Source organism: Macrotis lagotis, chromosome 3 (genome assembly GCF_037893015.1).
Source record: "Macrotis lagotis isolate mMagLag1 chromosome 3, bilby.v1.9.chrom.fasta, whole genome shotgun sequence".
NCBI lineage: Eukaryota > Metazoa > Chordata > Mammalia > Peramelemorphia > Peramelidae > Macrotis > Macrotis lagotis.
In genome coordinates, this window is record NC_133660.1 from 112,507,317 (window position 1) to 112,651,495 (window position 144,179).

At 36.3% G+C, this 144,179-nt stretch overlaps 2 protein-coding genes and 1 non-coding gene across 21 annotated transcripts in view; all 3 read right to left on the minus strand.

The window, feature by feature from the left end:
* Nucleotides 1–9,493: 9,493 nt before the first annotated feature.
* Nucleotides 9,494–84,445, minus strand: RBM46 (RNA binding motif protein 46). Of its 17 annotated transcripts, XM_074229091.1 has the most exons (9): nt 84,062–84,224; nt 82,862–82,987; nt 58,972–59,049; nt 48,586–48,747; nt 47,426–47,893; nt 45,514–46,296; nt 43,352–43,404; nt 16,169–16,232; nt 9,494–10,663 (listed from the first exon to the last, which is right to left on the minus strand). In XM_074229091.1, the coding sequence occupies exons 3-9, from the start codon at nt 59,012–59,014 to the stop codon at nt 10,464–10,466; spliced, it is 1,773 nt and encodes a 590-aa protein (XP_074085192.1). In that variant the 5' UTR covers nt 59,015–59,049; nt 82,862–82,987; nt 84,062–84,224; the 3' UTR covers nt 9,494–10,463. The 17 variants fall into 17 exon arrangements, with proteins under 17 accessions (XP_074085192.1, XP_074085185.1, XP_074085186.1 ...); XM_074229086.1 differs by lacking the exons at nt 9,494–10,663; nt 82,862–82,987; nt 84,062–84,224 and adding exons at nt 10,694–11,784; nt 84,358–84,445; XM_074229077.1 differs by lacking the exons at nt 16,169–16,232; nt 43,352–43,404 and having other exon boundaries at nt 9,496–10,663; nt 84,062–84,223.
* Nucleotides 84,446–96,160: 11,715 nt separating this feature from the next.
* LOC141519817 (U6 spliceosomal RNA) lies at nt 96,161–96,266 on the minus strand. The gene has a single exon (XR_012477452.1). It is a non-coding gene; the product is annotated as a U6 spliceosomal RNA (small nuclear RNA).
* A 45,271-nt stretch (nt 96,267–141,537) lies between these two features.
* The window catches only part of LRAT (lecithin retinol acyltransferase), a 6,531-nt gene continuing 3,889 nt past the window's right edge, over nt 141,538–144,179 (minus strand). For all 3 annotated transcript variants that reach the window (XM_074229092.1, XM_074229093.1, XM_074229094.1), the window contains one exon: nt 141,538–141,706. In XM_074229092.1, the coding sequence (XP_074085193.1) occupies nt 141,554–141,706 (153 nt within the window). In that variant the 3' untranslated portion in view covers nt 141,538–141,553. The remainder of the gene's footprint in view (nt 141,707–144,179) is intronic.

Here is a 144,179-nt window from a genome sequence, read left to right on the forward strand (position 1 = left end):
GTCAATTACTACCTTCATTTTTCATCAATGGGTCTACTTGGCTTTAACTCCACAAAAATCATGCATTAATCGCTCAGAAGTTCATCCCCTGAATCTTGTATATTGACTCATTTTTTTTGCTTTTTACTTGTGTACTTTATATTTTTCAAATCACACACAAAAATAATTTTTACAATCTTTTTGAAAACTTTGAGTTCCAAATTCTCTTACCCCTTTCTATCTTGTTGAAAAGGCAAACAATTTGATACTGGTTTTCAAGTGCACTAATGCAAAACATGTTGCCCTATTAGTCATGTTGTAAAAGAAAACACAGACAAAAAAAAACAAGAAAAAATAAAGCTATAAAAAAAAGGTAGGTTTCAATCTGCATTCAGATTCCATCACTCCTTTCTCTGGAGTCCTTGAGTCCTTCAGAATTGTCCTAGATCATTGTATCAATGAGAATAACTGTCTTTACAGTTGAACATTGTACAATATTGCTGTTACTGTGTACAATTGTTCTCTTGGTTCTGCTCACTTCAATTTACATGTTTAGTCTTTCCAGGATTTTTCTGAAATATACTGCTCTCATTTCTTTTTTCAAGCCGTTATTTATTATTTTTCCAATTACATGTAAAGATAGCTTGCAACATTCATTTTTTTATTTGTAAAATTTCCTCCATCTCTTCACCTTGCCAAGAGAGCAAGCAATTTGATAGTTTATATCTGCATGATAATGTTAAACTTTTCCAGATTAGTCATGCTGTGGCAAAAGAATTAAATGGGGAAAATCATGAGAAATAGAAAATAAAAAAATTTAAAAACTGAATATATGCATTCAGATTCCATATTTCCTTCACTGGATGCAGATGATCATCACCACTTTGATAGCACAATAGTATTCCATCACAATCATATAACAATAACTTGTTCAGCCACTCCAATTGATGGGCATCCCTTCAATTTCCAATTTTTTCCACCCCAAAAGGCAGTTATATTTTTCTACATATGGGCCTTTTTTTCTTTCTTTTGGTTACAGACCTCATGGTGGTATATCAGGGTCAGAGGGGTATGCATAATTTAGGTTTTGGGTGCTTGTTGTTGAATCATTTCAGTCATGTCTGACTCTCCATTACCCAATTTGAGGTCTTCTTGGTAAAGGTACTAGAGTGGTTTCTCATTTCCTTCTCCATTTAATTTTACAAATGAAGGAAGTAAGGCAAACAGGGTAACTTGCCAAATGACTTGCCCCGGGTCACCCATCTGAGACCTGGCATAGGTTAATTTTTATTTACTGTAGTCTATTACTCTCTTAGGTCCTGTGGTGACGGAGAGTAACCTCAGGCTATCCTACCTCAAACATAAGAGAAGAGTTAAGCCAACAAAGAAACTGGACTAATTTCTGAGTAAGTTAAAAACTTAATGATCACATCCTCAGCTACCTGCATGAACTGATATCCCAAGCCCAGTTCCTTTGTTTCTTCCTCAAACAGCAAGCAGTCAGGTACAACCAGAAACTATCCTGTAAGGAGATCCCATACTTAACTCCTTGTCAACCTTGTCCGAGATCCTGGTCCTAAATTAGATCTGCAGTGACAAAGGACTGAGTAATTTCTATTTATTTCAAAGGATTTGCTAAATTAAGGTGAAGCATGAAATATGTTCCTAAGAAGGGAAATGAAAAAATACAAGATATAAAACCACAAGGGTCATAAAGACCTTAGAGAGCATCAAATTTCTTATTCAAAAAGGTACAGAAATGGAGCCCCAGATTATGAGAAATCTTCAAAGATTTATATAGATGACGTAGAATGAAGGTTAGCAGAACCAAGAAAAAAATTCTTCAATGGCTCTAACAAGATAAAAGAAAATACCTTTGGAAGACTTAAAAATTCTGATCAAAGAAATCAAGAGTCAAGAAGAAATCCTACTTCCTACCTTTTGACACAGAAATGAAATGCTAGAATGAGATATATTTTCTGATATGTGTAGACATTTGGCTTAACTATATATTTTTGTTGTTACAAGGGAGTTGCATTTTTGAAAGGGTGTAGTCATGAATAAGAGAGAAAGTAGTCCTAGTGTTAGGAAAGAAAAAAGCAACAAAAAATAATTATATTAATATACAGAAAAGAGCAGAAGTATATAGACACAAAGAAAACTTCTAGGTTAAATTCTATTACATACTTTTCCAAAAGCTATCCATAAGAGTCAGTTTTTTACGTTTTTCTATTTGAAAAATGAACATATTTGTTGACTGCTATCAAGTTAATAATTAAAATGAAAAAGTTTTAGTTTTAAAAGTATAACAGTAACTATTTCATTACATTCTGTCCTTGTTTTTATTAGTCCACTTTTTATTCCAAGATTTATATTTAAGGCAATAACAGATGGAAGAGTGGTTAAGTCAAAAGCAATGCAGTGCCTATACTTTTAAAGGTCAAAGAAAGGCAAAAATGACCATCAGAATGGAACCAAACTGTTCCAAGTCCTCTACTTACCTTCACTGTTATTTTAATATCAAGACAGCAAAGCCTTTGTGGATTTGTCAGATCCCAGTGCAAAGGAAAATTCAATGGAGCCAAGTATGAATTACGGCAGAAAAGAACTAGGGATTAAGGATGGAGATGGAAGTATTGTGGATACAACTTCAGTGTCATATGGAGTCTGCCAGCATAAACCACACTATCTCAAGTACTACAACAGAATAAAAGTTACTATAATAGACTGGACCTTAACATAAAGCAAGGTTTGCCATGTGACTAGAAGTCACTGGAGAAATGACTTACAAGCTCATATAGTGAATACCTGCACAGATATTTATCTTGGCAGAAAGGGCCATCTTGTGAACTGGGTAGAGGGAGGTGGCTGGGAGGCAAATCGAGTTTCCAGGTCTTCGATAGCAGTGTTTCTGTCTTGTCCAAGGATCATTCAGTTGGGGGGGGGGGGGTAGAGGGAATCACTCATTCAGGTCTACTAATATTATTTACTAATGCATTTAAATACTGGTTGAATTCCTTGCATACAGCTTTTTTTATAAGTAAATCAAGGAATGGGAAGAATTTGACTGGGTAATTGTACTTAAAAGCCCTAGACCATGGGACCATCTACAAAAGGGGAGTTAGATGGAGAGAAGCATCCAGCTTCTGAGGTAACCTGGAGTGTGCCTACTGGGACTGGACAGTGTGCATGACAAGTGGAGATGAGTACTTGATTTACAAGAGATGTTCCACATTATTAAACATGGCAAGTCGTTTCCTGGGTTCAACATTTCTGTCTGCTACACATTGTGTTTAAAATCTGACATTTGAAACTTGGAAAGATAGGCAAGGTACCAGCTGCCTGACCCAAATCTAATACGAGAATATAGCACATCACCTCAAAAAGCTATGAGATATTAAAGGTCTAGACTGAGTGAAAGGGCAGGTTGGTTGGTACACTGACCTTGGAGTCAGATGAACAGGAGTGCAAATTTTGTCAGACATTTGACATACTAGCTGTGTGACTTTGGGCAAGTCACTTAACACTGATTGCCCTGCATCCAGGGCCATCTCTACTTATCCTAATTCATATCTGGTCACTGGATTCAGATGGCTCTGGAGGAGAAAGGAAGACTAGTGATTTAGCAAGCACAACCTCACTAAAATCCAATTCAAGTGCTTGTCATGGCATCACGCCAATTTGCATGAACAATGCTAAGCAAGATGAGCAGAACAAGAGAATTGTACACCCTAACAGCAACAGGGGGGTGATCAACTTCAATGCACTTGCGCATTCCGTCAGTGCAACAATAAGACACAATTCTGAGTTATCTGGGATGGAAAATACCATCTGTATACAAAGAAAGAATTGAACAAAGTCCAAAGACTATTACCTTTTATTTTTTTAAAAAAAAAAGTTATCTTATGGGGGTGGCTAGATGGCACAGAGGACAGAGCACCAGCCCTGGAGTCAGGAGGACCTGAGTTCAAATCTAGCCCCAGACACTTAATTACCTAGCTGTGTGGCCTTGGGCAAGCCACTTAACCCCATTGCCTTGCAAAAAAAAAGTTATGTAATTTTTTCTCTTACACTGTATTTTTTCTTCCTTAAGGATATGATTTCTCTTTCATCATATTCAACTTAGATCAATGTATACCATGGAAACACTGTAAGGACTAACAGACTGCCTTCTGTGGGGGGAGGGAAGTGAGATTAGGGGAAATATTATAAAATTCAAAATAAATTTTTAAAAAAAGAATGTCACTCTTAACCCCACTGCCTTAAATAAAAAAATTTATTTTAAAAATGGAGGATAAACTATTATTATTATTATTATTATTATTATTATTATTATTATTATTAGGCTGAGCAAAGAGACAATTTTGCTGTCCTCTATCCTGGCCAGGTCATATCTAAACAGAGAATTTTAGGAAAGCTTGAGACAATTAGAAGCACTCAAAGGATAATTAGGCTAGTAAGATGTAATTCTATATGAGGATCATTTGAAGGATCTGGGGATGTTTAGACTACAAAAGATTTCTCAAAAGAGCAGAATTTGGAATAAAGTATAAAAGTTACAAGGAGGGGTGGCTAGGTGGCATAGTGGATAAAGCACCGGCCTTAAAGTCAGGAGTCATCTCAGACACTTAATAATTACCTAGCTGTGTGGCCTTGGGCAAGCCACTTAACCCCATTTGCCTTGCAAAAATCCTAAAAAAAAAAAAAAAAGTTACAAGGAAACAAATTGCATTTTCATATAAAGAACTTAACAATTAGAGATGTCCAGAAGTGGAATAGTCTGCTCAGGAGGTGGGTAGTCTCTTCACTTAAAATCTCTACGGTCATTAGCAATGTCATAGAGAGGATTTTCAGTCAGTTGGTGGCCACAAAGAACCCTTCATACCAACCCACAGTCTTCAATTCTATATCAAATTTATATCATTCTTTAAAAGAAAAAACACACCAAGTACCATTATCACTTTTTAACTTTTTTTAAATACTGAGCCAACTTCCTATCACTCTAGTCATTTAAGTTAATGATTATCAAAAAGGAAAAATGTCTTCCAGAGTCATCAAGAACCATTCATTACTGGCTGACTTGTGAATCAGGCAATATAAACTGGGATACAAAGAAATGGAAACACACACACACACACATACATACCATTTTTCTACTCTCTAGGAGCTGCCTAATAGCTGCCTAATGTAAGAAAATATACAATCAGGTATGTATATACATGTATTTGATAAATTACAATCAATAGATTAAACTTTAGAATTAAGGGACAAGGATCAAAGAAAGGCTTTATGTTGAAGGTAGGATTTAAAAGAATTCAACGAAGCCAAAATAAGGAAATAAGGGAGAAGCATTCAAAGAACCACCAGAACGAGGAAATAAGAGATCTCGTTCAAGGCACAATAAGTAAGGAGGTCAGTATCTTTGCGTACAGCGACACTATCCTTATTGGAGGTGTTTCTTTTGAACAAAATACATATTTCTGTCACATTTTCATCACACATCCTGCTCATACTTATACAATTAGATTACACAAGTCAAAATTCCAGACAATTTATACATTAACATCCAATAACTGGTAATAATCCAAGGTCCAAAGAAATTAATTCCTGTTCTTTGCTGCCACCCATATAAGGTTTACCAGAATTAGTGCAGTTTGAAGGCTCTCACACTTAAAGCTGCACCAAGACTCCTGGGGCAAGCAGTGTTAACTAGTTGCTCACTTTCCACATCCCTTCTCTTCACAAATCAGAAGTTTCAACAGGAAGAAGAGCTGACATTTCCTCTGTATTCTAAGTATTTTGGTTTCCTGAAACTAGCTCAGCAACATCACTAATGGAACCTTACAGGTTCTTGCAGTGGATATGTTCACTCCATGAATCAGCAAAAGGAGTAAAAAAAAAGTCTTCCACAGATTCTCCCTTTTCCCCTTCTCATTTCACTCATGTCTTCCCACATTATCTCCTCTACTCAGTTCACAAAGGAGATGGACCTTTCTGTCAAGATAAACCTCAATCTATCAACCAAGGTTCAAAGTTCATTTGTGCAAAACTCTAAATTGAGGAAGACTGATTACTCAACCTCCATGACTACATGATGCTAGTCTCCTGGCTTCCATTTCAGCTGTAAGAAAAATGGATTATTCCAATAAAACTAAGCAGCTGGCCAAGCTGACTGATCCTTGACTTTTAGAGAGTGGAGTCCCTCTTGGTTGAGCTCTTCCCCAGCGGCAGACCTAATTGACACTCTACATTTCTGGTACATATTCTCGACCCCATACATTATTGGCTTGGATAAGTAGGTTGCGATTTGCATTTTGGGGGAACTGGCATCTAATGGGGAAGTCACACCTTGGATATATAGCTTGAGGATCTCCTTCACCAGTAAGAGGTAGTGATCAAGAGCTCAGCTAAAATCTAAAAATGATTTACCTAGACTAACAATACTGGTGGAGACAGGGAGAGAATTCCACCTTGCTACTCTACCTAAGAATAGTGGCCAGTCTCCAACTCTATCATCCTGCCTTCCCTCCTGGCAGGAATCAGTTTCCTTTGAAGAAGTTTGAGTGGAGACTGGAGATTCCTGTTTATTCCTCCCCATGAGCCACATCTAGATGGACACGCATAAACCATAATACAATTAAACACAACATGCCCTAACACTTTTGGATTTTATCACATCCTGTCTTTTCCAGATTCTATCATCCCCACTCTAAATTTCATGTCTTCCTCTTTACTACTTCCCTACTGACCACAAACATGCTCATCTCCATTCCTTAAAAACATCCCTTGCTTTATTCATCCTTGCTAACGTCTTAAATCTTTTTTCTTAAAGATAAAACTTGCACACCTTCCTCGCCTTTTTTTAGCCTTCCTTTACCAAAGACCCCCCCCATCATCACTAGTCGGGTTTTTTTTGTAAGGCAAATGGGGTTAAGTGGCTTGCCCAAGGCCACACAGCTAGGTAATTTTAAGTGTCTGAACCCGTATTTGAACCCAGGTACCCCTGACTCCAAGGCTGGTGCTTTATCTGCTACGCCACCTAGCTGCCCCACACTAGTTTTTCTTCTGGGATTATCTTCCCTAATACTGTATATACAACTTTTTTTGCATTATCTTTTTTTCCAATTCAGTTCTGAGAGCAGAGGAAATTTTTTTGCCTCTGAGTCCAGTACTTAGCATGCCATTAGCAATTAATATTTACTGATTAATACCTCCAAGTCAACTTACCTCCATATGGTATAAGTTCAGCTTCTTGCACCCTTTTTTTCTTGCACCCTTTTTTCTATTTACTTCATTATATCAATGTCTTTCCTAAAATATAACGAATGCTCCAAATGAGACTGACCATGTTAAAAGAACAGTAAAAATACTATATTCTTGAAAGTGATACTGCAACGTAGTTCAAGATTATTTTAGCTTTTCTGATGCCATTTTTATAGTCAATTCATTGAAATTGCAGTCACTGAAACAGTTTTTCAAATTATTCCCTTACGTCTTAGTCTTCTACTTGTGACTCTGAAGTTTTGAAAACCCAATTAAGGTTAACATTTATCTCAATTACTGATATTAATGGCCCAGTATACAGAAAACTGTCAAGATCTGCAGTTTCAAGCCCTCACTCAAAAGGAAAAATATGGATTTTCCATATGATCTAAATTCATTTGTACCTAGAAGAAATGGGAAGATGAAATAAAAACTCAAGAGGAAAGAACTGGAAGGATAAGTAGCCTAAAAAACTTGTAAGTTTAGTAAACCTTACTTAAATGGAACTCAAAACAGATATTAGTGACTCAAGATGAAAACTATTTTTAAAAAATATATATTGAAAAAAGCAGGAAAAAAAACATCTAATAATAAAAACCACTGACCTGAAAAACAGGGTCAAAGATACATTTAAGAATCACTAGAATCCTTAAAAACTAATTTTTTAAAAAAGTACAGACACAATATTGCAAGAAATTATAAATACTAACTGCCCAAATGTTTTAAAATAGTCAAAGAACCTAAAAACAGAAAAAAAAAAATTCACTGTTAATCCCAGGAATGTATCAACCCAAAATTTAGAATTTCAGCATCAAGGAAAAAAAAGTTGGAAGTACCATGAGACCATAATCATGATCCCAAAGGCAAGAAGATGAGTTTATAATCAATAACTGATGCTGCAAAGCTGGATTAATTCATCCTAGATTGGAGGAATAGCAAACTTTTAGAAGTGAAAGACAAGAACTTTTAAATACAAACCAAAAAAAGTTCAGAAAAGCCTGGAAAGGTCAAGTTTGGCAATTAGAAGGAACTATATGCAATGTTAATAATATTCAAATAAAGGGATGGCTAGGTGGTGCAGTGGATAGTACTGGCCCTGGAGTCATGAGTACCTGAGTTCAAATCCGGCCTCAGACAATAATTACCTAGCTGTGTGGCCTTGGGCAAGACAGTTAACCCCAATGCCTTGCAAAAAAACCTAAAAAATAATCATATATATATATTCAAATAGGGAAGAGCAAGGGAAAAGTATGCCTTCAGAACATTTATATCTTTAGAGTATACTGAGAAATTAAAAAGTGCTACTTAGGGTGAAATGGTTCTAAATGATTCCAAACCTGTTTCAAGGATCTGAATAAAGGAAAGAGCTATTTCTCATCAATATAAACATCAAAAAAAAGCAGGGAGAGCAGGCAATAAGATGAAACCCACTCATCTGAAACGGAGAGGAAGCTTTGCATTAGTAATGCAATTTATTTAGAGGGCCTTTGAAATATTAAAAGAACACAAAAGCAGAGCAGTTTTGAACATAAAGTATTTTTAATATAAAGCAAATGCTATTAAATGGGGATTCATAGTTTAAGATTTCTGTGTGTTCTATTGTATATACTTAAATATTTTTATGAGGGGAGAGGGCAGTGTTTAATTTCAAAACTAGAAAAAGATAAAGGACATTCAAAATATTTCAATAAAAAGTACAACTAAATTAAGTGTGTTTCCTTGACTTTAGGCTACTATATTTGCTACTTTATTATTAGCCAGTAGCCAGAAACTACTAAGAAAGTAAGGAAAACGAAAACTCCATGTCAATCTCACAACAGTGGCTTTTAATGAAACCAAGTTCTGCATTTAAAACTCCACACTGGCACTTCTTAAGTTATGACACTGGAGAGAAAAGTGTTGCTAAGCTAATAACATCACTGATATACTTCATATTTAAAATTATACAGTCTTTTAAGACTTGTCATTTAATACAAATGGATATTTTTACTGAATGTAGTAATGAAAATCACTTGAGTTAAGATAAAGTTGAAAGTCATGAACCACATCAAGTTTGGCTTGGAAGAGTTGAATAAATCCACTTTATAATTCCATAACATACTGCTTTGAAAATGAAGTATTTCCAATTATCTCTTCACTGTACATCTGCTTCAACAAATTCTTCAGAAATTAAAAATAAGGTAATAAAGACACCAAAGAAAGGTTCAGCCACAAACTATTTTTATTTACTCCTAAAAAGAAATTTATTGCAGTTGTGCTTTTGGGCAATATCAACAAATCTTTATACAAAAATGTCTGACCCATGATTTTAGTATGCATAGGCTATAATTTTTCTTGCAACGGTTCCCTACTTGTCTCAGAGGAGAAATGGTAAAAAAAAATTTTGAAAGAAAAGTAAATGGGAACTGCAAATAATTTTGAGCAATCCAAAAAATTAAAACAGCAGACACATGTTAAAGACACATGTTAAATTTAATGTCAAAGTGTTTGAATTCAAGTACAGAAATTAAACAACACATGATTTCAACATTAAAAAACCGTAACACTTATTCCAACTACTATACATTGAATATCACAAACTAAAAATAAAATAACTAGAATAACACAATAAATTAACAGCAAAAAATGATAATTTCTACAACAAGTAATTATTAACTAAAATACTTATTATGATTTTCAAGGACCACAATAGTAAATGGTTTTTTGTTTACTACTAAATAAAAATTTACTACTTAATCTTTTTTCCTCATCATTCTCTGGCCACATAATGTTTAGATGCTTCTGGTTAAATAACTTTTAATTTCCAACATTGTAAGTGATCCTTGGTAACTAAATCTAATGTAACTAATGTCTTCATGTGTTACAATATTAAAGATATGCTGGTCAGCAAAGGAATTATTTAAAAAACATTTAACATAAACCACTGGGTTCTACTGCCCACTCTTAGATCAGGGCTTGGCAATACTTAAAATCCAAAAGTTTAAAAAGAATAGAAGCCTACTGAATCCTAATTCAAGGGAAACAATTGAATAACTTTTTAAACCTGTTTCTGACAAGGCACTAAACATATCCATGTTCACATATATCACAGGATTACTATAATGAAAAATAAACATTTTTCCTTTCAAACCAAATGTGCAAACCCGATCTAAAAATAAAACAGTATTTTAATCTGTAAGCTTTACAAAGAAATTTTTACATTAATGTTTACAACACTTTCTTCAGAAGAATGAGGCCTGATTGGAGATATATAGTCGCTGTCCAACATGGCTGCCATTAGCAAGCGATATTGTTGGTGACAAGGGGTAGCTTGGATAAGAATAAGGCCTTGATGTATAAGGAAGCACGCTGGCTGTCCCGGAAGAGAGGGTAGCACTAACAGGGGAAATACTATTTACTGAGCTGCGACGGAAATTGTAGTCTGTAAATAAATACATGAATAGTTACTTTGCATATCTTTATGGACACCAATTTAATTCAGAAACAAAGCATTGTAATACTATTCACAGTTTAACATAATATGTTTCAACACCCAAAATCCTGATGTTATTAGTACAGATAGTTTCAGCATGCACATGCTGCAAATCTTGATAGTTTTTTACCAGTTAGTATTATTTGCCCTTCATTGACACAATTCTCCAGAGATTTTTTTTATATGGGAAAAATTTTTCTTTTTTGCCATTAGTTTTACTTTGTGTCTTTTTGTATTTGGGAAAAGAAAACTTCTAATTGATCCTGCTTCACAGTAAAGCTTGTTTGAAGCTAACATGCATAGTCTCAGGGGAGAAAGCTAAAAAGGCCAATTCATTTGTACTTCGGTTATGAATTATGGTTATTAAGACTTAACTAGCAAAACCATTCATCTCCCTGAACTACAGAAATATTTGGTGCTTACAAAGTAACTACCAATATATTTCATGTTTAAATACTACTTTAAACCCTTTATACAACTCAACTCACCAATTTAAAGTTTTAGTGCTATTAGTCACATAAAACACATCAAACTAATCATCTCTTAAAATAAAACTTCAGTCAACCATAATCAACTTATAGTATAGAAAAATATCAAAATATTGAAGCAAAATGTTTAAAATACGGTATTTGCAAAATTACCATTTCACAATAAACACATATATTATTTCCAGCAATTTTCCTGCATCATTAATTGTAATTATATATATATATATATATATATCTATATAGAGATATATATATATATCAAAGACCAAATTTATAAATCCTGAACTTTCCAAAAACTCAACTATGCTCTTCAGTGTAGGATAAGCCTAAAATGATTTGAAGCAGGCTACAAAAAGTATTATTTCCAAAAGATATGATGTTATCTAGGAATGGAAGAAAAGGACAAATTAGGTCATTTAATGCACAGGTTAAGGTTTGCACTGTATTATTTTCCTATAACTATAAAGTGAGGCACCTAAAATATATATCTAAGCATTAACTTAATGTGGCCAATGTGAATGTTTAGCCAACAGGAATGAGACCGACATCAGGAGAATAAGTTCAAGCAACATCAGAAAGGACCTAGTTAAGAAAAAGAAAAATGCAAAAATTAAAAAGTTGGTTATAAAACATTAATTTTATTATTTTAAAGAGTATGTCTTCATCATGAACATTTTATTTCATGCACGTATACTGCATCACTAACATAGGAAGTGAAATTATTTGAACTACAATAAAGAAACTAATATTTTTGTTTTTCTTTTCTAAAATGGAATGCCTCTTGAAATCATAATGAAAAAAAAGTGCCTTAGATTAATAGTTCTTTCCTGAAAAATTAGTTACAGAATGAACTACACTAAGTTAAGCTAGGTGCAGTAAACACAAACATTAGGATGAGGTGATCTCAAAAGTAATATTATTTAAATCCCATCTCATAAGCAGTACTGTTATGCATATTGGTACAAAGAGTTAGGAAATCACCTTCTGGTAATTATTAATCCAAAGTAAATTCATTTTAGGTTATCTATACCTTTCTATAGTTGATCATTTTTTGAAGAGTACCTTTTCTAGTATTCTTTTATCAATCAGGCTGACAGAAATTCTTGTTTATCCTGAAAGATCTTGAAGAACAAATCTTTTAGTCAAAAAAAAATTACACTTCTGTCCTAAAAGAATATGAACAATTCCTCTGGTGAAGATTTAGAGCTAAAAAGGCTCTTAATCCAACCCCATAATTTTATAGGAGGAAAAAATTCAAACCTACTACTAAGTGATTTGTTCAGTTACAAAAGCAGAAAAGAGCAGTGTGATGAGAACCCTAAGTTCTGACTTCACATATTCAATACATTTCTCACTCTACCAAACTTCCTCTCAGTTTTCTACACTAAGCAATGTCTCTCTTGTTTGGGAAAAGGACTGCATCCACTTCAGTATTAATTAGCTCATACTACCTCTGTGTATTATGTTAGATAAGTCATTTAATATCTCCAGTCACCAGTTTTATCTGTGATAATACTAAATAATTCTAGTCCTATTCCACAACTAAGCCTTTGGTGCCATCTTATTCCAAATGAGGTCTAATGATAATGAGCAAAAGCAAATCTTTCCTCAGAATTTCACAAAAAATAGCAAAGTCCAGGAAAATTACAGGCATTTAAAAAAGTTTTACAAGAAAATTTAAAAATCATTCAAAAATGTATTGTGTACCAGATTATGCCAGACTAGGTATTTACAAAGATTAAAAAGTCAACAAAAAGTAATTGCTTTTTCTCTGAAAAATATATCCTAATGAGAAAAAAAATAGATGTATTTCAACAACAACAACGCTATGATGATTAGAAAATATTAACTAAAATCATCACTTAGGTTAGGATAGAAATCTAAGTTCATTTAAACTATTATTATTAGGGATCACTTAGAATACCTTCAGGGATTATATTTCAATTGTATTTCAAAGATTCAATTACTTCTCAAGGTAGAATTCAAAGAGAAAGAAAATAGAACACTAAAAAAAAATCCATTACCAAATAAATACCAAAGTACCAATTAAAAGTCTTCACAGGTATTGAGCTATTTTCTTTTGCTTCCTTTTTATCCATACTGACCTTCTAGTTTATTTAATTCAACTACTCAGTTCCCTTTAGCCCCAGGAAACCCCAGAGACTATCTTAAGAATTTTATGTTTGTTATCCAATGTCTCGTTGGCATTCAATAATATTCAATGGTAGGTGTAATTTAATTAACTTGAACATATGATAAAAGCAGTACCTACATTCCACACTCCCCCAAAAAAAATTCTGACCAAGAGATTAAAATTTTTCCCAGAGTCAGAGGCAAGAATTCAGGCTTCCTCACCCCCAAAACACAAATCCTATAGTAAAATGGTAGGTTGTAACAATAAATTATTGCCTAGCAGTTACACAATTATACCTATGACATGATTCCCCGCCACAATTCAATTAAATAGATAATTTTAATTTTAACCAAGAACACCCATTATATCACCACTTGTTCCAATAATTGGGCTTCACAATATAAAATAACTTTTATATGGTTTCAAATGATAATCTGGGAATAGAAATATCTGACAATCTGGGAATAGAAATATTCCTAATATCTATGTTAAATATGTAACTTGAACCAAAAATCCACTTTATATCCTGAGTATGCTATGTGCATAACTGATTTAAATGCCTTCCTGTGATTTATTTTTTAAACTGCTTTTCAATAGCTTAGGCGTTCCCTGGATGGATTTCCTCAAATAATTATCTTATGCCCACATGGGGCAAGCTGAGATAAATGCCCTTTTTCTAATGATGACTCCTATTATTTTTGACTTATTAATCAAGCAGTCAAAATAATAGGAGAGAGGCAGATAGGTGGCACAGTGTATAGAGCATTGGTCCTGGAGTCAGGAGTACCTGAGTTCAAATCTGGCCTCAGACACTTAATAATTACCTAGCTGTGTGGCCTTGGGCAAGCCACTTAACCCTACGTGCCTTGCAAAAACCTAAAAAAAAAAAAAAAAAAAAAAAAGGAACCATCCTATCAGTTTACTACTGTTGCTTTTCAGTGAATGGTCTTGTCTTTTGTACTGATAGCACACATTAAGGGGATGGAGTCTCGAAAAGGATTTCAAACAGTCTCTTAAAAGTTTTCCTTTTCTTGTAGATTATTTCCTTTTAAAATTATTTCTTTAGATTTTTCCCCCAAAGGCCCCGTTTTACTTAGTGCCCTTTTCTAGAATTCGATAATCATATTTTGTCTTGCTTTGTAATAGTTATTTCTCCTCTTTGAATGGAGATTTCAGTATTGCAGGGAGCATAATAGCTTTAAAAGTATTATGAATTATCAGAACAGAAACATAAGTATTAAATTAGAAGTACAAAAATGCTTTTCCAAGCCAAATGTAAATTATTTTTTTAATTATCTATGTTATTTGTTCCTTTCCACCAACATAATATAGATTTTACTGTAATGCAGTATGAAATAAAAATTACTCAGATACAGATTAAAAATATCCTATTAGCAAACTGTTTGTTACCCATAAAAATTAACTAATTCATTTTCGGGTACATATTATGAGTTGAGATACATGTAATGTGGAATCACTATAAAGTACATTTTCACCCCTTTACTGGTCTCTCCCTTCCATTCCAACCATAAGAAGAAATTGTAAGATTTCCCTCCAACAACTGGCTACCTCCCAAACATAGATATGAAGGGACTCCAGTTTATTTTTTTTCTGAGCAGTAAGTCCCCATAATTATTTCAAAAGTTTTTTGAAATTTCATTTTAAAAATTAAAATATTTTTCAAACCCTTTATTAATTTGAGAATAGTATTTTTTAAAATCATATTCTTTGAGGAAGGGGAAAACATACTGTATTACTTGAAATCTCTATCCTTTTAAATTGCAATTTAGGTATTATAGCATTTGCTACTGACAAAAAGTTCTATATAGACTTAGCATCAGAATTCTGTTTTTATTTTCAAACTTTAAAGTTTATTTTTCAATCGCTAAATTTTTCCATTGAATTCTTCAAAAATGGCTTGAGGTTTAGATTTTTAAGGCTTTTATCTTTACCTATTAATTTACATAACTAGTCTGTCTCAAAGGAAGTTAGTTATATTTTTCACAGGCTAAAAGGCTGAATGATATGAAACAGCTATAACGGATTAGCATTTATTTGTATTTTAAGTCTTCTGTTTTCTTGAACAACTTAATAAAGTGAATAAAATTACAAATTCAATGGAAAGTATTTTTCAGTTATTAAAAAACCACTATTCATATATCAGAAGTATATTTGTATTTATCTACATAAAATATATCTGTTAAGGTTCACTTAAAAATAGTGTCACTTAAAAACCACCTGATCTCAACTTTTTAAAATCTATGTGCTTAACCCCAATGCCTTGAAAAAACATACCTACATACATGCATAATCTGTGTAAGTCAGTGGTATGTAAAATGGAAATACTGCACTTCTTACTAGGAATTACTATAAAAACTAAGCTAAGTTCTTGTGATCCTAAATCATCAATCTCTACCTCACAGTTCTAATTCTCTAAATGCATAAATTACCACATTTGGGGATTTATTACGGATTTTCCTATCATGATTTCAGACATAGCTCTAACATTAATGCATCTGTCATGTACTTTCAGCTTTGTAATAAAACTGCCAGAGTCCATTTGCACACTAAAAGTACAAAGACAGCTATAAAATAATTTTTAATAATTTTAATTATCTTAAAGACATTATCAACAATAGGTTAATAAAAACAAAAAGTCAACTTTTATGATAAAAGGAGAATATAATTTGAATAGGTATCAGCATTTATTTGATTTCACTTAACAGTTTTTAGCATTTATTTTTATGATACTGGCTTTTAAAAAGTCAAACATGTCATATAAAATATTTCTTCAGCAACAGAACAAAATATTCCTAGAGGAATATTTCTTACCTCTTAATTTATTTTCTCCAAATTCTCCTACACAGGTCCAGGCTGAAGAGATTGTGTTCCCTGTCTGTAAGCAGGGAGACAGAAAAGAATTGAATCTTTAGGATATGATCCCTAACCTGGAAGTGTATGGAACCCTGGCAGCTTCAGATTAAAAAAAAAATTAAACCAGTTGAGTAGCAAATAAGAAATTAATTAGAAAAAAAAGTTAAAAAGTTATTTTTTTCTGAAGGACTAGTAATGTTTGAATCTGTCAAAGAGAACTATGAGGTAACAAATTAGCAAAAAAGAATTAAATTTTTCTCCTTAACTTTTCTACACGGGTATAAAAATTACAGGGTCCTTCCCTTTGGAAGGACCTAGGCCAAACTAGTAAGATAAAATAAAAGCTTTGCCTATATTAAGGCCTAATTCAACTAATTCAATATTACATAGTAATTAAGCAAACTACTTAAAGGTTTTCTCCTTATGTGCATGAAAAACCATGGTCTAGTTGTTACTCCAATAAATTCTGCTTAATATTTTATATTAGTTTAATAATGATAATAATAATAATAATAATGATAATGATGATGATGATGTTTGTCCTTCATTCATCCTTAAAGAGGACCACGGCATCAGGGAGTTGATGCCATGACAAGCAAGTAAATTAGATTTGAGGGAGGGGTGCTATACTAGGTCACTAGCCTCACTTTCTAGAGCCATCTGAGTCCAATGGTCAGATACGAATCATGACAACTGGAGATGGCTCTGGACACAAGGCAATCATGGTTAAGTGACTTGCCCAAGATCACACAGCAGTAAGTGTCAAGTGTCTGAGACTGGATATGAACTCCCATCCTCCTGACTCCAAGGTCAGTGCTCTATTCACTGTGCCACCTAGCTACTCCCTTACTAAGAATTCACAAATGAAAATGCACAAAAAGACAATGATATAATAAGAAACCAAAATGAAGTATTTGACCATAACAGAAAGGTACCCATGAGAAAGAATAATAGAAGAAAATGTTTAAGATCTTCTGTCTTATGACATAATAACTTCCACTAGTGGCAATAACATTATAAAACAAGTTTTAATGGAGATTCTTCCAGAGAAGTATTAAGTAGAAATGGTGGTAATGTATGGAAAGAAAACTCTTTCACTTTTTAATGTTTGCAGCAGTTAACATCTAGACCCAGGAATTACTTCTTTACTAATCCTTAATTTAATATGAAATAAAAAAATAAGAGGGTAAAAATTTGTTACTGATTACTGTTAACCTTCCAGTATCAATCGAGAGACAGGTAACACCTAATGCAAGGATTTTCATTGAAGGGGTAAAAAAACCCATAATTCTGTAATTCGTTTCTCAAACATCTTCGAATAAATGAAATTCTGAAAAATGACTCCAAAAATGATATATTGTTAACATATAATGAACATAATGCTCCTACTACTACATGTGTTCACAGGAATTACAAGTGGAAAAGAAAGTGAATCAGAATAGGATGACCTCTTAAAAGATTGATAGAAGTAGAAACCTTTTAATGTTCCGATAATTTGATTGTGGTCTTCTTATAAAAATCAAATTTTTAATATAGCATTCCTACTCTTCTATTATTTTAAAGTAAATGTTGCCCAAAAGTCTCCATCTAACAAAGATCCATCTTTTTAGCAGTGTTACTATATATGGATCTAGTCTGAGAAAAATTTCAATTAGAGGACCCTAGAAAGTTGCATCACATGGTGCAGGTAGGCTAAAACAAATCATAAAATAGTAATTATTAAGAATTGAATATCATATTAGAATATTAGAATATCATAAAATAAATGAATGAAAAATTATCTGGCCAGGACTTGTGAAGAGAGCAAGAGATAACCTCATGGATGGTCCCTCTATTCCACTGGTATCCTGACCATGTCAACATAAGCTGAGGAAGGCCCCTAGCATGCTGAATGGGATCTCCTTTAACAAAATCATGGAGGTCCTTGGCAAGAATCATACTGGATAGGAAGAAATGGGCAGGCTATGATCTATATCACTTAAGGTTATTACATCTTTCACTCATCCCCATATCAGTGAGATCACAGATCTATTTAAAGTCTTTGAAAGCTAGGGGAAAAAAAGCAAATTAAAAATCTCAATTTTTCTCAATTATTTTCCGAAAATCTATATGATAGAAAGGAAATTTTGCATGGTTCTGTTTAAATTTAACTTCAAGGATGAGTGTTTAGTGGGTAGAAGAGAAAGGAAAATGAGATGGAATGTTTCTCTGACTTATATAGAGCTGTCACACTGTTATTTTCTCTTTGAAAATAGAAAATAAATGAATTACAGAATTCCAATGTACTCTAAATAAGGAAAATAACTATCCTGAAGTTTCAGGTTTTTTTCTGTATCCATCAATATACTGGAAAGATCATCAGCCCCTCAGTCTAGACCTGCATAGGAGAATGAAGGAGAAATAGAATACTTTTATAATTAGAGTTCACAAATAATATGAAAAATGGACTATTTTAAGTTATCCATTCTAAAGTATTTATAAAACTGTTGTGGATTTCAATTAAATGCTTCATTCATATCAAACAACTGCAGACTATATATTAAAGTAGCAGTATAACCCAGTTACAAAATTGTACTTAAGGTACACATAAAATGAGTCATATCCCAACAGTTAAGTAAAGGATATGAAGTTTTCAAAATTCTGTAACATCAACATGATTGATTTGTTCCATATTACTAAGAAAAACAAAAAACTCAAATACCTCAAATTTCACCTCACACTATAAAAGTAAGCCACAGATGATAGTCAAATCAAATGTCTTTGTGAACTGATTTGTTCGCTGTCTCCAAAGGATGGAAATCGCAACTCATCCATGTTTGTCTTTCCAATGTGATTCTTATTCATGTTCTCCCATACGTTTGTCACAAGGAGACATTTTACATGCTCCAAACTTTTCTTGCTTTTCCCAAATATTATGAGGATATCAGTGTAGTTCTTAGAGATGGGTTCTTAAATGTCACCTTTCACTCCTGTCACACAAATGTTTTTTCATACATTTTCCTAATGACATCTTTTGCTCCAACTATTTTTTTTGAAGAACTGTTTTTCAATATTGCGGTCTGTTACTAGCACTTCATTGTTTTCCATGTGATACTCATTTTTAATTCTTTAGAGCCTGTAGTATGACCACAGTTATATCATACTAATAAAATATTAGTACTAAGAATTAGCCTGTTTCTAGAAGCATAGGTTTACTTTTATTTTCTGGAGTCAATTTATCGATCCCATCCTCATTCTATTTAATTCTGGGCCCAATTCAGCCTTTTGTACTTCCATTTGTCCGACTCTAGATATGTACATTAATGGGTCACATTCTATAGATGAAGATCAAAATAGGTATCATCTGCTGAGCGAGATGAGCAGAACCAGAAAAAACACTGTATACCCTAACAGCTACATGGGGGTGATAATCAACCTTGATGGACTTGCTCATTCCATCAGTGCAACAATCAGGAACAATTTTGGGCTGTGTGCAATGGAGAATACTATCTGTATCCAGATAAAGAACCATGGAGTTTGAACAAAGTTCAAGGACTATTCCCTTTAATTGGGGGGGTGGGGGAAGCAGTATCTTATTGTCTGATCTAGTTATCTCTCATACTTTTTATTTCTTCCTTAAGGATATTTTCTCATCACACTCAATTTGGATCAATGTACAACATGGAAATAAAGACTGACAAATTGTTTTCTGGGGGGGGGGGGTGGAGGGAGGGAAGTAAGATGGGGGGAAAATTGTAAAACTCAAAATAAATAAAAATCTTTGATGAGGAAAAAAAAGATAAAAAAATAGGTATCATCGATGTGGAAGGAGGAGTCACTAAAACACTACTGATGGAGCCATGAACTGACCCAAACTTTTTGCAGGACAATGTGGAATTATGTTCATTCTCTTTGATTCAGTGATACTACTACTGGGTAAATCCCCCAAATAGGTCACATAGGTCAAAAAAAGTCCCACAGATACTACTTTTTGTCAAAGAAAAACAAATAGGGAGAAAGTAGATACACTCCAATTGTTGTGAAGTGGCTGACCAAGTTGCAGCACAGGAATATAATGAAATATTCCCACCATATAAATGATGAATATGAAAGATTCAGAGAAACATGTAAAAATGCTTGTGAATGGATTATTCAAGCTAATTAAGTCGAACCCAAGAGAATGAAATACACCCCTTTGGCTAGTATTCTATGCAGACCCAGACTACTAAACTGTTTCATGTTTCATTCTTTAGAGGGCACAACAACCTTTAGAATCCATGCCCTCAGACACTAGGGAAATTAATTCAATAACTTCTGCTCCTCAGCAGGTAGCCACTTTCCTCTCTGATTCAACCATTCATATTAACCTTTCTTTCACATGTGAATGATCAATGCCCCCTCCCCCTCCCACTTTTCATTTTTCTCTTTAGACACATTATTAAATCAATACAATCAAATACAGCCATTGCTTCTTTAAGGAGCATTTCAATCAACCAAATGATCAAGTATTTCTGTAATCCCCAGACTAAAATCTTCCTTAAGGCACCATACATTATCTCCCCCTCTTTGAATATCAACTCCTCACCTGCAGTAACTCTCCCTTTTTTTTTTTTAGGTTTTTACAAGGCAATGGGGTTAAGTGGCTTGCCCAAGGCCACACAGCTAGGTAATTAAGTGTCTGAGGTCGAATTTGAACTCAGGTACTCCAGACTCCTGGGCTGGTGGGGCCAGTGCTCTATCTACTGTGCCACCTAGCTGCCCCTCCCTCACTTTTTTTAATTTGAAACTTCAGGATTGAGTACAATGCCTGTCACATAAAAAGCATTTTAAAAATGCTTTTTCATTCACACATGCATAAAATAAGCTAATTTTAAAAACTCTCCAATTAGTTTAATGATCAATTTTGGTCCTCAAGAACTGAGTAGAGTTAAGAGGCCCTGAATGTAAATTGTGGGATACAAGATCTGACAAGTCATTGTATAATGGATTTAAAATATTTTTCTGTTTTAAGAAATGATTTTGTGTACAACAGGGTAGTAATAAAACTTTTTAAAAATTGTATTTAAAATCTTAATTACCTTATACTTCTTTCAACACTGTTAATAACTTGACCTAGGGCTCAGAAATAGATAAGGAGAAAAAAATGCACTAAGTTTTTCAGGAAATAGTCCATAACAGGGGAAAGAATAATGAAACTGAAATCAAAAGAGGTTAAGTCATTAAACTATACTGAGTCTCAATTTCCTCATCTATTAAATTGGCAAAATGCTAGTAACTACTTAAATATCACTGTGCTGTGATGAAAAATGTATTCTAAATATTTTAGCATTATAGAAATGCAATTAGTTAATTAATTTGATTAGATAATTAAACTTATCTAGACTGACCTGTCTATGATACTCAAAAGGTTTTGTGATCACATTAATCTGAAGTTCCCTCCAAAAATACAACACAACAACCAGCTAGGAGACTGGTAATAGTAGAGGTGACCAAAGAGTCAGAAATGACTAGGGCTAAAATTTTTAGTTATCTGAAGTCTACTGTATTCCAAGTTTTTCTGCTATATGGCAATACTAATAGGATGGTATTTTAAAAAATGGGTCTTTGTAGGGGCAGCTACGTGGTGCAGTGGATAGAGTACCCGCCCTGGAGTCAGGAGTACCTGAATTCAAATCCGGTCTCAGACACTTAATAATTACCTGGCTGTGTGGCCTTTGGCAAGCCACTTAACCCCACTGCCTTGCAAAAAAAAAGCCTAAAAAAAAAGGGTCTTTGTTTCATAAAAGAAAGCTTGTTAGGGGAGTGGTTGTGGAGAAAAGTCATTAAAGGAGCTCTAACAAATTTCCCCAAAAGAATGTAATATTATTTCAAAAAATCTCTTGGCTGAGTCAGGAGCCAAAATGTCCTCCTCTGCTATCTGTCCCTGATAAACAAAACTATTGAGTTCTATAGAGACCAATCCAAATGCAATTAGACAAAGATGCTTCTACTTGAGCTCTCAGAATAATTAGAGTCTTTTGCAGGAGGCTCTGCCATGTACAAGGGCTGGTGCAGTCAGTTGCAATCAAGAACATCTGGCCTTCACCATTGACAGGAATGCTGCTTAATTGGTAGGCAGCAATAGATCTCTTCAATCACAGGAGAAAACACTGGCAGGACAGTGAAGCAAGCTATTTCTGTCAAACTTTATCTTAATTTTGAATTATTTTGATAGAAGAATTGACCATTAAAATCAACATTTTGCTCTATTGAACCAAAAAAAATTTAAAACTATAAACCAAAATTTTATCTTTATTTACATCTTTGGTTCAGTTGTGAGAAGGTAAAGATGTGGTCCCTGAAAATAGGGACTATTCTTTTTTCTTTCTCCTTTTAACTCTTTCCCCCTCTGCCTTATTAGCCAATTCCAACTAACATAATACTCAGCATTTATTACAGCACTTTTAGATTTATAAAATCTCCCAACTTTTACTACCCATTTGTTGTGAGAAAGATTATTTATAATTAATCTTGGGTTTGGATGATAATACACAGTTAAGCTGAAGAACTAAAACTTTAACCTGGGTCTTCTGACTCCCACACAGTGCCCTTTCTATTCTACCATACACCATGCCGCTCATAAATATAAGCTGTCTGCTGATTCTCCTAATAAATCCAGTCTTCTTTCCTCTAACCACAAAACAAATCCCCCCCCCAAATCATCTCAACTATTTGTTAAGTACTTACTCTTATTAGTTACCATGTAGGTTATATATAAGCGCACAACTTTACATGAGATTAGGGCAAAATAAAGTGTAAAATATGGAATGTGTTTTAAGAAACATATAATAGAAGGGGAAATATTTTAAGGAAATAATCAGAATAAGTGTAAATAATAATAATAAATAAATAATAAATTGTCAAATTGTGTGGTGTATACATTAAAAACTATAGAATTGGGGCAAGTAGGTGGCGCAGTGAACAGAGCACTGGCCCTGGAGTCAGGAGTGCCTGAGTTCAAATCCGACCTCAGACACTTAATAATTACCAAGTTGTGTGGCCTTGGGCAAGCCACTTAACCCCATTTGCCTTGCAAAATCCTAAAAACAAAAACAAACAAAAAAAAAAACTTGAATTTCTGAAAATGGATAGCACAGTTATCAGCTAATACTCCAAAAAGGTTTGGGACTTGAGGCTTTATCTCTAAGGACAGATGGAGAGAAGAGAAAAGAGTATAAGTCTTTTCAGTTTAACGTTGCAAACATTAATATAAACAAGCAAGAGCAATAACAGGCAAAGTATATATGGTTTAACAGTAAACAAAGACTGAACAAAGAATATATGTTGATTGGTGCTAGGTCAGAAGTTGGGGTAAAATTTTAGAAGACAAGTTAAGGACTTTGCATTTGACTTTCCAGGACAGGAAGCCAATATGATTTTTTTAACAAGGGATTAATATAAAAGAGAACAGTATTGTTAAGACAATAATTTCAGCATCCCAGAGAAGATAGAATTGGGAAGGGAAGTAGGGAGACAAGTTAATGAGTATTTTTAAAATAATTCATAAACAATGTTAAGGAACTCATAATGGAAACTCAGAATAGATATTACTACAAGAAAAGAATTTTAAACCTTGGTAAATAATTATAGGACAGTAAGAATAATGGAGTAATTTAGACATATGATAGTAATAAGAGTAGAGGATAATAGAGGTAAGAGAATAAAGAATTAATGCAAAACATTATAGAAGGGAAGAAAAGAAAGTAACTTAGTGTATGAGGAATAATGAAAATAATATTCCAAAGATTTAGGCCTAGAAGCCAGAGAGAAGAGTAGTGTCAAAAACAGGGAAATCATACAAAAAAATTAGTTTTAAGTATGATTTTTTGTTAAGGGAAAGATAATTAATTGCATACTCTTCTTCAGAGTAATGGTATTTATTTTATAGACAGTTTTAAGTACAGAACTGATGCTTGCTAAGATGTTTAGACAGAAAATATGAAAATAAACATTAAATTCAAATATAAAATGGTCAGATCTATCTAGTATGAGATCCCATTTACTATTACTCAATATTTTTGAGCATGAAATAGGGCATAAGCATATTGCACTAGATATTTGAGGGGAAGGACAAGAGACATATTAGGAGGAGATATGTTTGGATGAAACATGCTACAGGTTTGATACTTGATGAACTATTGTGTTCTGCTAAAACTGAAATTTTAATTGTTCCTTTCTCTGGTCCAAAGTTCATTTTAAAAGGGGAAAATTTTTTTATGAATATTGGTAGAATGTTTCTTTTACAGTTTATTCACCCAAAATTGAGTATTTACTGTGTGTGTGTGTATTGAAAATGTCTTTTTAAAAAAAATACACTTTATAATTTTATATTTATTGTTAAATATTATTAAGTACTTACATGTTCTTAAGGTTATTTGAAAAATACTACATAACTACCAACATTACTCAGGTTTTTGAAGTCCCTTGGATCTTTACCTTAGACTCCAGATTTATCACTGCTTCATTTCTTCCCCTACTTTTTTTTTTAGGTTTTTGCAAGGCAATGGAGTTAAAGTGGCTTGCCCAAGGCCACACATTTCCTTAATCAATCAATGGAAGATTGCACAGAATTTCCTTTTTATAGCTTTTCTCAATAGCATCCCTTCCTTTTGGTGAGCAAATTGATCAAACACAAAATTCCTTAAATAAATTTTGGGTCTTTTTTTCTATTAATTCTTCTCATGGATTTTCAATGTCTGAATCTTCTAGGGTTGGTTACTTCAAAGGATTATCAGTCAAGAGCTGAAAGACCCCTAAGAAACTCTCTAATTCAATGTCTTCATTTTGCAGATGAGGTCTGAGGAAATGGGAAGCTAAATGACTTGCCCAAGGGTGCATAAGGACTAAGTGTCACAGTGGGACTTGAACTCAGGCAAACTGAATGCTACCCCCCCATCTCCTGAGTCCATGATCTTTCCACTAAATGACAATTTTAGTTTTTCCTACAGGCTGAATAACTTATATTTTACAATCCAAATAAATGCTCTTAATATATTTTTCATATCTATTCATGAAACTGCTAATTACAAAATTCCAGTATTCAGATGATATTTGAATTATTGCAAATATAACCCAAATAGCTATCCCTAAGTCTATGGAACAGTTCCATTCCCAACAAATTGGCTATGAAGCAAGAGAATTCTGTATTACTGAATGACACAATTATAAATGACCACCAAAATCATCTACTTCAACCTCTTCTTTTAATTACTTGAGAAAACTGAGGTTCAGAGAACCTTGCCCTTGGGGCAGCTAGGTGGCGCAGTGGATAGTGCACCAGCCCTGGAGTCAGGAGTACCTGAGTTCAAATATGATCTCAGACACTTAATAATGATTACCTAGCTGGTGTGGCCTTCGGCAAGCTACTTAACCCCATTTACACCTTGCAAAAAAAAAAAAAAAATTAATCCAGAGAACCTTGCCCCAAACTGGTAACAAGGACAGGACTAGACTCCTCATCTTTTAAACGCCTGTCATTTGTTCTAATACATTTATAATGCCATTTAAATACAAAGACTAGCGTCTCGTCTTCACAGTACTAAAATAATATTTAAAAAATTAAGATTTAGAGAGTAAAACATCTAAAAACCTCCCAAAGAGAATACAAGGAGAAAATGGAAGATCAAAGAACCACATGTTATAGAGATCAGGAGATAAAGAGGTTCCCTACTCTTCTATATGGGGGAGGGAAGATGTTGGAGAACAGAAGCTGTAACAATGGTTATCTTCCCAGCCCTAACCCTAAAAAGCTGCAGGAAATTAACAGTGGTGGCTCATTTTGTCACCTAAACAGATAAATCAGAAAATTTATGTCATGATCTAAAGACCCAGGATTCTCTTAGTCTGAAACTGTCATTAATGCCCTTTATTTATTTTTAATTATATTCTAAAAATGAGTCATAACAAGGAATATATGTACAGGCAACTTCCAAAAATCCAATATAGATCATTTGAAACAGTATCTAGAAATTATGCAATATTAGTCTTGGAATACCTTTATATACTTACATTTTTGTTTGTTTTTTTGCAAGGCAAACGGGGTTAAGTGGCTTGCCCAAGGCCACACAGCTAGGTAATTATTAAGTGTCTGAGACCGGATTTGAACCCAGGTACTGCTGACTCCAGGGCCGGTGCTTTATCCACTGGGCCACCTAGCTGCCCCTTATACTTACATTTTAATATAGGTGCAGTTGATGTTTGAAAAATTTACAACACATAAAACAATGATGATACACTGTAAAGGTTTAGTCCAGAATGGAATGGAAAGATTTTTGTCTTCCCCATAAAGCTGTTTGTTCCCTAATCAATGCTAGAAAGAAGAAGAATCATTTCCCATAAAGATACAATAAATAAATCTAAATAGAATTCAGGATTGCTGTCATAAATTCTTAAATCATAACTTCATCACTAAGTAGGGACAGTGATAATCTGCTTGATTAAATGTTATCTCTAGTATTAGAGTAGCAGTGGAAACTTCATCACAGCATCTGGGGGGGGGGTTAAGCTATATTTGCACCAGGTATAAACAAGCAACAGTAATAACACAAAGAAAGTTAAATAAAAGATTGATAATGTCACTGATTTCTTGAAAGTAGGATCTGCTACCAGTAACTAGAAATGGTTACAATAAACTAAATTCATCTATTTGCAATGATGTGACTCTTCAAAGAGCCAAAATAGTAAATTGTTGATAATTATTGATAAAATAGTTGACAACTTCATTAAGTGTATGAAAACAATGCTAAAATCCTAGTTTCACCTTAAGATTAAAGCTACATGACATTTTTATAAACATAATCCAACAGTGAAGAAATTATTAACACTGGTTAGGAGATTGGTTCTGAACTAAAGATGATGGCTTTAGAGATACTAAAAGCAATCATAGAAACCTAGGAAAATCTGGTTCTGTCCCTAGTCTTTCTATTGTTGTAGCCTGATGTACTTTCACTTTTCATCCTGTTAAGTCTCAGGTGCCCTGACAAAGATTCTGGCATTCAAAGTGGCAAGTGGATCTCACAGTGCCCTGAATTTTTGTCTCTTGATAAATTATTCCAGCACCAACCATCAAGAATCAGCTATACTCATCATCCAAACAAATGCAATTAAGATCTTGGTTATCAATCTTCAAATGTTAAGAAAAGAAGTGTGTGTGTGTGTGTGTGTGTGTGTGTGTGTGTGTGTGTGTGTGTGTGTGACACCAGCATATAACTAGTAAAGAAATGACAGAAAGAAATAAAATTAGAAGCAAAATATGTAGATTTGTAAATAAAGAGAGGAAATCAAGGATAGATGAAAGAATGGCAAATATGTGATGATAGTAAATTAGCAAAGGCAAGGGGAAAAAACCAAGGCACAAGGAGTATTATTAGAGATGTCTATTTAGAAGCAAACTGGTTAGGATGGATATTTTTCCCTAAGAGTTCAGAATAAGTGAAAATAACAATACATAATGTGTGTGTGTGTGTGTGTGTTTGTGTGTTTAAATAAGCAAAAAAGGAAATGTATTCCAAATTTGTCATACCTGCAAAATTAATCATGTTAATGTTTATACTTCTATTATATTCAGAAAACAGACCATGTGATGCATTGCAGAAACAAAATTACATTAAGTGGCCTTAATCCTATAGGAAATCAACAGATGCATATAGGCAATTACAAGACATTCAGTATACCAGGAAATTGACAATTAGTAGTCGATCATTGCTTGTTGCATTATCTATTTCAAAATCATTTCCCCAAGAATACAAATAGTGGTAGAATTTAGATTATAAAATGAGGATACTGACTCCCTTCCAGTCCTATGCTTCTCTTACTTTATTACCCACACCACAAAATAGGGGATGAAATTATTTCTCAGGAAAAAGTACAAAATACACAGTTTCTAAAATGCATTTATTTGAGTATCTATTTTCAGGTTCTATATCATGTTATTTTTGTAAATAGTGTGCAATTTAAGTATGCAGAAACAAAATGGCTCAGAAACCCTTCAACCACTGTTTTCCAACCAACTATCAATGATGTCTACAATATGCATACTTTGGAATGAGTGTTAACAAACCAAAAACCAGGTTTCTGATAATCATACAGGCTGCCATGAGTAAAAGTTGATCAATCTTTGGAGTAGCAACTATATATGGAACCATTCCAGTATCAGGCATACAAATTCTATAAATTTCATTTAAGTGGATAAAGTGATAGGTGGAACTAAAGCAAATGTATCTATGAATATATATATATACAGATATATTTAATGAAATTGATAAAAGGTGTTATACATGGTCTATAATAATGAAACTATAATTACACAAATAATAATTTATCAACCAATATGCTATTAAAGATCAAGACATTGAGTATGGCTACTAATATTCCTGTGATTTAAAATGTTTTTACTAACAAATTTCATGATGATGATAAGGGGTACATTTGAAACATTTTAAAGTGCTTAAAAACATAACTGGCCTCTTAGGTAAATTCATCAGAGACAAAGATAGGACTCCAAAGCTTCTTTTATTCCCAGTTTCTGTTTCAGTTCAGTGTCCCACTCACTAAGTCATATTACTTCTCAAAAGCAATATATAATTGTCTATGAATAAACTGTAATGGTCTATGGAATATCTAGAAGGCAGAAATTTAAATCATGTCATACTAAAAATAAAAACTCATATATTACAGTATAACCAGTTGTTGTAACAAATAAACTATAATTAAATCAACAATTCTCAAAGATTACAGCATTCTCTGCATTAAACTATCAACAGTAAAACTGCACTACTATTCAAAACTCATCTATACTCATATACATATATAGCCATATATACACATACACATATAATATTCACATTAAATATTTATTTATATATATATGTGTTAACTGTCAATGTGTGGCAAAATCATGTACTGCTGCTTCAGAACTTACTATTCAACAATGCTAATGATACAGTATTGATTATAGCATTTGATATGAAGAAAAATTAAAATTATTCTGAAGAAAGACCCTTATCTAAATTAAATGATAATGAAACTTTAAAGGAAAATGTTAAATATAACAAACCAGGAAAAATCACGTTTTCCTTTAGAAATGCATTCATCAATTGTCAAAATTACAATATGAAAGAAAACAAGACATTAAGAATAAAATTCATAACTATAGAAAACTAAGTTGGTTGAACAATCCATGTATCAAGAGTTTTTATTTGGACAATTTGTTTCCAAAACATACTTTGAGTTATTACAAATCAACTGTTTAAGGAATAATTATTTTGGTCAATTTAGAAAATTCAGCCAAAAAAATGCTTAACCATAAACAGAAAAAATGGTTGAATAACTAAAATATTTTTAATCAAAAGATTTGGGGTAATGACAATACAGTTTTTATTTCATATAATTCAAGAAGGGGTTTTTAATAAATATTTTGGTTTTAAAATAGGTAGAACAAAAATAACTGAAGTATCTTCTAACAATAATATGAAGAATTCAATGTGATTTATCTTTGGGGTCTTCATATCTTAGAAGTTCTAAAACTTCTAACCAGATTTCAAATGCTTAAAAGTACATAGAAACTGAGTCCAGAAAGGTCAAAAGATTAACCCAAAGTCACACAACTAGTTTATGAATGGCATAAGGACTAGAGAGCTAGTCTCAATTTGAGACTTTTTAAATATTAATTAAGCTTAATATTCATTTAGTTCATTAATGAAATACATTTATAAAAGTATAAAAATACTTATAAAAATATCCATAATACCAGTGCACACACAAAAAGATTCTTTCTGGGGAAAAAAAAAAGTTAATGTTTAGAATGTGTCTATCCTATCTACCTCAATGAAACATAGTTGAGTTAGTGGAAATTTTTTTTTAATTCACAAATAGGTCATCATTAACATTAAGAAATATATAAAATTTTACCATTAACAATTAGTCTATTTTATGAAGCAAATTTAAAACCAATTTGAGCAAATTATTCTTTGTTCTTTGAAATAATCAGATTATATCCATTTCTAAAAAAATATTAAATATATTTAACTATTAGTAAAACCACATTTCCTTATATTTCTTTTAAAAATATACCGTTTAATCTTAAATTTTCTTGAAATTCCATTTCTAAAATTAAAAAAAATTTTGAGAAGACATAATTTATTTCAAAATAATTAGTAAATTAGTTAGAAAGAGAACAATTGAATTGTTTTCCTTCTCTGCATTTCTGTCCATCAATCTGGAAATAATGACAGCTCATGAAGTATAAAAGAAAGCACCAATTAAACATTTCAGTTTTTATGGTATGAAGAACTTTCAAGTATAATATTCTTTCTCCCCTGCTATGTCTCCTATTACACCACTCTTTGACAAAGTCAACAGTGAAAAAGTAAAAGTAAAAATTGAGCTAACTGAACTACTAAAGAGTACTACATACAGAAAATAAAGTCTAGCACCTAGAAGATTCAGAAATATTTTACAAAAAAATAATCAGAAAACTCAAGTAGGTTATTAAATACTATTTTCAAATAAAGGAAGTAATAGCCAATGGTAATAAAATTTAGGGTTATATAAAGGGTTATATAAAAAAATTTAATTTTCATAAATGACAAGGTCAAAAGCAATAAACAGAACAGAATTAAGTCTACTAAAAAACATTTTTAGTAAGAAAACCAACTATCTACAAAATATGTAAAAGAAAATATCACAAATAATACATATTCTCTATCTCTAAATGGGAACTGTCTCTAAACTTCCTATTGATTACAATGTTTCCCACTTCCCCCTCCCACACACAAGTCTGGGTTCAAACAAAATAAAGAAGCAACTTTTTTTAAAAAATCATATTAGGGAGGAGTGAGGTTTCCAAATGTACATTTTTATTGATATAAAGATCTCTCAAATAACAAAACTCCCTCCACCAATACCGCATCTCGAGACTGATCTCAAATAGTTAAGTAGTTAAGTGATCATACCACCACACAATGTAGGTTTCTCCAACTAAAACCAGTTTTCTACCCAATGATCCTTCATGTTGCCTCTCTCCTTTGTTTTTTTCTCCTTTGTTTTTAAAGATATAATATTTAACTTGTATGATCTTAACACTTCTAAAATAAAAATAAGACATTTCAAAATACTAAATAAGCTATCATTAAGAGAACAAAAAAAAATCTAGTCAATACTAAAACAAAAATGGGTTTTTAGTTCCACATTATAGAAAGCAGAAGAACAAGAGCAATGAAAAGAGGGAGAAAGGCAAAGAGAAAAAAAAGAGAAGATAGAAATAAAAAGACAAAAGGGGAAAAGAGTAAAAGAGGAGAAAAATAAACATAGGATGAGAATAACAAAGACAAAAGAAAAAAAAACAATGAAAGAAATGTGAATTTCTTTCAATTTCCTTAAGTAAACAGAAATATAAATAGAAAAATTCATGTATTAAGATCCTTAACCAGTCATGCACTGCTATAAATTTGGGCTATCAAGCCTCAAAATAAGCTTAATGGTATTAAACTTTAAAATTTTGATTAATTAGTCATTTTTAAAAGTTCTCCAAATGCTTTAATCCTTTTACCTTGATGGAAGTCACTCTAAGTTAGTTGCCATCATTTACTATTATGGCCACAATAATGTCATCTATAGGCAAAATGATACCCAATCTATAATGCATCCAATTCAAAACATGTAATTATAATGACATCAAGTACATATGTACCAGTGGGAAAGGTTGGCATTCCTAATATTTATAGGAGTCAATTTTCAACAACATATATAAATTAATGATCATTGTGTGTTTAAGTGCATACTCTTGATTCCCCCAAAGCTAATGTTCTCCAAGCCTTTTACTACCATAATTTTAACTTCCTAAATCTTAATTCTTAAAATCTTTAAACCTACTAGTCAATATTCAAGAACTTTTCTTCACTTTCCTTCACCTTCCACATCCATTTAGTTGCCAAAATCTTGTCAATTCTGACTTCAAAAAAAAATCTATCATTCTCTGATCCACTCACAAAGCTACTATCTTTAAGAGACCCTCATCATCTCATCTGGATTATGGAAACAGTCTTCCCATTGGTATCCCTATCTCCAGTATGTCTCCTCTCCAACGTATCCTAAATATAGTTTCTAACATGGCTTCCAGTAGAAGTCTAATCCTATTACTTCCACACTCAGAAATATTTACTGGCTCCCTAGTGCGTCTAGTTTAACATACAACATTGTCAGTTTGGTATTTAAAGCCCTCAAGCCACAGAGGGGATCTAGTCTATATTTCAAATGTAAATCACATTATACCTTTCACGCACTACTCACTGAAGTGGACAACTTGTTGTGTCTCAAATTTCAGAAATCCATTTTTTATTTGCACAGCATGCCCTACATGCTTGATAATTACAATTTCTCTCTTATCTATCTCTTAATCCTTACCTTCCTTCAAGGTTCAAATCTCATGTCATTTTCCATAGGACCTTTGTACCAAGTTGTTGATGCTTCCCCCTCCTTGAATTAACTTGTATTTTCTTCTCTGTCTAAACGGTTTTATATTGCTTGTGCTTTACAAATAGTTGGGTTATATTCTTGATGAGTTGTGTAAAGGTAATATTAGAGAATCTTAGTCAAAGCAGAAGCAGACAAAGATTTGGAAAAGGGATAAACATCAGTCATTTTATAATAGTAAAACCAATGATTCCCTCCACTATAAACTATAAAACATTAAATGCAATGGAGATATAGTGAGTTCCCAAGATAATTCCATGCATCATAAAAATACAATTTGTTTTACATAATTTTTCAAGCCTGTAATCTAAATTATGGAAACAGTTTATAATCTACTCAACTAGAAGTTTCTAAATGTAGAAACTGAGTAAATGAATAATTTATACAATTATGTTAAGATGGAAAATATCCCATAATTGAGAGAACAAAAAAGTTTAAAGATTCCTAAGCGAGTAGAAAAATATAGGAATATGTACTTGGGTTGTTCTCTCACTATTTTCCATAGGCTAACTTACTTAAAATATACTCCCAGTTTCAGTGGGGCGGGGGGGGGGGGGGGGGGGGGGGGGGGGGGGGCGGGGGGGGGAGACACAAAAAGGAAACAGAGCAAAATACAGCTTAAATAGCACAATTCCAGGATTCAGGCTCGAAGTACCAAGATGACATCAGAATGTATATTTCTTACATCTAAGTACTCAGATTTGCTCAAAGATCCATCAAATAGCTGTCATAAAATTATTTCTTCAATGAAAAATGCACAAAAATACACAGGGCAGTTTAATGTGATCATACTAAAAAAAGATTTGGAAAAAAGTGTTAATGAAGAACTTTAAACATTCAGAAAATCAGGTTCTATCAATACCAAATACTTGGCCCTTAATAAATGCTTACTGATTGAATGACATAAGAGTCAAACTTTAGGTTCTTATAGGCTATAACAACAAAAGTTTTGGCAGGTTTTTAGATAAGATGCCATCAACAGGTCTACTTACTTCACGTCCAAGATCCAGCCTAAGCTAAATATGTACAAATTACAACATCAAAGAGGCTGATTAAATAAAAAAAAAACTTTCAAGTGTCCTCGGGTCTTCCATAATGAAGCCAATGAAGCAATGGAATGAAGGAAAAGAGAGGTTAATGTGTCAACCAGCAACAGGCCTTTCAAGGTAGCCACTGTGTGGCCCCAGCACCAACTTCATCCTGATGTATCAGGAAGACAGAAGTGGAATTGGGAGTCAAGGGTAATGGAATGATTTTTCCTTCTGAGACTGCACTTCCCTGCAAAGCTCTTTCTCTGCTCCTGGGCAAATCAGTAGGAGTAGGAACTGAGATTTCATAATCTGCCCAGAAAAGGCCTCGCTGTTCCATAATTCTAAAACTGGACCTCTTCATTTTAGTTTGGCTTCAGAATATGAAATTTAATCGATAAGTAAGCAATCTTTCCAAGATCATGTTGAAATGGGAACAAGAAAATGGGCGTCATTTGAAAAACTATCTAGATTAGCTAGGAATCTGAGGGGACACTTAGGAAGGAATGGCACAAAAGATTCAAGGACAGTGATCTTATTTGCACAAAGTCAGAGTGAGCTGCTAGTTCATTACTCAGTATGCCAGGGGTCCATACAGTTATTTGGTAGTTCAGGGTTTTATATATATATATATATATATATATAACCTGCCTAATTTAAGTTACTCGCATGTTTATACACTTTTAAATATTAACCAAGCCACTGACATTTTTAAATTTGAGACTTTTGTTCAATTATCAATAAGCTGATCTACCCCCTAGAGGAAATGAACTATATTATTAGTAACATTCTTACTATAAGAAAAAAAATTAGATATGAAGATCTAGGACAAAATATTGTTTGCAATATGAGAAAGGAGGTGTTTTCTATATTGGATGTTTTTCCTTAATTGTTTTTCTATGTAACAGTAAAGTGTTAAGTCTAGGAAGAAAGTGAGGAAGAGGGAAATGACCCTAATGTAAAGACAAAAGGTATCAATAACTTTTTTAAAATATATATTATAAGGGGCAGCTAGGTGGCACAGTGGATAGAGCACCGGCCCTAGAGTCAGGAGTACCGGAGTTCAAATCCAACCTCAGACACTTAATAATTACCTAGCTGTGTGGATATATAGCTAAATAGAAGAGAAAGATCATAAGTTCTCAAAGTCAAACAAAAGAGTTAGTAGGTGAAGCCATGTCATTTACTGGATGTCTGAAGACAATGAAAAAATAATGGGAAACATCATTTCAGGAAAACAATCATCTGACCTTGCAATATTCATGACGTGCATTAAGTCAAAATACCACTAAAAAATCATTACCACACATGAACCAACACCTGTAACAGATTATGTAGAACTTGAAAATTCTATTAAGAAACCAAAGAAGATCATCAGAAACAAGTCACCATAAACCTTAAAATAGAATGATTCCAATTTTAAAGTCAACAAAAAAGTGCCAGAAAAATGTTTCAAGATTAAAGGAATCGAAAGGTTATAAACTACTCAGAGGCCTGATATCTATCACAAGTGTTTTTTATTCAAGGGAAGTCAGAAGATGCTAAACAAGGTGATACTGAACATCACCTCCAAAATAATAGGAACAAACTTAAAAGACATTAAACTGGGTTACTAATGGGGATGGTTCTGTAAATGGACTGTTTTAATTATTCTCTTGATTAGTTCAGAATAATGAAATTTTAAAAATATGGCAGGACAGCATGCAAACTATCTCCTCTCTCTAAAATTCAGGGACCTTATCTCTTCTCTCTTAAATTGCAACTATATATATATATATATATATATATATATATATATATATATATATATATACTCTTTTAGTTGGTCTCCTTACCTCATCTCTCACCTAAATCCAATCCCTCTTCTACACAATTGGCAAAGTAATCTTCCTAAAGCACAGATCTGACCACATCATTCCCCTAACTCAATAAATTCCAAAAATTCCCTGTTTTTTCTATTTTATCTCTAGGATCAAATATAAACTATTTGGAATTGAAAGCACTATGTAACTCAACCTCAATGTATCTGTCCAGCTTTATTAGACATCACTCTTTCACACACCACGCTCCAGTCATTCTGTCTTTCTTGCTATTTCATATCTAACATACTTATCTCACAACTCAGGCATTTCTAAATGTTATTACTTTATATTCACCTCTTAAGAGTTCTTTGTTTCCTTAAAAATTCAATTCAACTATCACCTTCTACATGAATCCTGCCTGATGCCTCCCTTCTTTCCCCCTAAAACTATTAATGCATTCATTCCCTCTTTAAAACTGCTTAACTATTATCTCCTGAAGTAGAATATAGGACAAGAACTAGTTTTCATTCATCTTTGTCTCTTCAGTACTCAAAATCAAATAGTCATTTAAATACTTATTGACATAAGCCACTGATGTTAAAAAAAAATGTGCAACAGATAAAAAAAAATTAATGCATGATTTCTTAGGGAAATTTGACAACGAAAATCATTTGGCACAATGAGGGGACAAAAAAAGTCAAGAAACTCCTGCAAGAACAACAAACACTTGGCTTCAAGACAGAGGTAGTAGAAAAGAACAATACTGGTTTGTTAAGCTCCTTTCCAGAATTTTACAAAGGAAAGAGTAGTAGTATTGCATCACAAAACAAGCAGAAAAAAAAAATCGTTTAGGGGAAAAAAATGAACCTACAAAAAGCTTAGCCGAAAATCAGTAATTCAGATTATTCAAAGATACAGATAGATCTCAAAGGAAGATGAGGCATCCAGTTCCATCCAATTCTTGCATGCAAATTTGAGGTTATATTCAATTGATAGCATAGATACATTAATAATTTAAATCCCTAAATAATGATATTCTTGATAAAAGAGAAAAAAGAAAAGGTGAACTGGGAGAAAATACTACTTACACTGTTTCAATGATTTGTGTTCATTCATCAAATATACATATTTGGATTCAAACATCTCAGTATCAATTTGCTACAACGGTTTTGTAAATTAACAAGGATAAAGAAAAAGAATTAACTTTATTAATATACATGACAAATTTTCTTTCATATCTTTAAAATCTTTTAATATAGAAGATGTACTTTTGCAATTTTTCACTTACTTTATATGGTGTGGCACTGAACTTAGGGAATTTTTTTATGAATATTCACTAATTCTTCATCATGAAACCACACATTATCAAATATAAAGCTTATTTTTGACAACCAATTTTCCTAAGTCTATTCTTGATTACAGCCCTCAGATTGTTCAATGGTGTTTAAGTCAATTGATTTCAGCCTATTGAAGCATGTTTATCTCCATATTTCTTTACTTTTAATGATAAATGGCATGACACAAGGTCACATTGCAGCTTACCATCATAATTTGGGAATTTTTGAATCAGTACAACAATATATTTTACGAGAGCTCTTAATTCCCTTAATGGGCACAAGACTTTGAGGTCCACAGTAAGCAAACAATCCCTAAAAGTTTTTTCAGTGGCTGTTTTCCAGTCTTTTGAAAATGTCCAGATATTACAGCCTCACCTGGACTACAAACTATAATTTTGGTATAGACTTGAAGGAAAAAGTTCAATTTCATCAGTACAAATTATCCTTTACTCTCTTTAGTACTCCAGCTTTAAAATCTAGCCTACTACAAGTATCTTATTTTCACAATGTAGAATTGCAATTATTTATTGCTTTTCTGGTTATTCTTCCAAATTCCAAAAGCCTATAACATTTAGAAGAACAATCAATAACAGCCTCTCCAATTGCTGGATTCTTCTGAAAGTTTTTACTTGTTTTTTTTGAAAAGATAATTTCAGAGCAATTGTCTCAGTTCTAAGCATTATCTTTTATTTTCAACTTCACTTTTCTTATCTACTTCCTGCTTCATGGTAGATTTAAAGGATGCCTAAAGGACGCCTGATTTTCCCATACCAACAGATACTATATTCTTGAAGAGCTACAACTTTTGCACATTTTAATGGCAAAATATCTATGTAAAAACACAGCCAAAGAAAGCAATGAAACACTTGCATGGCACAAAATCTAGCACACAAATGATAAGAAAGCTAAGGGTGGGAAACCAGCCAGATTCAGGGTCATATGGTCAATGAATGATGTTCTGAAGTCAGCAGAAACCCCTATGATCAATGCTGACCAAAAACATATCCAAATTATTACTTGTTCCAAGCAATTTACCCAATATTATATAAAAACTGGAAACTTGGAAAAAAGCAATTACATCAACTGAAGTACATATACTTTAAAAAAAAAAACACATGGTGGAAGTCTTGAGAAACTGATTTACAATCTATCACAAGAAGGGTCCCAAAAAGGATGAGGGGGGAAAAAATCAAGTTATTATCAAAAAAAAAGAGACTAAACAGAGTAGTAACTATTTCACTTGACTCAATAAAATTAGAATCATCTACATGTGAATTGAGAAAATATAAAGGAGTAGGCAGACTTCAGTAAAGGACTTCCTATAGGAGACTACATGTTTACAATAAAACAATATAAGTGACCAGGAATGTAAGATCCCATTGGGTTTACCTGTTGATTACCAAAAAACACCTGGCTCAAGGGAATAAAATGCTCTTTTCAAATAGTTATTTCCCATATGTAAGTGAAAAATCTTACAGGATTTCTTCATACAAGCAATCACCAACATAGTTGTCCCCAATGTTCCTGCGATGATTATCAATATGGAGTGAAAGCATACAACAGTAAAGTTAATGCTTGGCAAAGATATTCACAAGATAATGCCTTTGTACAATGTGCAAAATGTAACTGGATTCCTTATAAATGATGAGGAAATCTGCATGTGCCTCCTTCCATGTGCATTGTGCTAATCATATAGAACAAGTCCAAGAATACTATATAGCTCCTCAATGAAATTCAGCCTCTCAAAAGTGATTAGCCTAACAATCTACATAGAAAAAAAATAAGTAATGAAAATTATTTATTTTGCAGATGAGGATGTGTAGTGTTATTTATTCCCACATATGTCTTTATATATTGACAACATAGGTCAACAACGACCAAGGTCTATAATTATTTAGAGGGGAGAGGACTACAATGCAAATGGGAAATTATACAGCATTTTACTGAGCTTAAATTGTTCCCAACACAAAAATCCTTCTTTGTAATACTAACACCAAGATTGGTACATGGATGTCAATCTCAGATTTTTGGAACAAGTGAAATTGGAATTTAGCCCAAAGGGCAAAGGATAGAAGTATAGTAAATTTAAGTAGGTGGTAGTATGAAAAAAGTGGCATACAATATAATATCTAGAAATTTTGTGATTAAAAAAATGAGAAGTTAATCATGTGAGGTACAGCAATGTAGATAACAAGTGGGAAGTGCAAGGAAATATTAAAGAGACTAAGGAGGAGGCTTCCAGAATACATATCAGGGAAAACATAGACAAGAATTGTACATTATGATGAGGATCAGGATCTGAACCAGTGGAAAATGTTACCACACTGATGAGATCAGAGAGCCACTGAAGTATTTTAAAGATCGAATAGGTTATAGTTCCAAGAATATAATAGTAGGAATACTGTGCAGCATCATTTTAATATGAAACTCAAAAAATACAAATGCTTACCATGGCCAACCCACCTTTAAAAAAAGAGAATAAACTGGGGCGGAGCCAAGATGGCGACAAGAACCGATTGTGTCTTAGGTGCTCTCTCGTAAATCTTCAAAACTAAGGACTCTAAATAAATTTTCAAGAGACAGAACACACAGAGGGACCCAGTGAGGCAGATCTCCCACTCAAGATAACCTGGAGAAGAGCAGAAAGGCTCTGCTCCCTCACTTGGGAGGGGCGGCTGCCAGAGGGATGGCCCGCCAGAGCAAAAGAACTTCAGCCTCCCAGAGGCAGTCCCAGGGCGCTTGGAGCCCTGATTCACAGCAGTGGGGGATTTTCCTGACCTATGGCCCCAGGGAGCACCGGGCACAAATTGGAAGAAGCGGGTGGGGGGGGGGGGCCTCTTTCAGAGCTAGCACTTGAAGCCCAGGCCTCAGGGCAAACAGCCAGCAGCTGGCCACCACAGCTCAGATCCAGGAAACAGAAGCAGGTGGAGCTGGTAAGCAGGAGCCCCCAGGGCATGAGCCCATTGAGCTGAGGGAGGGGAGTGAAGAGAGAGAGACTGCAGAGCTGCGTCCTCTGCCTCTGGGGCTCTGACCACATTCAGATCCTGATTGCAGTCTAGGCCTCCCCCATGGAAGAGCAGGGCCCCCCACCTCAGCCTCGTGGGGGGGGGGGCACTTGTGGTCATTCACAGACCAGGAGGGAGGACAGAGCCTCATACACTGAGACCCTTGTGGGAGTGTCCCAAAGGTTCAGGAAGCACCCCAAAAGCAGACTTAGGCTGGGAAAATGAGCAAGCAGAGAAACAAAAGGAACACCATTGAGAAATATTTTGCCTGTGAGCCCAAGAAGGATCAAAATACTCAGTCTGAAATGAAGAAGCACAAGCTCCTGCATCTAAAGACTCCAAGAAAAACAGAAATTGGGCTCAGGCTATGACAGAGCTTAAAAAAGACTTTGAAAATCAAATGAGGGAGTTAGAAGGAAAACTGGGAAAAGAAAGGAGAGATACAGGAAAAACATGAAAATGAAGTCAGCAGCTTAGTCAAGGAAATCCAAAAAAATGCTTAGGTCAAATAGATAAAACAGTTCAAAAAGTTATTGAGGAGAAGAATGCTTTAAAAAGCAAAATTGGCCAGATGGAAAAAAAGATAAGAAAACTCTAAGGAAAACAAATCCTTCAGACAAAGAATAGAATTCAGGGAGACTGATGAATTTATGAGAAATCAGGACTCAATACTTCAAAACCAAAAAAATGAAAAATTAGAAGAAAATGTGAAACATCTTATTGAAAAAACAACTGATATGGAAAACAAACTTAGGAAAGATAATGTAAAAATTATTGGAATACCTGAAAAGTCATGATCAGGAAAAGAGCCTTGACATCATTTTCAAAGAATTACTACAAGAAAAATTGCCCTGATATTCTAGAAGCAGAGGGTAAAATAAAAATGGAGAAAATCCACCAATCCCCCCAAGAAAGAGATCCCAAAAAACCAACCCCTAGGAATATTATAGCCAAGTTCCAGAGAAAATATTACAAGCAGCCAGAAGGACACAGTTCAAATATCATGGAGCTGCAGTCAGGATCACACAGGACTTAGCAGCAACTACATTGGAAGCTTGTAGGGCTTGGAATATAATATACCGGAAGGCAAAAGAGCTTAGAATGCAACCGAGAATCAACTACCCAGCAAGGCTGAATGTCCTCTTCCAGGGGAAAAAGATGGACTTTCAATGAACCAGGGGAATTTCAAATGTTCCTTTTGGAATGGCCAGAGCTGAACAGAAGGTTTGATCTTCAGATACAGGACTCAGGTGAAGCATAGAGAGTGGAGGAGAGGGGATAAATATGAGGGACTTAATGATGATGAACTACATGTATTCCTACATAGAAAAATGATACTGATAATACTCATATGAGTCTTCTCAGTTAATAGAGCAGGTAGAGGGAGCTTTTATAGTTGAAACACAGGAGAAAGCTGAATTTGAAGATAAAATATGGTGTAAAAAGGAGTCATTAGAAAAAAAAGGGAAATGTAATGGGAGAAAGAAAAAGGAGAGGGGTAATAGGCCAAGATATTTCATATAATAAGTTTTTCTTTATTACAATGAGCTATTGCAATGATAGGGAAGGGGGGAGGGAAGGGGGAATGAGGGAATCTTCGCTCTCATCAGAGGTGGCTAGGAGAGGAAACAGCATATATACTCAATGGGGTATAGGCATCTGGAGTAAGGAGAGGTGGGGGACGGAGGAAGAGGTGGGATGTGAATGATGGCTGGGATTGGAAGGCCTGTTCAGGACCATAGGGCCAGGTGGATGCTGGGCCTAAGGAGTGATAGGGGGGTTCGGGGCCTCTTGGCCCCAGAGCCAGGGATCTGTCTGTTGCGCCACTCAGATACCCTACAACAGAGTCAGAGTGAAAGGAGAGAGAAAATATAGTACATGGTAGTGGAGAAATTCGAAAGGAGGGAGTTGCGATCAGCAAAGGCCAACAGTGGAAAAATATGGAAATAACTTTTACGATGGACTTATAAAGAATGTGATCCACCCAAGACAGAGTTGTTGGTGTCGGAACAAAGACTCAAGCACATTTTTTTAATTATTATTATTTTGGGGGGGTGCAGGGCAAATGGGGCTGGGTGGCCTGCCTGGGGCTGCATAGCAGGGTGATCGTTGGGTGTCTGAGGCCAGATCTGGACCTGGGTGCTCCCGGCTCAAGGGCCAATGCTCTGCCCGCCACCCAGTCACCCCTACTATTATTACTATTTTATTTTATTTTGGGTCTTTTTTTCTCTTTTTTTTTGGTTTTTGCAGGACAGTGGGGTTAGGGTGGCTTGTATGTCACACGGCTGGGTGATTGTTGGGTGTACAGGGCAGGATGTGGGCTCGGGTGCTCATGGCTCCAGGGCTGGTGCTCCATCCACTGCACCACCTGGCTATACCTACAATTATTACTATTATTTTTTAATTTTAATTTTTTTTCTCTCCCCTTTACTTTATCACTCAAGTGAGTCTATATTTTTGGGGGGAGGGGGTATTTTGTTTACTCTTAAACAAGAATATTTTATTAATGCATAAAAAAAATTGTACAAAATGAGAATAAAATAAATAACTGTGGATATGGATGGGATTTTCCATCCTTAGGTCTTTAAAAAAAAAGAATAAATTTAAATCTAAGATAGAGGTCAAATTAAAAGTCTTATTGGTAGAAACTAGAAATAACTTAAATGCTTAATACGAGTATCTAAAAATTAGATCCAAAGCTTATGAAGAAAAATAACAATTTTTCAACTGTGAATTCATGGTGTCCAGAAAAAGAATCATCTTGAAGAGGAGACCCAACAAATAACCCTGTAAGAAACTTCAAACTAAGAAAATAGGGACCTGATAGGAATCCCAAAAGTTGTTTCCAAACCCTGAAAATATGAAGCTCTTACATTTATAATTGATTTTAAAGAGACCTCAATCATCTGATGAAACCCTTTAGTCCCAACTTGTACATAAGATATCGATCCTTTAACCATCACAAGTTGGAGATGATGGAGCTTGTCTCACAAGGTCCAGAAAAGCATTCAGGCTGCTATAGAGAAACTTCAGGCAACACTCAGAATCCAAGTTCACCGAGCAGGGAGCTTTTTTTATTTTGTCTTCATGTCCCCAGGTTCGAGCAGAGTGCCTTGTACCCAGTGGCACCTAACATTGAATTGTTGTGGCTGGTTCTGCTTATAGTTCTTAGTCTCTACTTATCTCACTGCTCATCAAAGTTCTTGACCTCTACCTCTTAATTCCAGTGCCTGTCATAATCTTAAATTTCTTGGATCTCCATTTCCCTGAACCTCAGAGCTCCTTTACCCTCATCCTCCCAAAAACTGGCTTTCCAAACATGTCTCCTAGTTCTGTCTCCTTTACCTTCATCATTTCACTTTGAATGCTAGCACTTATCAACCATCTGGGTCCATGTATCCTGGTCAAACAGGTTAAGGCTCAGGTCCTGTGTTTTCTACACAAATAGAATATTAAGTCCTGTACTCTACCTATTGCCTACCTTTTGGCCATGCGAACTCCTTGTTAGCCTTTCCCTCAGAAGGCACGAAGAGACTGAGAGAAAAGAAACTCGAATTAGTAAAAAAATTTGCTGCTTATTTGCAGCTAACAAAAGGTTTGCTGGAAGGCCAAAATAGATGGCTACAATGAACTTGGAGAATAGCTACAGATTTTTAAATAAGACATATTAATTTCCCCCTCCTCTCCCAAACCATTGGTACCCCTTAATAAAGATAATTATTTATTGCATATTAACTCTTATTGAATCTGAATAAATATTTGGTTTTGACAGTGCCAACTAACAATGAATGCCCTTTTACCTACTCTTTATGCCAAAAGGTATCATGCAATTTCTTCTTATGCTACCAACTTCTCATACAAACAAAATGGGCAAGAAAAAAATAACAAAAAAAACTAACAAACTATAGGATAGAAAGCATATGTACTAGGCTTATAAAGAGTTACGATTTTAAGAGTTTATAAAGAAAGGAAAATGAAAAGCAGAGTCATTATAAATAATTTTCAATATGACTAAGCTAGTTCACTGACAACTTCATCTAGGAAATCTTACCAAGAGATGACTAAATGCTTCTGTTGTCATTTCCAATTGGCCAAAAAGGTCACCTATTTCCTTGTAAAGTGATACTTTTTCATATTATGATCATTTTAAAGTATATTTAAAATAATATCTAAAGTAAATAAAATTTAAGGGTTTATATTTTATAAAATGAAAAGAATTCATGAGAATATTAACTGCTAGATTGCAGTCATATCTACATTTTTCTCTACCAGATGTTCATATTCAATTTTCTTCAAATAGTAGTGCAGCCAAAAGTTCGGACTTATCAACCAGAGTCTAATAATGAATCTAAACAATAATGTGGGTCTAAGAGGTATTTTTAGAAAAGACTTAAAAATAAGGAAGATGAATATCCTCTTTTAGACTATTTGGTCTATTTCCTTTTTCTGTCTGTTGTCACTACTCTTGCTTGAAACTCATTATACAAACTCAAAAGGCTTCATGGCTAAACCTGTGGTTGCCAAGAACCATTTCTAATCTCATATAAGAGTATATAGTCATTACTGAAAAAAAAGACACCTTTTTTTAACTGTTGACTTTTTTTTAATTTTTGCAAGGCAGTGGGATTAAGTGACTTGCCCAAGGTCACACAGCTAGGTAATTATTAAGTGTCTGAGACCAGATTTGAACTCAAGTCCTCCTGACTCCAGGGCCAGTGCTCTATTCACTGCTCCCCCCAGCTGCCCCATGCTGTTGACTTTCAAGAAAACCATCATCAGTGAGTGTTTTTAGTAGAAATGACATAACTCTGGGATAGCACTGTAAATGGAGACCAACAAAAAGAGAAAAAAAAGCATGAAGATTTAAAAAAAATAACAAACCAAAGTTGTATTGCTGTCCCCTTCTTCATAATTTCAAGTATTTTCTTATAACACCTATCTCTGAAAAGCTCATTCTCATGTTAGGTTTTTATTAACCAATTATTTCACAGAACATTGTAAAAGATTATTTTTACTTTTCAAAAATGCATGAGTATATCAAAATGAACACAAAAGATTTCTTAAGGATGCTTCTTGCTTATCATGAGTAATAGTGACAAAATTCCAGATTGGTGAACTTAAGGCTGTGTCTACACAGAGTTATTAACTGGATTGTTTTGACTGAAAAGACAGAACAATTTATCCAAACAACAGAATTGATATTTTGACTATATCAAATGGTGATTTAATCAACTGACTAACTTATAGACCAATTAACAGTGTGAAGACACTACCTAAAATGCAGGAATAAGCTCATGTACTGACTTTAGTAGTAAACACTGTACTTACCTTCTCTCAAAAAAATTATTTCAATTAAGATTAATAATAGTCAAAGTGATAGCTCCAAAGAGAATAAACAGAGCCATATCTTCTAGAATAGAGCCTCTTTACAAGTATCACAAGAAAAGCTATATTAGAATCAAAAAAAAAAAAAACCAAAAAGGATTCTACCATAACTTGTGAAGTCGGGGTAAAAATTCAGTAAAAACCACAGCTGCTATCAGTTGTCAAAAAAAAATCTACTCATTTAAAGCAAAATCTGTAATGATGTTCTTTTAGTTTCATGTTATACTTTTTAAAACATCTTATGATCATTTAACTTACCTAAATGAAGCAAAGTAAACTGGGCTGCTAATTCCTTTGCATCTTCTAGCGTTGTACATAGTTTGTCTGGCATGAAGTAACTCTGAGATCCATTTGCAATAGCAGGAATAACTATTTTATATACCAAGAGTACTTTTCCATCTTGACTTGTTGTTGAATATAAATAATATTCTGGTGGTGCCCAATTATTTTTGTTGCAGTAATAATCCAAATGCATTACTGCAGAATTGAAGTGATTAGATTTTAAAGAATACATACTTATTGGTGTAAGCTTTGTTCCAGGGAAAAATGGATAAGTGCATCTTTCAATTTCTGGGGGGCTTGGGCTGTGCTGACCATTGAGCCGAGCTGGAAGACTTGGTGGTTTGCCTAGAGTTTTTTGGTGTCCCTCTTCTTTGTTAGCAAACACCAATAGATTTTCAGAATTTGGGCTAATCTGACCATTAAGATGTTGTCTCCAAGTGCTTTCTTTATTTACTGGTTTAGCCAGTGTTACTTCAATACTTGCTCCATCAATACATTTTCCATTCATAACAGACATAGCAGCCACTGCATCTTCTCGGTTGAAAAAATGAACAAAAGCATAATCTCTAAGTTTCTTCACCCTTTCAACTGCACCAGGTTTGAATTTGTTGAATTCTGATTTAATTGTTTCCTCTGTGGTAGAAATCATTAAATTTCTTACATATAAAACTTTAACTCTCTGCATCGTTTCTTCATCAACTTCTTTCTCTGGATCTGCCCAATCTACTTGTATAGTGTGGCCCCATAGTTGGAATGTTCCTGTAAAAGTTACAAACAATATTCACTTATAGACAAAATTAAAATAGACAGAATGAAGGTCAAAGATTTGACTAATTCCCCCACAGAAAGAGAAACTAATATATCTCAAATATTTTTAATCCCAAAACAATTTTTCTATTCAAATAAAATTCAATTGGACATTTCTAGGTTGAAATTATTTAAGTCAAAAATAAGAAATATTGGGGTGGCTAGGTGGCACAGTGGATAAAGCACTGGCCCTGGAGTCAGGAGTACCTGGGTTCAAATCTGGTCTCAGACACTTAACAATTACCTAGCTGTGTGGCCTTGGGCAAGCCACTTAACCCCATTTGCCTTGCAAAAACCTAAAAAAAAAATAAAATAAAATATAAAAAAATAAGAAATATTGACGTTCATATTTATGAAGTCACCTTTAAAAAGAGAGAAATTTTAAAAATGCATACTGTTAAAACAAATGAGAAATGTATCACCAAAAACTTTTTTTTTTACAAATTACATTCTCCTGTAATGAATATCTGGCTTGACTTTTAAAATACATTTTTTAAAAAAAAATCTAACATTAAATCTTCTAAAATGTTTTCCAGTTTAGTCAATTCCTTTTTTAATATGATTATGATTTTATAAAATTGATCTCAGCAGTAAAATTATTTCAAGGTTAAAAAATAAGGATAAAATTTGACATGGATAATAATTTTCTTTTTTTTTTCACGTTTTTGCAAGGCAAATGGGGTTAAGTGGCTTGCCCAAGGCCACACAGCTAGGTAATTGTTAAGTGTCTGAGGCCAAATTTGAACTCAGGTACTCCTGACTCCAGGGCCAGTGCTCTATCAATAATTTTCTTTCTAAAAAAACCTACTTAGACTTTTCTTCTCAAGCAACAGTATAGCACACAATATAGATAAGCTCAGAATCAGATCTACATTTAAGTTCTACTTCTGACACATAATGACTACATAAACCAGAGCAAGTCACTTAATTTTAAGGGTCCTAGGTACTCTATACAACTTCGAAATGTAGAACACTTACTCATCCGCAATGTTGGAGAGAATTTCCTCACCAAAGGATTCTTGTACCAATGAAATCACAGCAATGGATTTTTTAAAATAGAAACAAAAAAAACTTTGTTCACCTGGAATAAGTTTTCTCCTTGCCATGGCAGCAGCTCTGTGGGACTCATATTCTACAAATGCGAAACCACGATTTTTGGTCTTATCAGTTGCACTTGGATAAACAATGACATCCACAACTCCTTCTGTAACTTTCTTCATTTCATCCAGTATTTCTTCTTTTTTCTTTTCTTTGGGAATAGCTCCAATAAATAATCTGCAATTATCCAAACTCACACACACACCAATAAATTTCCCTGGACGAATTTCATAATTATTAAGAATTCTAATGGCTAACTGGGCTTCCTCTTTTGTTGTATACATCACAAAAGCATATCCTCGATTTTCACCACTAAACTCCATCATAAGTCGAAATTCATATATCTTTCCAGCTCTTTCAAAAACAGGAACTAATTCATCTTCATACATATCACGAGGGATCTTTCCTACAAAAACTTCACACCCTCTAGGTGGAGGTGGACCTTCCCAACCTAAAAGGGAAGCACAATTTTCAAGGGAGGTATTTGTAAATCATAATTGTTCGGTTTGTTATTGAAAGATGGCTTATTATTTGGAGATAAGGTAAACATAGCACATAGCTATATTTTGGTTTTACTGATCCATTCTCACTTCCATTATTCAAATGCTTATAGCTAATTCAGTCGAACTCCCAAAGTTGCCTGCCAACTCCTCCCAAAGTATAATAGTGACCAAAAACAAAAGGGGGGGTGGACTTGGAGAAGCTGAGTTTGATTTCTATCTCTGTGGTCCTGGACAAGTCAATTAACCTCTCTGGGGTCTCAGTTTCAGATGCTGGGGTCAGCCTAGATGATCTTTGAAGTAACTTTCCAGTTCTCTAACTTTCTGTGACTCTAAAATAGTTCCTATTAAGACCATCATTACAACTTTGACATTGTTTCTTACTTCCCATCATTACCCACTCTTCCAAAACTGGTCTTTTAAAGTAAACAGAGCTAATGGACTAGCTATGAGAAAGTTAAAGAAAAAGATATTCAGGAGTCTTTTTTTTTCTTTCCTAAAGCTCAAACATGACTTGATAGTGAAGAGGAGGCTAGAAAGAGAAAATTTCTGCTAAAGACACTGTACTAGGCAAGAAGATAATCATAATCTGAATGCCTAAAGTACAGGATTAAATAGATTTGGTACACAGATAAATCCTCACCTGGTGGTGGTCCACCAAATTTCCTTTGCCCATTTTCTTGAACCATGTTGTAACCAGTTTTTTCCATTAAGGCTAACAAGGCTGCTTCATTCTGAGTACCAGTTCGAACTTTGCTGCATCCATTTGTTACATCTAGAGTTTCTTCATTCATAGTTGCGATTTCTATGTAAAAAGATTAAGAAAAGGTTTAAAGTAGTAGTGTACAGTAGTAACACTACTGCGTAATTAGTTTTTAAGCTATGTGCCATGCCAACATAATCCTATGGTCTCCACGGATTCATGGAAACAAAGTGTGGTCATCAAAACTAACAAGCCTGCTTTATTTACCACCTCTAAAAGCTCTGCCCCAATACTACAGCAAGGGTTACAGTACTAAACCTAATGAAGAATAAACAACTCAGTAAAAGTTGTGGTGTGAAGATGACCCAAGTTCTCAAAGATTATACAACAGAGAACAAGATCTACCTTACACATACAAGAATGTTTCAAACACTTGCCCTGCCTAGTCATGTGTGGAATCATTTATCAGGTACTGAATCCATTAATCTTCTTTTGTTAACAACATATGAAATCAATTACTAAGGTACAGGTGGGATGTGATCTGTTTCAGTGGATGGAGTGTTAACACTAGTAAAATTATAGCTTTTGAAATATTAAAGTATATTATAAAAGAAATAAATTTTCTTTGAAATACTTTAATATGGGGGGCAGCATCTCACCTCAGACACTTAATAATTACCTAGCTGTGTGGCTGTGGGCAAGTCACTTAACCCCATTTGCCTTGCAAAAAAAAAATTTAATATTTAGAAAGCTCAGCAAAATAATACTTAATAATACTTAACACAAATTAATACTTAATAACAAGCCTATGTTATCATCAACATCATAAATATAGAGCATTAATACATTAAAATGGACGTGGTTTTCTCGTTTTGGAAACATTGTAGAACACATCACTTGTCTTCACCAATGTAGAACACAAGTTGTCTATGATTTTTAACACTGCTGAGATGTCTAAAGCTCAGAGAGGCTAAGTGAAAACTGCCCATGGCATGCCATGTTTTTCCTGAGTAGAATGTAAGCTAGCTTATCCCCAGAGAAAGCGTTTAAGGCTACAAACAACTCTATCCACTTTAACAAGCTACCTCTGTAATCAACAATTCTCCACTTTTCTTTTCCATTTAGAATATCAATTTCATCAGCAAAAGAAACTACTATTTTAGAAATCCCTCTCTACTAATGCAGAATGAGAGTTTTTCATCTCCCCTACTCTGCAATGTGAGAATTGTCTATGGCACCTAGAAGTTATGACTTCCTCATGGTGACAAAATTAGTATATACTAGAAATTAAACCTGAATTCTCCTAACCCTAGAAATGACACTCTATCCAATAGCCCTGACCACTCATATTCCCATCCTCCTTTACTTTATCCAACAATTCTACCTTTCAATTTTCTTCTATCCACTTGCTCTAAGACCTGCCTTCTCCCAGACAACTGTACCCTTTACTAGTACCAGGTATACTATAGTCACAAATCACTGATCCTAAAGGGAGATCAGAATACACTATACTACCCATCGCTACTTTTAGAGTCTCCCTTTGACACCAAAACTCAGCAACCTCACATTCTATGAAATTCACTTAATTAAAATTTTTCTTTCAGCCACATAAATTATAGTGGCTATTGTGTATGCTATCCTCCCAAATTTTAAGTTCTTTTTTTCTAAACATGTGATATTTTATTTTTTCTCAATTAGAAGTCAAAAAAATTTTTTTGACTTCTAATTTCACTGCTTTCCCTCCATCCTTTGTTGAGAAAGCAAACAATTTGATAAAGGTTATACATGTGCAGTCATGTAAAACATATTATGATAGAAAGCAGGAAAAAAACAGAAAAAGAAAGCTTCAATCTGCATTCAGACTTCCCAATAGTTCTTTTCTCAAGATGACTAACATTTTTAATAGTAGGCCCTTTCAGAATTGTCCTAATTAATTCATCACATTACTGGGAATAGCTAAAGTCATTCACAGTTGATCATATGCAACAATATTGCTGTTTCTGTATACAATATTCTTTGGGTTCTGTTCATTTCTCTTTGCATAAGTCTTTCAAGGTTTTTAGCATGCCATCACCATCATATATAAATATATAACAATTTGTTCATCCATTCCCCCAACTGATAAGATATTCCCTCTATATCCAATACTAAAAGAGCTACTATAAATATTTTTGTACCTTTAAGTTCTTTTCCTTTTGGTTTTCTATCCCCCAGCAATGGGTGTATTACTTGATCAAAGGGTACACATGGTTTTATAATCCTTTAAACATAGCTCCAAATAGCTCTACAGTATGACTGAATCTGTATATAACTTCACCAACAGTGCATTACTATTCTCAATTATCCCAAATCCCTTCCAACATTTGTTATTTCCTTTTTCTACCATACAAGCCAATTTTATAGGGTGGGAGTTCAAAGTTGTTTAATTTGTATTTTTCTAATCAATAATGATTATTTTTTCCCCATTTAAGACTATATAAGCTAACTTTGATTGCTTCATCTGAAAACTGCCTGTTCATAACCTTTGACCATATTTCAATTGAGGATTGGCTCTTAGTTCTATAAATTTGTCTCATTTGAGAAATGAAGTCTTTATCAAAGAAAATTATTTTTAAATTTTTAGTTATGATTCCTATGTATTTCCCTAGATTCTGTTTTCCCCTTATTCACCCTGTTCTCTCTCCTTTCACCTTGTCCATTCCCAAAGTGTTTTGAATCTGACTTTTACCTCCCCAAATCTGCCCTCTCTTCTATCAGTGCCTTCTGATCCCCTTCCCCTCCTACTTTCCTAGATGGTAAGACAGATTTCTATACTCAACTGAGTGTTTATACTATTTTCTCTTAGAGCCAATTCTGATGAGAGTAAGGTTAATGTATTCTCCCTCATCTTCCTCTCCACTATAAAAGCTCTCTAGTCCTCTTACATGCCAGATAATTTACCCCATTCTATTTCTCCCTTTCCCCTTCTCCCAGATAAACATTCCAATATGCCTTCTAAGACACATCTAACTGCTGTTTTAATGAAAGGTTTTTAGAGTTACAAGTATGATTTTCTTATATAGGAAAAAACAACTTAATTTTATTGAATCCTTTCTCTTTCCTATATTTTTATTCTTGAGTCTTGTATTTGAAAGTCAAATTTTCTATTCAGCTATGGCTTTTTCAATCAAGAAATGTTGAAAATCTTCTATTTCACTGTATTTTCTTTTTTCCCCTTAAGAACTATCCTCAGTTTTGCTGCGTAGGTGATTCTTGGTTGTAATTGTAAGCTTTTTTTTTTGCTCTCCAGAACAGCATATTCCAAGTCCTCTGATGCTTTAATGTATAAGCAGTTCAACCTTGTATTGCCCTGAAACTGTGCTCCACATTTGAATTCTTTCTTTTTGTCTGCTTGCACTATTTTCACCTTGATCTAGTAATTCTGAAATTTGCTTATATGATGATATTCCTGGAAATTTTCATTTTGGCATTTCATTCGGGAAGAGATTAATAGTTTTTCAATTTCTAGTTTACCCTCTAACTTCTAGAATATCAGGGTAGCTTTTCTCCATAATTTCTTGAAATTATGTCCAGTTTTTTTTAATCGTGGTTTTCAGGTAACCCAATAATTTTTAAATGATCTCTCCTGGATCTATTTTCCAGGTCAGTTGTTTTTCCATTAACATATTTCACATTTTTGCCTATATCTTTATTCTTTTGATGTTGCTTTATTGTTTTTCCATATCTCAAACTCATTCCATTTGCTCAATTCTAATTTTTAAGGAATCTAAAATTTTACTCAGTCATTTTTTGTACCTATCTTTTTTTCCCCCCTTTGATCAATTCTGCTTTTTAAAGCAGTTATTCTCTTCAATGAAGTTTTGTACAGTAATCCCTTCAACACCATAACTTTCCCCATCCAGATTCACAGTTGACCATCATACAGTATTGCTATTACTGTATACAGGATTCTAATCATTTCACTTTTGAAGACATAATGTTATCTAAGTCTTTCAAGGTTACAGAACAACATAAAAAATTAAATGGAAATTCTGGGGAAGCTTTGTACAAATTGCAGAAAACAGGTAAAGATCAGCAGATGACACAGAGTCTATGGCCAAATACTTAACCCAAATTTTATAAGGTACTACAAACATCCTAAAGAAAGAACAAGAAAAACTCCAGTATGAAGAGAGGATCAAGAAATTTTACACAATTTTCCATATCATGGTGGCAAACATATCTCTAAGCCCTGTCATGTGGAAGAGTTAACTGTGATTCCTTTTCCTCTTGGCCAATTCTTCAAGACATTCTCTTGATTAGATTTTATGCCTCTTTTATCATTTAACCTATTCTGTTTTTTTAAATGTTATTTTCTTCGGTATTTTTTGTGCTTCCTTTACCAAGCTATTGATTTTTTTTCATGATTTTCTTGCACCATTCTCACTGCTCTTCCCATTTCTCTTAATTTTTAAAAAAAATTTTGAAATGTGCATACCCTTTTGATCCAGCTATACCACCACTAAGTATAACCTGAAAAGAGCATGAAAAAGGGTAAAAACATCACTTGCACAAAAATATTCATAGCAGCCCTGGTTTGTGGTGGCAAAGAATTGGAAATCAAAGGAATGTCCATCAATTGGGGGAATGGCTTAATAAACTGAGTATATGTATATGATGGAACACTATTGTTCTTATTAGAAACTAGGGAGAGAGATGAGCAGAACTAGAACAACACTGTTCACCCTAACAGCAACATGGGGGTGATGATCAATCTTAATGGACTTGCTCATTCCATAATTGCAACAATCAGGCACAGTTTGGGGGTATATGCTATGGAGAATACCATCTTGTATCCAGAGAAAGAATTGTGGAGTTGGAACAAAGACCAAAGACTTTTACCTTTAATTTTTAAAAAAATTATCTTATTATATAATTTTACTATCTCTTATGCTTTATTTTTCTTCCTTAAGGATATGATTTCTTTCTTATCACATTCAATTGAGATCAATGCAAATACTAACAGACTGTTGGAAGTGAGATTAGGGGAAAAACTGTAAAAATTCAAAATAAATAAATTTTTTGAGCTCTTCCATGATCTCAGACCAATTCATATTTTTGTTTGAGGCTTTAGATAGAGTTTTGACTTTTGTTGTCTTCTCCCCAGTTTGGTTTGATCTTTCTTTCAGGATTTTTTTCCTGCTGTTTGCTCATTTTTCCAGCCTATTTCTTGACTTTTAACTACATGATGAAGTAGTGCTCTGTTTCCAAAGTGAAGGGGACACTGTCCCAAATTTCAGGTTTTCTGTGAAGCTGTTTTCAGAGAAAATTCTGGGGACTTTAAGTTTCCAGTTCTTCAAGGTGGTAAAGTGAGTTTATTTCTCTCCAAGTCTGTGCTCTGGTCGCTTAAGTAACCAAAAGCACTCTTTTCCATCCTGAAACAGTGACCAGCAGGGTCCAGCTCTTAGCAGCTCCAAGTTCTGGTGTGCTCCATCTTGCCCTAGGACTGAGACCTGGGATAGCTCTGAGCAAAGGAACTTCTATCATCTCCTTCTGAACAGTGGTCTGACCTTCCTCACCATCTTCAGTCCAGAAACCACCACTGATGCAGCTGCCCCTCTTCATCCCACCCCACCCCCCAAGGCCTAATGCTAATTTGCTGGGACATGGCCTGTGCTGTCTGTGTTCCACTCTCATCCAATACAGCAGACCTTTTTTGATGACCATCCCATCTTTTTGTGGGTTCTGCTACTCCAGAATTTGCCTTGAGACATTATTTAAAATTGTTTGGAGGGGTTTGGGGGAAGTGTCTAGGTGAGTCCCTCTCATCCCCCCCACCATCTTGGCTCCACCCTCTCTCTTTCTAAAGAAGTTTAGCAGCTGTCTGTCTCCTCTCCAACTTCTACCCTCAAAATTGAGGACCTCAGCATTCATAAGTTAATTGCTTTCTCCAACACCTAAGTCTCTCAGTTCCTTAGCCTACTCAAATTCTATAACTTATTCCTTCATTCCATCTCAACCACACACTCAGATCATGACACTCTAAATCTCACTGTTACTCACAAATATTCTACTTCTTGGATCAAAAAAACCTTACCAGATACTAGTTGTGTAACTCTGGATAAATTAAGTTAACCTCTCTGAGTCTCAGTTTCCCTGAGTAGACTTGATGACCTTAAAGGTCTCTTTTGCTCTAAAATACTATGACCTTACAACATTCTTCTAACTAATCATAACTTCTTTTCATTTCACATCTCCCCTTTGCCTCATACATGCTAAATCTAGGTCAAACCCCAACCCTAGATCACTCCCCCACACTATCTATCTACTTTGCTCCTAAATCACATGGTACTATATAGAACTAGAGTCACAACAATGCTGACTAGGTTCACTAAAAATTTCACTAAAAATTTATCTTCAACTGAGCCTTCACTGCAGCATGGCAATTTATAATTATTTTCCTATCTCATATGCTATATTCCAAAACTTTCTCTTGTCCTCCACACTCTCCCCCTATTTTTCTCTTATCTTTCACACTATCCACCCCCCCCATCCGTTTTTAACTGAAGAGCTTCCTCTTCTTATTTTACTGAGAAAATTTAGGCTGAAGTCATTCACCATGCCCCTTATTGAAAAACCCCTTAACATCATTATACATTTTTATTCCCTACTACTGATGAAATGGTCCTTCCACATGGCAATATCAGTCCCTCTTACATGTGCCCTTGATCCCATCCCCATCTTCTCCAGGGAACTGGCCCCTTCATCATTCCTACTCTCTTTAATTTTCAATCCTTCTCTATTTATATTGTTCTTTCTCCATTGCCTTAAAATATAACTAAAGTTTCCCCTGTCTTAACAATACCTAAAGGTAAATACTATGATCCATCCCCTCAAACTATTATCTTGTACCTGTAACTCTACTGCTTTTTTTCAGTGTAATTCCCAGGAATGGATATAGATAACCCATATTCTCTCCTCTCACTCATTCAGCCCTCTACAATCTAGTTTCTGACATCAAAATTCAAATAGCTCTCTCTAAAGTTAGAATAATCTCAAATGGCTAATGTGATGGTCTTTTCTAAGTTATCACCCTTCATTCATAATCTTTTTATTATATGATACTGTTGATCACCCTTTCTCCTATACAGTCTCTCCTATTGGGCTTTTCATGACAATACTCTCTTAAGCGTTCCTTTACCTGTCTTACTACTCCTTTGCTGGGTTCATCATTCAGACCCCCCTACCTGTGGGAGATCCACAAGCTTTCACCTTATGGCCTATTCTCTTGGTAACCTAATAAACTTCATAGATTTAAATTTACCTACATATCTTTATATGCAAGTGACTCAATTTATCTCTTCCTGAACTTCAATCACATCACCAAATGCCTAACGAACATAGCAAACTAAATGTCCCAAAGACAAGTCAAATTCAGTATCACTAAAACAGGAATCCTTATCTTTCATCTAAAGTATACCTCTTTTCCAAACTTTCCTCTTATTTCTGTTTAAGGCACCAACAATTTCTCCAGTTTTCAAGTTTACAACTTTAGCATGAGCCTAGATGCCTCATTCTTCCTCACCCCACATACCTAAGTAGTTGTTACATCTTCCTGTTTCTACATCACATTTTTTTTTTTTTGCTTCTCACTTCTTTATATTTCCAATAGCTTGTAAATCTCTCTCACCTGGATGATTACAAGCCTTCTAAAATGGTATCTCTGGTCCTCAATAGTGATGGATGGCTCTCCTGAGAGCGCAAGGTTATTTTCCTTAAACAGATATTTAATTCTGTTGTGCCCTACTAATAAACTCTAGGGGTCTCTTCTCTTGCCTTCAAGATTAAATAAAATTTTTTCTGTTAAGTCTATTAAAAAGTTCTTCACAACCTGGGTCCAACCTATATTCCCAGACTTCTTATACATCAGTCCCCTTCTTGCATTTTGGGATCAAGTCAAAATGGTATTTCCTCTTTCTTCCTACTTCTAACCCTGTACCTCTATACTGGCACTCCTCCAAAAAATGGAAGGCATTCCCTCCTCTTTCAAGATACAATTAATTCTACATCCACTCTTTCCTGATCTCCCAACTGCTATTACTACCCTCACCACCATCTATTTAGTTGCTTTGGATCCACTTTGCATTTATTCTATATATACTCTTAGGAAGGTCATACATCTCTGTACACACATACATACATGCCCATCACTTTGCTTAGAACACAGCTGGCATTTAATAAATGCTGTTTTTATCAAGATCACCTACCTCTCATTGATATTATACACAAAAATAAATCTATATCTAATCACAAAAATTAGTGAAAAGGTGAAACACTAATAGTTCTTCCCCAAGAAATCCACAACTAAGCCCTTGCCAGTTCTGACACCATTCTATAATTAAGCTTCCTTTACTATTCTGCTTCCCAATAATCCTAGCTTTGTATCACACCAAGTACTGGGCCTCTGAATTGTCCTTTTCTACTTTCTTACTAAGCAGGTTTAGGGTGGTAAAAACAAAAAGTGAATGAATGGTACAGCATAACAGACAGATGGGCATCTATAATGGGGCAAAGGATATCAAGGAGAGGAGAGGACTCCTGGCATGCCCAAGCATGTAAATGTACATAAAAATTCATGTTTATATTACAGATTAACATAGTTAAGAAAAATTTTATGATATTCTTTCAACAAAAAACTATTATTATTATTATTATTATTATTATTATTATTATTATTATTATTTAATGGGAACCTGTGTTTTACTAATGTAGTTATCTTCCCTCCCTTTTTTTTAGGTTTTTGCAAGATAAATGGAGTTAAGTGGCTTTCCCATGGCCACAAAGCTAGGTAATTATTAAGTGTCTGAGGCCAGATTTGAACTCAGGTACTCCTGACTCCAGGGCCAGTGTTCTATCCACTGCATCACCTAGCCGCCCCCATGTAGTTTATCTTTCAAAGAGAAAATTCCCTCCTCCAATTAAGTTACTGCACTGACCTGCCCAGAATCACCAACTGTGCATTAATGCTAAATAAAGATATTCTGGAAATCACAAGTCAATAAAACATTTAAGGCAATTTATTAAAAGCTGATTTATATACAATAATAATTCAAGAATGCTTGATAAAACAAATCAGGAAAGAACTGTTTCAACTGCATGCCGTAACTTTTTCTTAGTGTCTCATCACATCATCCTCATTTCTTCTAGTGATTTTGCTTATTTTAATCTTCGCACTGAAAAACTGACATTATGCCTATACACAGCCAGCCAACTTGGGAGATATTTCAGTAACAAATTTAATCCATACCATTTTTTTGTTATGTTATTTGGTGCATACTATGTGCAATAATACCTACCAATTCTTTTCTCAAAGTATTCATGACTCCACTTCCATGGAATCTACAAATCTTTGATCTTTCACTCCTTCTTCCTGAGTCATATTTTCCCACTTATTCTTCACCATCCTAAGCTCCCCCTTCCCTCCTAAAGAAGTCACCAAATTTCAGAAATTATTAACTTTATTTAAAGGGTTTGATTCCTTAAAAAAAAAATCACAACAAAAAAGTCTCAACATCATTCTCTGAAAATGATGTTGGTGAATACACTACAATTATTTATTTTTATAGTGGGGTTTTTTTGCAATATATTTACTCTAAGTACTACAAGACAACCCAATATCCCTGAAAAAATTTCTATTTGTATTTAGCATCTGATATAATTCTTCATTTTTTTCTTTTTTTAGTCTTTCTAAAGAGTATTATTGCTGTTCAGTTGTTTCAATTGTTTCTGATTCTTCATGATCCCATTTAGGGTTTTCTTGGTAAAGATTCTGGAGGGAGTTGTCATTTCCTTCTCTATTTTACAGATGAGGAGCTGAGGCAAAAAGAGTTAAATGACCTGCCCAGGGTCACACACAAGTACCTGAAACCAGATTTGAACTCATGAAGGTTGAGTCTTCTTGACTCTAGGCCTGGCACTCTATTCACTGAGCTATCTTTCCATCTGGCTGCAAACTCCTTATTTGTTCTATTTCATTTTTTAGAGAGAAGAGAGTGTTGATCATTTTCTCCAGCAATATGTCTAATTCCCTTGTTGGTCACTAGGCAAGGATCTAACATCTAAAGTACCAAAATTAAAAGTTTGTCATTTGAGAAACCATGTTTCTTAAAAACCTCTTTCCCCACTTCTCCCACTCTATTACAAATGCAGAAGGCAAACAACACAAGACTGAGGCATTTATATTTTTCTGTTTCGTGGGTTGCCCATTATATTATTTGTGAGAAACTACTCTGTATTTAGCTAGGCCCATCCTCAGAAAGCAGATTCATCCTATTGTCACAACCATACCTAAAGTCCTTCCAGCATGGGAGAGCCTGACAGAGTTTGCCATCCACTGGACTAGTCTTCAAGAAGTCAGGGTCACCTCTGTGCAAAGATGAAGCATTAGAGTAAGAGTCTGTGGATTTAATTATTCAAATAAAATGCTAATAAAAATGAGAAATGGACAGCAGATATCATATCATCATTAAATTTATCAATTATATATATAAAGATTTTTGCTGGTATAAATAATTTCAACAACAATAAAACCAAATGAGCACAAAAATCACTTTTGTAAATACCTGACATAGTTGGCAAGTGAAGAGATAATGGTCAAAAGCAACTTAGAATACAAACTCATTTACAAAATCTTACAAAGGATGATGCATCATTATCAAAAATATTTCATAGGGAGAAGCAATACAGAGTAAAAAAATCTATCATAAAGACCTTAGTAAGAGATCTTTAAACAAAATCATCTCAAGAGTATTTAAAAATAAAAATGGAGAGATTTTAGGTAAATGGTCAATATAACAGAAAACTAAAAATTTTGCCTAGTCCCATTAAAGTGCAAAAATAAACCTACAAACTCAATAAGGAATTTAGAGCTGGCAGTAGAGAAGTTCCAACCATAGCCACCCATAGGCCCTGCCCAGAACTTAGAACTTTTATGCACTCCCTGAAGCCTAACATTCCCCCACCATGCCTTCATACAGACCTGCTAGCCACTTAGTAAGAAGGGAGAGATAGGCGAGCACATATTGGCACTGATGCACAAAATCCCAGGAAGGGAAAAACTAGGGGTGGATCAGGAAGGTATCAGCACACACAACTACACCAGGCCTGAAAGGTAGGGGGGATGGGTGTCCTGCTGGAACCAGCTCATCTGAACTCCCATGTGCCCCTCCCCCCACTAAGGCACTGGACCCCCAAAATGTGAATTCCTCACCAAAGGTGGCTGAAGCAGCTCTGAGGTAAGACCCTCTTTCAAAGGAATCATAAAGGGTGATACTGTCAAAGACCTCAAGAGAAATAACTCAGTCAAAAACTGAAAGCACTGATAAATTAACAGGAAGATATAACAGGAAAGACATCTAAATTTAGAACCTCAAATATTATTTCAGACCTCAAATAATATTAAATAAATGTTACAATGACTATGATGTGTAGCATGGGCACATAATCTATACAAGATTACTTTTATATAAGATTATTTGCTATTGGGAGGGAAGGAGGAAAAGGGTTTTAGGAAACTACAAAAATGAATGTTGAAAACTACCTTTATATATAATTGAAAAAATAAAGACTGCAAGATAAAAGGAATTGAACAAAACACCTCAGAAAACATAGTATTCTAATCAGGGCTTAGAAATGAGGATGCTCCAAAATGCTTCAAGAGAGAAATCAAAACCTTCAAAGAAAAAGGGAATGGCATAATCTCCTACCTGCCTGAAAGAAATAAAAAACTAAAAAAGATAATGATCAGGGTGGCTAGGTGGCGCAGTGGATAGAACACTGGCCCTGGAATCAGGAGTACCTGAGTTCAAATCCGGCTTCAGACACTTAAGAAATTACCTAGTTGTATGACCTTGGGCAAGCCACTTAACCCCATTGCCTTGGGGGAAAAAAAGATAATGATCACCTTCCAAAAAAATAAAAGACAATAAAAAAACCTATGCTTCAAATTTGTTGCCGATTTGATTTCGGTTTCTGCCTGATAAATCGTGATTGAGGTCGAGAAATGCAGGTGTGGAAAAAATATATTTTTTAAAAGAAGAGTTTAAGTAAGCTGGAAGGCTCAGCTGAAGTTGAGAGAGAGAGAGGGAGGGAGGTACAGTGGATAGAGCACCTGCCCTGGAATCAGGAGTCAGGAGTGCCTGAGTTCAAATCCGGCCTCAGACACTTAATAATTACCTAGCTGTGTGGCCTTGCACAAGCCACTTAACTCCATTGCTTTGCAAAAACTAAAAAACAAAACAACAAATCATTTCCTGCCTAGTGATCAGGTCAAGGTTAACAGAATCAAGATGGAAATGAGAAAGTGTCCAAGGGAGGCAGAAACTCAAGAGCAGGGACTTCCATACATTTGAAAGATGTTGTTTCTGCTAATTCACAATTCTTTACATGATTTCCCTACATCAGAAGGATTAAATTCAACAATTTCAATAAAAAACCATTAAGTTTTGCAGAAGATCTTCAAATATAATGAAAAAATTCAAATAACATACCTATACCACCATAAACTATATAATGGAACATAATACTACATTCTCAAAAGCAAAGTTGTTCAAAATGCAACCCAAAATGACAATACCCTAAAATCTTGAGCCAAATGAAAAAAGATGGATTTTCAATAAGAGAATCACAAGTTTTCCTTTTTTTTTTAAGGTTTTTGCAAGGCAAATGGGGTAAAAGTGGCTTGCTCAAGGCCAGCCAGGTAATTATTAAGTGTCTGAGACCAGATTTGAACCCAGGTACTCCTGACTCCAGGGCCAGTTTTCCTTTTTTAAAAAACCATACATGAGCAGATTACTCAACTACAATTATCAAGAAAACGCACAAGTAATGAAATCAATTACTCATGAAAGTTATCTACAGAATTTTTTTAAAAAAGGAGAAACCAATAATTGAGAGTTTTTTCCTCAAAGTACAAAAGGAGACAAGAGTTGAAAAAAGAAATAGGAAAATGTGACAATAGTGGAGAAACAGACCTATTCCATCACCACAGCCTATTCAAAGTGTTCTGTAAGACTAAACTGTAGAATGGGAAGCTATATACAAAGAGAGGGAGGTAGTAAAAGATAGAGGAAATGTAAGGTGCCCCAGTCAAGTCAATGATAAACAACAAAAGGAAAATAGCTCAGCAAGAAAGTTACAAGAAGATGAGAGGCAAAAGGAGAGGGTAAGTTAAGAGGAAACCTTGTCACAGTGGCAGAATTGGAGCCCCTGGAAGGAAATAGCAACTCTGCAATGGGCATGATCTAAAGACCACTTCCTAGAAAATGAGAATTAAAAGAAAAATAAAAGCCCCTGGGAGCAACTAATATCCAGAAAGATGGGAATGACTTGCAGGCCAGAAAAGATGCTCACTGTAAATGGAAAATGATGACAGAATAAGAAGGGTATAAAAACCATATTATTAGGAACAAATTCTATCCTCTCTAATTCCTCCAGAAATTGATACTTATAAGAGCAAAGGATAACAAAAAAAGAAGAAAAAGAAAATCTAAAAGGCAATAAATGAAAACTAGAGAATGAAAAATGCTTATTTTAGATGTACTTCTGAAATTAAGGATTTAAAGAAGTATAATGACTATGAAGTAAAAAAATAAAAATTTCAAATACACAAAAAGGAAAGGGAAATGATGGAAAAAATGTAAAGAAATGTCTTTTTTAAGAAAAAAGTATAGAAAATTGGGGGGGGACCCTAAAATCAAAAGAAATTGAAGGTGAAATAAGGAGCTAGAAAGCATGTTTAATTCATTAATTATTTAACTAAGAAAGGATAAGAGAGGAAGAATTTATATAATAGAATGGAAAGGAATTAATAAGTAAATCTCCAAAATGTGTGAAAGGAATGACAAATGTCAGGGGGTTCAAGTTGAAAGTGAGGGAAAGAGTTATCTGTGAGAAAAGAATTACTTTAAGGTAGATTAAACAAAAATAATTGTTGGGGGGCAGCTAGCTGGTCTGGTAGATAGAGCACCAGTCCTGGAGTCAGGAGGATCTGAGTTCAAATATGACCTCAGACAATAATTGCCTAGCTGTGTGACCTTGGGCAAGTCACTTAACCCCATTGTCTTGCAAACCCCCCCAAAAAAGAAAAAAGGAACCAAAACAAAAAATCCTAATTAAGAAAAAAGTAGTATGGGAGAAACAAGAGAAAAACATAAATATTTCTCATAACTTCAAATGTAAACACATTAAACAATACAATGAAATATATGAGAAAGACTGGACAAGAAAACAAAACTGCACAATCTCATGCTAACTAGAACATTTAAAAAAATACATAAATAAAACAAAAATGAGAGAGTGGAACAAAATTCGTTATGTGACTACAAAAAGAAGAGCTGTGATCATTTATCAGACAAAGCAAAAGAAAATACTGACAAAATAAATAGTACTAAAGAAATTACATTATACAGGGGGAAAAAACCTAGATAACCAACCAATATCAGTTAAAGAACCCTATATGCTCCAAATGCCTTAGCATCCAAAATCACACAAATCCAACAGAAAGATAAACAAAAAGTAGAATACAGGAATACACAAACTGATGGAGAAACTAAAGCTAAAAGCTGGATGGTAGAGTAGTAGGAAGTACATCAAATTTCCCCACCAAAATTCCTTTAAATAAATGTAGAAAACACCTTGGACTAAATCTTGATCAGGAAATCTGATTTAAAAAAATCATAGCAAGCTATTTTTCCAGCCCAAATCAGCCCAAGGAAGCAAGAGTTTTGGGGGAACTAGAGACTGAGCAAAAGTCCTGAACACTCTAGCTCAATAGAGAGGTTGTGCCATAGGGAAACAAATCGTATACCTGTGTTAGGAATAGAAGCCAACTGGCACCTTCCATCCAATACACTAAGCTCTAGATCATAGACTAAGAGAGGGACTGGTGAGGTAGTCTATGCCCAGGGGAAGCATTTGGGTAAGGACTAGTTGAAGGCTGTAAGTGTATGTATACCAGGAGGGAAGCTAATTAACAACTGGACCCCAGAAGCAGAGAAGGGTCCAGTTCCTATCCATGTATAAATCCTGGACCAAAGGGGCTTATGCAGGTCTGACCCTCACCACGTAACTTCCCAAATGGCTGCTGGAAGGGGCAGTTGGCAGCAGCCCACAATGTTTCTAAGACCCAAAGCCAGGTTAGTCACTTGCACAACTCCTGATGGGTAGCTGCAATCCAACCCTGCCCTGGAGGCAGTCCTTGAGATCCTGGACTACCACCACACTCCACAGCACAAGAAAGCAGTGACAGGATCAGTCTGGACGGACCTTCCTCCACAAGTGTAACACAAATCCTAATGCCAAGTTTAAAATCAGGAAGTAGCCTGGAGGAATGGATTAAAAAAAAAGAGTCCCCTCATAAAAAGCTAGTTTGATGACAGGGAAGCGCAAAATACAATGCCCAAAGAAGAGGATGACTCAAAACATCTATGAGCAAAACCTAAAAGCAAACCAAAAACCCTAAATTCAACTAGCCCAGCTGAGTTAAAAGAATTTTTAATATAAATACAATGAATACCAGAGGAGGGGTAAAAAAAAAAATCCAAAGTGAAACAGGAGCTATAGAAGGAAGAATTGGAAAGCTTGATAAAAATCATAGAAAACCTTCACCAAACAACAAATTCTTTGAAAATTATAACTTGGATAAAAATGTCAGTGACTTCAAGATGCATAAAGACATATTTAGACAAAGACTGAAAATAGATAAAATGTAAAAAATTGACCTCGAAAACAAGAAATGAGGAGAAAAAATTTTAAGAATCATTGGAATTATCTGAAAACTGTAATACCACAACCAAAAAAAAAAGTGCAATCATCTTTCAAACAATCTTTAAAAAAAAAGAAAAAATAAACAAACAAAAATACTCTGCCCAGATCTCTTAGAACCACAGGGCCAAGTAAAAAGAAAAAACAACAGAGTAGTCTCCTCCTGAAATACACTGCAAAATGAAAACTCCCTGGAACACTGGCAAAAATCCAGGCCTTCTGGGGCAACTAGAGCACCAACCTGGAGTCAGGAGACCCGAGTTCAAATTCAAGTTAATTACCTAGCTGTGTGACCTTGGGCTAGTCACTTAACCCCACTGCCTTAAATAAAAAATATAGAGCTTCCAGGTCAAAGAAAAATACTGCAAGTAATCAAAATGAAAAGAATTCAAGTAAGAGACCTGCAATTAGATCAGATTTAACAGTCATCAACTATAAAGCACTAGAGAAGTCAGAATATAATAACCCTGAAGGCTTACAGGCAAAAACAGCTTACTTCTAAAAGCTAAACATAGTACTATATGGGGAATCTTTAATAAAGGTCTTCCAAGCATTCCCAGTGAAAAGGCAGGAGTTACACAGAAATTTTTTGATAATATTTGCCCTTCAATTCTTGAAAACCACAACATCAGGGAGGTGATGCCATCACAAGCAAGTTGGATTTGAATAAGGGGGTGCTTATTCACTAAAACAAAATAAGGATAAATTCCTTACACTAGGATATACACAGAGATGATGGATCCCTTTCTAAATTCTATTACCTGGAGGGGCGGCTAGGTGGCACAGTGGATAAAGCACCAGGCCCTGGAGTTAGGAGTACCTGGGACACTTAATGATTACCTAGCTGTGTGGCCTTGGGCAAGCCACTTAATCCCATTTGCCTTGCAAAAACCTTAAAAAAAAAAGTCACCAAGAACATCAATTAAGTGAGATCCACTTTGGGGAGAAGGAAATGGCAAACTACTTTAGTATCTTTTGACCAGAAAAACCCAAATAGTCACAAAGAGTTAGGAAAAACTGAAATGATAGAACAAGTAGCAGCTTATTATCAGTAGATGATCTAAAGAGAATTGTGAAAAGAGAAGGGAAGAAAAATACACTAGGGAAAGCAACAAAAATGTGGATACCCTTTGATCCAGCAATACCACTAATGGGTCTATATCCTGAAGAGATCAAGAAAAAGGGTTAAAAACCCGACATGTGCAAAAATAGTAAAATAGTCCTAGCAGCTCTGTGCTGGCAAAGAATTGGAAATTGAGAGGATGCCCATCAATTGGGGAATGACTGAATAAATTTGTGTGTGTGTGTGTGTGTGTGTGTGTGTGACATATGGAATGCTATAGTCTTTAAGAAATCATGAGGGAGGGGTGGCTAGGTGGCACAGTGGATAGAGCACCAGCCTTGGAGTCAGGAGTTCAAATCCGGTCTCACACACTTAATATATTATTACCTAGCTGTGTGGCCGGCCTTGGGCAAACCACTTAATGCCATTTGCCTTGCAAAAAACAAAAACAAAACCAAAACACCAAAAAAAAAAAGAAAAGAAATCATGAGGGACAGGATTTCAAATGTTATCCACAGTAATGGGGGTGATAATCAGCCTTAATGGACTTGTTCACTCCCTCAGTGCAATAATCAGGTACAATTTTAGGGGATCCATGATGGAGAAAACTATCTCTATCCAAAAAAAGGAGTTTAAACAACAAAAGATTATTATCTTCAATTTTTTAAAAAGTTGCTATCTCTAATGCTTTCTTCCTTATGGATCTGTTTTTTCTCTTAACACGTTCAATTTTGTGCTATGCATACCACGCAAGCAGTATATTTTCTTATATATTCTATTTGTTTTCCAATTACATACAATGGTAGATTCTATCATCTTGCAAAGTTTTGAATTTTGTAATTTTCCCCCTCCACCTCTAATAGAAGGTAATTTTTTTTTTAGATTTTTCAAGGCAATGGTTAGATTAAGTGGCTTGCCCAAGGCCACACAGCTAGGTAATTATTAAGTGTCTGAAGTCAGGTTTGAACCTAGGTACTCCTGACTCCAAGGCCGGTGCTCTATCCACTGCGCCACCTAGCCGCCCCCTAACAGAAAGTAATTTAATATAGTTTCTACATTTGTGTCCATGATATGCATAGATAAAAATTATAAAGAGAATTTTTGACCAGATAGAGAACATTATGAAATAGAAAATGGATAATTTTGATTATCTTAATTTGGAATGTTTTGCACAAACAATACCAATAAGATGAAGATTAGAAGGAAAGCTGTAACCTGGAAAACAATTTTTATAAAGGCTGATAAAGGCTTCATTTCTAAAAATGATTAAAAAACAGTCAAATTTATATTAATACAAGTTATTCCCCAATTGATAAATGATCAAAGGATATGAAAAGGCAGTTTTCAGAAGAAGAAATTAAAATAATCTATAATCATAAGAAAAATGCTCTAGGGGGAGGAGCCAAGGTGGCGACGAGAGAGGACCATCTCTTAGCTGCTCTGGAGCAAAACTTGTAAACTAAGGACTCTTAACTAAATTTTCGAGAGACAGAACCCACAAAGTGACCCAGTGAGGCAGTTCTCCTACTCAAGGTAATCTGGAAAAGAGCAGAAAGCTCCCAGGGGTCAGAGGGGTGGCCCTCCAGAGGGGTGGCCCACCAGAGTGAAAGAACTTCAGCCTCCAGGAGGCAGCCCCAGGCGCTGGGAGCCATGGCTGGGGGGGGGGGGGGGGGGGGGGGGGGGATTTCCTGAGCTACACCCTGGTGAGCACTGAGCACAAATTGGGAGAATGGGGGACCTCGGCCAGAGCGAGCACGTGAAGCCCAGCCCTCAGGGCACACAGAGGGCAGCATGGCCAAGGCAGTCCAGATCCAGGAAACAGAAGCAGGTGGAGCTGGTAAGCATGAGCCCCCAGGGCATGAGCCCATTGAGCTGAGGGAGGGGAGTGGAGAGAGAGAGAGAGAGAGAGAGAGAGAGAGAGAGAGAGAGACTGCCAAGCTCTGTCCTCTGCCTCTGGGGCTCTGACCACATTCAGATCCTGATCACAGTCTAGGCCCCCCCCCATAGAACAGCAGGCCCCCCCCACCTCAACCCTGTGGCAGAGGGGGGCGCTTATGGTCATTCACAGACCAGGAGGGAGGACAGAACCTCACACAGAGACCCTTGTGGGAGTGTCCCAAAAGCTCAGGAAGCACCCCAAAACCAGGCTCAGGCTGGGAAAAATGAGTAAGCAGAGAAACAAGAGGAACACCATTGAGAAATACTTTGCCTGTGAGCCCAAGAAGGATCAAAACACTCAGTCTGAAGATGAGGAAGCACAAGCTCCTGCATCTAAAGACTCCAAGAAAAACAGAAATTGGGCTCATATATGACAAAGCTCAAAAAAGACTTTGAAAATCAAGTGAGGGAGATAGAGGAAAAATTGGGAAAAGAAATGAGAGAGATGCATGAAAATGAAGTCAAGGAGATCCAAAAAAAAAAAATGCTGAAGAAAATAGCATGCTAAAAAACCAGCATCGGTCAAATGGATAAAACAGTTTAAAAAGTTATTGAGAAGAATGCTTTAAAAAAGCAAAATTGGCCAGATGGAAAAGGAGATAAGAAAACTCTGAGGAAAACAAATCCCTCAGACAAAGAATAGAACTCAGCAAGATTGCTGATTTTACGAGAAATCAGGACTTAATACTTCAAAAACCCAAACAATGAAAAATTAGAAGAAAATGTGAAACATCTCACTGAAAAAACAACTGACATGGAAAATAGATTTAGGAAAGATAATTTTAAAATTATTGGAATACCTGAAAGTCATGACCAGAAAAAGAGCCTTGACATCATTTTCAAAGAATTACTACAGGAAAATTGTCCTGATATACTAGAAGCAGAGGGCAAAATAGAACTGGAGAGAATCCACCAATCCCCCTGAGAAAGAGATCCCAAAAAAATACAACCCCCAGGAATATTATAGCCAAGTTCCAGAACTCCCAAGTCAAAGAGAAAATATTACAAGCAGCCAGAAGGACACAGTTCAAATACCGTGGAGCTGCAGTCAGGATCACACAGGACTTAGCAGCAACTACATTGGAAGCTCGTAGGGCTTGGAATATAATATACCGGAAGGCAAAAGAGCTTGGAATGCAACTGAGAATCAACTACCCAGCAAAAATGAATGATCTCTTCCAGGGAAAAAAGATGGACTTTCAATGAACCAGGGGAATTTCAAATGTTCCTAGTGGAATGGCCAGAGCTGAACAGAAGGTTTGATCTTCAAATACAGGACTCAGGTAAAGCTTAGAGAGTGGGAGAATAGTAAAATATGAAGGACTTAATGATGACGAACTACATGTATTCCTGCATAGAAAAATGACACTGATAATACTCATATGAACCTTCTCATTTAATAGAGCATGTAGAAGGAGCTTTTATAGATGAAGCACAGGAGAAAGCTGAATTTGAAGATATAATGTGGTATAAAAATGGAGTCAACAGATAAAAGGGAAATGTAATGGAAGAAAAAGGAGAGGAGGAATTCTAAGATATTTCATATAATAAGATTTTTCTTTATTACAATGAGATATTGCAATAATATGGAAGGGGGAGGCAAGGGGGAATGAGGGAATCTTTGCTCTCATCAGAGGTGGCTAGGAGAGGAAACAGCATATATACTCAATGGGGTATAGATATCTGAAGTAAGAAAGAGAGAAGGGAGATGGGGAAGGGGGGGGGATGTGAGTGATGTAGGAGAGGATGGACCATTGGGGGGAGAGTGTTCAGATATAACACATTTTCTTTTTTTACTTCTTGCAAGGGACTGGGATTGGAAGGCCTGTCCGGGACCACAGGACTGAGTGAACGCTGGGTAAGGGGTGGTATGGAGGCTCAGGGCCTCTTGGCCCCAGGGCCAGGGATCTGTCTGCTGTTCAACTCAGCTACCCTACAGCAGAGATACAGTGAAAGGAGAAAAAATATATAGTACATGGTAGTGGAGAAATACAAAAGGAGGGAGTCGTGATCAGCAATGGCAACGGTGGAAAAATATGGAAGTAACTTTTGTGATGGATTTATCCTAAAGAATGTGATCTACCCACGACAGAGCTGGTGGTGTTGGAACACAGACTGAAGCACATTTTTTATTATTACTATTTTCTGGGGGGGTGCAGGGCAAATGGGACTGGGTGGTCTGCCTGGGGCCACACAGCTGGGTGATTGCTGTGTGTCTGAGGCCGGATTTGGACTTGGGTGCTCCTGGCTCAAGGGCCAGTGATCTGTCTGCCACCCAGCCGCCCCTACTATTATTATTATTAATACTATTTTATTTTGGGTCTTTTTTTTTGGTTTTTGTAGGGAAATGGGGTTGGGGTGGCTTGCATGGGATCACATAGTTGGATGACTGTTGGGTGTCTGGGGCAGGATTTGGTCTCAGATGCTCCTGGCTCCAGGGCCAGTGCTCCATCCACTTTGCCACCTGGCCATACCTATTGTTGTTGTTATTATTATTATTTTTAATTTTTTCTCTCCCCTTTATTGCTTATGTGGGTCTATATTTTCTTGGGGAAAAGGGGTATTATGTTTACTCTTTTTTTTAAGGTTTTTGCAAGGCAAACAGGGTTAAGTGGCTTGCCCAAGGCCACACGGCTAGGTAATTATTAAGTGTCTGAGGCCGGATTTGAACCCAGGTACTCCTGACTCCAGGACTGGTGCTCTATCCACTGTGCCACCTAGCCGCCCCTATGTTTACTCTTAAACAAGAATATTTTAGTAATGTATAAAAAAACATTACTTGTATAAAATAAGAATATATATATAAAGAAAAATGCTCTAAATCATTATTGTTTAGAGATGCAAATTAAAACAACTCTTAGAGATACCACCTCCCACCTATCAGATTGACTAATATGAAACAAAAAGAAAATGATCAGTGTGGAGGAGATATGGAAAAACTAGGACATTAATACACTATTTGGTGGAGTTGTGAACTGATCCAACCAATCTGGAAAGCAAATTGGAACTAAACCCAAAGGTAAATAAAACTGAACCAGCAGAACCACTACTAGGTATCCCAATAGTAGTGGTATATTCTACTACTATTTGATTACAGAGAGAGAGAGACAGAGAGAGAGAGGGAGGGAGAGAGAGAAACCCACATGTACAAAAATATAGCAATTTTTTTTCTGGTTTTTTCGTGGTGGCAAAAGATTGGAAATAGAGGGAATACTCATCAATTGGGGAATGGTTGAACAACTTGTGGTATATGAACGTAATGGATTATTACCTTCTTTTGAAGAAACAATGAGCAGGGAGATTTCAGAAAAACCTGGAAAGACTTACATGAACTGTAGATGCTGAGTGAAGTGAGCAGAGCCAGAAGAACACTGTACACCTTAGCAACAATATTGTATGATCAACTATGACTTGAGACTCTCAGCAGCAGTACAGTAATCAAAGACAACTCAAAAAGACCTATGACTAGGGGCGGCTAGGTGGCACAGTGGATAGAGCACCAGCTCTGGAGTCAGGAGTACCTGGGTTCAAATCCGGCCTCAGACACTTAATAATAACCTAGCTGTGTGGCCTTGAACAAGCCACTTTAACCCCATTTGCCTAGCAAAACAAAAACAAAAGACCTATGATAGAAAATACCATCCACATCCAGAGAAAGAACTATGGAATCTGAATGTAGAGCAAAACATATTCTCTTCACTTTTTAAATTTGCTTTTTCCTCCTTTTTGTAGTTTTTACCCCTTTGTTCTGATTCTTCTTTAACAGCATGACTAATAAGAAAAGACCTGTAACCCAAATGTGCATCTGATTATTGCTGCTTAATTAGATGATTAATGCTACCTTAGGGTGGAGGGAGAGGAGGGTGGAAGGGAAAAAAACTACAAAAATGAATGTTGAAAATTATCTTTATATGATAATTGTTAACATAACTAAATTTTAAAGGTTATTAAGAGGGAAAGAAATAAGAAAATGGGAAACTCAACTGCGAGTAGATTAAGGGAGGGGGGCTCGTCTCTCAAAGCAAAACAAATTCTGAAGATAAACATATTTATAGCTACTTCTGTAGCTGAGAGGAGTCTGTATATTGGGCAATGGCTGAGCAAGTTATAGGATATAAACGTGACAGAATGTTACTGTGCTATAATGATGGGGATGGTTTCAGAGAAGACTTTGAAGACCTATCAACTCATACAAAGGGAAGTAAACAGAACTACTAGAAAAATGTATACAATGACAACAACATAGTATAGACAATTTTAAAGAATTAGGAATATTTTGGAGGTGGCTAGGTGGCGCAGTGGATAGAGCACCGGCCCTGGAGTCAGGAGTACCTGGGTTCAAATCCAGCCTCAGATACTTAATAATTACCTAGCGTGGCCTTAGGCAAGCCACATAACCTCATTGCCTTGCAAAAAAAACTAGAAAAAAAGAATTAGGATATTCTGTTCAGCACAATGAAGAACAATGAATCAAGAGCATCCGCCTGTTGAAAGAAAAATAAGAAACTCTTTTTTTGAGACAGTGGACTTTTGGTGACTGAAAAAAATGAAACTTATAAGACAATACATACACACACACACACACACACACACACACACACACCACAGCTCAGGGAACATAAAAAAACACAACCCAAATAGACTTAATCACAAAATTCTAAATATTGAATGGGTCAAAGAACAAATCAGAGAGAATATTAATCATGTGAAAACAAAGATAAGGATGAAATAATATGCCAAACTTTATGGGAAGAAACTAGTCAGGGGAAAATAATATTCCCTAAAATATAAGTTAACAAAATAGAAAAGGAGAGGATTAAGAATCTATATACATTGTTAAAAATTAGAAAGTCAACATCTAAACAAACCAGAAATACACTCAGAAGGAGAGTAAGTGAAAATTACAGAGGAAATCGCAAAACTTGGACACCAAAAATGCCATAGAAAGTAAAAAGCAAAATTAAAAAATGATGCTTTGAAAATATTGACAAATGAACTGATGCTGAGTGAGATGAGCAGAACCAGAAAAACATGTATACCCTAACAGCAACATGGGGTTGATGATCAACCTTGATGGACACACTTATTTCATCTGTGCAACAATGAGGGACAATTTGGGGCTGTCTGCAATTCGAGAATACCATCTTATCCAGATAAAGAACCATGGAGTTTGAACAAAGACCAAGAACTATTACCTTTAATTTAGGGGAAAAAAAACTGATACCTTATTGTCTGATCTTGTTGTCTCTTATACTTTATGTTTCTTCCTTAAGGATATGACTTCTCTCTCATCACACTCAATTTGGATCAATGTACAACATGGAAACAATGTAAAGACTGACAAATTGCTTTCTATTGGGGGGGGGAGTAAGATTGGGGGGGAAATTGTAAAACTCAAAATAAATAAAATCTTTAATTAAAAAAAAGAGTGGGAACAGCACTACCAACAGAAAAAAAAGAAAATATTGACAAAACTGAAAGAACTTTAGCCAACTTTGTTTATAAGATGAAAGAAAATAGTGAATAAACATTGTGAAGCCATAACAAAGTCAGAACAAAAAGAATTATTAGACTGTACAATATCTGTCAGGTTTAGTTATAATAAAATTAAGAACATAAAAGAAAAGCATATCTTCAAAAATAAAAATTATCCAAAATAACAGAAGACCAGAGATATTACATAAACTAATATTAAAAAAAAAAAAGGTAAATTAACATAGCTATAAAAGAAACTGCTAAAGAAGAAAATCAAACAAGAACTTCTGGTTGGTTCCAAAGGATTTACTGGATAATTCTGACAAACTCTTTAGACAGTTTAATGCTAGACAACTAAGCAATCATGTACACCTTAACAGCGACATCATGTGATGATTAACTATGACAGACTTTGTTAGCTCTTCTTAACAATACAGTGATCACAGACAACTCTGCAAGACCAGTGATGGAAAATACCATTTATATCCACAGAAAGAACTATGGAGCCTAAATGCAGAAAACATATACTTTTTTCACTATTTTAAAAAATTTGCTGTTTTTTTCTTTCTCACAGTTTTTCTCCTTTTTTCTGATTCTTCCTTCACAATATGACTAATATGAAACTGTTTAACATGATTATATATGTATAACTTATATAAGGAACTCAAAAAACCTTACAAAAAAAGAATGTTGAAAACTCTCTTTACATGTAATTGAAATAAACTGAAATAAAATATAAAATAAAATTGAAAGAAAAAGTGCTACACAAAATATTCTTTAAAACTGAGAAAGCTCTTTAATTTCTTTTATAAAATATTTTTATTCTAAAACTTGAACTAAGTTAAAGCAAAGGAAAATTAAAGACCAACGACATACTTGAAAATAAAATTTTAAAATGCAAAAATAATTCTGTCAAAAATATGGCAATTCATGCAAGCATGATTGCATTAATAAAATAATCAACACAATTGTGCTAAAAAATAGCAACATCCAAACCACTTGAGTATGCTAAAAAGTAGACTAGAAAGCATAGATAGAAACTTTTTTAAAAAATCTTAAAATTACTTAAAAATAAAAGCAGTAAGTATCATATGAAATGGAAATAAATTAGATGTTTTTCAAATAAAGGAATAAAACAGTGAGACCCACTTTCCTCGGTATTATTTGATATAATTCTAGAAATCGCAATAGTATGAGATGAGATAAACTATTTATAGATAACATAATGGCTAACTGAGACAATTAATAGCCTCAGCAAAGTTACAAATTATAAAATAAAACTATTAAATAAAACAAGAGTAATTTATTTATAACAACAAAGTTGAAGAGGCATTAATAGAAAGGGAAATACTATTCAAAATAACCCCCAAAAACATGCATTACAGTATTTGGAGGTTAATCTACCAAAGCACATTCATTACCTGAATCAATTCAATTACAGAATGCTTTTTAAATAAAAGACAATTTAGGCAGCTGGAGAAATATTCATTGTTTATGATGTACCATAATATAACAACATTATCAAAGTTAATTTACTATACCAATCAAATTATCAAAAGTATATCTTATAGACTAAGAAAATTCATCTGAAGAAACAAAATATTTAAATTATCAAGGGAAATAATGAAAAAAGTAGAAAAATAAAAAGAACAATCATCAAAATTATTTAGTATTTTTTAAAAACAGAAAAGATTAAGAGAAAAAGTCCACCCAGGGAAGAATAAAAATAACCCAATGCTAGTTAAAGTTTTAAGTTCTGAATTCTTTCCCTACTGCCTCTGTCCATCCCTGCTCACTAAGAAGGCAAGGAAAATAAAAACCAGTTATAAAACATATTTTGTTGTTTAGTTGTTTTAGTTGTGTTTGTGCCTCTTTGTAACCTCATTTTGGGATTTTCTTGAAAGAGACTGGAGTGGGGTTCACTATTTACTTCTCCAATTCTTATTACAGATGAGGAAACTGTGGCAAACAGTTAACTTGCCCAGAGTCAAATAGCTAGTGAGCATTTAAGGTCACATTCGAACTCATGGTAAGTCTTCCTGATTACAAGTCCTGTGCTCTATCTACTACACAATCTATATAAAAATTCCTATATTAACCATGTCCAAAAATAGAAAGAGAAAGGGGAAAAAAAGGATAGGGAGGGGAAAAAAAAAGGAGGGAAGGGAATAAGAAAGGACGTGAAGGAGGGAGGATTAACTCAATCCGCATTATGAATCCATCAGCTTTCTCCAAGAGAAGAAGCTGTTTTATTACGAGTCTTTTGAAATTCTGGTTTATCACACTGAGACATTTGGAAAGGATTCTCTATTTGTAGAACTGCTAGAACAATTGGAAAGCAATATAACAGATATTAGGGTTGGGCCAACAGCTTATATCCCTATTCCACAATAAATTCAAAATGGCTACGTGACTCTAATATACTTTTTATTATTTTTTTTTAGGTTTTTGCAAGGCAAATGGGGTTAAATGGCTTGCCCAAGGCCACACAGCTAGGTAATTATTAAGTGTCTGAGACCGGATTTGAACCCAGGTACTCCTGACTCCAAGTCCGGTGCTTTATCCACTATGCCACCTAGCTGCCCCTCTAATATACTTTTAGAAAGAGTTAAAAAAGCAGATGATCTACCTTTCAAAAGCTATGAGTAGAAAATGTATTTTTAAATACCAATGAACAATTATAAAACTGAAATATTTCTGCACAAAAAAAAATTAAAACACCGAGGATAAGAAGGAAAGCAAACAATTGGAAAATTTTTCTTGAAAGCAGCCTTGGTATCCAAGATATATATACTACAAAAATATAAAAAGTCATTTCCAATAGTTGAATAACCACTCTTCAAAAGAATTGCAAACTATTGTCAATGATATGCTCCAAATCATTAACAATAACAGAAATGTAAATCAAAATAATCCTAGAGTTTTACCTTACGCTAAAAAAATAGGAAAAGATGAAAAAAATGGGGAAAGTCAATGTTTAAAAAGACTGTAGGAAGATTAGAAATATTAGTACAATGTGGAGGAGTCAAAAATCAATACAACCATTTGGGGAAGCATTTTGAAATTACGCAAATAGTAAAATATCCACCCATGAAGAACACTATCTGTATTTTCATTCCTGTTTGTCACAAACACCTCACTGCACCACAGCTGTCCAGAGATCTTTTGCTATCTCTTCTCCATTATCTGAGCAAAGTCTAGTTATGAAACAATTGCTTCAATATTAATAGATCAACTACTGTAGAGCAGAGAGAAGGGAAACAAGCATTTAAGTGACTACTGTCTGTTAAGTACTGTCCCAAGCACTTTACAAATAATACCTCAATTGATGTTCACAACAGGAGATAGACTCATTAGCATATAAAGCCAAGTGTATTAGCAGTATCAGTATGTGGATGCTCCAAGTGTTTTTAGTATTTTACACCTCTCCCTAAATTACCTGGTATTTTACTTTCATAAATTCCCTATCGGATCAGTAGACAATGGATTGGTTTTTGTCTTTGTATCCTTGGTGCCTAGACCCTGCTAAACTAAAAATGTGGCTAGCTAAAAATCCCAATAAAACTTACTCAAACAGAACACTGGCACAGGCAAGTAAGTAACCATAGGTCCTCAAAAGCCATACCAGCTTATTAGCTTGTCTCTGGTAGATCCAGTCAGAACAAGTCCTCGTTCATATATGTCTGTTATACAAGGACCAGCTTTGGGAAGGCTCAGAGAGACATTCAGCACTAGAGTCGGCCATAATGTTTGGTTTAAACCATCCACTAAAGTAAGAAAGGGCTGAGAAGGGAAAACTGTACATGTATCTATCTACAACAACACTATCAGTGAAAGGAAAGCACAGGGATGAACTCAGATCCTTTAAGGTGGCATTAAGTGACTCAAGTACAACTCAACAACTACAGGAGCAACAGAAAAAACTTGGACACTACCGCCTTTATACTTATTCAATTTGACCTAGAGCAAACTTCAACAACTTATTCAACTCAGAAGAACATTAACATCTACAAATGCTTGGGAAAGGTGCAAGTCAAAAGCAGCATAAGAAAAAGGTAAGGAATAAAAGAAAAATAATAAGGAAAAAGAAAAAAAACAAGTCAAAGAAAGTTGAGGCAGAGTACCAAGAAGGTTGATACAAGGTAATGTGTCAACCAGTTCCACCTGATTTCTCTCCTGTGCATTCAATAGTACAGTGGCTACAGGACAAGGCCTGATGCCCTGGACATCTCTCAGCATCTCCATTTACTTTAGTTTCCTCATCCAAAAAAATGAGGAAAAACCACTACCTGCTTCCCTGGGTTGTTAGGTCAACCCCCAGAGAACAGCAGATAAGCCCTGCCTCCCCCCTCTGCCCAGATGGAGAATTACAGGTGTGGACATGGACCATTCTGTTCAATAAAACTCATGTTCTTCATGATTAGTTTTACTGATTTTGTTCCTTTTAAAAATTGTTCAAAAACTCATCTGAGAAGGGAGAGAGATTAGGAAATTGAGCTGATGCTACATCTTTAAGAAAGACAAAATTATGTAGACTCCCCTCCTCCCAATGCTCCACAGGCTCTGGGACTTAGTTACCCAAGCAGAGGCCACTGAGAAGGGATTACTCCAGATCCCATTGATGGCAGATGCTGAAGAAGAAACAAAAGATTTGGGGAAATCTCTGTTCCATGGTCAGCTAATTAGCAACTAGAACAGAGATCCTCGATCCCACAGTATAAACTTACTGCAATTTGGGGTATAACAGTGATAATTTGCTGTTATTTGCAATTAACCTTAGAAACTTTATTTCTTTTTTAAGTTTGTAAAGATAAGGAACCCTATCTTTTCTACAGTACTGCCCCAATTAAGAAAAATTCAAAATCCAATGCTGTTTTTTTTTGATAAACCATGGGACGTGTACCAGACATCCACTAGTTGCCTTTATCTCATTTAAGGATGCTATTTTGGTATTACTATTATCATAAACAAAAATCAACTCAGTAATCCATTAAATTCCAACATATTTAAGTTAACTAAGAAACCAAAGATATTTGTTTATGCTGTTGTTTTTGCTGCAATCTCTTTTAGACAAAATAAGTATAAAATCCGACTGGTGTGAGAGAGGTGGAGATAACCTTCCCTGATAAAACTTCAACTACAATTTCCTTTCATGAGTCTCTAAAAAAAAAAAAAACAGATAACCTCTAAATAAAGTATCACTGAGTTTTAAATAAAAAGCGACAAAGGAAGTTCCATTGTACAAAACAGTGAAAAGATCACTTAAGTGAGAATAAGAAACCCTCACTCACTCAGTAAAACTAGTTGATCAAGTCATACACAGCATACATGGTGAGATGATCTTTAATGTTCCTCCCAACACTAAAATTCTCAGGCTGAAGTTCTATAAGCAGATATCTAAGTTCCATCAACAGAGCATTAACAGATTTGAGGAATAGATATTAATGCTGTCCTATTAAATACTGTTCATTAAAACCCTTCAACCAACTTTTACTGAACAAAGACATATGTTTAGGGGGAAAACATTACAAAAATTTTCATTAAGAACAGCTGAACATAAAGATTTCCTTATTTATTTTTTTTTTAGGTTTTTGCAAGGCAAATGGGGTTAAGTGGCTTGCCCAAGGCCACGCAGCTAGGTAATTATTAAGTGTCTGAGGCCGGATTTGAACCCGGGTACTCCTGACTCCAGGGCCGGTGCTCCATCCACTGCGCCACCTAGCCGCCCCAAAACCTTCCCTTTTCAATTTAGGAATAACTCCTTATTCTACTCCATTTTACTAAGGAAAATTCCTAGAGATAAACAGTAAAGTATTATGGGTAGAAAACTAGCCTAAGTCAAAAAGAACTGACTTTATGTTCCACCTCTAGTATGTTTGCTGGGTAATCAATGCCAAGAGGGCAATTCTCTAATTGAGAGCTAGTGCTGATATGAATTGGTAGAGAGTGTTTCCTCACTGGGAGTTTGCTATAGGAATAAAATCATAGATCTAGTCCAGGGAAAAAAAAAAGTCATGGATGAAGGGGTGGCTAGGTGGCGCAGTGGATGGAGCACCCGCCCTGGAGTCAGGAGTACCCGGGTTCAAATCCGGCCTCAGACACTTAATAATTACCTAGCTGCGTGGCCTTGGGCAAGCCACTTAACCCCATTTGCCTTGCAAAAACCTAAAAAAAAACCTCAAAAAACCAAAAAAAAACGGATGAAATAAACATAATGAGGCAATATTACTACTATTCCTTTAAGTGCTGCTACTGCTACTTCTACTGCTGCCACTACTACTACCACCACCACTTCTATATGAGATAAAATTAAGTGCAAATGAATTTGACAAACATCTGTGTACACTAAAGTTTTATCAATATAGCTCTTTTCTAGGTATACTGAAGTATTTCCTAAATGTAATTAAGCACAAATGAATTAAAGACTATAGATTTCTTGAATAGTATATAACTCAAAAAGATTTATAATCTAAGTAAGTCTCCCAAAGACATTTGGACAATATAAAACACAATCATTCCTACTTCATTGATCAAATATAACCATGATAAGCAAAATGAATATTTGATTAATTATCTAGTTAACTTCATCTATTAAGATCAGATTATATGATCATGGAAGGGACCTTAGGAGACATTTTATACAAATCTATCATTTTATAACTGAAAAAAATTAATGCCAAGAGACATTGACTTACTCAAAATCACACAAGTAAAAGGAGGGCCTTGAACTTAGATCCTGGCATTCCACTTTCAGGGCACTTTCCTCTTTATAAGGCTGCCTCCCCAAATAACCCTTGAACCCAAAAGTACATTGGCCTGATTTTCCCAATAAGGTAATTTCCATTAATTAAATTAACCTCAAATTCTAAAATAAAATTAAATTTACATTACTGATAATACAATTAAATAAAGCATGACAACCAATTCATATACTAAATCCTCAAATCTTTTTGGATTTTGATAACATGTTTATTTTAATAATCATGATCAATTTCATTAGAAACAGAAAGGTTTTCTTTACAACATTAGTATTGGGATAAATCTCACAACAAAGTTTACAACTATGTTACAAGCCAATAACAAGGCACCTATTTTGGGACAAGATCTGATTCATGACATGTAAATATGTACTATCAAGAATCATTTCGGGGGGCGGCTAGGTGGCGCAGTGGATAAAGCAACAGCCCTGGAGTCAGGAGTACCCGGGTTCAAATCCGGCCTCAGACACTTAATAATTACCTAGCTGCGTGGCCTTGGGCAAGCCACTTAACCCCATTTGCCTTGCAAAAATCTAAAAAAAAAAAAAAGAATCATTTCACAAAAAAAAGTCTACTAAAAAAGTTAGGTTTGGAAACAAGTTAAACTGAAGGATGAAGACTGAAACTGTCAGAAGAATTTTTTTTAAAAAAGCAAGGCTAAATATTCCTAGTCCTTATTGTATATATCAATTTGATTTTTTTCAGAGAATGATAAAATTGAAAAATGTCATCTCAAAGGTCATCTGAGGCAAAACACTACCTGTTTTTAAAGGTCATCTGAGGCTAAACACTACCTGATTTTAAAAAGTAAGCACTTTAAAAAAAGACATATTTATCTATATTAATTTTTAAGAATTTGACTTCACTGGTACTCTATTCTCTACTTCAGCAACTTACCAAGATATATTAAACTTCATCATCACTCATAATAGTATCATCTTGAAATTCTGAGATTTTTGAAATACTACTATGACTGCCATCTGTTCCCGTTCAAGGCAAAATACTTCCTTTCGCCTAATCCTTCCCTTATGAGTATGCCCTGAAGAAACTCCACTTTTCCTTTAAACTGTTTTTCTGAGATTCTCACAAACCCATTGATTTATTTTTATCTTTCCATTCTGAGGTTTATTGTCAAAACTTACTTTTTCTAATAATAAATTAATGCTCGTACACCTTCAATGAATTTATTCCAAAGCAAACTCCTTTCAGAATCACATCCTGACATACTAGCCTCTGTACAAGACTGTTGCATTTTTTCCCCCCACAGTATCTAGGATTTTCCCTGTGATAAGAGTACCTCAACCATCTTACTCCAGGAAGCAAAGGAATCAATAGGCAATATATAACACCATTAACCACAGATTATTGAAATCTGACAAATAATGAAAATGTTGGAACTTAGTAAGTCATTAACTAAAACCATGACAAAAGATGAATTCTTAAAATGTAAAAAAAGATTTCTAGGAAAGAGATTATTGTTTGCTTTAATGACTTACATTTCAATTGCCCAACCTTCCTTACGATCAGAAATTTCTTATAGCTAATTTCAACAGCTAATGATTCAGTTTAAGTTCACTTCCAGGAGAATTAGATTTTTTTAGTTTCAAATAGGAAAAACTCATCTTTACATTTTTGGCCCTAAGACAATCCAATAAAAAGCTCCCTTTGTCATCTTAGGACTAATAGGTAATGAATTCTACATGCTGATTACTTAAAGTGTCCTCCTCCCAAATGAGGCAACATATTGCCTTCTTCATTACTTCTACTTGAATTCTAGCTGTCACCTAAAGCACAAACTAACTAATGTTAGTCCATGCCACAGTCTTGTGGATCCAAGAGTAGTAAAAGGTGATGGACATGAGAATGTCATCATATAAAAGTTCAAATGGAAGCATATTAAAAGACAGAAAATACTGTGTCACAATTATATGTGATCTCTACAGATAATTCTTTTGACCAAGGCCCTAAACTTTAAAAGAAGTCTCTTGGAGTTCAAAGGCAATGCTAAAACCAGCAAATCATGGAGGCAGGGAAATTAGCAGCCCCCAAAATGTATATACTCAAAACTTAGGTTTAAATGTTGACTGTATTTTCTTTGTATTTTAAAATGTTGTCAATAATAAAGCAATAAAATTCTTATTGCCCTTTAAAAAAGAGTAGGCAACTAGGTGTTACAGTGGATAGAGCACCTCGAAAACTTACTAGTTGTGTGACTCTGGGCAAGTCTGTCACTTAAACCCTGTTTACCTCAGTTTCCTTGTGCGTAAAGTGAGCTGGAGAAAAAACTAGTAAACCACTTCATTATCTTTGGCAAGAAAACCAAAATGTATTAAGGTCAGATATGACTGAAAAATGACTGAAAAAGAGCAGCAAGTCAGTGCAAGAAGGTGATAGTTTTGTAGTCAAACGTAATTATAACTTAATAAATACAATTAGTCTGCAAAATTATGTTTCATTTATCAAATTTAAATCCTTAAAAAGAAATTCTCCTTTTCTAAAGCAAATCATGAAGTTTTACTGTAAATGATCATTAATGATTGTTCAAAATTAATTTAAATTTAAAATGATCATTACATAAACTTTACCTAAACTTTTACAGCCAATTAAAAATTTAAAACATCAGTTTAAATTATCTTCTTAAGAGGATAAGTCAACCTTATCTTCTTTATTGCATTACAGATAATATCATAGTTAGGTTTCTAGTCTCTTGGTCTGACTAAAGTGTGGTGCTCAGCATGGCTAGGGTACATGATTTAATCAAGGATTAATCAAGCCATCTAGTTCACTGTTCCAATCTTAAAACCCACCACTACGACAGTTATAATGACCAAAGACACTAACCAAAGAAGTACGGCTGGAACAACACAAATATATTGGGAATAGAGTATAATCCGTAGCATTACATGGCCAGTATATTTATTTTCATAGTAGATATGCAAGCAATTTATTAGAACATTTTCAAAAAGGTGCTTCATGTATTTTGGGAATACTTTCAGATGTACTTTATACTTAGGATGGCTTAAAATTATAAAATTTTTAAAAATCTATTAGTACCTCATTCTAGAGTTGTATTTTTTTAATGATAATGAAATGTCAAAAGGTAACAAGTTCTTCCCTAGATTAAAGACCTTTTTCTAAGACAAGGACTCTCTTCCTAATGAAATAAACTACAATTCCTTACGTAATATTCTCCAAGGTCGTCTGTGAAGTTATCAATGTGAAAATATTGATTTTTATTTTCTTCCCTCTTTCACCAATCATCAGGTAGTAAATTAAAATGGATAACTGCATTGAGAGCTCTGTGGACCTTAGTGATAAAAATTTCAGAGGTTATGCAAGAGTTGTCATAAGAAATATATAACTAGTACAGACTATCTCTATGTGCAAACATGGATTGTATTGCCCACAACTGTTTCTATGGGACCTCACAAAACAAGATTTTCGAATTGTAAAGCAAAAATGTTATGAAGCCTGATTGCATCCTACTCATTTAGGAAATGTTATCTCTTACTATGGCTACTGAGAAGCATGGGGTTTAAGATTTAAATAAGGAGGTGCAATGATAAACAAAATATTATAATCTATCACCATAAGACTGGTTATCCTCTAGGTAGACATCATATCCAGTATACCGAGATGGTCGTCACGAGTGTAGGTATTAGTTGGTTGTAAAGTCAGGTTAACAAGAGTTATCAAATATGTGAAAAGTCAAGTTGCAAAATTATTTGAATAGAGGATAGAAACCTTACAGGGCAACTAATGGCACTTTTATTTTCTAGCAAGAAGTTATAAAAGGAGTAATCTTCATGACTTCATATTAAAGGTAGAATATAAACTCCTTGAGAGCAAGAGGTTTCACTTTTCGACTTGATCTGCCCAGTGCCCCGCAGAATGAAAAGTTAACACCGCTTTTGCTAAAATGACTGCAAAATTGGAATTTTAAAGATATACGTTTTGAAAGTATCTAGAGTTCGTCAAAGTATCCGGCCAGATCTTTCTTAATAAGTCAATTTGAAGTCTGTCTCTTTTACCTTGCCACTACACAAAGTAGGGAATGAGAAAACCACTAAAAAACAAAACTGTAAATGCATTCCTACGGGGATCCGCCTTTTCATTTCAGGTATAAAATGCTCTCGTTTTTATGTTTTCCCCCTCACATTCATAATTACCGAATCCCACATTGCTATTGGTGGTTTTTTTCACGGAAACTTCCAATGTGACTGTTTGCTTTGGTTTTTCTTAAGTACCAGAAAGGGGGCCAGGCTCGGAGCGGCTGCCCACAGCGGCCGGGCGCGCCAACAGCTTCAGGGGCAGAGCGAGCCACGCGTGGCGCCTTCGGGCCGGGCCCCGCCCCCCGCGTCCACGCGTGGCCAGTGCTTACCCGTCCGGCCCGGCGGCCGCGGGGGTGTCGGAGTCCTAGCTGGCCGGCATCCGCCCCGCCGGGCCGGGCCGGGCCGGGCCCCTACACGGACACGAGCGAGGAGAGGGCGCTGGGGGCGGGGCGGCCGGCGCGGCCCGGCCCAGGCGGCGCCCGTAACGGCCTCCCCGAGCCCCCCCCCCCCGCGCGGGCGGTCAAGGGGCGCGGCCCCGGCTCCTCCCACGCCCGCGGGCGCGCGGCTGCGGCGGGGCCGGGCCGGCCGTTACCGGCGGTTTGGAGGCGCCCCCTCCCCTCCTCACCCCTGCGGTCCTCCGGTGCTCCGTTGGGGGCCTCGGGTCTCCGGGACCAACGACCGCAAACCGCCGCCGCTGCGGGGTCCCGGCGGGCCGCGGGGAGGCGGCGACCGGGAGCCGGGCTGGGAGCGGCCCGCGCGGTCCTCGCCTCGGCCTCTCGCGCCCCCGACGGCAGGCAGCGGCTCCGTCCCGCGCCGCCCGCGCCCGCGCCCGCGCCCACAGCGCCCAGCCGCCGCTCCCAGCCAATCAGGGGCCCCCGCCGCCGGCCGGCCCCGCACTCCTGGGAACGACCCGAGGGTCCCGAAGTGGGCGGGCCCAGAGCTGCGGCCCGAGGGACCGCATGGCAGTGCCGCGGCGTGCCTTGGACGGGCGGCGAGAGCGGCCAATGGCGGAGGAGCTCGGGACCAGGAGTGGCTGGGGGAGCCAATCGGAGAGAGGCTTCCTCGAGGCAGGGTGCACGTGGCGGAGGAGGACCCGGTCTTGTGAAAAGTTGTGTAGGGAATCGTGCGGAGGGGTTTGTTTCCCCGGATAATGCCGGGGGCGTCGGGCGGGGCGGGCGCTGCGGGGGCGGAGCTTACACCCGGAGGCGCCTCCTCCCGCTCCTGGAACACTGTTTACAAATGCATTTTTAAAAAAAAAGTCCAAATTTCAACCTGTCAGTTATATTGACGTGAGTCATCACGTTGGAGAGCGGACGCCGCCTCTGGGTTCGTGTTCGTTGTCATCACATGTAACCCTGAACGTGTGAACCTGAACATGTAACCCTGAAAGTGTAACCCTGAATGTATAATCCTGAACATGTGAAGCTGAACATGTAAACCTGAACATGTAACCCTGAACGTGTAACCCTGAACGTATAACCCTGAAGGTGTTACCCTGAACATGTAACCCTGAATGTATAACCCTGAACATGTAACCCTGAATGCATAACCCTGAACATGTAACCCTGAAGGTGTTACCCTGAACATGTAACCCTGAATGTATAACCCTGAACATGTAACCCTGAATGCATAACCCTGAAGGTGTTACCCTGAACATGTAACCCTGAATGTATAACCCTGAACATGTAACCCTGAATGCATAACCCTGAAGGTGTTACCCTGAACATGTAACCCTGAATGTATAACCCTGAACATGTAACCCTGAATGCATAACCCTGAAGGTGTTACCCTGAACATGTAACCCTGAATGTATAACCCTGAACATGTAACCCTTGAATGCATAACCCTGAACATGTAACCCTGAAGGTGTTACCCTGAACATGTAACCCTAAATGTATAACCCTGAATGCATAGCCCTGAATGTGTGAACCAGAACATGTAACCCTGAACGTGTACCCCTGAATGCATAGCCCTGAACGTGTGAACCTGAACGTGTACCCCTGAAGGTGTTACCCCGAACGTGTGACCCTGGGCGTGCGTGGCGGCGCTGGTCGCGCAGCCCCTGGGGCCCGCCCCGGTGGCCGCCCGCCCCCGCCCCCCGGCCCGGGTGTTGGCGCACCCCGAACCTCTACCCCCGCTGGCGCGGCGGGGCGGGAAGGCTCGTGTCTGGCCCCGCGCGCGGGGCTCTGCCGGTCCCGGCCCGCCGTCCGTGGGGCCGCCCGGCCCGGGCGCCTGACTGAAGGCCGGAGCGGGCAGCCCCGGCCGCGCGGAGCCGCAGCCAAGGCTAGGAGGCGGCTGGCCGCAGGAAGGGGCGGCAAAACCCTCCCTCGGGGACGCGCTTTCCTTTTGTTTCCCCTTTAGCTCTCGGTGGTCCCTTTGCCTCCACCCCCTGGGCTTCTCCGGGCCGAATGACGCCCAAACGCCTTCCGTTATCTGCAGAAACGTTGGCACACGCTTCCACACATCTTGTCCGTAGAACAAGGCATTCTGCTCCCGATATCTCAATCAAACGGACGTCCAGCAGGATATCTAACAGCTGGCAAAGCCAACAGAACCCGAGTCAGCAGCAGAACCAGGGCCTCCGGATTTTCAGTGCAAGGGCCAGGACTTGCGGGGGTCCGCCCTGGGGCTGGCGCTCGGGAGGGGCTGCCCGGGCCGCGGAGCCCCACGCCCCGCTGCCACCACTTCAAACCAAAGGCTCGATTCAATTCAACCCCGACTAAAGGCCTAGGGCAGGAATACAAAGCCACCTGCCTTCCCGGGCCACCTCCATACACAAGTCAATACAAAGTGTTTTTGTGGATAAATGGAAGGGGGTGGAGGGATTCTTTGATGTGCAGATGTCCCCTCCTCCTAAGAAAGTGCCCCCCCCATCGCTAGATAAATTAGGGAGTGGGGGGATCAGTAAGTATCTGGAGGGTCTTTTCTGAGCTGGGCTTTACCCCGAGCCAGGGCTCAGAGAGGCAGAAAAGAAGGAGCTGGCAGGCTGGACCCGGGCCTGCAGATGTAAGTAAATGGAACTGGAAAGCCTTGGCAAAGCCATTCAATAGGGAAATTGGAATGAGGGATGTCGCATGTGAAGGAGTTTTAAAATGGGGGGGGGGGGAGATGATTTTCTTCCCATTTCAATTCCTTCATTTGGCAACAACTGCCTTTTCAAAATGAGCGACTGGTGATGTGATGATCCATTTTCAGACGAGAAAAGGAGAAACCTATGGACAACATGTGTTGTACAAGAGGTTTGTAAAGAAATATATTTTATAACCAACTGAATAGTAGAACATGGTACAACAGCCCTCCAAATAGTTGACAAGATCAGGGTGATGGTGTGGAAACTCCCCAGACTGGACTGGTGTGTGGAGAGATTCCAGAGATGGGTTCCCAGTTTTCCCATTTCTTAGTTAAAATCCCATCTCTTGCTTTGAATCCATGTGTAAGCTAACATATCTATAGAACAAATAAGTCATTTTTATATATTACTTTTTAAAATCACTATAGATGATAGAGATAAATGCAAATTCATTAAAAAGAAAGAGACATTCCATCTCTGAGGGATGTTAAAAAATGTTTACTCCTTTTCAGGGATTCCAGAATTGTCACTGGTAAGGAATTAGGTTCTTTAGATCCATGCTATAATATCCCCGAACATAAAACTTGGTTGAGGGGAATGAGATTATGCAATTGGAATTTTTCCTAATTTACCCAAGGTAAGCTAACAAGGAGAAACTGGAGAATTGTATCTATAATGTTCCATGCTAGAGGGACACTTGGGAAGAAGGAATTTTCTAAAATTGAGCAGGTAAAAAGATCTTCTTGACTGGTGTTAGGGGAAAGGCAAAAGAAAACAAGAAATAAATGACACTAACACAATCCTTGTCAGGAAATTCTTAATCCTAAATAATCTGGCACAAAAAAGCCAGCAAGCCAACCTTGGATTGTTGTATTAGAGTGAAGACCAAAAGCTTTATGGGGGTACCAGTGGCTTTTTCCTCAGGATTCTAAAAAGGAACCAGCTCAGATTCTCTAGAAGAGAGGATACGGTACCTTTGTGTTCCTTCCAGTGCACAAAGGTCCTAAGACCCAGGGAAATGGGGAAGTCCTTAGCAATTAATGTGGTTATGTATAAATGTCAGTGTGCGGGCAAATAAGAGAACAAGCCTTATCATTTACTTTGTGTTCACCAGAGTGAAGTAGAAAACATCTGAAGTTTAAAAAAAATTCTAAGCAGTGGACATCGTATACCGTCCTTTAGCAGTAATAGAAAAGTAATGTGTAAGCCTGGAAAATATTAGTTAGAAACAGGTGATCATGGACCTTAAAACCAAACAAAGAAACTTATATCCTGCAGCCAATAAGACATTAGGATCTGAAGCTCCTGGAATCAGGGAATAATATGATCAAGCCAGGGTCTTGAGAATCCCCCAACAGCTGTGTGGGGGATGGAGCACAATAAGGAGAGACTGAAGGCAGGGACACTGAGTAGATGATTTCAATGGTCCAGGTGAAAGGTTGATGAGGACCTGCACTAGTTTATAATGTGACTGGGGGAACTGAGATGGACACTCAAGATATTAAGGAAGTAGAATTAATAGATTGTGCAGATGATTGCATATAGGAAAAGTAGGTTGACTAAGTCTTGGTGCCCAGAAATATGTGTGACCTCAACAGAAACATCGAGAAGAGAGGTAGCTCTTGGAGGAAAGCTAATTCATTCTGTTTTGAGGAACCGATAAAAAAAAAAAAGTATGAAATGTCAAATGGATATTTGGTGGGATGGCATTGTATCTCAGTAGAAAAATGCAGAATGGAGTTAAAGATCTGCAATTCATCTGCAGAGAGATAGTAATGAAACCCAGGAGAATTGGCTAGATCTCCCAGAGAAAAAGTCTGAGGATAGAACCTCAAGATCCAGCCATGTTTAGGTGATGCATGGATAATTATCTATCATAGTAGACCCAGAAGGAGGGACCAGGTGCATAGAAAGAGAATCAAGGGGAGGAGAGAATATCCAGAAAGAGAGGGAAGTCAGCTGTAATTAATGCTGCATAAAGATGAAGATGGGGACTGAGAAAAGGCCACCTTTGGTAAGTGGAGATCACTGGTAACTTGAATATTTCAAGCTGGAAGACTTGAAGCAGCGAGAAGTAAGTGAAAGGTGACAAAGGGGAAAGGAATGTAGACAATTTCTTATTGTATTTTTTTGGGGGTGGGTGAGGGTCTTTCTAGAAATTTGTCTAGGCAAGGGAGAAAAGCTATAGGGCGATAAGTTGAGAGCATGGTAATGTCTAAGTTTAGGAAAATTTTAAAGTTAGAAGATGCTTCCATGAAGATTAAAAAGAAAGAGAATGGTCGCTTGAGGGCAGTCTTTTAAAGGAGAAAATAGGAAGCTGGTTCCAGGAGACTAGAAGAGGGGTTGGCCTGGAGAAGGAACTTGGGTGAGCTTTTAAACTTAAGGAGCTTTTAAAAACGTAGAATAAGCTAGAAGTTATCCTCTTCATGAAGTTCTACCAAGAGTTTTTTTTTTTTTATTTTATTAAAGATTTTATTTGAGTGTTACAATTTTGTCCCCAGTCTTACTTCCCTCCCCCACCCCACCCCCACGGGAAGCAATCTGTCGGTCTTTACTTTGTTTCCATGTTGTACATTGATCCAAATTGAGTGTGATGAGAGAGAAATCATATCCTTAAGGAAGAGACAAAAAGTCTAAGAGATAACAAGATCAGACAATAAGATATCTGTTTTTTTTTTCTAAATTAAAGGGAATAGTCTTTGAACTTTGTTCAAACTCCATGGTTCTTTATCTGGATACAAATCTACCAAGAGTTTTTTAAAAGCTGATCTTACCAAAAGAAGAAAGATTTGAATGGGGAGCAGCCTAATTAAAATCAACATTACCTCGGAGGATTGCTCATCAATTATTTGGCTACAGCAGAACATGAAACTGCAAGCTGAAAGGAGGCAGTCTGGGCATAGAGGATACCCACCCCCATCTCCATACAAGTAGATGGGGGTGGCATAGCTGGTGGCACACTGGGTCTGGATCAGGAAGACTCATCCTCTCATCCTCCCCAGTTTGACTCCAGTTTCAGACGCTTACCAGCTCTGTGACCCTGGGCAAGTCCCTTCCCCATCTACCTCATTTCCTCATTTGTAAAATGGACTGGAGAAGGAAAGGACAGACCATGCCAAGAAACTCCCAAATGAGGTCACAGAGTCACAAGTAAAACAACGCTCAAATAGTAGGTCATTTTTTTTAATTTTTAAAGATTTTATTTGAGTTTTGAGTTTTACAATTTTTCTCCCAATCTTACTTCCCTCCCCCCACCCCACCCCCAGTAGTAGGTGATTTTTAAAAGTGATTAGCTCAGTAAATGACAGATAATGTAGTTGAATTATTTTTATTATTTCTAAATGCACAAAGTTTATTGTTGCTGACATTAATTCAAAGGAGAGTGAAACAAAGCAATAAATATGTGAAATTATAAATTAATTTGGGCCATCATTTTTAAGGAAAATGAACTATGGTCAGAAGCAACCTTTAAAAAGACTGAACAACTGGGTTATAAAGTGGTGTCCCATCTCCCAGCCTTCCCATTATCTTGCAGTATATACATAGGAAGAATAAAAAGATGAAAACTAAAAAAGCATGGCATAACTGAATCTTTGACTCACATGGGGTCCAAGGTCCTAATAGCCTCGTCCAATGTCCTCATTTTAGAGATGAAAATGAAGGAATTTGCTGACAAACACATAGGAGCAAGGGCATGCGTGAGAACTCGTCTCCTGTCCAACTCTTTCCAGTAAACTACCATTAAACAGGATAAAATAAGTCAGTAATGGATAGCCTATTCATGAAAGTTCAGAAGAAACATCTTCAATTTTTATTGTGGTTAGTCATTTTAATTAGTGACTTCTAATGTAAACATATCATCTTTCTACTTTTAGTAGTTTAGTCTGAATTCATTGAAAGTATTTATGGAAAATATAATAGAGGAATAAATGTTAATTTCTTTAATACAAATAAAATGGGGAGGGTAAAAAAGTGGCCACAGATGGCTTCAATCTATATCCTGACTACAAAAGTATAATGCTTCAAAAGATTCTAGGCCTGTAAGTTTGATGAGGGAGCCTAGCCTAGTGGGTGGAGAGCTGGCCTTGAGAGCTGAGAGACCCCGGCCCTGTGACCCTGGAAGGATGACTGAAGAGTTCCCTTTGAATGATTATTCCCACTGTGGTACCTGATTGTGAGGCAGCATTGCCGTGATTGTGAAAAAATATAGAGAATCCTAGGGAAATCAATACCAAGTGATACAAAGTCAACGAACAGAATGGGGGGGAGGACATTATATAGATATATAGATATACAGATATATAGCTAGATATAGATATATAGCTAGAGATATAGATAGATATATAGATAAATAGATACAGATATAGAGATAGATATATATATACATATACAGATATAGATACACAGATATAGAGATATAGTTATACAGATATAGTGATATAAATAGATATAGATAGATATATAGATACAGAGATAGAGATAGATATAAATATATAGATATGTAGATATACAGATATAGTGATATAAATAGATATATAAATATAGATACAGATATAGATACATAGATACATATAGATATATAGACATAGATAAAGATATATAGACACATATATAGACAGATATAGATATATAGATAAGTATAGATACAGATATAGAGATAGATATAAATATATAGATATACAGATATAGATACACAGATATAGAGATAGAGATATACAGATATAGTGATATAAATAGATAGAGATAGATAGAGATAGAGATATATAGATATAGATACAGATGGATATAAATATATAGATATACAGATAGAGATAGATACACAGATAGAGATAGATATACAGATATACTGATATAGATATAGATATATAAATATAGATACAGATATAGATATACAGATAAAGATAGATACACAGATATATAGAGATAGATATACAGATAGAGATATATAGAGATACAGATATAGATATACAGATAGAGATATAGATATACAGCTATATAGATATATAGATATGGATATATAGATAGATACAGATATATAGATACAGATTGATATATAGTGATATAGATATAGATAGATATAGATATATAAATATAGATACAGAGATAGATATAGGTATATAGATATACAGATAAAGATAGATACACAGAGAGAGATAGATATACAGATAGAGATATATAAAGATACAGATAGAGATACACAAATAGATATACAGATAGAGATATAGATAGATATAGATATATAGATATACAGATACGGATATATAGATAGATACAGATATATAGATACAGATTGATATATAGATACAGATAGAGATATAGAGATAGATATACAGATATGCAGATTAGATAGATGATAGATAAACAGTTCGTTTCCAGCTCCTGTGAGCCCATTGGGGTCTCCTTGACAGCTACTAGGGCGTTCACCCTTGCGCTCTCCGCTCACGGGACAGGAGGAGACTGAGGCCAGCTGCGGCGGGAAGTGTCCGCGCGGGGCAGACTGGTCCCTCTGCGCCGGGGCGCCCCCTGGCGGCCCCGCCGAGCACTCACTGAGCGCCGCGGAGGGCCGGACGCTGCTTTCAGAGCGGGCGGAGGAGGGTGCGCACGCGCATGAGAGCCTGGGGGCGGGGCTCCCGCGGCGGCTGTGGCCCCCACCTCTCCCCCGCTGTCTCCTCGGGCGTGGCGGGCCGCGCCGGAGCTGCAGCCTCCGCGGGGGCCACGAGGGGGCGTCCGGCGGCTTGGCCTGGCCCGCCGGGCCTGGGAGCTGGAGCGAGTCCAGAGCAGACTCCACAAGGGAGCCCCCAGCGGTCCGCCCCGCGCTGCCGGCACCTTGGCCTAAGTGTGCTTCTGGCGGGGCACGTAGGTGGCACAGTGGATAGAGTCAGGAGGACCTGAGTGCAAATCCGGCCTCAGACACTTAATAATGACCCAGCCGTGTGGGCAAGCCACTTAACCCCATTGCCTTGCAGAAACCTAAAAAAAAAAAAAAAAAAAAAGATGTATTTTTAATCTCCATATTATTTTATTTTTATTTATTTGCTAAACATTTCCTTTTGGAGGCCTCCCTCCAGGGGGTGCTGGGCCAGGGTTGAAATCCAAGCTCCACCCCCAGCGACAGAGGACTTGAAACTCTCAAGGAGCGGGTCCCTGGGGCTCTGTACAGAGCCTGGGCCCCCGGGGTGACCCTGGGCAAGCTTCATCCCCTCCCGGATTCTGCAAAAACAACACAGAGCCCGGGGCTTGGCCAAAGCCACCCTCCGGCTCTGAGTTCTGCGTCACAAGTCGGAGCTTATTGGTGCAGTTCAGTTTAAAAGATGTGCAGGCAGTTGGTTTTATCAAGCTCTCAGGATGTCACTCCTGGGCATTAAGAGATGAAATGACTTTCTAAAACATAGAGAATTGAGTCAAATTTTTTAAAAAAGCCATTCCCCAAGTGACAAATGGTCAAAGGCTATGCAAAGGCAATTTACAGATGAGGAGACCAAAGCAATCCATAGCCATATGAAAAATTGCTCCAAATTATTACTTATTAGAGAAATGCAAATTAAAGCTTCACTGAGGTACCACCTCACACCTCTCAGAGTGGTCAATGTGACCAGAAAGGACAATAATCATTGTTGGAAGGGATGTGGGAAATCTGGGACACTATTACACTGTTGGTGGAGCTGTGAACTCATCCAACCTTTCTGGAGAGAAATTTGGAACTATGCCCAAAGGGCAATAAAAATGTGCATACCCTTTGATCCAGCAATATCACTACTGGGCCTATACCCTGAAGAGATGGTGAAAAAGGATAAAAACATCACTTGTACAAAAATAATCATAGCAGCCCTGTTTGTAGAGGCAAAGAATTGGAAATCAAGTAAATGTCCTTCAATTGGGGAATGGCTTAGCAAATTGTGGTATATATAGGTCATGGAACACTATTGTTCTATTGGAAACCCAGAGGGATGGGATTTCAGGGAAGCCTGGAGGGATTTGCATGAACTGATGCTGAGTGAGCTGAGCAGAAACAGAAGAACATTGTACATAGCCTAACAGCAACATGGGGGTGATGATCAACCCTGATGGATTTACTCATTCCATCAGTGCAACAATCAGGAACAATTTGGGGCTGTCTGAAATGGAGAATACCTCTGTATCCAGAGAAAGAACTGTGGAGTTTGAACAAAGACCAAGGACTACTACCTTTAATTTAGGAAAAAAAAAACCTGATGTCTTGTTGTCTGATCTTTCTATCTCTTATGCTTTATGTTTCTTCCTTAAGGATATGATTTCTTTCTCATCACATTCAATTTAGATCAATGTATACTATGGAAACAATGTAAAGACTGGCAAATTGCCTTCTGGGGGGGGGGAAGGAAGTAAAATTAGGGGGAAATTGTAAAACTCAATAAATAAAATCTTAAAAAAAATGAAATGACTGACCTCCTCCCATAAGAAGTTTATAAATCTGCCAACTTTTACCCATCAGTGTAGCTTAAAATCATTGCCAAGTATATTGAACAGGTTTCTTAGAACATTACGTCTATTTTGCTCTCCTATCAAATCTATATTCTCTACATTAAAGTCTTGATAAATGGCCTATGACCCACTCTCTGTGAACAGTTGAATACAGGGTACATAATGCACCCTGGAGCTTTACAAAGGACATTCAATTAGAAAATGGCTGTTCTCAAGGGCCTCACTGTCTAATGGGGGGACTATGGGTAAATTGAAGAAAACTAACCAAGAGAAGGAGGGCATTGGCTTAAGAAAAGAGGGGACCTGAGACCAGTAAGCCAGAGAGCCTAGGAGTCAGAGATGAGTAGAGAAAGTTGCAGTGTGTGGCTCCCATGGGTGCAGTTTTAAACTCAAGGTGGGGGGCTGCACTGGGACTTTTGGGACACCCTAGGCAGCTGCTTTTACTCATATTTCTATAAATTATATATTTTTAATACCTCCATTTGCCATTTTTCATTTATGTATCAGAATTAATAGAATGATAATCCCAAGAAGTAAAAGACATCAGCAATAATAGTAATAATTGGTGTTAATATAGTGGCTTAAGTTTTTCCAAGTCCCTTCCATTTATTCTCTCATTTGAGCCTCCAAATACCATGTGGAAGGTATTACCCTCATTTTAAATGTAAGAATTATGGGGCTTCAAGAGCTTTGAGAGATGGTATTGAAGGCAGGTTCTAAAGCTGGGTTTCCTGACTCTAAACATTCTATCCACTGGGTTTTCCTGACATGTCCCTTAATAAAATAATAGAAAATTCTACTGGAAACAATAAAAGTAGCTAACATGCACCTAATTTTTAAAGTTTTTCAAAGTGCCTTTGTCACATGTAACACCAAAACAACCCTCTGAGGAGAGGTATTGTTATTATCCCTATTTTACAGTTGTAAAAACTTAATCCAGAAAAGTTAAATGACTTGTCCAGGATCACACACAGTATCTGCAGCACGATTTGAACTCCAATCTTTCTGATTCTAATTCTACTGCTTTAGCCACTGGCCCATCTAAGCAACCTCATAATGAAGCATAATGGCATACTGGGATGAATGAAACTGAATTAGAAGATCATTGAGGAAACAACATTCTATTTGGTAGACCAGTCTCATGCCATATTCCATAATACATTCTTTTTGTTTTAGGTCTTTTTTGTTTTTTTGCAAGGTAATGGGGTTAAGTGGCTTGCCCAAGGCTACACAGCTAGGTAATTATTAAGTGTCTGAGGCCCGATTTGAACTCAGGTACTCCTGACTCCAGTGTTCTATCCACTGTGCCACCTAGCTGTCCCTCCCCAATATATTCTTAACAGACACATCCCTAATATTAATATATCATTAAAAAATTAGAAAGGAAACAAATCAATGTTTGTAGTATGGGTAGGAGAATGTATCCTTAATTAAACAAAAGCTAGAGACCATTACTATGGAAAAAATAGATGACTTTGATTACTTGATATTGAAAATCTACACAAACATTAATTAAAACATCTAAGTTAAAAAGGAGAAAGCAGTCAAATGGAAAAAAAAATTTGTAACAAATTTTTCAGATTTCCAAGATGTACAAATATATGTGTATACACACACACACACACACACACACACACACAATTGATGTGCATATAACACATATATGGGATAATTTTGTCCAGTGATTTTCAGTCATGTCCAGCCCCATTTGGGATTTTCTTGACAAAGTTACTGGAGTGGTTTGCTATTTCCTTCTTCAGCTCATTTTACAGAAGTGGAAACTAAGGTAAACAATTATTGATTTGCCCAGGTTCATACAACTAGTAAATATTATGGTCAGATTTGAACACCAGATCTATGGCTATCTAGCAACCCCAATATATATAAGTACATGTACACATATTTGGAACGCTTCATGAATTTGCGTGTCATCCTTGCACAGGGGCCATGCTAATCTTCTCTGTATATTCCAATTTTAGTATATGTGCTGCCTAAGTGAGCACTACATATATTTGTATGTAGGTATGATCAAGTCATTCCCAGACAGATAAATGAGCAGACAGTTCTCAAAAGAAGAATTTCAAACTACTAATAACCATGTTGGTTTTTAACTAAACCATTAAATGCCATGAAGTTTACTTAGATGGACTAATGCAAAGTAAAGTAAACAGAGCCAACACTACAGTACACAAAGTGATTGCAACTATGTAAATAGAACAATAACCACAAAACCTAAAGTGAATGTTACAAAACTACAAAGAACAAGTATGGCCCCAAAGAAGACATAAGAGGACAACATCATCCCAATCCTTTTCAGAAGTTAGAGGTCCAATAGTGTGGAACACAGCACATATTTTCAGACATTTTTATGTAAATAAATAAATAAAAATAAAGCATTTAGCTAACACTTCACACTGTTTTAAGTGCTGGGAGTACAAACAGAAAAAGTAAGACAGTCCCTGCTTTTGAGAAGTTCATATTCTAGTAATGGAGACAGCATATATGGAAAGTTTCAGCTGCAAATCATATGGAAAAGTTGTATGATCTTAGGATACAACAGGAAATCAAACATTAATGCCTTTTCTTTAATATCATTTCCACTAAATTTACATCTAAATCCCAACAGTTTCTGATTCAGACCACTTGCCAATGCCAAGGACTTTGGTGTTAAGAACTTTCTGCGTCTAAAGTAACTGGCTAAAGCATCTGGAGAGTAGTGCAAGGATGACACTGAGGACACCTAGGCTACCTTGCCAACTCTCTGGGTAGTAGATAGTTGGAAGTCAATGGGGCTCCATGGCCCCTCCTCCAGGGCATCCTCCTCTTGCATTCTGCCTGGGAGGATTGGCAAAAAACTGGCAGCAGGACTGGTGGGTGGTATGCTCCTGGGCTAGCTGCCTGTTGTTGGCATTCTGACAGGTGTTATTGATCTGCCCTCCCTACACAATTGTAGTGGTCAATTTGTTTATTTTTCTTCTTCTTTCTCCCCTTTTAAAAGCATCTTTTATAAGGGATGATTCCCTGGAAGGAAAAGGGACATTTTGGTAATGTAAAAAACAGAAGTATAGGAATAAAATTATTTTTAAAAGAATATAATTGATCCTAAGAGGGAAAAACATTCAGATTAACTAGAAATATAGTGAAGGATATGAGACATTTTCACTGGTTGCTCCTTGTAACTAGGATTCAACCTCCTGTGTTCATTCTACAAGCTTCCTTGGCTTCCTTCAAGTCTTCTATCTTTTGGGAGGTCTCCCCAGGGTTTTTTCTCTGGGACTATCTACAATTTCTCCTGTATATATGTTGTGTGTAGACCATCTGTATGTTGTCTGTCCCATTTGACTGTGAGATTTTTTTCTAAAAGCAAAGACTAGTTTGCCTTTATTTGTATATTCATACTTAACAGAGCCTCTAGCATGTATATAATAGGTGCTTGCAAGTGGCAAAACAAAATTTGAGAGAAAGCTACCTTACTGTTTTAGATTACTGCTCTGGTTGTTCTGGCCAATTTTCATATTTTCTATATTGATATATATATAGAGGTCATAACTAACCACCCCAAGAAAACATCCCTGAAAAAAAGTAAGAAAAAGCAATGGAATGTGATTGCACAACACTGTTTTTAGCTGGTGATGAGCTGGTTGTCTTAAAAATTGGATTCACCCCCCAATAAAAGAAATGAAAAGTGAATGGCTTCATTTGAAACAGAAAAATGAATTATTTTAGTACAAGTTTATGGGCCTACTTTTTCCAAGGCAGATGTGCACAGATGCTGCCAAAAATAGGAACTAGCTTGTTCATCAGTGTTACCCAAATTCTTCAAGTCTTGGCACAGAGGAAAAAAGGCCCTCATTTATTTGGCACGTGTCGGAAATGGCAATCAAGAAAACATGGAAACACTTCTTTAGCATTGGCTGGCTGACTTGTCAGTCCTTTAAAGTCTTAGTTTTTCATGGAAACAAAGTAAAGACTGAGAGATTGCTTTCTGTGGGGGGGGGTAAGATTGGGGAAAAATTGTAAAACTCAAATAAAATCTTTAATAAAAGTTAAAATTTAAAAAATAAAGTCTTAGTTTTTATTCCTTCTTAATATATTTATTTAAATCTCCAACTGACCACTTGACCTTTGTCAGTCCTTTAGTCTTAGTTTTTATTCCTTCTTAATATGTTTATGTAAATCTCCTACTGACCACTCGACCTTTCATATCCAAACTGTTTGATATTTCTTTTTCTGAGGCATTGTCTTTAGCTGAACTTTTTTTTAGCTGTGCTTTATCCTTCATACCCAGATATGATGAGCACTTTGAGGGTTGTTGATTGGCTTTTATTCCATCACAAGTAGCCATGATTCGGGCTGGAGCCTTTCCCCTTGTGACCAGTCACCTGCACCTTCCAGACTGTTGGCCAGTATCAAGGGTGCCATCTGTTTGCCACTTGGTCCAATGCTAATTTGATTATAGAGGAACCAAACACACCAAACCTCAATTAAGAAAAACAGATTTAGATCACTGGCTCTGATATTAGCTAGCTGTGGTAAGCCTGGGCCTGTGACCTAAGCTCTTCAGAGTCCGTCTGTCCAACGCCTAAATCCCTTAATTTCACAGTGCTGTTATCAGGATCAAATTAAATGATGCCAAACCTTTGGCAAGTTGCTATACTGTCAGCTCTTATTTAGCTTTGTGACCTTGGGCAAATCATGCTGCCTTTCTGCACCTCAGCGGCTATAAAATGGGGATATTGCCCATTTCATGGAATGAAAGGAAAATGAAAACTTTTATAAACGTGAATTCGTGTTATCTTCTATATTTTCTTGATGATATTCTTGGCAGCCATTGCTAACATCGGAATAAAATCGTGAAGAATTAAAATAATGGTAGTGTGATGGAGATGGCCCTAAACGAGGAGGGGGGCTTCATGTATGTCCTGACGTGGCACAAATTGTTTTATTTTTGCAATCTCTACGACAAGGGCTTCAGTTGAAGCGTGAGGTGATGGTTGGAATGAAAGGAACTGGCTTGTCAGGGCGGCTCTGCCAGCCCTCCTCACTTCGGAAGTAGCCGGGCCCGGGGCCGGGGCCTCTTCCAGGCTTCCTCCGGCTCCCGGGATCTGCCAGCCCTGGTGGCGGTGGTGGACCTTGGACCCTCTTGAGGGTTTCTTGGAAAGGAGGGTTCGCCACGTCTTTCTCCTGTTCATTTTAAAGATGAAGAATCGGAGGCCCCCAGGACGCAGCGACACAGCGGAGATGGGGCCTCTGGGAGGGCTTGGGCCAGGGCACCCCCAGTGCCCAGGCTGGGCCTCGTGGAGACATGGAAGGTGGCGGAGGTCTGAGGAGGCGCCGTGGGAGGGCCGCAGAGCACGTGTCTCAGAAGGGAAGGCTTGTCCTAAGTCACCTAACCCCGTTGCCTCAAATTCATTATTTTGAGAAAGAGTGCACAGGTTTTGCCAGAATGTCAGAGTTCGTGACACAAGAAAAGGTTAAGAACACTTGCTAGAAAACGTTGAGTTTGGTGGTGAAAAACTAATCCTTTTTTCCCTTTCATTAATTTGTCTCTCCCACTATGTCCCCCTCTCAAATTTTTAATAGTTAAAATTTTTTGAAAAGAAAGGAAAAATAAAGTTTTTAACGTATGCATATGTAGCCCAGCAAAGCATACTTCCATATTGCCACCTCCAAAAAAAGACTGTCTCTTTGCATTTTAAGTTCATCACCTCTTCATTCTTTTGGACTTGTGGTTTGTCATGGCATTAATCAGAAAAAATCCAAATTAAAGGGATTTGGTTTAAAGCCAGGGGAGCAGTAGGAAACAGGTATCTGCTATGAACAACTTTTTCTTTTCTTTTTTTTCTTATTAAAGGTATTGTTCGAGTTTTACAATTTTCCCCCAATCTTGCTTCCCTCCCCCCATCCCCCACGGAAAGCACTCTGTCAGTCTTTACTTTGTTTCCATGTTGTACCTTGATCCAAATTGGGTGTGATGAGAGAGAAATCATATCCTTAAGGAGGAAACAAAATGTGAACAACTTTTTCAATAGCTTTGAACAGTAAAAAGGAAAGGATGAAAGAACAACTGTATGAACCGGAGGGACAAAGGGAAAGCTCATATATCCTCTCTGGAAAATGATGTGCTCACTTCTATGGGCTGGATAGGGCGCATCAAGTGAATCAAGTAGAGGAGAGGCTTGGAGGTGAGAAGGCCTGAGTTTAAATTCTCTTCAGTTATTTACCAGCTGGATGACCCTAGGCAAACAACTTAACTTTTTAGTTACTTTTTTTAATAGGTAAAGGAAATGATAGCAGTACCAACATCCCTGGGCTTTTGTGAGAGAGCACACTATTGAACTTTGCAAACTCAGCTGTTATTATTTAATATGTATTCATGAAAAGGGGGGCTCTGTGCAAATGTAATAGAAAAATAAGACCATTTTTCTTCTTCCTGAGAACAAGGAGGTTCTCCATTAAGTCATTCTGCCTATTTTCTAGACTTCCAGGAAATTCTGGTAAGAAAAGCAAGTAAGTACAATAAACCTAGATTCCATTTGATGATGATGTTTGTCCTTTGTTCTCTAAGAAGACCACAGCATCAAGGAGGTGCTGCTATGACTAGTGCATGAATTGGATTTGAGTGGGGGGTGTTAGGGGGGAGCCTCACTTTCTCCTCCAGAGCCATCTGGGTCCAGTGGCCAGATAGGAATCAGGACAATTGGAGATAGCCCTGGATGGAGGCAGTCAGGGTTACATGACTTGTACAAACAGCTTGTTAGTGTCTAAGCGGAATTTGAACCCAGGTCCTCCAGACTTTATGGCTGTTGCCCTTTCAGGAATCACCATTTAACAGTGAAAACTAAACAATAGTTTGGCAAAATTGAAATTAGACCAACACCTCATACCTTACATCAAAATAAGCTCCAAGAAAAATAGGACTTAGATATAAAAAAAGTAACATCACAAAGATTTTAGAGAAGCAAGGAAGACAGATGTGTATTTAGGGGAAGAGTTCATGACAATATTCATGACAAGGGACAAGATCACAAAAAATGAAATGATAATTTTGATTATATACAACTTAATAGTTTTGACATAAACTTAATGTAGTAAAAATTAGAAGGGAAATTAGTAACAGGGGGAAAAAATCTTTGCAAATATAAAAGCCTCATAGCCAAGATTTTCAAACATGGCTAATGTGATCATTCATTTTGCTGAACTATACTATAGATTATAAATAAAAGTAAATATCAACTTTTAAAATTCAAATAGAAATTTTTTTATCATCTGTCTCTCCCACTGTCATCCTACCTCCCTGATATGAGCAATGTAAAAAAAAAATGAATGAATGCATACATGAAGCCTTAAGTATACTTGTTCATAAGTTCCCAAAACAAATTTCCACATTAGCTATATCTGAAAATGTCTTTTTTTCTTTATTTAAGTGAATTACTTTTCTGTCAGGAGATAAATGACATTTCTTCAGGCCTTTGGACTAATGGTTTACCGTTGCATTGATCAGAATTCTAAAGGCTTTCAAAATTCTTTTTTTCTATAATGTCATTATCATTGTTAAATTGTTTTCCTAGTTCCTAGTTCTCTTATTAGTTCTTAGAAGTCTCCCCAGATCTCTCTAAAAGTATCCATTTCATCATTTCTTATGGAATAATAATATCATATTACTTTCACATGCCATATCTTTATTCATTTCCCAATAGAACGAATGAATGAACAAGTGAATGAAGCAATTATTAAGAGGATTCTGTACTAAGAACTGGACATCAAATAGGAAAGACAATCCTCATTTACTAGGAGCTCACATTCTGATAGGGAGGCAGCAAATAAGGGAGGTCTCAGTCACAAGTCAGATGGAAAGGTCCCATGGTCCTTACTCAGCAGTGGCAAAGATGCATCTTAGTTTCTGATTTTTTGGCTACTATGTAAAGAAATGCTGTAAATATGTCTGAACATCCAAATTGCTTTCCAGAATTGCTGGTTCACTCAATGATGTCACAAGTTAATGCTCTAGTGTTCCCAGCAATCCTTCCAATATTTGTCATTTTCCCTCTTTTGTCATTTTTGCTAGTCTGTATGCGGCAGAATCTTACAGTTGTTTTAATTTGTGTTTCTCTAATTATTAGTTATTTAGAGATTTTAGAAATATAGTTACTAACATTTCTTCCTTTGAAGGAATTAAAAAATGCCTGGCATTTTCTTGACCATTTATCTTTGACTGTTGTTCTTATAGCCTTAAATTCTTTCTTGGAAATGAAATCTTTATCACAATTTTTTCCCAGTTACCTGATTGTCTTCTAATTTTTACTCTGTTAAATTAGTCTGTGAGGGGACACTTAGGTAACACAATGGATAGAGCACCAGTCCTGGAGTCAGAAAAACCTGAGTTCAAATCTGGCCTCGAACCCTTAATAATGACCTAGCTGTGTGACCTTGAGCAAGTCACTTAAATCCATTGCCTTACAAAAAACAAAAACAAAAACCTAAAAAAATCATCTAGATTAATTTGTGCAAAAACTTTTAATTGGGGGTGGCTAGGTGGTGCAGTGGATAAAGCACTGGCCCTAGAGTCAGGAGTACCTGGGTTCAAATCCAGTCTCAGACACTAATTACCTAGCTGTGTGACCTTGGGCAAGCCACTTAACTCCATTTGCCTTGCAAAAACCTAAAAAAAAAAAAAAAACCATTAACTGTTATATAACAAAATTGTCATTTTTATCTTTTGAAGATTATCTTTATATCTTAACATGAACACAGTCAAACATTCTTTCCTAGCCATATATCTGAAAGATAATTTCTTCCTTGTTCCTTTAACTCCTTTATTTATAATCTGATATTTTATGTTTAGGTCATATATCCATTTAGTGCTTTTCTTGGTAAATAGCATGTGATGTAGATCTAAAACTAATCTCTGCTAAACTGCTGTCTGGTTTTCTCAGAAATTTTTGTTAAATACTAATTCCTTTCCCCTGTAATTAAGGTCTTTGGGTTTATCAAATAAAATATTAGCAAATCTAGTTTATTCTACTATTTGTCCTCTCTTTCTAAAGAAATCAAGGTCAGATTTGTTTTAATGATTACTGCTATATGGTTCCATTTGAGATCTGTTACTAATAGATCCTCTTTCCTATTTTTTTTCATGATTATATTAAGATTCTTGACATTTTGGTCCTCCATTTAAATCTGTAACTGTTTTTTCTAGCTGTATAAATTTTGAGGGAAGTACAGTTAGTTTAGTATTGAATAAGTAAATTAATTTAAGTCATTTTTATCATGTTGATTTGACCTACTTATGAATAATTAATGTTTCTCAAATTATTTTGATTATTTTAAATTAAAATCTTTATTAAATTAGGTTTTATTTCTTTTCAGTAACTTAAGGAAAGAGTACAAATTTGGAAGGTTCCAAAATTAATAATGCCTTGACAGTTTCATCATTTCATCTGTAGTCCTACAAAGATATCAGATTTTTTTTTTAAAGTTTTGACAATGAACTCCAGTTTTTTTTGGGGGGGAGGTTTCTCTGTGACATATATTCTATAACTTCTTGATTCCCTCTGCCACCACCACTACTACATCAGCCAGCCAATGATTTGCAGTGGTTTTTTTTATCCACCCATCATTTGGTTTGGGGAAGAAGCATAATTTCAATTTTGAGAGTCCCCAACAAAATGTTGTAAAAGGTTCTCTCTTTCCCCATCCTTACTCATTTCCAGAAAGGTTGTCAATATATAAGTTATGAAGTCATGATTTTTTTAAGGGTGAGGAGGAAAAGTTGGATATTTGATTTTTTTTAATGTAGGGAATTCCTAATTTAGAAATCACCTCCACTGATACAATCCAGCAGATCATCTATAACTTAGCTTTTGAGAGTTGGGGGGGGGGGTGCTCTATGAGGTGAAATCACTCCAATAGTTCCACAGTTATTGTACATCAGAGGCAAAACTTGAACCCGGGTCTTTTTAACTGAAAGGCCTATTCTTTATTGATAAATTGATCTGTCCTCCTAATCTTACTTCATATTTATTGGCAGAGTCAGTTATTTTTAGTATCATTCACTTAGAGCTAGAAACTACCTTGGAGAAAAGCCCATTCCTCACTGATTCCTTCCCATTACAGAGGAAAGAACCAGGTGGCTCAGACTCACAGAAAGTAGTGGAGCTGGCCTCCACATCATATCCTTGAGTCCAAATCCACTCATTTAGCAAATGAGTACCGACAATACAACTACCCACATGAGAAGTTGTCCTTCAATCTAGAAGAGGACCATGACATTAGGGGGATGCCATGATCTACAGGTGAGTTGGATTTAAGTGGAGGGGGACTGGGGAAATTCACTGGCCTCAGTTTCTCCTCCAGAGCTACTGGGTCCAGTGGCCAGATATGGGTCAGGACAACACCTGCTTCAGCTTCCTTCATGATCGTTGGAAGGAAGTGTTCTTCAACCATTCCACTAATGGAAGACTTCACATGCTTGAGGTAGACACCCCCCCCCACTACTCACTGATGAGTTTGAGACTCTCTCCCTTACCCTCAACCTGGTTTAACCCACCTGCCAAGACAGTTTACTGGGGTTTGGCAGCTATGCATGCTACAGCCTCTTGGAGCCACAGGTGAGAGTTAGGTGACTCAGGTGGACATCACAGGTGAAAAGCAGCCCTTAAAAGGGCTTGGTAGCCCCTACACCAGAGATACTAGTCTTCCTTGAACACATCCTACATCCCAAGAAAACACAGGTGTTCCATTAACCAGCCCTATGCATATGTGGAAGCATCAATTACAACAAAAGGAGAAGTTTTGAGTACTGTGGACAAGTTTGCTTAACTTGGCAGTGTCCTTTCCAGGGAGGTATACATTGACAAGGAAGGTGACACATGCATTGCCAGATCTAGCTGAGGATTTGGGAGGTTCTGAATTTCTGGAGCTCAGCTCCCTAGCATTCCAACATTACAACAACTAAGATAGGCTGGACACGTTGTTAGAATGCCAGATATATGCTCGCCAAAAAAAGCATTTTATGGAGAACTCACCCAGATAAGCACTTGGGGGGGGGGAGGGCTTCATTGTTGAACTTTAGAATTGATTGTTCAGCAGGGGAGAACACTGGCACAGGACTGCCCAGCCTGGCGTGCCCTCATCAGTGAGGGTACTGTGCTCTATAAGGAATGCAGAATTGAGGCAACTCAAAAAAAAAACCATGAGCTCACAAGTTTAGAGAACCCAACCCAGTGTTCACATGAACTATTTGTGCCTGACCTGTGGTAGAGCATTCCAAGCTTGTATTGGTCTGATCAGCCCCAGTTGGACACCCTTTAATTTGTCTTAAACGTAATGATGTCGTTTTGGTCTTCAGTAAGAAAGGATAAGAATCAATCAATGGGTCAGGAAGACTGGAGCTGTCCCTGGATGCAGAAGGAGACCTTGGCCTTTTTACACTAGGATCTTCAAGAGCTCTCAGTTTGACTGCAGCAACACCCATTAGGTAAGAAAGAATTGAGACAGAGAATGTCCTCTTTAACCTAGTCAAAAAAAAAAAAAAAAACTAGACTGGGAGGGGAAGACCAAAACAGAAACAACTGCTCTTTACATTCATTCTGAGCCAAAGGAGACCCAAACAATGACTTGGTGGGTTTACCAGGGTGTGGCTGCTTATGCATGCTACAGCCTCTTGGAGCCACAGGTGAGAGTTAGGTGGCCTTTACCTATTGTGTGAGTAGTAGAAGCTGCTGGTCAGGTCAGTTGGACAAAACAGTTCCTCTTCTTTATGTTCACATAGGGGATACCTGCCAATGCTCTGCCCAAAGGAATGTAAATTTTTATCCCTGAAACCTGAGTAGATAAGATATCTTGGGATTTATAGACCTGGAATCATTTTAGCTCTTGAATTAACCTGGCTCTCATTAATTGACCAAAAATGGTCCTAGGCCAAACCCCACTTGGTCATTGTTTGGGTTCTGACTCAGAAAAAAAAAATGAAAATAGCAATTGTTTCTGTTTTAACCAGAAACTCAGAGAGTCTTCCCTCCCAGATTAATTTTTTTTAAACTAGGTTAAAGAGGTCATTCTCTGCCTCATGTCTTTCTTACCTAGTCTTAATCACTGAGTGGGGCTTGCCTCAGTCATACTAAGAGCTGTTACAAATCCCTAACTTTAAAAGGTCAAGTTCTCCCACTGCATTCAGGGCCATCTCAGTTGTCCTGATCCATGTTTTGCCAGTGGTCCCAGATGACTCTGGAGGAGAAAGTGAGACTGGTGACCTTGCCCCTTTCACTCAAATCCAATTCTTGCATGTCATGGCATCACTTCCCTATTGTCAAGATCCTTTTCCAGGATGAAGGACAAACAAAACACAACAACCTACAGTGTATGAATGAAATCTTGTACTAAGTCCTGTTTACACTGCTTAAAAGCAGAGTTGTTGGCATAAGTCCTTTACTTCAGTATATTTCCTCATCCTAGATTCTCCAATCATATATTTATTTTAAAACTTAAAAATCTGCAACTGAGAAACATTCTCTTCTGAATGAAGTTATTTTGGAACCCTGGGATCTACTAGATGAAAAGTGAGTCTTGGCTTCAAAAACAACCAAACAAAAAAGTAGATAGCAACAAACCTTTCACACAGTGGCCCTTAAAATGTTTGTTGATGTTTAATCTCTCATTAACATGAGTTTAAACTTAACATATCTATACTGATAGACCAAAAGAGTATATAAATGATGTATTCCAACAATCTCCTAAGGAACTCAGAGGTCATTATTTGCCCAGTTTGAGCTTAACGTTTTCTACAATGGGGCGGACAAGAAAGTAAATCATCCAACCTCCATCCAAAGAACCCCTAGGAAATAAAACCCCAAGCAACCTCTTCCACATTTGGGCATTTCCAATTTGTTTTGATATCAAACTTAAATCTGGATCTCTGCAGCTTCTAATCTATTTTTCTTAATTCTGTTCTTTTTGGGACCCAAAGCAAAACAAAATCCCATCTCTCTTCCATAAGACAGCCTTTGAAATGTTTGAAAAGAGCTTTCTTGGTCCCCTGCTCAGACTTCTCCTATCCAGACTAACCCTCCACAGACCCTCCAAAGGCTCCTGTAAACTTGATTTTGTGCTCTCACCATCCTGCTTGCCCTCTTCACTTTACACTCTACCGGTCCATGGGTTTCCTAAAATATGGTGACCAGAAATGGGCTCCATGTTCCAGAAGATGTTCAGAGGACAGGAAGGCTAAGGCATCATTCATTCTGACAACTCTCTCTTGGAATTTGGTCTGGGTTAGCATTGTTTTTTTTTTTAAGGCTCAGTAGCCAGAAGTACAAATCCTATTACTGAACAAATTAGAACTTGAAGAAAACTGTCATATTTACTATATGTCAATATAAGAGTGGTGAAGATCAACCATAAAATGACTGACAGCCCAGAGGTTATCTAGCAAAGCTAATTCTTGTGTTATACTCCTTCTGCCTACTAAATATATGTGTTTGGGATAACAATTAGGTTACTTGGATAAAATTGTTTCCTCTGATAGCTATAAGGCCTGTGCCATCTTCTTACCTGTGAGGACCAAGCTCTTCAAACAAAAGGTTACAGAGCAGTTGGCAAGGGAGACAACTAAACCATAGTTTTGAATTTACTTTTATGATAAAAACATATTAACTCAAAATAATTGGAGGAAAGATCAGTCTTTGTCAGAAATCTGATTTGAAGATTATTTGTAAAATAAAAATGCAAATGTATTTTTTGATAATGAATAGATGTTTCTAAAATATTTGCAAGCGCTAGAAATTTCTTTTTGCAATCTTGATAACTTACACAGCAAATTATGTATTGAGACAATAGGGTGATTTAATGGATAGGGTGTTAGACCCTCTCACCCTTACTTACTGTTATCTTGAGCAAATCATTTAAGGTTTATCAGCCTCATTTTCCTTCTCCATGAGATGGATTTAATAAAGGCATCAACCTCACAGGGTTGTGGTGAAGATGAAATAAGATAACATGTAAAATGATCTGTTAACTTAAAAATACAATAAAAATTTTAGCTATTATTAAAATGCAGAGCAAATTTTGGCTCCCTTCTTTCTTTCTATACAAATTCTGAATGGTATGAATATGAATTAGTGAGCTTTTACTTATGTCTATGGGTCATTCAAATGCCATCAATGAGCTTCCTAATCTTGGGTGACAAAACCTAATGGCAAGCAGTAGCCAAAAGGAGATTCACATCCAACTGTTAACTTTTCATGTGGTATTTGATGAAATTACAGAAAAGGGAGGCAGAATATTAGCATAGTAAGAGAGGAATCAGATTATCAAATTCCAAAGAATAGCCTATATGCAGGATTGGTCAGGGTTATTCTGTTAAAGCATCTGAGAAAGCAAAGAATAAGCAAATCTCTTTTGACATTCCCTATACCTTCATTTGGGCTAGATCCATTTAGTGAGGACTCTATGGGGCTAGAGGCTTGCCAGCTGTCTCCCTATAAGACAACATTAGAACTGGAACAAACCAGAAAGGTCACCTAGTCCATTCAACCATTTAGGAAACTGAGTCCCAAAGAAGCTAAATGGTTTGCCTAAGATATAGAGGTGTTTTCTGGTTGTTTAACCTTAATGTCTAGGCTATAAGTTTTAATTAAGGGGTTTGTGTAGTTCTTGATTAACCCTGTACCTGGCAACTTTCTCTTGGAATTTAGTTTAGGTTACATTGTTGTTGTTGTTTTTTTATTTTTTATTTATTTAAGGGTTAAGTGACTTGCCCAAGGTTACACAGCTAAGCAATTATTAAGTGTCTGAGGCTGGATTTGAGGTACTCCTGACTCCAGGGCTGGTGCTCTATCCACCACGCCACTTAGCTGCCCCTTAGCATTGGTTTTTTAAGACCCAGTAGCCAGAAGTATGAAGCCTATTAGTGAACAAATTTGAACTTGAAGAAAACTGTCATATTTACTAGTCAATATAAGGGTGGTGATGATTGACCATAAAATGATTGACAGCCCAAGAGGTCATCTAGCAAAGCCAATTCTTTTCATATATTTTCAAGGTTGGTGACCAAGAAGAAACAAGCAAGGGATTTTACCACCACAGGGATTAAAAGTATAGCGAGCAATAAAGTAAGTCAGTTTCATAAATATTGGTTAAAAAACTTGGAATTTTTCATCTCAGTGATAATAGGTTTTGGGTTTTATTCCATTGAAGTTTGTTCTTAATTGTATTTGTGAAAGCAAAGGCTTTCCACCAGAATGAATCTTGAAATAAAGTCACAATGATAAGTCTTTTCTAAGTAATGCACAACAAATTAAGGGGTATAGAAAGTTCATGTTTTAGGCCTAAAGAAAACATTGGGTCCCAAAAATAGGAGAAAATTTTTCCTAATGAAAAAATCCTCAGGGGTGATTTTGTAACTATTCTTTAGGTAAAATTTCTAAAGAGTCAAACAAATCAAGGAAATAGAGACTTTTCTTCTAATGATTTTCTTTCTAAGGTTCTACTAAAGTGTGAATTTGAAATTATAAAAGTTTTCTGAGTGGAATGTAATGAGTTCATTGTTTAATATTAGGTGGCTCCTTGATAAATGACTGGGGGCTGAATTTGCTTACACAGAAAAGTTGAAGGAAATATTTAATAGTTGTCCAAAGGAACAAAGAGTATTTGAAAAGGAATTAGTGTATTTCAAAACTAAGCTGGAGGCAAGTTTCTCTAATAAAGGCCTCATTTCTCAAGTATATAAGGAACTGAGCCAAATTTATACAAGAATAAAGCACCATTCCCCAATTAGTAAATGGTCAAGGAATAAAAAAATAAGCAGCTTTCAGGTGAAGAAATCAGAACTATATGGGGAAAAATACTATTTATTTGATTAGTAAAATACAAATTTAAAAAACTACAATACAATACCTCATACCTAATATGTTAGCTAATTACAGAAAAAGAAAATGACAAATGTTGGAGGGAATGTGACAACATAGGTATACTAATGCATTGTTGGTAGACTTGTGAACTGCTCCAACCATTGAAGAGAACAAAACCATAAAACTGTAAATAATCTTTGTCCCAGCAATACTACTCTTGGGTCTAAATTCCTAAGAAATCAAAATAAAAAGGAAAGGACCTAAAAATACAAATATATTCATAGCAATTCTTTTTAGAAAAGAATTAACCTTGGGCAAGCCTCTTAACCCCCTTGCCTTGCAAAAAACTAAAAAAAAAAACTAAAAAACTAAAAAAGAATTAGAAATTGGGGAGAATTTGGGAATGGCTGAATAAGTTGTGGGATATGGTTGGTTGGAATATTATTTTACTCCAATAAATGACAAAGGAAATAAGTTCAGAAACTTGAAAATAGTTCATATTGCAAAGTAAAATAAGCAGAACCAGAAGAACATTATACTCCATAAAAGTAATATTGTAATGATGGTTAACAGTTAAAGACTTAGCTTCTTCGATCTATATATTGATCCACAACATGATGAAAAATCTTGTGGTAAAAAATATGGTATCCACTTCAATGAGTAAGGGAGGTTCAGGAGGGAGGGAGGGAGAGAATTTGGAATTAAAAAATTTTTTACATCAGTCTTTGAACAGGGAGAAAAGTAAGCTAGAGGATGAAAATATAGTTGTCTTTTAAAAGGACTTTCTTATAATAGAGAAGAAAATCTATGGGGCAGCTAGGTGGCACTGTGGATAGAGTACTGGTCCTGGAGTCAGGAGGACCTGAGTTCAAATTCAGCCTCAGACACTTAATACTTAACTGTGTGACCTTGGGCAAGTCACTTAACCCCATTGCCTTGTAAAACAAACCAAAAAACCCTAGAAAGTAAATCTTTTGGGCAAAAATTTTACTTTGTTCTGCCATTTACAGAATATCCCTATGCAAATCAATGGGATTTTTGATAGAATGTATATCATAAAATTCTTTTTTATTTCACCAGTAAGTTGGATCTGTTAGTACAAAGTATGTTGTGTTTATGTCAGTTGATTGTTAGATTTAGATACAGAGACTAAAGCTTAAGAAATTGAATTTTGGGGCAGCTAGGTGGCGTAGTGGATAAAGCACTTGCCTTGGAGTCAGGAATACCTGGGTTCAAACCCAGCCTCAGACACTTAATATTTACCTAGCTCTGTGGCCTTGGGCAAGCCACTTAGCCCTATTTGCCTTGCAAAAACCTAAAAAAAAAAAAGAAATTGAATTTCTCTGAACATATTTTGGTTCCTAACTTAGGTTTGTGAATACATGACATTTTCATGCCTGGAATGTTCTCCTGCATCTCCTCTGTAAAGAACCATTGGCTTCCTGCAAAGTTTAATTCAGTCACTGCCTCACAGAGAAGGACTCTCCTGAGTCCCTGACATCTTGGGGCTCACCCCTCAAAAATTACCTTGTTTTTAGTCTCTGTAGCCTTACTTGTGTACAAGTTGTTTCCCCTCAGTTAAATGCAAGCTTCTTGAGTACAAGAACTCTTAATATTTGGGGGTTGGTATCTTCAGAGATATAGTAGATAATGCATAAAGGCTTATTGATGTTAATTAAACTGACTTGATTGGTGCATTTTCTTCCTAGATGTGCCTGTTGACATTATGTTATTTTGGTTTCTGTCTGCCTAGAGAACAATTTGCTGTTATTGGTCCTTGCCATTTCTTATTTGAGTTTGTTTGGCAGTTGCCACCTTCTATTATACTATAAAAACAATGGCTCAGGGGAGGCTAGGTCATAGTGGATAAAGCACCAGCCCTGGAGTCAGGAGTACCTGGGTTCAAATCTGGTCTCAGACAACTAATAATTACCTAGCTGTGTGGCCTTGGGCAAGCCACTTAACCCCATTTGCCTTGCCAAAAAAAAAAAAAAGAATGAAGGACAAAGGGCAGCGAGGTGGTGCAGTGGATAGAGCACCAGCCCTGGAGGACCTGACTTCAAATGTAGCCTCAGACACTTAATAATTACCTACCTGTGTGACCTTGGGCAAGTCACTTAACCCCATTGCGTTACCAAAAAAATAGGATGAAGGACAAACAACAGTTGGTAGAGTGCTGGACTTTGGATCAGAAAATCCCAAGTGCAAATCCAAACTCGGACACTTAATTAGAGACATGTCTCTTTGGTCTGCCTCAATTTCCTTATCTATAAAACAGGGGTAACAAAAGCACCTACCTCCTAGCATCGTATCAAATGTGTTAATAGCCTGAACACTATATAAATGTCTGTTGTTGTTCTGCTTGCACAGTGCCTGATACAGATATATTAACTATCATCGTCATCATCATCATCATCATCATTATTATTAAAGAGCTTACACAGCATCTGGCACAAAATAATTGCTATAATGTTAGCTATTGATAATATTATTAGATAGTAAGCCATAGCAGAATGGTTCAATACCGGAGACCTGGAGCCCTCAGACCCAGGATCAATCCCCTCCCCAACGCCTGCTAGCTTTGTGACTCTGGACAAGACACTGACGCTATCAGGCTGTGGGCAGTTGTCTGAGTTTCTAATTTATGGAGAAGGTGCTGGTCTGGATAGGCCAAACTCTCTTCCCCAGTGATATCACTGCTGGTCCTTCTGCTATCTGTCTCCACAGCACTCGTGTTGTCCTAGAAACCTGAATCTGATTATGTAGCTTAACACTAACTGGATGAACAACAACCTAAATAAACTGCATGTTTTTATTTATTTTTATTGTTTTCCAATTGTATGTAAAAAAAATTTAATATTTGATTTTTTAAAGTTATGAGTTCTAGTTTATCTCCCTGACTCCCTACCCTCCCCCTCCCCACTGAGAAGGTAAACAGTTTGATAGAGATCATACATTTATAGTCATGCAAAACATATTTCTGTTAGTCATATTGTGAAAGAAAACAAACAAGAAAAACCCTAAAAATGAAGAAAGTAAAAAGTGTACACTTAGATCTGCAGTCATACTCCATCAGTTGTTTTCTCTGGAGGTGGATGGAATTTTTCATCCTTCAGAATCGACTTAGATCATTATATTACTGAGAATAGGTAAGTTATTCCCAGTTGATCATCCTATAATCTTCTTGTAACTGAATTCAATAGTCTCTTGGTTCTACTCATTTCACTTTGCGGAAGTTCATTTAAGTCTTCCCAGGTTTTTCCTGAAACCATTCTGCTTGTCATTTCTTATAGCACAACAGAATTCTATCACAATAATATATCACATCTTGATCAACCATTCTAAAGTTGATAGACATCCTCTCAATTATGAATTCTTTTTCATCACAAAAAGAGGTACTGTAAATATTTTTGTTCATATAGGGTCTTTTCTTTTTTTCTCTGTTTTGTCTGGGATACAGACCTAGTAGTGGTATTGCTGGGTCAAACGATATGCATAATTTTAAATCCTTTGGGACATAGTTCCAATTGCTCTTCAGAATGGTAGAATCAGTTAACAGCCCTGCCAACACTAAGTACACCACTGTCCCAATTTTCCCTCTAACACTTATATTTTCCTTTTCTGTTATATTAACCAATCTGATCAATAGGGATTCATCACATATTTTTTTCATATGTCTATTGACTGATTGGATTTTTTTCATCTAAAAACTGATCATATCCTCTGACCATTTAGCAATTGGGGAATGACTACTAGTCTAATAAATTTGATTCAGTTTTTTATAAATTTGAAAAATGATATCGTTAACGGAGAAACTTACTATAAAAAATATTCTCCAGTTTCCTGATTTCCTTCTATGACTGCAATGAATTTATTTGTACAAAACTTTTTTAATTTAACATAATTAAAATTATTCATTTTATAGCCTGTAATGCTAATTCATATTTGATGATAAATTCTTTCATTATTCATAGTTTTGACAAATAAACTATTCTATGGTCCTCTAATTTTCTTCTGATATCACCCTTTATGTCTAATTACATTATCTTGGTTTATGAGATGTTGATCTATACCTAGTTTCTATCAAATTCGTTTTCTAGTTTTCCCAAATAGAGAGTTTTTATCTCAGAAGCTAGGATGAAACACTAGATTAATATGTTCGTTTACTGCTGTATATTGTGTACTCAATCTCTTTCATCAGTCTGTCACTATTTTTTAGCTGGTACCAGATTATTTTGATAATTATTATTATACAATCTGAGATCTGGAACATCTAAGTCACCTTCCTTCACATCTTTTTTTTTTCATTCCCTTGATGTGCTTAATTTTTGTTGTTTCAGATGAAATTTGTTATTATTTTTCTAGCTCTATAAAATACCCCCTTTTTTATTAATTGCTATGGCACTAAATAAGTAAACAGATTTAGGTAGAATTTTCATTATCACATTGACTACCCAAGAGCAACTGATATTTTTACATGTGTTTAGATATGTCTTTATTTGTATATAGTATTTTGTAATTGTGTTCATAGAATTTATTTCTACTAACTTTTTAAAGTGATTCTCTAGGATTGGTGGTCTACAAAGAATGATAATTTTTATTCTCATTGCATATTCTAATCCCTTTTGCTTTTTTCCTTGTCTTTTTCTACAGTTAACATTTCTATTATAATATTGAATAATAGTGGTAAATAATGTTCATCTTTATTTCACCCTGATCTTATTGGGAACCTTGTTCTCATTACAAATAATGCTTGCTGATGATATTTTTCATAGGATGATACTATTTTTAGTAGAAATAGGTGTTGTATTTTTGTCAAAAGCTTTTTCTGCATCTATTGGCATAACTGTATGATTTTTGTTGGTTTTGTTACTAAATATGGTCAGTAATGCTGATAGTTTTCCTAATATTGAACCAACCTTGCATTCCTGGTAAAATACCACCTAGTCATTGTGTATGGTCTTTGTGATAAATTACTGTAATCTCCATGCTTGTATTTTATTTTAAATTTTTCGATCAATATTCATTAGGGAAATTGATCTGTAGGTTTTTTTTCTCTGTTTTTGCTCTTCCTAATTTAGGTATCATCATTATAAAAGACTTTGGTAGAACTCCTTTATCTATTTTCCTAAATAGTTTACATTGTATTAAAATTAAATGTTCTTTAAATGTCTTTTACAATTCACTGAAGAATCCATCTGGTTTTGTGAATTTTTTTTCTTAAGGAGTCCATTGATGGCTAGTTCAAATTCTTTTTCTATGATAAAGTTATTTAAATATTTTATTTTTCTTCTGTTAGTCTTGGCAATTTATATTTTTGTAATGTTTATCCATTTCATTAAAACTATTAGGGGTGGCTAGGGGGCACAGTGGATAGAGCACTAGCCCTGGAGTCAGGAGTACCTGAGTTCAAATGTGGCCTCAGACACTTAATAATTACCTAGCTGTGTGGCCTTGGGCAAGCTACTTAACCCCATTGCCTTGCAAAAAAAAAAAACCCAAAAAACTTAAAAAAAACCCTATTAGATTAATTGAGCAAAATAATTATTTTTTTCCTTTCTTTTAGTTTTTGCTAGGCAATGGGGTTAAGTGGCTTGCCCAAGGCCACACAGCTAGTCAATTATTAAGTGTCTGAGGTATCATTTGAACTCAGGTCCTTCTGACTCCAGGGCCGGTGCTCTGTCCACTGCACCACCTAGCTGCCCCAAAATAATTCTTAATAATTGCTTTCATTTCATTTTCATTAGTGATGAATTCACCTTTCATTTTTAATACTAGCAATTTGGTTTATTTCTTCTTTTAAAATCAAATTAACCAGGGGCAGCAGCTTCATGGCATGGTCGATAGAACACCAAACCTGGAGTCAGTAGGACCTGAGTTCAAATCCGGTCTCAGACACTTAATAATTACTTAGCTGTGTAACCTTGGGCAAGTCACTTAACCCCATTGCCTTACCAAAAACCAAATAATAAAATAAATAAAATTAATCAATATTTATCTATTTTAATATTTTTCATAAAACCCTGAATGTAGTTTTATCTATTCAATGATTTTCTTTGAATTTTATTACTTTTTACTTTGAGTTTCAGGACTTCCAATTTGGTGTTTTCTTGGGGAGGAGGAGGGTTAATTTGTTCTTTTTCTAGTTGCAAGCCCAGTCCATTGATATGTTCTTTATTTTGTTGCTATAAAAATTTAGCGAAATAAATTTTTCCCCAAGCAGTGTTTTCATTACATCCCATAAATTTTGTTATGCTGTCTCATTTCTCTTTAATGAAATTATTATTTGTGATTTTTTTTCTTTGACTCACTTATTCTCTTTAGGATTGGATTATATTTTTCTAATTAATTTTTTTTTTTAGGTTTTTGCGTGGCAAATGAGGTTAAGTGGCTTGCCCAAGGCCACACAGCTAGGTAATTATTAATTGTCTGAGACCAGATTTGAACCCAGGTACTCCTGACTCCAGAGCTGGTGCTTTATCTACTGTGCCACCCAGCTGCCCCCCAATTAATTTTTAATTTGTGTTTCCCATGTCTGTTTGTTGAATGTTTTTACTTCATTTTAATCTGAAAAGCATGCCTTTAGTAGTTCTGCTTTGCCACATTTGTTTCTGAGGCTTTTATGCCCTTAATATATTATCAATTTTTGTGAAAGTAAATCTTTTACCACTGAGAAAAAGATACTTCTTTCCTATTCCCATTCAGTTTTCTTCAAAGATTTATCATATTTGACTTTTCTAAAATTCTATTCCACCTCCTTAATTTTTTTTTCTTGTTTACTTTTTGGTTAGTTATCTAGTTAATTCTGAGAGGTGAAAATTTTACTGTCTATTTCTTCCTGTAAGTCAGTAACTTTTCCTTTAAGAATTAGATACTATATATTTGACGCATATATGTATTGGTACTACTTCATTGTCTATTGTACCTTTTAGTAAGATACAGTTTCCCAGCTTATCTTTCAATATTAGGCCTATTTTTGTTTTTGCCTTGTCTGAGATCATGATGCTACTGATCACTGCTTCTTTTACTCTACTACAAGTGTTTCATATATACAAGTGTTTTATTGTAGAAAATATTGTAGGATTCTGGTTTTAATCTACTATGCTATGAACTTTCATTTTTTTTAGAAAGATTTTATTTATTTTGAGTTTCACAGTTTTTCCCCTAATCTTGCTTCCCTTCCCCCATAGAAGACAGTTTTGTTAGTCTTTACATTGTTTCCATGGTATACTGAACTTTCATTTTATGAGTAAATTTATCACATTCACATTCACAGTTATGATTACTGTGTATTTTCCTCCATCCTGATTTTTTTCCCTTATTTCCTTTTACCCTGTCCCTCATCAAAAGTATTTTGCTTCTGACTACTGCCTCACCCAATTCACCATCCCTTCTATCAGTGCCATCCCCTTTTCTTATCTTCATTCCTTTCTACTTCCCTGTGGGGTAGGATAGATTTGTGTACCCAACTAAATGTCTATATTATTCCCTTTTTGAACTAATTCCAATGAGAGTGAAGTTCAAGAATTGTACCTCTTTTTTTTTTCTTTTTTTAGTTTTTGCAAGGCATTGGGGTTAAGTGGCTTGCCCAAGGCCACACAGCTAAGTAATTCTTAAGTGCCTGAGGCCGGGTTTGAACTCAGGTACTCCTGACTCCAGGCCTGGTGCTCTATCCACTGTGCCACCTAGCTGCCCCCACCTCTTTTCTTTATGATAATTTATCCCATTCTACTTCCTTTCCTGCTTCTCCCAATGCATCTAAGAGGACTTTAGCATCTGGAGCTCCTGAATCAGTACCTGTATTTTAGGATTGCCATTTTGACAACTGGTTGGATTGCAGTATGGATTGCAGTATGGATTGCAATAAGAAAAAACTAAAGGCAGAAAAACTAATTGGATTGCAGGGTTGAACTAGGTTGTGATATATGACTAGAGAGAGGGAAATGGATGCTCAAGATAGCACAGATGTAGAATCAAAAGATTTAGCAAATGATTGCCTATAGAAAAGGGGGTCCATGACCAGTTGTCTTGATTTTTGTTGATCCCCTGATCTCTAAAGTCTCTTGAAGAGAGAATGAGGCTGATTATTGCACAACTCTACCTCACTTAAATCAATTCAAAACAAGTCAAGACATCACCCTCATGATGTCACTGTTCTTTGTCAAGAACAAAGGATGAACAACCATCTTCCTCTCTCCTTAATTTCATTTTTTTTTAAATCATTCCATCCTAGTCAAATCATTCCCATGTCCTCTGACTACCTATACCTCTTCTACTTTTTATAGCAATGATAAAATTCTTAGGAGTTCCTTCCCATGTAGGAAAATAAACAGTTTAACCTTATTGAATCCCTTATGATTTCTCTTTCCTGTTTACCTCAAAAGGTAAATGCTTCTCTTGTATTTGTTTCTGATTATCTTGAAGCTTGTTTTTGAAAATCAAATTTTCTATTTAGCTCTGGTCATTTCATAAGGAATGCCTGAAAATTTTCTATATCATTGACTATTTTTTTTCCCAGAAAGGATTATACTCAGTTTTGCTAGATAGATGATTCTTGGTTGTAATCCAAGATCTCTAAAAGTATCATATTCTAACCCCTCCTATCCTTTAATGTAGAAGCTGCTAAATTTTGGAATATACTAACTGGAACTCCACATATAATTTTGAATTATTTCATTCTGGCTACTTGCAATATTTTCTCCTTGACCTGGAAGCTCTGGTTTAATTTTTCTGGGAATTTGCATTTTGGGACTTCTTTCAGGATATGATCAATGGATTCTTTCCATTTTGCTTTTGTCCTATGATTCTAGGATATTAGGTTAGTTGTCCTTGAGAATTTATTAAAATGTGATGTCTAGACTTTTGTTTTTTTGTTTTTTTAATCATGGCTTTCTGGTAGTCCAATAATTCTTCAATTATCTCTTCTTGATTTGTTTTCCAGGACAGTTGTTTTTCCCAATGAGATAATCCATATTTTCTTTTATTTTTTTCATTCTTTTTGATTTTGTTAAATTTTTTTCGATGGTTCATGAAATCCTTAGCTTCTAATTGCCTGATTCTAATTTTTAAGGAATTATCTTCTTCAGTGAGCTTTTGTATCTTCTTTTCCATTTGACCAATTTTGCTTTTCATGGAATTTCCTTTGGTGAATTTTTGTGTCTCTTTTACCATTTTACCTATTCTGTTTTTTAAAGATGTTATTTTATTTTATTTTATTTTTTTAGATTTCTGCAAGCCAATGGGGTTAAGTAGCTTGCCCAAGGCCACACAGCTAGGTAATTATTAAGCGTCTGAGGTCACATTTGAACTCAGATCCCCCCTGACTCCAGGGCTGGTACTCTATCCACTGCACCACCTAGCTGTCCCCTCTCATTTCTTTTCCCAATTTTCCATGTACCTCTCTTATTGATTCTTTATATCTTTTTTGAGCTCTTCCAGAAATTCTTTTTTCTATCTGACACTTTTTTGGATCACATTTTTCTTTGAGATATAGCTGTTTTGCCTTTGTTGTCCTCTTCTCAATTGGGGAGTTTTGATCTTTTCTGTCACCACAGTATCTTTCTTTGTTCAGGTTTTTATTGTTATTGTTTGCTTATTTTTCTAGTCTATTTCTTGACTTTTCGATTGATGTTAAAGTTGGACTCTGCTTCCAAGGTAGTAGGGGCACTGACCCAAACTTCAGGTTTATCATGCTACTTTTTTCACATTTAGTGCTTAGTACTGGTCAATGTTCAGTTCTTCCAAGGTGATACAATCTAAGGAGGTGGTCAGCGCTCTTCTGGCCGGTGCTCTGGTCTGTGAGTGATCACAAGCCCTCTCTTCTGCCCTGGATCAGTGACCAGGGGCCCCTGTTCCCCAGTTGCCACAAGCTCCGAGGTGCTGGGACTCCTCCTTTATGAGCTTCTGCTGTGGGAGATTCAATCACTCTTCAGTTCTACTGCTGCCTTTCTCTCTGGACCTGGGCTGGACTGTGGCCCACTCCCACTGCAGGGAGGCAGGCCTCCCTGCCACCAACAATGTTTCACCTCATTCTTTTGTTGGTTCTGCCACTCCAGAATTCATTTTGAGGGATTATTTGGAGATGAACTCAGGAGAGCTCAAGTAAATCCCTGCCTTTCTCTATCATCTCTGCTTCACCTCTTAGCTGCCTAAAAAGTTGAAAAAAAATGCCTGGGTCATTGGTAGCCTCGGCAAATGATAAGCTATGAATTCTATTTCTTGATATTTTTCAAACATGAGAATGACCTTGCTCCTGTGCAATTTGTTACCCTGAGACTTTGAAGGGGACCCAGTGTCGCTTTACAATATGAATAAAAACCAAATTGATCTTTTCTTGGATGGCACTTTGATACAGTTTCAAGTGACATAGTTTTATTAATAAATTTTTAGCTTGATATAAGCATATTGGTTATTACCTAATTTCCCAGATATCACTTAAATCAACTTTGAGATAGCTTTTCCTTTAATACTTTATATCTTCCCATGACTTTTTTTCCTGAGGAAAAAATGAATCTATTTTTGCAACATCTTTACATATATTAGGAAGAAGAATTCAGTAGAGCTTAGGTCTTTTTTTTTTAAGAGTGCTCATAGTTTATTCATTTCTATTGAATATAAATTAACAAAGTTACCAAGGCTACTAGAAAACACATAAGTGACTTAGATTTTTTAATAAAGTATGGTTTCTTGTCCTTATTTTGGTGTTTTGCTTTTATATTACTTTCCACACACACATACACACACATATATACACATAAATACATACACACAGATACCTCATACACATACACTCACATACATATATATATCTACACACAAACACCTACATACACACATAACTGCACACACACATATACCTTCATCCACACACAAACACCTACATACACACACACACACACTCTCTCTCTCTCTCTCTCTCTCTCTCTCTCTCTCTCTCTGTCTCTTCTACATTTAGGTCCCTGCCTAATCCAAAGGGGCCAGGTTGAAAGGGGAAGAGAAAAGGAGATCATTGAGGTTAGATAAGGCCTCAGATCCCTAGTGCCACACAGATGCAGAGACCCCAGGCTGTTGCTCATCCTACAGAAGGCCCATGCTAGCTTTGCTGGGATCATTGACATCAGACCTTCTCTTCCCAGTTCCATGAACTACCTGGAAGTTTCCCCAGTGCTCTGGGGCTTCTGATACAATTATCATGAGTAGATGGTGGACTTCTTGAGGAATGCCCTGTCCTCACTGAGGAAGGCTAGGATGAGGGATCCCTTTCCCCCAGTTCTTGGTACTCAGGAGCTACTTTTGGTAGTGATAAAACCTACTCAATAAATCAGTCGCAATATCTGAAATCTATATATGTATCATACTTATTTTCTTTTCTACTGGCAGATGTCATCATACCCTCCTGCTTCGTTAGCTTTATTATCATATGACTTAGGATTAGGTCAAACTTTGCCTCCAATCACACCTGAGTCAGGACTGGCACAGCCTGTCTGTACTTGCCCTGGCTGTTGTTTCACAGTTTAGGGACCCCTGAACTAATGAAATGTTGATATAAATTATACTTCTTTGTGCATAGATTTCTAGTCAGGATTATGTTTGTTTAGAGTTTCTTCCTTTTACATTTAAGAAAAAATGATGCATTATATGAAACTGTATACATTTTTGTACATAAAAGAGCTATTGTATTTAAAGACAAAATTGTAACTTTCATATTTACCTAAATATGGTGTTCTAACAGTAATATCATTAATAAAAATAACTATCTGTTTGCTCTTCTAAAGGAATACCCCAAAATACTTTTAAAGCATTGTAGAGGTTGACTAGGTGGCCCCAGTGGAGAGCACTAGCCCTGGAGTCAGGAATACTTGAGTTCTAATCCAGCCTCAGACACTCAATAATTACCTAGCTGTGTGGCTTAGGGCAAGCCACTTAACCCCATTGCCTTGCAAAAACATTAAAAAAAAAAAAAAGCATTGTAGAGATTTTTTTTTTCTATGTGGTTTTGGAAATTGTCAGTAGAAAAGAATTAAGAGTAGAAAAGGAGAAAAGAATGTTCTTAATTGGTTTATTAAATCAGTACCTATTAAACATATAATGTGACTCAAAAAAGTTATAACTTCTGCTTCTATCAGATGAGATTGAGAAACTGGAGCGGTTTAGAATAAAGGAAAAGGAATTGGGGGTAATTATGAGATGATGATCAGAATATCAAACCTATCTATAGTACCCCCCCAATTGACTCAGAATGAGGTTGTCTGCTTATATTAACCTCTCAAATTGAAAATTACCATGAAGGGGCAGTTAGGTAGCATAGTGGATAGAGCACTGGCCCTGGAGTCAGGAGTACCTGAGTTCAAATGCTCAGACACTTAATAATTACCTAGCTGTGTGGCCTTGGGTAAACCACTTAACCCCATTGCCTTGCAAAAAATTTATCACCAGTAACCAGTCCCTTTTGTCAGTGAAGTTCCCTGATCCTCAAAGGTCTGTCCCAGGCTCCATGACTGAAGCCTTTTGGGTTTGGTAGCAACTCCTAGAGTTGATGTTCCCCTAGGTTAGATCTCCAGAACCCAGGATCCCCTTCCCACCCTACAAAGCCTCAGAGAAGGCCTTTTATTTTTCCCTTGTATCCTTCCATTGCCTAGATGCTCTGAGGCCATTCTTCTTCCTAAGTTTTTGCTTTAAATGAGCTGCTCCATTGGGCCTCGTTTAAAGGCTGGCCCCATTTGCTGCCGTGATTTCCCAAAAATCCACCACCGTGCTTACTGCCTAGAAGACAAGAAGAGTGCAACAACAATGAGGTCTTGGAATGGCGCCACTCTGCCATCCCTGGAGCAACAGAGCTGGGCATTCTCCATCTCACTGGTCAGGGCATGTTCAGAGAAGACGTGACAGCCAAGCCATCCATCCAGCTTTGCCTTGTCAGCTTAAGTGGGGCGACCCAAAACAGGGTGGGCACAGATGAATGATTCACGAACAGCAAGCGTTATGAGCAAGAGTGGCCTGTGTGATCATAGAGAAGTAAAAGGAATTCAGTAGGTTGGGGAGAAATGAAAATGAAATGGAAATTTCAAAGACCTTTTTGAGTTCATAACTTGGAATCCATGGACATATTTATGGAGTCTAAGAGAAATGGACCTGGAGTCCTAAAGAAGGAGTTCAAATTCAGTCTTAGATACTTGGTAGTTGTGTGACCTGGGGCAAGTCACTTAACCTTTGTTTGCTTCTGTTTCATCATCTGTAAAATGCAGTGAATGATAGTAGCACCTACCTCCCAGCCTCCTTGTAAGAATCAAGTGAGATAATATTTGTAGAGGGATTGGCACATATATTAACATTTGCTGTAACTATAAAAACATTTGCTAATGCAAGAACTCTGTTATAAATAGTGACTTCAAACTGGAATCATTTAAAAAAAAGGAAAAATACTGGAATTAAAAGTCACTAAATCGTATTTTTGAGGGGTTTCCCACTAAAGCCCAAAAGAAAGAGAAAGATCTCTATGATTATTCTCAAAGCACTGAGTTCATGTTTTGATTCTTCAATCTAGTAATAACATTTCCCCATTTGACAGAATTTCTATTCTATTATATTCAGAAAATTACTCTGATAGTACTTCCTCAATGTGGATGCTGAATAAACAGGAATGGATTAAAGAAAGGTAAAGCTGTTCCAAAGAAGGCAATATTAGATAAGCACAGATCATGGATTAAAAAGTAGGTGTACCATAAGAGCTTAGCACTAGACAGTTGAAAGATTGGCTCCTCCTCAGCCTCAAGACAAGTCCACTGGAGAGCAGATATGTGCCAAAATTTTATTTTTTTAATTTGACCACTAGCACAACTGGGGGGGTGGAGAAGAGAAGAGAGGCATCCCCAGCATTGTTTCTTGGTGTGAGAACTGTGATTTATTAACTCCAGGGTCAGATGAAGCCTCTGGAAACAATCAGAGGCTACTAATTAAGAATCAGATCTTCCAGAGATAAGCAATGAAATGATCTGGTAGAATTAAGAGCTAGAAGTGATTTGAGAGATTATGCATAGAGTCCAGGCCCTTCCTTCGGCAAATGAAGAAACTGAGGGCCACAGATGCTAAATTAATCATTCAGGGTTGCATAAATAATAAAAGAACAATAGCAAGATTAAAATACAGAACCTTTGCTTTCCCAGGCCAGGGTCTTTCCCACTGCACCATGTTGCAAGGTTCATTCTCATAAACTTGGATAAATGACATACCAACACGCTAAGATTCTAGGAAATTTAAAAAAAAAAATTTCCCTCAAGGGTGATCAAATATAGGATAAAAAACGGTTTCACTCAGGGATCCTCCCTAACATTAAGGGGGGGATAATATTAAAATAGATGTCAGAGCCTAACACAATGACCTACCTTAACCCCTGAGTTTCAGATTCTGAGCTGGGAGTGGGCTTAGGCAGACAGGGGATGAATCCTATACCAAGAAGGGGAACTTGAGAGAACAGACTGTTTAAGGAAAAGGGATTGGTCTCGGTGCGAAATGGATGCTGCGGATCACTAGCAGAGGGAGCTAAGGTGAGCCCCAAGTGATTGGTTGGAGAGTGGGGATAGGAGCTCCCCTGCTCTCATCCTTCCACCCTATCCAGAAGGGAAGCAGGAAAGGTCAACCTTTGCTTTGAGTCTACCATGGTTTACAAGAAAGAGCTTTGGATCTGCAGCCAGAGGTCTACAGTTTACAATTTGTGTTACCTGGAACAAGTTCTACAGCAAGGTAGTGTGGTGAAGAGAGCACGAGATTTGGAATTCAAGAAGACCTAAATTCAGGTCTTGCTTCAGAATGTACCAACTGTGTGACATGGGCAGGTCACATCACCTCTGTTTGCCTCAGGTGTCTCATCTCATCTCATCCCTTAAATGGGAATGATGGATAAGAAGACCCACCTCATGTTCTTGTAGAGCGCATAATGAGAGTTGTCTAAATGCTCATTCTCTTCCTCTTATTGTGAAGATAAATGAGATGATATTTGCTAAACATTTAGCATAGTGTTTGGCACCTACTAGGGCTTAATGAACCAATGCTAAATGAAGAACCAGGAACCCATTGTCCACAAGAACAGCAACATTGTGCAATGATCAACTAGGGAAGACTCTGTTCCTCTCTGCAGTTCAGTGACTGAGGACAATTCTAAAAGATTTAGGATGGAAAATGCTATTCCTATCCAGAAAAAGAACTTTGGAATCTGACCAAAAGAATACTATTTTCACCTTTTCAGATGTTTTTCTTTTTTCTTTCCTGTGGTCTTTTCCTTTTATTTTGATCTTCCTTTCACAACATGACTAATATGGAAATATTTTTAGCATGATTGTACATGTATATAGCTTACATTAGATTGCTTGCTTCTGGGGGAGAAAAGAGGGAAGAAGAAAATTTTACAAAAAAATGATTGAAATAAATGCTGATTGACTGTGGGGGGAAAAATAAAATAAAAAACTGGGGAAAAAAGTCACCTCTATGCACCTCAGTTTCCTCATCTGTAAAATGAAAAGTTTGTCCTAGATTAACTGTAAAGAATTACAGACAGCAAAGGGATGAATCAAAGCTGAAGGTACCTAACTTTGGTTTCCATTGTAGATACAAAGTCATTTTGATTTAGAATTCTCATAACTTCAGTATCCAGGTAAACATTATGCCCATGCTTTATAGCAGATTAAATGTTAATAAAGCTTTCTTCTCTAAAACTATAGAAGAGATTGAACATTGTATGACAATGACAAGGAAAGTCCTACCCATCTAACATTGAGTGGTTGGTGAAGATTCCCCAGATGGAACTTCTTGTTGCAGTCTCTCTAGAATTTAAAGTTGGGAAGGACTTTAGAGATCCAGTCCATCTCCTTCCTTTTGCAGATCAGAAAACAAACCCAAATATAGTTGAAGTAAGCAGCAGAAGCCAATTGCAGATAGCAGTTAGGCTAGTGGGTGGCCACATAGACTAACCTGGTCTTGCTGTCAGGAAGACAGAAATCTGATAAAAGTAGACAAGGAGTTGGAAGGGACGTCAGATGTCATCTGCTCTAATTGAGGTCCAGAATAACTAGGTGACTTCCAAGGAAGCTGATACTCTAAGGTCCAGAGCAGATGACTTGTCTGAGATCACAAAGGGAGCCCCAGGGAATGAGTATCAGAGCCAGAGGAGATTGGAATGAGGGTCTTCTGACCAAATTCATTGCTCTTTCAACATCATCATGGTTGTGTGTGCAAAGTAGCCAAAAGGCTATTGGACTGAGGGCAGTTAGGTGGTTGGCCCTGCAATCGGGGGACCTGAATTCAAATTTGGCCTCGGACACTTAATGCTTACTTAGCTGTGCGACCTTGGGCAAATCACTTAACCCCACTGCCTTGCAGGAAAAAAAAAGGCTATTGTATTTCCATGTAATTAAAAAAAATCAGAAACCTCATGAACCTCAGCTTCAAGAAGTGTAAAAAACAATAATTTTAAGGAATTCCAATTCAATCTATCATGTTTTTTATTAAGCTTAATTAATGAATTTACAAAGATTAAAAAGATAAGCAGTCTTTTTTAAGGGGTTCACATACTACTAGGGGATAATTTAAGAGGGAGAAGAACTCTGAACTTCTGGGATCAGGAACCTGGACCCCATAGCACATGAGTTGAGTCTTGAAAAAAGCCTGAGATTTTTAGAGGTAAAGGTGAAGAGGAAGAGAAATCTCTACAAAAACATAGAAGTGGGGATTCTGAATGACTGGTGGGAGAGGAGCAAGTTGACTAGTTCTTCCTAGAATAGTTTTGATGCAGTTTCTCTCTGTTTTTGTCTTGGAGTGTGTAAAAAGCCCATTTGTAGCTCTCATTTACCCTAAGAAAGTGAAACCTAGACTTAAATGATAGACCTGTAGGAAAGCTCAGAGAATCTAGACCAACTTCAACCCCTCACCCCATCCCTCTTGTTGTTCAGTTGTATCTCTTTGCTATGTATATGCTATGTATGTGGTTTTCTTGGCAAAGATACTGGAGTGGTTTGCTATTTCCTTCTCTCTCCCTCATTTTACAGTTGGGGAAACCGAGACAGTTAAGATGAATTGACTTGCTCAGGGTCACACGGCTAAGTATGTGTCTGAAGCTGGATTTGAACTGGTGAATCTTCCTGAGTCCGGGCTGGATGTTCTATCCATTGAGCCACTTAGCTGCCCCTTGTAAGCAGTATAACATCCAAATGATTTATCAGTGTTTACATAATGGCCAATACATAGAACATCTAATTTATTTTTCCTTTATTTATCTAGCATATCCACCCACTAAATGATTAATTCTACCATCTGTCACTCAGTATAAGGAAGCTTTTGCTAGCAAGTGGGGTCCTGCATTTCACATCAGGGACCCTGTGGCTGATGATTTTTAGCATTTGAGACGGCAAATGAAAAACGTTAGCAGTTCACTGTCACTGAATGACTCAGGTCCATGGCAACATTCCAATACCTCTGTATTTCAGCTAGGGTAAACCCTGAAGCTTTGTTTTCCTTGCTGTGCTTTATCACACCATCTTCCTCAGTAGTTGTTCTATTAGAACAATTCATGTCGTCCCCCCCCCCCCCCCCCCCCCCCCCCGCATTTAAAGAATACAAATGATCCTTTCTGCTGAGGCTGCCAGACCCTTGGTTTATCCTAGGATTAAATTTAATCCTTCCTACTATATCTCATGCAACGTGTGCTTTTCCACAAAAAAAAATTTAAAAATAAAATAAAAAAGGAAGTTTCAAAAATGAAAAAAATGAGTCCATTTTCTTTAAATTAATACAAAGTAAAGGGAGATAAGACACTTAGGTAGCTCAGTGGATAGAGTTCTGGACCTGGAATTAGGAAGCTCTGAGTTCAAACCCAATCTCAACACTTACTACCAGTGTGACCCTGGGCACATGCCTTAACCTCTTACTTTAATCCACTGGAAAAGGAAATGATAAATCACCCAGGATCATTTGCGTGCTGTGGTCCACAAGGTCATGAAGAGTCAGACATGACTGAACAACCATAACAAATACAACATAGGGAGATAAGGAGGGTCATAGATTATTAACTTTATGGCTTAGGTATTTCAATCAAGGTAAACTTCCGAACCAACTGTTGAGCATTATCTGATGCCCATCTTTGCTCGAAGATGGCCTGGAATTCTAAAACACAGTGGCCTGCAATAAAACAGAGAAGAGTAGGAAGTCCTACTAAGCCTAGAACATCTTCTGGTACTGGCTATTTTTTAGACCATATCTTTGTCATTCAAGAGCTAGCCTAGCCAGCTTCAAATGATCATCATCAAAACAATGGTCACCAGAATAATGAATTTTTTCATTATACCATAATTTCATTTTCATCATTTCAGACAAAACCGAAATTCATGAAAACTATTGGTCTATGGCAAGGAGGGTTGGTGATCTGTTTCATATAAAGGAATACCTGCACTGATAACCATGTGTCTTGGAAGTATAGAAGCTCTTGCATTCCTGTCCTTAATATTGTTGTTCAAGAAAACCTAGCCAAAATACACTGTTCAGGAAACTAAACCTATTTGCCCTGTCTAATTCAAAGGTCCTTGAGACAGATTGAAGAACTGTTCAATATATTGATCAACCAAAATTCTAGAGGATCAATTCTGAAGAAAGTCAGAAAAGTGATGAACTCTATTCAGAATGAGATATACTTTTTTTTTGACTTAATAAATAAGAAAATTTGTACTGTTTGACTATGCATATTGTTAAAAGCATTTTGTTTTTCTTTAGGGAAGGTGATGAATTTGGGAGGAAGAGAACATTTATACTCATTAGTTGAAAAAAATAAAAAATCAATTCTTACAAAAAATTAAGTTGTACATATATCTATAACACCATACTACATAGTACAGTACAGTCAATGTTTCTCCTACAACACAATGGAAAGCAGGACCTTCAGCTATTTCTTCTGGTTCATGAAAGAAAATGAAAATGTGGAATTCAGCAAGCACTTCACTGAAAAGCCAGGATAAGTATCCTTCCCAAAGAATCTAGCCTGCTTTTTTTTTTTTTTAATTTTTGCAAGGCAATGGGGTTAAGTAGCTTGCCCAAGGCCACACAGCTAGGTAATTATTAAGTGTCTGAGATCGGATTTGAACTCAAGTCCTCCTGACTCCAGGGCCAGTGCTCTTATCCACTGCGCCACCTAGCCACCTCCCTAGCCTGCTTTCTTAAAACTTGCCCCCTCGCCCTTATTTACTGTTTTCTTTTCTTTTCCTCAGATTTTAAATTCTTTCATTTTTAATGTTGCAAAATTACAAGAAACAAGTCTGACCCTTGAAAAGAGATAGGACAATATGCCTCCCTTCACTCTTTTGCAGAAATCCAAGAGAATTGAACATTGTAAGGAATATTGTAATTTTTCCCACAAACATTGCATACTTTTTTATATGTTGATCAGTTTTATTTAATTTTTTTTCCTATCTACCTCTTTTTCTTTTTTTTTTAATCCTTCTTATAAGGGATGACTTTCTAAGAGGAGGAGAAGTAGATCAAAGATACCAACAACAATTTTTTTTGTAAGTTTCTTAGTTTTTGCTGCTTTTTTATATTATAGGATTCCCAGGCAGATATATGGTTAGATTTATAGATTGGGTTCAAGCACACTTATGTAAAACAGTATCAGGTATACTAATTCTCAATTTTCCTTGTTTTAAATTTCTGGTATTAGGATATCAGGATAGCAGATATATATATATATATATATATATATATATATATATATATATAGATATATATTTATATATATATATATATTATATGAAATTCATGCAGATCATTGTGCTAAGATAAGTAAATCTCAGTCAGACATAGTGCCTATAAATACAAATAACTGTAATATACAATACTATATTATAAATTCTTTAGAGAATGCTTAACAAAATGCTATATAAGGTATTGGAGAAAGGTCCTTACCACCTGGGACTTCAAGGACTTTTTTTTGGAGAAGATGCCATTTGAAGTAGGTTTTAGAAGATGGTTATGAGGGGCAGCTAGGTGGCACAGTAGATAGAGCACCACCCTTGAGTCAGGAGTACCTGAGTTCAAATCCAGCCTCAGACGCTTAATAATTACCTAGCTGTGTGGCCTTGGGCAAGCCACTTAACCCTATTGCCTTGCAAAAAAACCCCCAAAACTTTAAAAAAAAAGATGGTTATGAGTTCAGTATGCCAAGAGGATGGGGTAGAACATTCTACCCATACTAGTCAATCAATCAACAAATATTTGTGGAGTGTCTGCTATGGCCAAGTAGTTGTAAGTGCCTCTAATGAGTCAGCTGTCCATCAGAGGAACAGTATATATATATATATATATACATATATATATATATATATGTAGAAGGCCCATAAGTATGGGCATGGCACGTTCTCAGTGGGAAGAGAGTTGTGAAGTTGAAGCAGAGTCTGGGAATAAATGAAAATTGTTTAAAAGCAACATTTCCCTGTCTATGACTAAAAATATTTTCTCCATGGATGTGTGAATTCTGGATTAGAAGGCTGAGAAAGGGGAGGCAGAATGATCTCTAAGGAGGCTATTAAACTAGTCTAGAGAGAATAATGAAGACTAGTATTAGAGTGGTGGAAGTAGAAATAGAGCAAAAGGGACTGGATAAGAGAGACTGAAAAGATAGAGACTGTTTCTTACAATAATCCTGGGAGGAAGGCACCTTAGATAGTTCCATTTTAAGGTGAGGAAACTGATGCTCAAGAAGGGTTAGAGGTTGCCTATGGCCCCATAAAACTTCTTTTAAAAATTATCAATTCATTATTTAATATTAATTTTTAAAAATTTTGAGTTCTAAATTCTCTCTCTATCCTTTCCCCTTTTATTAGAAAAGCAAGTAATATGTCATCCATTATACATGTGAAGTCATGCAAAGCATATTTCCATATTAACTATGTTGTGAACAAAAAAGGAAGAAAAATAATGTGGAAAAAAGCACACTTCAGTCTGCACTCAGAATTTATCAATTAGATCCAACCATTGTGGAGAGAAATTTGGAACTATGTCCAAAGGTCCATAAAACTGTTCATACCCTTTGAACTAGCAATACCACTACCAACTCTCCAAGGAAAACACAAAAAAAGGGAAAAGGGCCCACATGTACAAGAATATTTACAGCATCTCTTTTCTTGGTGGCAGAGAACTGGAAATTGAGAGAGGATGTCCATCACTTGAGGAATAACTAAACAAGTTGTGGTATATGAATGCAATGGAGTGCTTTGGGGCTGGAAGAAATGATGAGCAGATCTATTCAGAAAACCTGGAGGCAACTTGGTGCAGTGGATAGACCACTACCTGGAGTCAGGAGTACCTGAGTTCAAATCCGACCTCAGACACTTAATAATTACCTAGCTGTGTGGCCTTGGGCAAGTCACTTAACCCCATTGCCTTGCAAAAAAAAATAAAAATAAAAAAATCTGGAAGGATTTAAATGAACTTCTGCTGAATGAAGTGAGTAGAGCTAGGAGAACATTGTACACAGTAATAGCAACATTGTGAGATGGTCAATTATGATAGACTTAGCTTTTCTCAGCAATACAGTAATTTACAGATAATTCTAAAAGACTTGTGGAGGCAGCTAGGTGGTGCTGTGGATACAACACCAGTTCTGGAGTCAGGAGGACCTGAGTTCAAATGTGACCTTAGATACTTAATAATTACCTTGCTGTGTGACCTTGGGCAAGTCACTTTACCCCATTGCCTTGCAAAAATTAAAAAAAAACCTTCCCCCAAAACTCCAACAAAATAATGTCTTTAAAAATAAAAGATGTGATAGGAAATGCCATCCACATCCAGAGAGAAAAAACTATGTAGATCAAAGCAAAATATTTTCACTTTTTAAAATTTGTTTTTTGTTTTTCTTTCTCATAGTTTGGCCTTTTTATTCTGATGATCTTCTTTTAAAAGATGGAAATATGTGTAACATTATTATCCATGTATATAATCTATGAAAAGATTGTTTGCTATCTTGAGGAGCAGGGAGGGAAGAGAGGGAAGAAAAAATGTGGAACTCAATCTTACAAAAAAATGAAGGTTAAAAACTATATGTAACTGGAAAAAATAAAATACTATTAAGTGGGGAAAAAAAGAATTCATCTGTTCTCTCTCTCTCTGGAGGTGGATAGCATTTTTACTATGGAACTGGGATATTCACATAAACTTTTAAAGTCAGGAAACCACAGATCAGAATTCAAACCTAGGCCTCTGCTGAGTCTAAGTTGAGCACTCATTGTAGAGGGGTTGTGAAGAGAAGGAAGACCAATGGAAAGAGACTAAAGAGGAGTGATTAGAGGTCACCAGAGAACCAAGAGGATAAATCCTGTGTGTCTGAAGCCTAGGGATCAGAGTGCCTAATAGAAGATCAAAGAGAACTGGGAAAGTGGGGGAGATGTTATTGAATTTAGCAATTAGGAGGTCATTGATGACCTTAGAAAGAGGTAATTTCAATTGAATGGTGAAAGTGGAAGTCTGCTTACAAGAATGGGAAGAAGAGTGGAAGGTGAGGAGGTGGAGGCATCTTGTGGGGGGTCAAAGTTTCAGGAATTTTTAGCTGTGAAGAGGAAGAAAGAGTTGGGACTGTAGCATAATGGAATGGAAAATTCAAAAGGGTCTTTAAAATTTTTTTTTTTGTTTTATGTGGGGAAATTTGACCATGTTTATAGGTCAGTTGCTAGAAAAATGTTATCTCCTGAGACAATTTCCTGTAAGTTGTAAAAGAGAAGTAGAGAATTACTTTAGAATGTAATAGAGATATCACTTCTTTCTTAACTGGAAGAGAAAAAATGATGTGGTTTGTGGTTATGGAAGGAGGAACTGACAGAATTCTCATCAAATGGCCTTATTCTTCCCAGTTAGAGACTAGATCACTTACTATAAGTGATCCATCAAGATTTTGATGGTCAGAGAGAATTAAATTTATAGAACAGTTCCTGGGCAGTAAGCTTAGAGTTAGATGATTGCTCACCAACAGTGATATACTAAGTCCCATGAAATCAGCCTTACTTCAAGATTGTCATCAGCATTGTGCAGAAATCAGAAACCAGAGTAAAGAAATGAGTTAGGCAGATATGAAGGCTCTGATAGGCTCAAATAGAAGATCTTTGGCAAAAGGAATTTAAAAGTAATAGAGGGGGGTAGCTAGGTGGCACAATGGATAGAGCACTAGCCCTGGAGTCAGGAGAACTTGAGTTCAAATCTAGTCTCACACACTTAATTACCTAACTGGTGACCTTGGGCAAGTCACTTAACCGCACTTCCTTGCAAAAAAAAAAAACAAAGGTAATAGAGGGAGACACTGAAGTAGAAAACCAAAAATGACATTAAAGGTTGATTCCACCTCAAGGGAACAAAAGTCACAATAAGTTTAAAAGTCCTTACTAATGATATAATAGAATAATAATAAAGTCAATAATCAAGTGAGTGAGAAAGTAGAAAGATAGACTAGGAAACTGATATCAGATGATGGAACTTCACTGTTTTTGGTCTTGGAGCACAATTCTGAGAAAGATGGTGAGTTCTATATCTAAGGTATTGACTGATGTGCCTGCAAAACTAAAATAGCTAGGTTTTAATACGATACTTTATAATTTGAAAAACCCTTTTACATAAGTATTTAATTTGATCCTCATAAAAATGTTGTAAGGTAGGTACCACAGATAGTGTTCCCATTTTACAAAAAGAGAAACTGGGATTTGGAAAAGTTGAAGGATCTGATTAAATCATTTAGAGATTCAGGTTGATAAAAGAGGTAAAGATGAATATTGAAAAACCTAATAATACTCTTGACAGGAAGGATAATGAACTAGGGGAATATATGCATTCTTAAAATGTCTTGATTTGTTTTGCTTTATTTTTTTGAAATAGGGAAAGAGTAATTTTGGAGGCTGGGTGGGCTGTTGGGTAGCTAGTTGTATGCAAAAAATCAATAAAATGTGTTTTAAAAATACATGGAATAAAATAGAAAGATGTACAGAGGAGACACAGGTATAATAATATGATATGATATATGAATTATATTATATTATATGCTATATTGTATGTTATATTATTATGATATAAATGTAATATATGTGTAATTGTATTATATGAAATATATATATTTCTTTAAAATGATGTAACAGAAGTTCAGTTTTTATACAATCTGCATTTGAACTACGTCCAAAGGGCAACAAAAATGTGCATACCCGTTGATCCAGCAATACCACTACTGGGTCTATACCCTGAAGAGATGATGAAAAAGGGTAAAACATCACTTGTACAAAAATATTCATAGCAGCCCTGTTTGTGGTGGCAAAGAATTGGAAATCAAATAAATGTCCTTCAACTGGGGAATGGCTTAGCAAACTGTGGTATATGTATGTCATGGAACACTATTGTTCTATTAGAAACCAGGAGGGACGGGAATTCAGGGAAGCTTGGAGGGATTTGCATGAACTGATGCTGAGTGAGATGAGCAGAACCAGAAAAACACTGTACACCCTAACAGCAACATGGGAGTGATGTTCAACCTTGAAGGACTTGCTCATTCCATCAGTACAACAGTCAGGGACAGTTTTGAGCTGTCTGCAATGGAGAATACCATCTGTATCCAGAGAAAGAACTGTGGAGTTTAAACACAGTTCAACCCCTTTAATTTAGGGAAAAAAAAACCCTGATATCTTATTGTCTGATCTTGTTATCTCTTATACTTTTTGTTTCTTCCTTAAGGATATGATTTCTCTCTCATCGCACTCAATTTGGATCAATGAACAGCATGGAAACAATGTAAAGACTGACAAATTGCTTTCTATGGGGGTGGGGTGGGGGGAAGGAAGTAAAATGGGGGGAAAATTGTAAAACTCAAAATAAATAAAATCTTTAATAAATATATATAAAAGAAAGGGGTTGATAGAGGTGAAAATGTGGAGCATGATTCTAAATACACTGAAAAAGTTGGGAGAATGATCTGGAGAGATCCATAAAGGATAATAAAGATAGGGAGATGGTGTTACAGAGATTAAATGAACCTCAACAGAAAAAGGAGGAAAAGAATTGAAAGTAAACATGGGGAAGAGCTCCTACTCCAGAGACAGTGTGTATGGTAGGATGGGGAGTGGATGAGGGTAACTGAGAGGAATGGCAGCTGGGGAGAGGATTTTTAAGGGAGGTTGTATCTTTAAGAGAAGAGCCAGATTTCCCTTGAAGAGAGGAAGTAAGAACAGTGAGGTAAATAGTTTAAGTCAGTGTGGTATAGTGGGAAAAGAATTAGATTTTTAACCAAAGAACCTATCCTGTCACCTTTGTGAACTTGGGAGTGTCAATCAGTTTTCTCACCTGTAAATTGAGAAAATTAGCCTAAATGGCCTATAAAGTCCCCTCCTTCTCAAAGTTTATGATACTAACAGCTAGTGGAGAAAAAGCAGGGTTTCCAGGCCATTTGGAGTGGGATGAGGAAGCAACCCCAGCAGCGCAACAGCAGGAGAGATAGAAGTGATTAGAATAAGGCTCAGGAATTGAGAAGGATTTTTAGGCTTGCTTTTTTTTTTTTTTTTTTTTTTTTTTTTTTTTTAGTTTTTGCAAGGCAATGGGGTTAAGTGGCTTGCCCAAGGCCACACAGCTAGGTAATTATTATGTGTCTGAAGTGGGATTTGAACTCAGGTACTCCTGACTCCAGGGCCAGTGTTCTATCCACTGCGCCACCTAGTCACCACTAGGTTTGCTTTTAAACTCAATGAGTTTAAAAGACGACTGGGAGAGTCTGAATGCAAGAGGGGTAGATGGATTTGTTGCATTGGCCAGAACCAGTGAAAGAGGGTGTGTGTGCAGCTGCTGTCAAGAGTTGGAGAAGGAGCAATGGGGAACCTTGGCATACTGGAGGATGAGGTAGGGTCTCCCGTGCACTCTGCTTCTTTGACTGGCTCGGGGTTGTTCAGCTTCTTGCTGGAGCAGATCACAGTAAGTCTCTTTTTTTTTTTTCAAGTTTATCGATTTTACAATGCCTTACTTCATCCCAACACCAAACCCAAATTAACAGGGTGCTGATGTTAAGCCTGGCCCTAACACAAGGAAAAGGTTCAGAGGCTACCCAATAGGATGTAGCTTTCTTGAGAACTTTCCTCTAAGATTTTGATTGAGGAAATAGAACTTTAGTTTTCTACACAGTTTCTCACTTTCATTTAACTAAGAAGTATGAAAGCCATCCATCAAGACTCAATAGTGGGGGCAGCTAGGTGGTGTAGTGGATAAAGCACCAGCCCTGGAGTCAGGATTACCTGGGTTCAAATCCCTGGAGTCAGGAGTACCTGGGTTCAAATTCCATCTCAGACACTTGGTGATTACCTAGCTGTGTGGCCTTGGGCAAGCCACTTAGCCCGGTTTGCCTTGCAAAAACCTAAAAAAAAAAAGCAAAAAAAAAAAAAAGAATCAATAGTGAGGCAGCTAGGTGGTGCACTGGCCCTGGAGCACTGGCCCTGGAGTGAGTTCAAATTTGGCCTCACACACTTAATCACTTAACTGTATGACCTTGGGCAAGTCACTTAACCCCATAGCCTTGAAAAAAATAAAAGAATCAATAGGTCTCAAGAGGTTAAAATTCATCAAGGTATATTTTAATTTCAAAACAAAATTCTCTTCAGCAAAAAAAAAGATGATTCAGGCTGAATATCACATATAAGAAGTCATTGACTCTAGTCTACATACCCAAATTTCAGAGGAAACGACATGTTGAGTTGATTTGTTAATTAAGCTAATGAAAAGCATATCTAAGCAATTTTTTTATTTTTTTTCAAGTTTATTTGACATTCATTTAAAAAAATTTTTTGAGTTTTGATTTCTCTTTCACTTTCCTACCATTCCCTCCCTAATTATAAAGGTTAGAAATATGGTATCACTTATATATGTAAAGTCATACAAAATATATTTCCATATCATAATTTTTTAAAAAGAGTAAAAAGAAAGTGAAAAAAATCATGCTTCAATCTGCATTCAAATTCCATCAGTTCTTTCACTGTAGTGGATAGCATTTTCCCTTATATTGTCTTGAATTATTGTCATTCCCAGCTGATTATCATACAATATTTCAGTTCCTTTGTACAAGATTCTTCTGGTTCTGCTCCCTTCCCTTTATATCAGTTCATATAAGTCTTCTTCAATATCACAGAAAATTAATATATTTTTGTACATGTGGATCCTTTTCCTTTTTCCTTTGATCTCTTTGGGCTACAGACCTGGTAGTGGTAATGCTGAATTCAAAGGATCTGCACAGCCTTTTGAGCATGGTTCCAAATTATTCTCCAAAATGGTTAGCTCACTTTCAACTCCACCAACCAACAATGCATTCCTATCCCAATTTTCCCATATTCTCTTTCAACACTTACCATTTGCCTTGCAAAAACCTAAAAAAAAAAATTGGAGAAATATTCATTACTCTTGGGAGGCCAAGTTAATATAATAAAAATGCCAATTCTACCTAAGAATTTACTAATTCAGGATCATTCCAAACTGCCAAAAATTTATTCTATAGAACTAGGGGAAAAAAATAACAAAAATCTATCCAAAAGAAAAAATTTCAAGGAAATTTTTAAATAAATTATATATATGTATGTATGTATGTATGTATGTATGTATGTATGATGGAAGGCAGCCTAACAGTAATAGATCTCAACTGTATTACAATAGTCATCAAAACAATCTGGAGCAGCTAAAAAATAAGTGTGTGGATCAGTAGGATAGACTGGGTATACAATACACAGTTGTGGTTTGTTCCGTCTAGAAGTTCACAGGTGATTACAAAAAGATTCTAATGTTGGAAAAGATTGAAGGCAAATAGAAAAGGAGATGGTAGATATCAAAGTAGATAGTATCATGGAAACAATGAATATGAACTTGGACAGACATCCAGAGAATGGAGAATAGAATCTATGGTCCATAGAGTCATGAAGAGTTGGACACAACTGAACTACTAATTTTAAGGAAAGATCCATTTTCCTGCTCATTCTAGTGTTGCTTTTTTCTTATAGGAATGAATGTTGTATTTTGCCAAAAGCTTTTTCTACATTTGCTAGGTTTTTTTTCTTATTGATACAATCAATTACGTTGATAATTTTCCCAATATTGAACCAATTCTGCATTAGGGTATAAATCTCATCTGATCATAATATTTAATCTTTGTGATATATTGTTAGTATCCAACATTTTCTAAATGGATATACATACATATATACATATTTGTGTGTGTGTGTGTGTAGCAAATACCATTCCAAAAGTTAGACAAGTATATATTTTGACAACCATGAGTTTAAAAATACATGTGTGTTCATACATATACTTACACACAACCACCAACCCCTATCATGAGAGAAAAGGGTTGTGGAGATGTCCTGTGGTATCTTCTGATCTATCATCTACTCCTGGTCAGGAAGGATAACTTCCTGAAAGTAATGGTACTTTCATCACACACTGCTCTAAAGTTCATATCGTTGATGGCCTAGAGGATGTTTTCTCCACACTGAATCAACCAGCATTTATTAGGCAACTGTTATTTCCTCGACACTGTTTTAAGATAAAAAGGGTTTGGGGGAAGGTAGTGAAATTCTCCTTGCTCTCTAGCTCAGTCTAATGAGAAAATATGGAAACCATTCTGCAACCAAGATATATACTAGATAAATTGGGAGTAGTCTCAGAGGGAAAAATACCGATTGAAGAAACCTGCAAGAGATTTCCTACAGAAGGTAGGACTTAGGTGGGACTTAAAAAGACACCAGGAATCCAGGAGGTAGAGATATCCATATCCTCTAGGTATGGGGATATCAATAAAAATGTTTCAAATTGTATTGTTCATGAGAGGATCAAGCAAGGAGGCCTGGATGGCACAGTATGTGGAAAGATATTAAATGTCCAAAAACTAGAGTCCTGGAAAAGGACCCAGTTTCAAGGGGCTTATTTAAAAAACCAATCAGAATTTTTCCTTTTGATCTAGGAGTTAATTTCAGGAAGCCACTGAAGGTTAGTAAATTGAGGAAGTGTGTGTGTGTGTGTGTGTGTGTGTGTGTGATAATGTGGAACCAGCCTTTAGGAAGATCAGTTTGATAGGTGAATGGAGGATGCACTGGAGTATGAAAAAATGAGGCAGGGATACCAACCAGAAGTCAATAGGGCACAAGGGTGGTTCATTATCAGAGGAAAAAAGTATTTAGGGAGAAAAAAAATCAAGACTTTTACATTGTTTGGCATCTTTTGTTTGGTCATAGATTAGTTTTAAAAACCAGGAAAATTCCCATCCTTTCCTTTTGGGGAGAAAAGGGGAGGGGGCAGAGAGACTAAAGGCAACATTTCCACAAATATTGTCCCTACTTTATTTTGGCAAATAACATAAAAATGAACTTATTCGTATACACTTCTCCTACACCCCACCCCTTCCCTTTTTCACACTACTGTTTGGCAGGGACCTAGGTCAATTCTTAGCTTGCCAAATCCTTTCTTCTTTCTTGATCTCCACCCAACCCCACCCAGGATCCCACCTTCCAAGTTTGCATAAACAAACACCCACATCAATAGGATAAGATCACCCAGAGATCCTCCCTAATAGCTTGCTTAATGCTTCAGTGTGCATCCTTTTTTATTCTAATATAAACATTAAGCAGATTTGACAGAACTTCAGGAAGCAGAGAATAGCCACTCTAAGACCACATTTTAAAAATGAATTTTTATTTAATTATACACAATTGCTACAGTTACCACATGTTATATATAAAGTAAATCACCAACCACCAGTGGAATTCTTGTGACCACTGCTTATGCACATACATAATTAACATCTTAAGATGTTGATTTAATGGTCAGAAGTTCAACATAGAACACATTCAGTGGAACCTCCCACTTCATCTTTACAGTTTTTATTTTTAATAACTCAGAATCAAAATTGTACACAAATTAGTGTCTGGGACAAGATTTTTTTTAAAAAGTCTTTTTTTAAATTTTTTTGCTTATTTCTAGCACTACTTACTAACCAAAGATCCAGTAATTACATGACTCAATCAGCAATTTGCAAACTAACCACTTTTAATGCTTCCTTCAAGCAGACATTTCTAAGGGAGAAACCCAGTCAAAGTTGAGGAATTCATTATTAGTGTTACAAATCTAGCAAAAATATCCAGATGACTGTTTTACTAAGACCATCTCTCACTCAAACTCATCCACAAAAACACCCTGATTTTCTCAAACTGGCACCAATCCTAGTAAATACTTCAGACCTAGTCCATTTCACACAGAGCTCTGCTATTTTACCTTTGCTGTGGCATTTAAAAAATAAGTTAATAAAAAAATACTGAGGAACAAGAACTGGGGAAATAGAATTCTGAATGAGAAGGGCTTTTTGTTATTTTTAAAATGACAAGGGGCATGATATAAATGTTTTTAATAGCTAGCCCAGTACAAGCTGGGCCTGGAATGAAGACGACTCAAATTCCTGGGTTTATATCTTGCCTCAGATATTTACCAGTTGTGTGACCCTGGGCAAGTCACTTAACCCTGTTTACCTCGGTTTCCTCATCTAGAAAATGAGCTGGAGAAGACAATGGAAAATGGCAAATGCAGTATCTTTGCTAAGAAAACCCCAAATGTGGTCCCCAAAGAGTCCACTGAAAACCACCAAACAACAGGACTTGTTATCCAGGTTAAACAAAATGTTCAAGAAAGGATCTTTATGAAGGTGATCAGCTATCAATTTTCCACCAAATTGTTTCCATCTTGGTTCTTTTATGAGAAGGACAAACAAGCTACATCCTGAAGGTTCATCTTCCCTCTGAGACGTTGGCATGCTTTATTTAAAGGCCTTCTTACCAAATTACTTCAAACTTACATCCTTTGTCAAGCTCAAGTGATTTCAATTGACTGCAGGGACACTTAACAGAAAAGAAAACATAATGAAAAACATATGGGCATTTCCTTCTGAATCAGGGGAATGGTTTTTTTAGTTTATTATCCTGTCTCATTCATATAACCTACGTTGAACTTACAACAGTAACGAGAGTAACAGTTTACACTCAAAAACATCAAAAACCTTCTTCACCCTCAAATGTAGACCTGACAAAGTAATGAAAGAGCAAGAAGAAAAACCCATACTATGACTAGTGCTCTCCTGTGTTGTCATGTCTCGCTTGGGAAGAGATCGTAGACTATACTTGGTCACGAGATGCCGTCGTTCCAAGGTTTGGAAGGTGCTTTACCAACTTAGCTGCCTGAAAAAAGATTCAGAAAGCCAGCCTGGCTCTTTGGCTTTACACAGTAAGCACTTGGTGTGATTCTTAATCACATCTTTATCCAGAACACAATATTACAGGTCACATTTTTTTTCCTTTACACAATGCTTATACTGATTTGTGCTCTATAAATATATCATAGATTTAGAATACACACACTGTCACAAGGTTGGTATATGTTTAGCCAGCCATCCATAAGCAGAATGGAATAAAAATAGCAGGAAGTGTAGTATGGGGTGCCAAGCCTAGGCAGACTATTGATGCCAATCCCAGGATGGCTGAAGCAAGGACACTTCTCTGGTCCCGGATTATTATCTTCACATTCTCACAAAACTGAAAAATAAAAATGAAAAAAAGATTTTTTAAGAGTTTTTTCTTAAAGGCATTAGGAATGTTAAATAAAATTTTTTTCCAAGTACTCATTTCCTACTTATTCGATGAAGCCATCAATTTGGGGAAGGATTGAGATTTTAAAATTAAATTCTAAGCTCCATAAGGCGTATCAATTAAATTCGACAAAATTTATTAAGGGCTCCCTAGTGTGCTTTTTATGTACTCTGCCAAGGCTATAAAGGCAAAAATGAAAACAGTCCCTGTGTTCAATGAGTCTTGCATGATATAAATGCCCCTTAAATTCTACTTTTAAGTTACTACAAACTCAACACACTCAGGAATGCGTAGAGGGAAAACTACCAATATCTTGCATATTAAACACAAACATCTTCTAGCTATTTTTCAGAAAACAGTGATGTCAAAATTTACCCCACTTCATTTTACAGATTATAACATAAATATATGGGAGAATGCACCATCAAACAGTAATACCCAAAAAAGAAAATAAGATTCAGAAATAAATTATATGTTATAAATGGCTAACTGGATGATTTTATTAACTCTGGAAAAACTCAAGATGCATTACTTCTACATAGGAGAAACATGAAAAAATACCAGAAAATAATTTTTCGGCACCAAAGTTTTACTCCTAAAATTTTGTGAATTCATAAGCTTAAGGTTTCTAAGCTAATGAATTCATTTTGAGACTTTACAGAAAATTGTGTTTAGACATTCCTTGAATCAAAATTAAAATGTAAAGAAAAATACTATACTTTTATTATAAAATAACCCTATTTTAGTACTTCTAACTTATGGATAAAGACTACCTTGGAGTGGGAAAGACCTGATTTTCAAGTCCTTACTCTAACTCATGGGAACTTAAGCTTCTTTTTTTATCCTGAGACTTTTTTTTTGACAGTCTTGAAAAGCTTGTGAATACTCTTCTAAAAAATATTAAGTGCACTAAATACACAGGATACATAAATACATAAAGGGAATCAATATATTTCAGTACAAGTTACCAAACTAATTTTTCAAAATTAAATTAGACCCCTGTTCAAGAACCCCTGAGTCTCTCACATGTTACCTGAGTGACCCTAAGGCAAATCACTCATTTAACCTTTCTCTCAGGGCAGTTTTCTAACACAATAAAATCCCAGGACTGAGCTCCCTCCACTCCTCCATCAGTTCAAAAAGTCAGTTAACATATAGATTGAGATCTTTACATTGATGTGTATTTATATAATATAATGCATTTTAGAGCAATTTTAAAAATTCTTTGTTCATTCTAAAAGGATAGTTTTGGAGGTCCGTGGTGGACTGAGGGACTCAGGATTGACAATTTTTCTAAAGAGCCCAAGTCCTCTGGATCATGACCTACTTTTCTAAGTGCTGCACGTTGGGAAAAACCTTTCTTAGAATTATAAAATTAGGAATTAAGATTTCAAAAAACTAAACAAAACAAAAACCTCACCCTGTACTGTAGCCAAACTTTTTTTGTTAGACTATTCCACCTGAAGACAAAAACCTCTTAGCCACAAAAGTATTAAGCAGCTGAAGCAATTAAAAATTTTCTCCCAAGTCTGTAAAACCTGGCAGAGTTTAATTGTGAAAAGCTATGGTTAGTTATGGAGATAGTCTCCACTGAGACAGGGAGAAGGAAAGAGATAGACACAGAGATTTGTCCTTTTCTTCTATAATAACTGTTAGACTTGGAGTCTGTAGAGTAATAAGGTTTTGTATCTTCTCCCCTATATATACACAATATGAGCCTGGTGGAAAATCATTTAACTTCCAAGGATGAATCAACATCATTTTTATAGGGGTGTTCTGAAGGATCTAAAAGTGCTACAAATTTGAGGTACCTATTAACTATTCTTCGTCTTCTTAAAATGAATTTTCTATCAGAACACTTCTTTTGAAAGAGAAGATAAAGTTCACAACCATGAGCACTATATTTAGTGCAGTAGCACTAAATAACCTTACCACCTAATATAATCCATAGTCTGTGAAGGCTCTTCTAACTAGAGTATTCATGAATGTTCCAATAAAGAGTAACTCCTAATTACCAGACAGAAATACTGTTCTCTCTTTGAGTAATAATTTATATGGTTGGTTCCTAAATAAATCTGACGTGTTTCCTTTTGTATACTTTTGGAGCCAGGATTGCTAAGTGTGGTGAAATTCATTTCTAACCAAACCTAGACTTTAGTGAGGTTGTGACTTCATTTCATTGCACACAATGCAGTACTGTACCTTCGTTTTATTTGGAAAAATATACCAGAACCTTTCCATAATCAAAGAAAACTAATAAAAACAAAAAAAGTTGTATTGCTTTTGGAGATTAGTGGTTGATTATTTTTTAAGGGAGTCAAAACGATTTGCCATTAAGCGATTATTAAATCACTGTATTATTAGTATCTGGACCCAACTAAGAAACTGAGCAGCAACACCACTCATATCTTAAGAAATT

Excerpts from the sequence above, each read along its gene's own strand:
- RBM46 (XM_074229091.1), bottom strand. The coding sequence starts at position 59,014 with ATGGCAAACTCTGTCAGGCTCTCCCATGCTGGAAGGACTTTAG. Across the intron at positions 48,748-58,971 it reads CCATGCTGGAAGGACTTTAG|AAATCGCAACTATGAATGAA; the intron begins GTATGGTTGTGA and ends CTTTTTACATAG. Across the intron at positions 47,894-48,585 it reads ATTTGGTGGACCACCACCAG|GTTGGGAAGGTCCACCTCCA; the intron begins GTGAGGATTTAT and ends CTTCCCTTTTAG.